We start from the raw sequence: 144,179 nt of genomic DNA, 5'->3' as shown, positions 1-144,179 counted from the left end.
CGAGAGGAGACGAGCGTGGACAGCACTACAATCCCCAGAACCCCCTGCGCTCTGCCGCGTCCCCTGTTGGCGCCAGGAGGCGCTTAAAAGCAGCATCACCACGGTCGAGTGGTGGGAAACCTTATCTGTTACTTGTCTTGCCGGAGTGCTAACCTGCATTTGCTGACTGCCTGGGGAGAGCCGCGCCTTACGGGAACCATCTGCCGCTTGTCTCCCGCCGCCCTCTGCTCTCCTGACATCAGAGCAGGGCCGCCGAGAGGAGACGAGCGTGGACAGCACTACAATCCCCAGAACCCCCTGCGCTCTGCCGCGTCCCCTGTTGGCGCCAGGAGGCGCTTAAAAGCAGCATCACCACGGTCGAGTGGTGGGAAACCTTATCTGTTACTTGTCTTGCCGGAGTGCTAACCTGCATTTGCTGACTGCCTGGGGAGAGCCGCGCCTTACGGGAACCATCTGCCGCTTGTCTCCCGCCGCCCTCTGCTCTCCTGACATCAGAGCAGGGCCGCCGAGAGGAGACGAGCGTGGACAGCACTACAATCCCCAGAACCCCCTGCGCTCTGCCGCGTCCCCTGTTGGCGCCAGGAGGCGCTTAAAAGCAGCATCACCACGGTCGAGTGGTGGGAAACCTTATCTGTTTCTTGTCTTGCCGGAGTGCTAACCTGCATTTGCTGACTGCCTGGGGAGAGCCGCGCCTTACGGGAACCATCTGCCGCTTGTCTCCCGCCGCCCTCTGCTCTCCTGACATCAGAGCAGGGCCGCCGAGAGGAGACGAGCGTGGACAGCACTACAATCCCCAGAACCCCCTGCGCTCTGCCGCGTCCCCTGTTGGCGCCAGGAGGCGCTTAAAAGCAGCATCACCACGGTCGAGTGGTGGGAAACCTTATCTGTTACTTGTCTTGCCGGAGTGCTAACCTGCATTTGCTGACTGCCTGGGGAGAGCCGCGCCTTACGGGAACCATCTGCCGCTTGTCTCCCGCCGCCCTCTGCTCTCCTGACATCAGAGCAGGGCCGCCGAGAGGAGACGAGCGTGGACAGCACTACAATCCCCAGAACCCCCTGCGCTCTGCCGCGTCCCCTGTTGGCGCCAGGAGGCGCTTAAAAGCAGCATCACCACGGTCGAGTGGTGGGAAACCTTATCTGTTACTTGTCTTGCCGGAGTGCTAACCTGCATTTGCTGACTGCCTGGGGAGAGCCGCGCCTTACGGGAACCATCTGCCGCTTGTCTCCCGCCGCCCTCTGCTCTCCTGACATCAGAGCAGGGCCGCCGAGAGGAGACGAGCGTGGACAGCACTACAATCCCCAGAACCCCCTGCGCTCTGCCGCGTCCCCTGTTGGCGCCAGGAGGCGCTTAAAAGCAGCATCACCACGGTCGAGTGGTGGGAAACCTTATCTGTTACTTGTCTTGCCGGAGTGCTAACCTGCATTTGCTGACTGCCTGGGGAGAGCCGCGCCTTACGGGAACCATCTGCCGCTTGTCTCCCGCCGCCCTCTGCTCTCCTGACATCAGAGCAGGGCCGCCGAGAGGAGACGAGCGTGGACAGCACTACAATCCCCAGAACCCCCTGCGCTCTGCCGCGTCCCCTGTTGGCGCCAGGAGGCGCTTAAAAGCAGCATCACCACCGTCTCGCGGGACGCCGGGCGAAGCCCGGGCCAAGGGCGGGCCCGTTTCAGCCCGTTCCAGACTGTGCGAGACTGGACTGGGCCACGGTATTTGTGTCTTTTACCATTTGTTTCTTAGTCTCTTCCTGCTAATAACTGCGGGGAATTACACCTATATCCTCGTCTACTGTGAGATCAGTCTTTCCGCTCTATCACTACTGCTTAGTCTGAGACGCATAGCGTTCGATCATGAATAGAGCTACTAGAAAGAAAAAGACAGATAAAACCACTGATAAAATTACTGACATAACCGGTCCCATTGACTTATTTTTAAATAAGACCAATGCAGTTATCGATAATACCATTCACTTGATAGAACGAAGGGTGTCACATGAATTGGAGGTTGCTAGAAGAAGATCCTCAATGGGCCCCCTTGCTTTAGCACAAACTCCAATTCAAAAGGGTCCGATCATTCCTTTGTTGAATCAAGCAAGTGCACTAGTTCACACAGTTCCAAATACCGTGGACTTGTCAGCAACACAATTGTCATTAGGGTCCGATTCTGTGGAGGACTTGGAAAAAACACCGGATTTACAACTCCTAAACATCCAAGACACAGCATTGGAACCTAACTCCACGGGCGAAAGGGAGGGCGCCATACCTAAGAGGTTAAGTAACGGGTTGATCATGCAGGAGATCACATCTGCTCTACCTAACATCGTGAATCCTTGCAACCCGAATAAGAATAATAACATTATTGTAGTACAGCAAACCCCCCCTTCCACCAATAGAGTGGTCCTTAACATGCTCCCACAGAATACTGAGCCACTGGGGAATCTAGATGCAACAGGCGCTGTAGGTGGTATACATAAACCATGTACCACATGTGTGACACTGCATGATTTTCTTACAAACAGCTTGGGGGAATTGTTAAAATACCACCTGCAACCCTTGGAAAAAAGCATAAGGATTATTGAAAAACAACTTGCAAAATTAAACACTCCTGCATTTATTCAGAAGTCACTGGGCACCCTAGATATGGGGGAGGGGAAATCCAAAGAGCCAAGTAAATCGGCTCAACCGCTCACTTTACCAGCGGCGTGTCCAAAGCCCCTTGCACAAGATAAAGAAGCAAACCCCCAGACTAATAAGAGTGCCAGATTAAACTCACAAAATACCCCTAAACCCCTCATGGTAGAGGGGAAGGGCAAATCTGATATCACCAGTGGTAATGTGCAACCAGCCCCGGCCCTTGTGGCCCTAAATACCCAGCTAGCTAATTTTAAGGAGACTTTACATACATCACAAAAATCCCAGCCTCTCCAACCTCAGGGAAAAGAGAGGAAGGGCACTAGGTTCAGGCGCCCGTTTCATCTGCCACCTGAGGCCACCCCTTACACTGTCGTTTTAACAGGGGTGCCAGAATTGACAGATGGTTCGGACGAGCCCCCGTGGTCACTGAGGAACAAAGTTTTGCAATGGTTAAGTCAAAACAGACCTCTACAGTCATTACATCACAGCAGAATAAATTCTGTGAGAAGAGTGTACTGGATTGGGGATACGAAAAAAAGCCTACAGGGTGACTGTGTTATAGTCAACTGCGACGATCCAGCCATGGTTGACTATATTTCTTCTTGGCCAGCGCTCGAAAAAAGGGGGGGATTGACGTACAGCGTCTTTCCTTCTTCTATCCACCTCTAAACATCCCCAATTATGGTGATACAATTGGCTGGGATGAAGTGCAAGACTGGCCTTGGACGCAGGTGGGGCACTCCAATAGAAGTAGAAACAGGAATAGCAATAATTATTGGACCAGAGGCTGGGATTCTCGCCCCTGGTACCATAGCAGAGAAAACCTAAATCCTGACTATTGGAGGGGGGCTCCTACAAGGAACAGATACGACTGCTTAGATATGGTCGATTGACCAACAAAGGTCATCTCTGGGGTATTAGTAACCTCAACCCCCCCCATTTAAGATCCATGACGTCCTTACCCAGGTAGAAAGCACTAATCCCGTGGCGATAGAGAGTTTACAAGATTATGATACGGGGGGTGAAAAATTGTCAGGGCTACATTTAGCAGAACAACCTAGTATGCCATCAAAGGAGAGTGGACTTGGGCGCACAGTTGAAACTACCTCTATGCATGTACACTTAAGTACAGCAGATAAGATTCAAACTCATAATGAGATTGGAATTCTGCCCGTGGGTATTGTCCCATTAACTAGCCAGGAAGAATCCAGCCCACGTAACGAGGGAAAAAGTTCGTTAAAAATAACATCCTGGAATATTGCCGGGCTGGCCAAAAAAGCGCGGGACCAGTTATTCCTAACCTTTATGGAAAGGCAGGACATAATCTGCCTTCAGGAGTGCTGGGACTTAGATGAGACCCATATTGAGGGTTTTAGCACTTTTTATGTCCCCTCGATTCAGGGCACCCGAGGCAGAGGCTCGGGGGGACTGTGTATTTTCACCTCTAATCTCTTTAATATAGAAAAGAGTACATATGAGGCAAGTGGACCGAAGGCAGGTGTAGGGAGCTTACTACAAGGTCTGTTTATTAAATTAAACGGACGCTCTTTTTTCCTGATTAACATCTATAATAATGCGCAAAAAGGGGAGGTCAAAATCTTAATAGCGGAGCTGGACTCACTGCTAAAGAGAGGTGGGCAGGGGGCAGACTGCTTCCTCATAGCAGGGGACTTTAATTGTCACTTATGCCCCTATAGTCAAACAAAAAATTGTGGCATTTTTGACTTAAGAGGGGATCCTACCACGCACTTCGAACACTCCATAGGGGGCAACCTGCTAAATCAACTTATGCACGACTGGGATTTGGCCTTCGCCAATGAACTCTGTGAGCCATCTGTAGCGTTTCAGACAACCTTCTTTGGTCGTGGGGCAGGCACTGTAATCGACTTTATTTTAGTCTCTAACAGGAATCAAGGCTGGGTGGTAGGTTTTGATACGGAGGATCTAGCAATAAGCGACCATTTTCCTATCAGCACTTCCCTTAGCCTAGGGAAACCGGGAACCCAAAAAACAAGTACTATGAATATACTTCACGGACGCTCAGTGGCGCTGGCCAGAAAAAACGGCTACGCCATAAAATGGGCAAAAATTGATCCCACAAATTTCCTGAAAGACTTGGTACAGAAAGAAATGAGCCAGTTTGCCATCTGCTTAGAACCAAGCATCAACCCCGAGCAAATAATACAGGCGTATGACGGGATTACCGCCACAATAAACGCCAAGCTAATCAAAAAACAAAAGTTAGGGGAAGACACAAGATTACATGGCTGGTTCAATCGAGCCTGTACTAAAGCACACAAAGTCCTTTTACAGGCCTTAAAGACCGTCCCAAGGGATAGCGGCCGAGTTAAGGAGGCTAGACAAGCATATAAGCAGACCCTACGAACTAGACAGATAGACCTCAAAAACGCAGCTTGGGAAGCCCTGATAAAGGCAAGCGCCCTAAGGGACAACACATCGTTCTGGAAAGAAATCAATGCCCCCTTCTTCTCAGATAGGAAGGTAGACTCCTTGGAAATAGGCATATCAGAAGATGTTTGGGTTAACTACTTTACCTCCCTCTATAAGAAAGAATTACTTGCATCGATCCCACAAGATGAGATGGATGCGGGGCGAGAGTTTCTACCACCGTTTCATGGAAATTTCCCACTAAAAATAATGTTTACCCCTGCAGATGTGGAACAAGCGATTTGCCAGAGTGCTAGTTTAAAGGCCCCTGGACCTGATGGAGTTCCCATTGATCTGTTTAAGGGGAACGTAGATCTTTGGGCCCCCTTACTAGCAAATGTAATGAACGCTTATACCAAATTAGGTTTTCCCAATACATGGCATGAAGCAATAGTCATCCCAATATTTAAAAAAGGGGACAGACAAGACCCAAAATGTTACCGTCCAATCTCCCTGCTAGACAATCTAATGAAAGTAGCAGGGAGGGTGCTGTTAACCAAATTACAAACCTGGTCCAAGAGTAATGGGATACTCTCAAAATTCCAATATGGATTTAAGTCCGGTTTGGGAACTGTAGAGCAGGGTCTAAACCTGTCCCTCATAATGAACAAATATATTGGAGCAAAAAAAGGGAATCTTTTCCTAACATTCGTTGATCTAACCTCGGCGTTTGATTGTCTAGATCATGGAATGCTGTGGAAAACCCTGGCTACAATGGGGATAGATAAAAACATTCTAAGTTTTATTCAGGAGTTGTATAGAGACGCAGGCGCCACGGTGAGATTTGGCAAAAATGGCGAGCAAACCAGAATATTTCCCATAGCAAAGGGTGTTCGCCAAGGCTGCATACTTGCGCCATTTCTATTCAACTTATATATTAACGAGGTAGCAGTTTTTTTGAATGATCTGGAGGTGGATTACCCCAAGATAAATGGTCTCTCAGTTCCACTATTGTTATACGCCGATGATGCGGTGATTATGGCCCGCACACAGCGGGGACTCCAAAAGGCGTTAACGGGTTTTGCAACCTTCATGAGTTCTAGAGGCCTAAAAATAAATGTGGGGAAAACTTTTACGATGTCATGCACCACCAGTAAAAAAGTTCCTGACTGCAAAACTTTTGTCAATGATTCAAAGATAGCTATGTCTAAAACGTTTTCTTATCTGGGTATTATTTTTAATAATAGGGGGACATGGTCCTCAGCGATCAACTCCCGGAACTTGGCCTTTGCCCGCTCGATAGGGGCGGTTAAACAATTTGCTAAAAAACTCGGCGGGAAACCGGTAGACACACTACTTAAGATCTATGCAGCAAAATGTGTGTCTACAGCTGTTTATGGGGCTGGGATTTGGGGACTTGCTGATAGCTCTCAAATACAAAGGGTGGAAAATGCCTTCCTGAGGTATCTTTTAGCAGTCCCGCGTTCCACATCCATCACCATATGCCACAACGAACTTGACAGACCCCATATCAGTGATCTGATAAAGATAGCGCCAGTCATGTTATGGTACAAGATTTGGACATGCGAGGACACGACTTTCAACAGGGAAGTAATTTATGATTGCCTGGAGCAAGCCGAGGGCTCCAAGCAGCCATGGCTGGCCTATGTTAAGAAATTTCTGAACTCTATCGGCCAACCAGAGTTCTTCTCACACCCAACATCATGTGCCCAAATGTCAAAAAAAGCATTAAAAGAGACATGCCTTGGTCTACTGGAGGAGAGGAGATATTACCTAGATGGGAATAAGTCCACCATTGTAGCCCATCGTCAGATCCTCCATGATCACGGCCTTCATCCCTATCTGGCGTCAAATTTTTCATGCTATCACAGAATGCTTTTAGCACGAATGAGGACGGAATCTTTTTTTAGGCTAACAACGTTCCCTGTTTCAAACGACTGGTCTGGGAAGCTGATAAAATGTCCGTGTGACGGAGTAGCCACCCAGTCTAACATACATTGTATCCTTTTTTGCCAGTATTATCAGTGGGGGAGGAAAAAATACCTGCTACCGCTGTTAAAGTCATGGGGTTTGAGAAGCTGTAAATCTGCCCTCCATAGATTGTACTTGCTTCAAGATGAGCTTACTATTGTAGTGGTGATAAAATTTTTGTCATTCATCATAAAATGTAGAGGAACCATGAGAAATGATTAGGAGTGTGAGGGTTTGTATGAGTATTATCCTGTGCCTAATAACACCATATAATACATAAATATGTTATATTTACCTCAACTGTTTTATCAACTCAATGAATTAACCCTCCTATCAAATCAATTCTATGAAAAGATTTTAATGACTTTTAAGACTAGATTAATTGATAAGTGTAATGAAGTGTATATTTTTGTACTGATTTTTAAACCACCAAGTTTTTATTGTTGCATTTTGACTGTATTTTGTATTTATGTCTGCTTTTATGGTGTTCGTCAAATACCGAATAAAGCTATCTTTGAATTGAATTGAATTGAATTGGATATTTGCTCACAATTAGGCGCTTGGCGTCTCATCTTACAAGTAAGAAACTGTAGATTACGTTGTTTACCAAAAAAAACACGACTAGACACAAGACTTTTCTAAGACAAGTTTATCTGATTTTGTTCACAGACAACACAGGAGAGAGGCTCTTTTGATTTTTTTCTGAGTGTTTGCGAAGATAAGAGGATAAGTGCTGCAGTGAATGTTTGATAATGGAGTGACTGTTAGAGGATACACAGTAAGACAAGACTATTTATCATGTCTTTCAGAAATCCTTTGTACTGAGGAGAATCCCCTAAAGGAAGGGATTCGAAACGTCTAGACCACAACGTTTTAGGCCAATCAAGAGAAAAAATCTATCTAATATTCGATTTGTCTTTGTAGTGGTTGATGGCCTTTTTTGAAGTAATTTCTTCGCTTTTTGTTGAATCATTGACATTTTGTGTCTTTCCAAGAAAAGATTTTGTTAAGGCACCCCAGGGTGGGTTTTGTGTGAATGAAGATAGTATGGCGGTATGAATGTGGTGATCAGCTGAATAAGAGTATGAGTCAGTCACAGAGTATGTGAATTGTAGGGAGACTGTTGATAAGAGTGTGTGTAAGTGGAACGCCAAATGGGTTTCCAAAGGGCAATCTGGGGGGGCTCAAAATGTTTTTGCTATGATAATCAAGTTTTTATAAACTGTTATGTTTTGAATAAATCGCTGTAAATTGGTGTAAATAAAGTAGATTAAATCATAGTGAAAAGTGGTTATGATGGTACTTGTTTGATTCTTTTCCCATCCATGAAATAGTTAAAGAAAGGTGCAGCACTAGTGTCTCGATTTGTTAATTATTATATTGGCGTGGCCTTGCTGCGCATAAGCCAAACCCTGTATTGGTAACTCCTTTTTAATAGAGAAACATGAAATACTGGATGTACTTTTAACCCTTTTGGTAATTTTAACTGATAAGTTAAGGAACTCAATTTTCTCTCAATTAAATAGGGGCCCACAAATCTTGGCTGCAACTTCTGGTTTCCTTTGAGTCTAAGATTCTTGGTATTTAACCAAACCTTATCTCCTACTTGAGGATCTGGTTCTTTTCTTCTCTTTTTGTCAGCATACTGCTTGTAACTTCTCTTAGCTCTAGTTAAGTTTTCAGTTGCTAACCTATGCACACTGGTCATGTGTTCAACCAAATCTTTTACTGCTGGGACATCTACCTCTTGAAAGTTTAAAGATTGATTGAGATGTCTACGGGGTTTAAATAAAATAGGGAGTTACCAGTGGATACATTTTTTGCTTTTTTGTGTGCAAACTCCGCGGCCCATAAGTATTCTGGCCAGACACACTCTTGATCTAATAAACACAATCAAAAATATTGTTCAAGCTCCTGATTTGTTCTCTTTGTTTGGCCATCAGACTCTGGATGGTAACTAGATGTGTACCTAGTTTCAATATGCAATTTCATAGTGAAGGCTCTCCAAAAATGGGATAAGAATTGAGAGCCCCTATCCGATATTGAAACCTTAGGAATCCCATGAGCTCGTACTATGGTCTGGCTAAAGGTGTGTGATAATATTCTCGCTGTTGGCACCCCTTTTAAAGGCACAAAATAGGCTATTTTCGTGAAGGCATCTACACAGACCAGTATTGTGTCAAACCCTTGACTAGATGGCAATTCAACTATTAAATCTAAGGTTACTGTATGCCATGGGTAAGGTGGGGTAGGCAATGGCTGCAATAAACCTTTAGGAGTTTGTCTCTCGGTTTTCCCCTTGAGCAGACCTTACAAGTGACACATATTGATGTATAGCCCTGACCATGTTTGGCCACCAAAAACAACGCCTTCCAAGATCTTCACTTTTCCTGATTCCTTTATGACCTTCCAAAATATTATAATGACACTCCTTTAAGGCCTTCTGCTGTAACTCTTGTGTTCAAGTCAAGTCAAGTCAGAATTTATATAGCGCACTACATACCCATAGGGTCTCAAGGCGCTTGAGGAAGGGGGGGGGAGGTTTACTTATCGAATATCCATGTTTTAAGTTGTTTTCTGAAGGCTAGGTGGTTTTGAGTAAGGCGGAGGTGGATGGGGAGGGAATTCCAGGTCTTGGCCGCTAAGTAGGAGAAGGATCTTCCTCCCATGGTGGCTTTGTGGATGCGCGGAACAGCGGTGAGGGCTTGGTTGGACGAACGCAGCTGGCGGGTGGGGGTGTAAAAGGAAAGGCGCGTGTTGAGACAATCAGGTCCAAGTTCGTATAGGGCTTTGTGTGCGTGGGTGAGGAGACGGAACGTTATTCTCTTGTTGACGGGGAGCCAGTGAAGGTCTTTCAGGTGAGCGGAGATGTGGTCTGTGCGGGGGATGTCTAGTATGAGTCTGGCTGAAGCATTTTGGATGCGTTGGAGTTTTTTCTGTAGTTTATTGTGTTGGTAAATAGAGAGCTCAATCATGATAAGTAGGCTTTCCTGTTTTCAGTTTCTATTTTTGGTAAATTCTGGTGGGGGGTTTTCAGTGTATTCCAGTGATTTCAATACCTTACAAAAACAGTGGTTATCAGTGGTTACACATTTTTGTGCCATTAAAAACAACAGAAACTGTGTTTTCCGGTGTTTATGGAACATTTTGCTTTTATTATTGCTTGCTTTCTGCAATGATAGGGAATGGTGTATAAGCAGTGTACTACAGTGTTTATGGGGTCCAAACACATCTTACAATTCAATCTTATTGTAGTACAACATACAATACTTCTTCAATGAGTCTTTGATCTTGTACACTTGCTCTTTCCTTCCTTTGTAAACTGTCATCTATGTAAAGGCCCTCTACACATTGCCAAATAAGACAGGCAACGCCAAAACAGCCAGTACACAATTTGCTAACTCTGGCCACTGATATAGCTTTCCATGCCAATACTGGTGCACCTGAATATTGTAATTCCCTGGGACAGGTGATGCAACAAATGCATTATACTAGATAAATATGCCCTCAGATTTATTGAAGCAGTCAAAAATGAAGCAGCACTTATCAAAGTCCAGAGAAAATTCACCTTTACGGAAGGGATCTAGAACTTGTACAGATGTATTGAATGAGCTATGGGATGAGTCAGAGAGGAGTGGTAGAGAATATAATGATATTGGTATAGGTTAGTGCTAGCGGTCTTCAAACTGTGGGGCGCGCCCCCTTGGGGGGGCGTGGAGGGGTTTCCAGGGGGGCGCGAAGGCCTCTGCAGATGCATGTAAATGAAGATGGACTGGATGAGCGGCGATCTTTAATTGCCGCATTTCCAGGCTGTCTTAATTTACTGCGGAGTACAGGGAGGTCAGGGGTCCGTAAATGTGCTGGCAGGGTCAAGGAGGATACCTAAAGAAATCTGCTGAGCGCGAGGCACAGTGCACGCAGCCGAGGCACAGTGCACGCAGCCGTGTCACTTATCAAGTCATCCCCGGTGGCTCTGAGGCGCACAGATTTTATCACAGGCGTGTGCAGCAGGGCCGGTTCGAGGATTCTCGGGCCCTGGTCAGAAAGGGAATTTGTTAGGCCCCTCTAATTTTCATAGACGTTACACATTCAGGGCTGCCTGCATCTCAATAGATGCCCTGCTTCTGAAGATGCAGCCCATCCCTCTCCTTAAGTGCCTCTTAACAGCTCATAAAGGGCTGGAGGTGTGAGGGATGCTTATCTGGGCAGACTGCCAAGGAGGAACAATAGCCATCGCACTGTGCCTCTGCATGAGTGGGGGTGGAGACCTAATTGCCGGACAAACATGAGTGATGTGTTTTCCTGCAACTGGGACTCCCCCCCCACCCTTCACCCCCCCCTCAGGTTCACTTCCCTACACCAAAGCAATGAGGCCAGGGGAGGGGGCCCCCTAAGGTGGCGGCGGTGCACTTGCCAGGGTGCATCTTTAATGCCATTACCAGGCTGTGTCTCATTGGTGTAAGACCCCAAGTTGGAGGGCTGACTACGGGGCCCTGGGCAGCTGCCCACACTGCCCATGCCTAGCGCCGGCCTTGGTGTGCAGTGGTTCAGTCAAAGGCCTCTGCCCTGTTAACACCGTAATGCAAACCATTGTATGCATTGTATTTCCAGTTGAGGACCATATAGCAGTGACCGTCTTGCAAGCTGTTGGGACAGAATGTTGAGCTATGTCAGTCAAGCTATGAATACAGAAATGTGATAGACAGAAGCCCCCTCCATACAGGGTTCAGGTACCACTCAAACAGAAAAACAGCTCAAATGGGAGTTTCTGTCAGGTGTTCGCATTACATACACACGAGAACCGATGTAAGTAAGTGTTTTGTGTTTTCACAGTAAAGGTCTGGCATTTGAAAAAGTTAAAGCTATTGGCGTCATAAATTGTCACGTTTGTTATTTACTTTTTGGGTCTGTAGTGGAGTGATTGTTTAAGGAACAAAGTGCACGAGATTCTATATTACTAGAATTAGTTGGGGCATTACGGAGTTGTGGGGGGAGAGCTATGAAGACAGGAAGAGGAGGAAAGTGGACAGAGGTTTAGGTGGAAAAAGATGAGGCGTGAGATAGAATAGAAAGATGAACTGGACATGCTTTGGGTGGAAAATGTAAATAGAAAATTGCAAGAGGTTATGGAAATCAAAAATGGTGGACAGTCTGTAGGTATGTCAGATGTACACTGAGAGCAACAGGGAAATAAATGAGCAAATGTGGGGAAAATGCAGATAGATTTCCATGCAGCATGCTCCTGCGAATGTGTGTTTCTCAAATGGAACAACTACAAGAAGTCATCTTTAGCAGTCTACTGGCCTTAATGTTAGTTTCAATGTCCCCATGTTGTTAGTTTGCTTGTTAAAGTTGCAGACGTCAAAAGATGTTTTCTTTTCCTTGTGGTTCTGTTTCAGTGGGGACACTTTGCTCATTTTTTATTATGTTCAGTGAAGGGAGTGTTTCATGTGTCTGTTATTGTGCACTAAGGAAATTGATAAATCTTCTCAAAAACACATATGGTGGACATATTAGTGACTCATTGTGGACAGCATTAATTTCATGTGGTGGCTAAGTATGTCTTTGAGTATTTGAATTTTTTTCTGAATGGTACCTAGGAGTGCCATTGTTTTATTAGAGTACCAGTACCTACTGAGGCACAAGTATTGTAAATATGGTTTATTTAGCTCTGTGATTGATTGTTTGCGGGGGGAGGGTGCCTGCCCCAGAACATATCCATGTCCCTCCCGCTCCCCCAATCAATACATAAAGTTTTGGAGGGGGGCCCAACCTCAAAACATTTTGTTTAAGGGGGGCTAAGAGCAAAAAAGTTTGAAGACCTCTGGGTTAGTGTATTGGAGATGCTGAATTAGGAGTAAAGAAAGAAATATGAAGATACATAGGTACATGGAAGGCATATATAAGTAAGGAAGGTAATATATATTTTCTATAGTGTGTTTACTGGGTTCTGTAGGGCAAAGAGAGGCTGGGGATACCCGATTAAGCGTACTATCTAGTTTAGAAATGATTGTGGGTGCCAAACTGTCTGTGCAGAAAATCAGTTATAATTGGGGAAAAAATGTCTCATTCTGCAAGCAGCAATGCCAACCCAGTACCTAGTATGGAAGCAAAGACTCAGTAATGCTGCAGATGAGCCAATGATTGACGGTCTGCAACTGCTAAAATCGGAGTGTCCACCACAGGCTGGAAACGCCCAAATCACAGTCAGATTGTCAAGACCTTCTGCCAAGCTGATCTGACAACTTTGCATTGATACTGCCCCACAAATTAAGTTGCTCCCACTCTGATCTTTTCTGCAGCAGCAAATACAATTTAGCTGGACCTGGTGTAGAAGGTATCTCGCCTCGTGGAGCGCTCTTCGACTACAGCCTGGAGCCGTGCTCCACTGGAAGAATATGAGGTCCAAAAAAGTGACTATGTCTGGAGGTAGAAATCCTCACTAGCGAAATTGTACAAAGTATCCAACTGGCAACGGACCTTCTGTGGGTGTGAAATTCAAATATAACTCAGTTAGAGATTTCCACCAAATGTCAATGACTTCACCCTGACCTCGCCCAGAAGCTATCCAACAACTAAGGCCCTCTTCGGCCACAGTCGGTTGCCTTGCCCATTTGAGGATTTTTGACTTCCATTTCAACTTCATTGCGGTCTGCCATAGCTTGCGCCAAGGTACCAGTCAAATGCAACCAGATGATCGTGGTTGGCATTTAAAAAGCTTTTTAGTGCTATTTTCACATTTAACATAACTCCAGTTTGCCTTGCTGGATTTTTGTTGTTGTGGTGTCAGTTGTCCAAATGTACTCTGTTTTTTAAAATTGGTTGGGCTTTTTGTGTGTAGTGTTTTGACTTTATTACTATTTTAGCACTGCACAAATACCTTACATATTGCATGTAAATTAAGCCCATCTGCTGTGTAGTATAGCTACCAGATGTTTGAGCTCAGGTTAATTTAGTGACTTTAAGGGTTCACCCTGAGAAGGGTTATGGGTATTACTGAGATGAGTGCTCACCCCCTTAATAAATATCCTATAATGTTAATGTCATAGATTTATGGGAAATCAGGATTACAAATGTATATACTAATTTAGACATTATCTGTATTGTTTCCATCACATTTCTGTTAAATAAATAAAGATGGATTTGATTTTGTTTGTCCCCTATAGTGCCTCTGATTCTAATGTTACTTAGAAGTAGCGTGCTGTTCGCTGCTACCGATTGCTAGGGATAGTCAGAGCTATATAAATACAATTTACAGTTGAACCAAATGACTTGAACAAAAAATTGCATTTATTTTAACTGAACTTTTAAGGTCATTGATCTTCTGTGTATATGTACCATCCCATACTTGAACACATCTGCCTAAAAGCATGCATGTCCCCCGCTTTCATTTATTTAATATTGAAGAGTGCCTCCTACTGATTGAGTCACTCAAGTTGGGCAGCATTTCTGGTGGTGGCTGTTCAGGCTACTAAACAACTGCTGAGCTGCCAGGGGTACCCAGAATCCTATGTCAGTGCCAGCATTGGAACTTTGCTATTAAATTCTGCCTCTGAGATAGTTTCAGCGCATCCATTAATTCTTCTTTCATTTCTGTTGCACCTGCACACTTTTCAGCAGACACAATCTCTGAAAAACTTAATAAATACAATACTGAAATATGCATCTTCCTCTTAAAAATCTTAGCCACAGATTTCAACATGGAGTACTGCGAAGCAAATCATAAAATCTGGTGGAGAGAAATAACCGAAGATACTACAAACAATGGAAGAGGTGTCGTATATGAATCCAATATATGCCTCATGACTGTCAGGTTAAATACCACATGAAAACTGACAAAAAGAGACGCATGGGCTGTAATTAAACTGACACAAAAAAGCAGCTAAAAAAAGAACACGTTATCTGACATGGTGGAGATTAGCCCTGAAGGGGGAGTGGGCCAGGATTTGTAAATCAGATGAGGCATAGTCTCCATACTAATTACTAACCTTTAAAGGAGGCCGCCACGTTCTAGAATATTTTTGCATCAAGTGAAATAACGTGCTGGTTGAATTTCACGTTTTCAGCCGCCTAGAACACAACGTGCCAGGTAACCTTGCTGTGGTGAATGATTTTCACTATCCCCTCTCCAAATGGAAAACAGTTAATGAGCGGTAGTATGATAAGTATTTCCCACCTGTTTTTAAGCAATATTCCTCTCCCTCGGCAGTGGTGAATCCCCTCCACTCCTCCATGGGCTTCTAGGAAATGTGCCCTGGGTCAGAGTAAACTGCTAATGAGGTCTTTTGCAGCGTAGGCCCCAGGCTGTCACCAGCGTGACTCCGGTGCAGCACGCGCTGCACAGTTTAAAGTTAAAACTATGTACGTTTTTAGTCAGAACAAGGGCTGGTTCCTATCAGCACACATATACACATAAAAACGGATTATATAGGCATTAAGAATAATAATTGGAAATGCACACCTAAGCAGCTGCTGGGATGAAAATTGTAGAGGAATTCTCCACAGAGGTGCAACTATGGCAAATTTGGGGGGGGGGGGGGGGGAGTGTAATTCTTCCAGCAATAGGCACCATTTACGTGTGAACGAGGCTTTGTTGCTTTTTCACCCCTTCATCTCCATTGTACTGCAAAAGCTCCCATGGCTGTCAAAGCATCTTTGGTTTTGGATTTTTTTCTTATTCCAGAAGGTGTGAACAAGGTGTCTGCAAAAATTGTTATCTGTAAACTGTGTAGTAAAATGTTTTCCAGAGGGACCAGACATAGATACAGCTTTGGGGCCACTGAAATATGGCACCATTTAAAATCAGAGCATCCGGCACGCCTAGCAGGTGTCAAGATGCAGAGATCTGCAAAAGAGACATCTTCTCCTGTTAGTCTCTCGGTAGCACAAGTGCTTCAACCATCACCTACTGAGGTGCAAAGTCAGAAGGCTCAGTTCAACCCAGCATACGCCAACAAAGTGCTTTGCTGCCAATTGAGTGGCACTCTAATATTTGTCTCTGAGCTATGCAACAGTACACACAGCCGCACCCGAGTACTTCACAGGTCTTTAAAAGACCATTTACGTGTGAACTAGGCTTTGTAGCTTTTTCACCCCTTCATCTTCTGAAGATGAAAGGGTGAAAAAGCAACAAAGCCTCATTCACAGGTAAATGGTCTTTTAAAGACCTGTGAAGTACTCAAGTGCGGCTGTGTGTACGCCCGGGAAGCTGACTCAGCCCAGGATGACACACACCACGGGTTGGGGGGGTGCGAGTACGCTGAACCCATTTTAGCCCTCTGGGCATTGCGCAACTGAGAATTCTCCAAAGGGGGTGGAGACCCCTGCGGGCGAAGACTGAGTAGCTCTTCTCCCCAGATAATAATGGGCCCCTCCAGAAGTCTGTGTACATACAACAATGGTCCCATGCATACAAAAGATATGAGAGGAATGAACATAGACAGAGTCAATCTATATTGCGAGTGACATGTCCAGCCGGACAGTGGTCTTCAAAGTTTACTCAATATACAGGTTAAGAACACAAGAAGTACCTTCCACAATTCAACCAGTGTGGTACACAAGCCTGTGCCCAGCACTGACAGAACGGGTACAGAAGGTGAATATAGATTACGAAGAAGGGCTTTTTAAGGCAAAAGAACGTTTTCTGTCATAAATACAGATTGTACAGATTTTGTAAACATAGCACCATTACATCACATAGTAATCATGTTACGTATTAGGTGCTAGAATAGGTCGACGGCGTTTCGGACCCCTTAGTAAATCACGGGGACCATCATCAGGACATTACAATGAAAGCCTTAACATTAGCCTCTAAATGCCGGTAAAGCCAGATCGCAGCCGGCAGATTGAAAGGTGGGGATGTGATCGCTCACAATCGAGCGCACGAGTTCGCGGAACGCGAAGGTTTCCGTCGGAGCCTGGGGAACCGGGTGAGTCGGTCGGCTGGTGTGCTCCCCGGCTCTCCTCCAGAAGTCAGCACGCTAACAGCCCTTTAAACACCATCCGAGCTCCTGCACACAAACAGACCAGACCACCCGTGCAGCCTAGCCCAATCAGCAATATTTATCCTGCAACACAGGGAATCAAACAATGGAAAACCCTTAAAAAAAGCCCAGTGCAGGCAGCTGGGAGGTTTCCGTTACCGAGCGACCTTTTCAGAACAGTTCAGCTTTTCAGTACAGTTCAGCTTTGGCTCCCTCAAGTGGCCGCGCAGTATAAGAATGTGAAAAATCAGTGACACTCGGTTTCAACTGGGTCAGCTGATTTTTAGGCGGTAGGGTACCATTGGGCACAATCGGTTTAAACTGAGTTCCGGACAGCCTAATGATAAGGTAAACTTCCTCGAATTTCTCGTCTGGCATCTTGCTTCGTTTACTCTTTCCTTTCTTCCATTCTCATTGAATCTTGAACTGCTTCTTCTACAGATTCTTTTAAAACCGCTCCAATGACCTTTCCTTCTGCTATGATCTTCTGATCTTTGAACCCTTCAGTCAGTCCTTCGGTACCCAATCTGGATAATGTATCAGCCTTACCATTTTGAGCTCCTGGTCGATATGTGATGACAAAATCATAGCTAAATATAAGGACCAACGAAGTTGTCTTTGTGTTATTATTCACGCTGACTTTAAAAGTGTCAGGATCCGATGGTCAGTATAGACCGTGACCGTATGCTTGGCACCCATCAGGTAATGTCTCCACGGCTTGAAAGCGTCCTTGATTGCCAATAACTCCTTCTCTGTTATTGTATAATTTACTTCCGCTGGGGTTCATTTCCATGAACGGAAGGCCACGGGGTGCAACTGTCCTGTAGTCTTGTGTCTCTGCGACAGAACTCCTCCCAAGGCCAGATTAAATGCATCCGTCCCCACAAAGAATGGCTCCGATGGATCTGGATGAAGCAAAATTGGAGCAGTAGTGAAATCCTCTTTTAATTTGGTGAAAGCTTCTTCGGCTTCTTTAGACCAAAGGAAACTGATCCCTTTCTTTAGTAACTTGGTTAAGGGAATCAATTTTTTTGAAATGTCTTGAACAAATCTCATGTAGAAGATGGCAAAGCCTATGAAGCTTTAAATCTCCTGTACTGACTTAGGAGATTCCCACTCTGTCACTGCCTTAATCTTATTTACATCCATGGTGATTCCATTTGGTGACAGCACGAATCCAAGGAATTCTCCACTGGAGACATTAAAAGCACATTTCTCCAACTTAACAAACAAACTGTTTTCTCGCAATTTCTGTAGCACTTTCTTCACATGTTCCTCATGTTCTTCCACCGAGTTTGAATAAATCAAAACATCATTGATGTATACTATTGCATTTCAATTAATAAACTCCTTTAAAACATCGTTAATAAAGTGCTGAAACGCGGCTGGAGCATTGCAAGAGACCACAGGGCATCACCTGATATTCAAAAAGCCCATGCTTGGTTCTGAAGGCCGTTTTCCATTTGTCACCTTCTTTGATTCTAACAAGATGGCATGCCCTTCTCAAATCCAGTTTGGTGTAGACTTGCGCTACATTTACTTGGTCCAAAAGGACTGAAATAAGGGCAAAGGATATTGATTCTTGATGGTGATACGGTTAATTGCCCTATAATGTATGCAAGTTCTTAACTCACCATTCTTCTTTGCTTTGAAAAAGAGTGGTAAGGATATCAGGGATTGTGATGGCCTAATGAATCTGTTACTAAGGTATGTTTGCAGATATTCTTTTAGATGTTCATCTTTCTTCTCCATTAAGGCGTAAATCCTACTGCAAGGTAGATTGGAGCCAGGTTCCAGTTCAATTTTACAATCACTCTCCCTATGAGATGGAAGTTTCTCGGACTCTGTCTCCCTAAAAATATCTTGATAATCTGCATATTCTGTAGGTAACTCTGTAGTGTTAATCACACAAATTGCCACTCCTCCTTCGCTTAGATGAAATGCTGGTGTTTTCAAGTGGTTTCTCTTGCAACCTTTATAACAATGCTCCCTGCAGTACTCCGAATCTAACACGATTGATATAGCACCCCAGTCGATGGTAGGATTATGCTCTGTAAACCATAGCAAGCCCAATATCAATTGAAACTACGGAGCATCTATCAAATTGGATTGTATGATTTCCAGATGTCCTTCCTCCGAATCCAATTCTACTGATTCTCTATGGCTCACTATGGGCCCAGAGGAAATATTCGCTTCGACGACTGCACATACTGCTTCAATCTTTTCTTTCCTTATCACCTTTAACCCTAATTTCTCAGGAAATTTCAGGTCGCAAAAGTAGCCTGTAGCTCCTGAATCCACCATAACGGTTATCCGTTTCAAGGTGTTCTTTCTGAATCTTAGGGTCATCATCATTACCAGATGTGGTGAGGAGGACTGCAAAGTGTTTGCCAAAGTGTGAACTTTTGGAGCTGGGTCCTATTCTGCAACCAACAGTCCAACTCCATTTACTGGTGGTGCTGAACATTTTCCGATGGTGTTTACTTGGATTTCTTTGGCACCACAATAAAGACATTGCTTGTTTACTCTTCGCCTTTCTTTTTCTTCTTTGGATAGTGGACCTTGTATTGTTCAATTCTGGGTTCCACCCCATGTTAGGTATTGTTTCCTCTTGTACATTCGATTCGGGTTTGATCAACTCTGGGGACATTTGAGTGAAAATCTCTCATTTTCTCATCTCTTCTTTCGTTCTGTTGGAAATCAATTTCGAGAACTAAGTCAATTAACGCTGAAATTTCCGTGGGTCTGTTGGCCACTTTTAATTAAACTTTTAATCGCGATAGAATACCGCTGCTCATTTATTCTCTGGCCACTTTGTTTCCACAACCAATTTGTTGAACTGGGCCAAGTATGAAATTAGATCACGGTTGCGCTGTCTAATTTCCAATAATTAATTATCTGTAGCTTGCAAAGCTTTTTGCCTGTCAAACATTCTGAGAAATTCCCCTTTGAATTCAACAATGCCATATAAAATGGGATCATTTCTGATCACTAATGGCATGGACCATGATGCAGCATCTCCACTCAAGTATGATAATATGAAGGCCGCTCGCGATTGCACGTCAGGGAAAGCCGTAGGACGGCACATAAAATGTACAGTACATTGTGTCAAAAACACTTGTGCCTTCTGGGGATCTTCATTAAAATATTCTGGAGAGGCTAAAGGTATCACAGGGGACAGAGAGTGTATGACTTGGGTAGTAATCTTAGATTGGGGAGCTGCTGAATCCCTAGAATGTTCCTCTTGAGAAGCTGAAAATTTAAAACTAGATTCCGATACTAAACTATTCATTTTCATTGTTAGATCTGCAGTCTCTTTCCTAAGCTCTCTATTTTCTTCCCTGACTGATATTAATTCTCTTTGGATTCCTTCCAGGACTTCTCCTAACTTCTTTAAGTCAAACCTGTCCGCCATTCTGCTCAGGTGCAAAAATAACGTGGGCACTTCACTCTGTCAAGACGTGTCTGCCACGAGGATGCACGGGAGCAGAATGTCGCTATTTCCCGATGCCCCACCACAATCTCCCAGCCGTACGTAATCTAAATAACGTGTTCACTGCGGAAACCCCAGGGGAGAAAGGGGACATAGAAGAGACAGTCACTCTATAATCGTCTGATTCTTCGTCCAACTTCAGGCCTTTCTTGCTATTCATCTTGGCTAGAAGTGGAACTGTAAGAAAGGATAAACAATACAACATCTACAGTACTTTAATCATTTATCTCGAAATGCTTACTGTGAACCTACCCACACTTTAAGTGACCTATGTTTCCCTTCTTTTATTGTGTATCTTTTTGTTCATCGTAATGTAAACTAAAGTTTATACTTATAGGTTATTTGCATTTATTTTTCTGTTCTTATTTCCTTTATTTGTACGAATTATTAACTTTTCACTTTCTCTCTTTTTTTTTTTTAGGGCTTCTCACCTTAATTCACAGTAGCTGCTCCGTGATAGCTGAATTCTATCTCTGGTAAGTATTGACCTTTTTTATTACAGTAATCTCTATGTTTAACAATCGTAATGGCCGCTTACTAACCTCCTGTTTTTAGTACGCTAATATATACATGATGAGTTAACCCTCACTCGTGTTCCGCCCAACAAACTACTCTCCGGTGAAATTCAAGTGAAAGACTGCTTCGCAATTCACTGGGATAAAATAATGATGCTGGGGCTTGTTCTGACTCTGCCCGGAATCTTTGAACACTACCAAATGTAAATAAATAATGCTTCTTTGAACTGCGCACTCCTTGAAACACAAACCCTCTGCTCATAAATGTGCATGCCTGTTCTGTAAACAAATAAAGGCTTACTGACTTGCACGAAGACTAGCTGCTCACCCTCCGAACTCAAGACTCTAAACTTGTGTGGAATACTTTTAGCTTTCAGTAGTGATACATTTTTTCCAAGTAATATGATCACTCCTTTTTACTATGAATTTGACATCCTTCTATATGTTATAAACAATGTATTGCACCAGAATATATGTAAATGAAGCATTACCAATCCGTGATTTTCGTGGGTTTTGCAATTAATTTGTGCACATACGTATGGGATTATAAATTACACTATAAGAGATCTTTCATTATCCAGCAATTGAATTGTGGACATAACCCTTTAAAGATGGAGCTCAATTATGTTTAGCTGCTATACGTTCGACTGCCTGAATATAAATGCTTAGCTCATACATTTGTCTCAACACAAATGTTAATCATTGACCAGTTTGTGTCTATCATCAATATTTAATCATTCAGCCAAACTTTAAAATAGTTATTGTTAGCGTTCTTTACATTGTAGTTTTAAGTTTGTGACCGACGATTTCAAGATGGTGCTGAAACGACAATTGACTCAAGATGAGTAACTTTCTTATTGAGAATTTTTTTATAGCTTAATATGTAGTATATCACAAGCCTACTGAAAACTAGTTAATACATTTCTTTATGCGTCTCGAATTAGGAGATGTGTTTATGGATTAATTCTCGATATTATATTTTGTGCCATTGTAAAGATGGAGCTACAATGATAAAACCGCTAGACACCATTCAGCGGCATCATTTATCTTGATATATGTTCTCAGGTGTTTCATATCAAGGGACACTATATAACAGCTCATGTCATGGCATTCTGTTTCACTACTGGAAGCAGACGCTACATACGCACAGATCCAGGGGGACAAACGTATTCCGTAAGTTTAGTCTAATCCATGATTCCACTTAATTCTTTAGTTTAGTTAATAAATGGTTTTTCAATTTCATTAGAAATCCACGAACTCAGGTGATACTTGAGTTCACCTTTTTCTTTATTTGTGGACTTAGGAGCATTACAGGGCGGCTGGTGTACACGGGTGAGATGGACATCGCCCTGCCACCCTGTGGGACAAAAACAAATGCCTGATGGAAAACACTGAGCAGCTAGCAATAAATTGTGCTGGTTGCTCGTGCTCGGTGAACAAACATGTGCAAATTTGGGGGTTTCTTTAGGGGGGAGGGAGGGAATGGCTTTTGCTCTGCACATGCTTTTGGCTGGGCGAACATTTCTTCGACCTGGAGCCAGAAAGCTGAGCAGTGACGACACTGGTGGTTGTAGCCCGTGTCTCACTTGCAGAATAGCATTTCGATTTTGGGCATTATTCCCTTGGCCCAGGGAGGAGTTGGAGGCCCTCCATTAATTCCAATGGCTGGGGGCGGAGCAGTCCGGCAGGCTTAGAGTTTGTGGGGGTGTGGCAGTGGCCTTTCCCTCTTCCACCAGACCCAGCAACAGTTGTGGTTTTCAAGTGATTGGTTTGCTGGGGTCTGGGGAGGAGTCCAAAGACCAAATCAAATATTTTCCTGTTTTGGCTTGTTTCATCGTGGCTTGTGCGTGCTTGCATTGCTATTGCCACACTGTGCACTGTAGTCCTCTTGGTCACGATGAGGAGCCCGGCTTCAGAACTTCGAGGTCATCACGTCGGTAACACACGGGTAAGTGAAAGCGAGAAGCGACCCGCCACCACCCACGACAACCTCTTAATTATAGGGGCACTGCACTGTTTAAGTGTTGTTTTAAATTTTTATGACTGCTGCGAATCCGATAATTTACTTTAATGACGCCTGCGGGACCGGCCAGCAGGGTGACTTTGATTCTTCTGTGGCAGTAGTTGGGGGGTGGTGAATGTGCCTTTAGAGGCCTTGGCACTTGTTAGTGTATGTTACATACACAAGCGGTGCAGGTTGGACTCATACGTGCAGACAGGGGCCCAGGCACAAGTGGAAAGGAAACACGCATTCCCTGGCTCCCGGTGCTGCCTTCAGAGTAGACTAAAACATGCATGCCCGAACTTCCTAAGACAGTAGTGTTGTTTTTAATTTTGTCACTGCTGCGATAATTTACTTTACTGATGCCTGGGTGCTCGGCCTGCAGGGTGACTGACTTTGATTCTGTGGCGGTAGTTGCGGGGGAGGGGGTGTGGCTTAGCGGACTTGCCCTGGTGGCCTAAGTACAATGTTGTGCAACTTGTTGGTAACTTTTGATTTCGTTTGTTGGGCAGCAGAGACAGTTTGAGGCCCTGTGCGCCTACTGGTGCCATTCTTAAAAATTCCATTCATAGAGGTAGAAGGACGAGTAAACACACCAATCTCCATGTTAAATGAATAAGCATCAGTTTGTCTTTCAAGCTTCTACGTAAAGACACAGTTGGTTTGATGTTCAGCCCTATTACCTTTTACCTCATTAATCCCATATTGGACATTTTTGTATTGGGCTGCTGCACCTGTTGGTATAGTGGGCTTCGAATTTTTAATAGGCATGCAAGAACTGCGTTTGTTAACGTGTAAACACCTAATATCGCAGTGCCTCTAGGTAAGGGAAGTGTTGCACAATAAAAGCTGTGTCAGCGGCAGATGTTCAGCCACGGTCTGGCTAGTGCCCTGCTCTTTAGGTCGACAAATTCTCATCGCCTGGCTTCATGATGCACAATGATTCCATGGGTATGCTAACAAATCACAGCAAGCGACAATTATGATTGACACCTAATGGCATGCTTACAAAGTTGACAGTCCCCAAAAGCAGAGGCTGATACCTCGTGGCACATGGCTTATCAAGTACTAGTTTATTAAAATTTGATTTAAGAGGACTGCTCCATACCTATTTTAATTATTTTCACCCCCTTGTGCACTACCCAGCCCACACACCCGCAAGCACCTTACTGTTTCTGATTCAAAAGATCCCCGGCAAAGTCCATCTGGCATTGTAGCATCGGCCTGACGAGGGGCCACCGCCCGATGATGAAGCATAAGGTGGCTGGACAGGATTATTCGTGAAACAATTCCCCAGACACACAGTCAATCTGTACCGTGTGACCACTGGATTTAATTTTCCAAACAAGTTTATTTTTCTTTTTTACATTTATCAGCAATTTTTGGAACACAAGCACAAACAAAACCACTGTCAATTCAAAAGGTTCATATATACAGTATCTACAAATGCACACATTTACAAATTTACAACAAAGAATCAAACAAAAAATTGGTTAGACACACCAAAAGACAATCACATATGTATAATAATTCAAATAAATTGCAATTATATACAGTGCAGAGATTAGTCCATAAGCAAACAAACGGGCACCAGTCCTAGAGATTGGAAAAACCAAGTGACAGGCGGGGTTGAGATCGAAAACAAGCCTGCCTGTCAACGAAAGCCTGTGGTGTAATGTTAAATAGGGTTGCGAGGCTAGGATACAGAGTGGTGGTATGATTTACATCCTAGCGGCACCCTTTGTTGTAGCCACAGGGTGGTATTGTCGACGCGTTTCGAACCTAAGTATTCAAGGTTCTCTTCAGGAATTGGGGAATTGGGGAATTGTTTCACGAATAATCCTGTCCAGCCACCTTGTTCTGTTTTTCCTATTGTTGAGATCCGGGTTGGTCAGATGTAGGATCCGATACCTTTACTGTTTCACACGATGATGAAGCATGACACCTCTTGAGGTGACCTGTCTTACCCACACATCCTTACAGGAACTGCACATTTCCTCTAGATCTTAGCCTCAACCGGGAGCCTGTGTGCAGGACCTCACAACCCGGCTCTCTGGCCCTCCCTTTTGATATAATGCTAGCACGGCGGCTCAGCCCAGGGACGTCCCGCTTCCCCTTAATTTGCAGAGGCATACCCCTTGACCTTCCGGTACCCCCTTCTCCACCCCCATGGAGAACAATCAAGATCTCTCCTTTGGGGAGGACTGTGTAACAGAAATCCTGAATTGTCCTTCCCTACTAGACCCAGATAGAGAAGCTTTGACTAGTGGCTCCTCTAGTGACTGGACAACCATCACGAATATGAAACACCAACTTATGAAGATCATCATGCACGGGGCAATCATGACAGAGTATTTAAGTGCCAACATAGCACCTAACGGACTGATTGTCAGCAACATCCCAAGAATTTTCCCTGAGGATAAATAGTTCAAGGAGGAATGGTCCCTGGTGGGGTGGAAATGCACCTCATCATTAAAACCGCTAAAAGGCTAGCTGATGAATTGATACTAAGGATCTCTATCTCCGAGGGCAACCTAAAAAGCCAACATCGCCAACCCCACATTCAAAGCCAAACTGGCAGAAATAAACAAGGAAATCAACAACAACAAGGACTACTTCATGAGAAACAGAATCAGCAAACACCAGAAGGATATTGCACGTTTCGCCAAAGAAAAAATATACCCCTATCTCAGGGATGACTACAAACCCCCAGGAGATGACTATTCTTCAGATGACAGCACAAGCTCGCATTGAAGAACGTACTCTTCAGGAAGCAACACCAGCACGGAAAACCAAGGAGGTTACCAACATAACTAACAACAAAGAATACCACAAACCCTATGTACGGCTATGGCCCGCCACCCTATCAAGGACCAACTCCATTCCAAGGACCATCGATGTGACACTACCTGCCCTACCAGAATGGACCACCACCACTCTTCACCCTCTTTCAACCACAACCTTTTTTAGGCAGAGGCTGGGGCAAAGGGTGAGGCAGAGAAGAAGAGGCACACAGAACCAACCCAAAGAGGTACAATGGCAGGACCAGACACATCAGAATTCGTTACACGTGGAACTGAGGAGCCACCAGGACAAGAGAAACTAATTGTGAACCTTTCTGATCGACCTCTCTCTGGAAATCCTGAGAAGTCAATAATGCCACCATCAAGGAAGATAAAAGTTTCCAGGTTCCCTGGTGGATTTCAAAGCCTGTATTTCTCAACTCCTACAATGAAAGATTAGACTTCTCAAACAGGAGTTAAGTACTCTATAGCAAATGCCCAAAAAAATTCTAAGAAACAACATGAGAATAGTGGGCTCCTTAGAATTATCAATAAAGCTGGAATTGTTAGTTGCATTACCAGGCTTCAATACATTTACTCGCCCACGCACTATGAGAGTAAGATATTTATACAAAGAAGCTATATTTAGGGCCTTCTGGTCCGTTCTGGCAAAAGCTAGAGCTGGCAAAGAACAGGTGTTCTGTCTATTCAGAAAGTGAATTAGCGATAAAGATGCCTTTAAGTCATGTTTTTATTTTCCCACATTTGCTGTGCGTTCAAAGACAGAGGTCAAACGTCAGCGTATGACTTCTTACAAATTCCACCTTATTTTATCTTTGAGATTGGTGTTTACTTTTCTTTCTCTGACTGCAAATTTAAAGGATTTTGTAAAGTGAACTGTATGACAATCGTGCCAGGGTACAGGGAGTCTAAAATGAAAGGCTGTAGGAGGTGAGATTTTTTCTAATACACATTTAAGTAGCTTGTAAATTAATTGCACAAATATTCCAAAATATGTTAGCTGTTAGGAAAGCAATTTTTTTCGAATTCTGAAGTGTGATGGAGACAAAGATGTTAATATGAGCAAAACAAATCAGTACACTTTACCTGGTGATATATGAATTATAAATATTTGTTGAAACCCTCTATCCACACAGTATTTTTTTCACGCTATATAGTTTTAGCAGTAAAACTGCATGTCAATAAGAAAATTTGAGGCCAATTCAACAGAAAAAGTGGTCTGTATATGACGATGTGCTACCACATCATGCTTTTATGATATATTTATTAAAAGTGAGTTGGTAAACATGAACTGAGAAACATTTCCGACCCTGCCTGTAACACAATGCTATTAGTGAAATAAGAGGCATGTCAGGAGTCATGTGTACCATATTTGGGCCAGATTCTTATTATACATGGAGCAAAACTTTAGTCTACTAAATCAAACAAGAATTTTTTGTGCAGCAGTTATGCTGAACTCGCATATTGGAAGGTGCTCTCATATGTGATGATTAAGAAAACAGCGATTCTGTGATATTAAACATTTGCTTAGGATGAAACAATGTGAGGCCAGGTTATAGTCAAGCACATTACAGTTAGTTGAGTCCATTACTCAAGTCATTAGACCTGCAGGTCTGGTAAAATTTTTATGATTTTTGAAGGCCTGACTTCGCTTCAGAAACCTTCAGAAATTAAATGTATCCACTTTAAAAAGGAGTGCTATAATCAGAAACAATTACTTAAACTTAGAAAAAAACAGTGAAATGGGCCACTGACCGTTAGAACCTTAGAAGTGTGGAAAGACAGAGCAAGGTTTAATTGATATTCAAATCTACAGTTAGAGTCAGGTGCCAGTATGTCAGACTCAGAGACCTAACCAAGCCAACTTTTGACAAGGGACCAAGGTTTCTGATGGACTCAGACATGCATATAGTGAAAATACCTTGCACATTCATTTGAAGTCTATGCCTTTACAAAAGAAATGGCCAACTACATTGTCATTCTGTGTATGGACCATCCCACGTCAGTGAGATAAATCAATAACTATCAGTTATGCGGGACAAAACCTAGAATCCTGGCAGACCCAACCACATATCAATCAGATCAACATAAATACCAGAAATTCACAAAATTACAGCACATTCACAATTGCATCACCTATCAATCACAGTGATTGGTGTCTCCCAAAATCCTTTTACACAACAAAGGGGACACATTTTTTATAGATCGGCTTGCTTCACCTTTGAACACATAGGTAGTTCCTTATTTCAACTGGGGATTGGATACAGAAGCGAAAGTCGCAGACACTTTCTTGCAGGATTCTTCTAAGATTTATTATTATGTTCCTCCCCATTTTCTCATAATTTTCATACACCTGTCACTGACAGACAGCCTAATAGTCATAATAACTTACATCTGAAAATCTTAAATATGGTTCCTGGACTTGTTGGAACTCTTAATGGATTACCAGACATTTTTACCAACTTCCTTCATCTTCAATGGAACCTGTAGGGTCAGTCCCACAATGTTGTTATATCAGATCAATGGAACTGGTGACTTAGAAACTTATGAGTCATCTGGAGTACCCCAAACTTTCAACATGCTCAGTCATGCTCCTCAAGAACTCTTAGAATCTAGGAACGAGCAAAACATATGAATCAGCTAGGCTTTCATTGTCTCACTGGTGTATGGATGCAAATGATGATCCCATTTTTAACAGTCGCTTCCCAGGTTCTACATTTTTTTTGTAAGAAAACACTTCGCTCTTGCGAGTAAATAATATTGTTCAATTTCACATGCTTGCACCTTAGACATTTTATCCAAGCAATTTTCCCCATAATGACTTTCAATCACCCAACTCTATATGTCACCCGAATTGGCGGGGTAGCGCCCTACTGAGATACCAGTTCCATGATATGCATCTCCCATGCTAGCTACATTGGTGTCCCCCATGCTGCAGGTTACTCAAAACTGCCCATCAGAGATGCTAGCAGATTCCCACATACCAGCTTTAAAATTCAGCGTTCCGCTCAGAAAAGGCGCACTGGAATGATCAGAGGTGTGTGAGCACAACTCCTAAGTCCCACGCCTGGAATCCAGATTCATGTTTGGCTCATTATGCAGCCCACTTGCCACACCTGTTGGTTAAAAGTATTTGTGCTGGGTACACTTCCATGCAATTCAGGAAGGGTTCACACTGAAGGGCACAGCCACTGAGATAAGAGGAAGAGGCAAAACTTCCCCCTTTGTTTCTCCCATTCCAAGACAGCACTCCCATATTTATGGCCTGGCTTGGCAGCGCAGCTTTTGCCCATCATGTGAGAATCACCAAGAGACTTTGGCTTTGCCCACATGTTCGGGCCAGAAGTATATGTCTTGATTAGGCAGAATGTGTGTGCTTCCACAAAACAAATGATTGCCCTCCACAAAGCAGTGATCATGTGTTTGTCCAGTTGCCTCCACTTGAACTTTCAGGGGCACACACAACACTGTAATGCTATTAATGTGTCTTAGATAAGTAGATACTGTATATTGTTTTTCTCTGGCAGCAGCACAGATTGGAGGGGGCAGTCATTAACCTACATGGATTTTTAGGTCTGGCTTGACAGTGTAACTCTCACTTGACCTTTTAACCTACACCAATCTTATTCTACGGTTCTGAGCTTCTACACAAATATATATACCCTTGCAATCTACTGGTAATGCTTATATTAGCATACACTAGTCCTTTAGGGCTTTTTTCATTGTTAAAGTTGTTTTTATTGCATCCAATCAGTTCTGTTCAGCTTTCCCTCAAATTAATTTCAACTGATTTCTTTTTCACTTTTGTTATCTATACTGTCCATTCCCCGCAGTGTAATGTAACCGCTGACTAATCTTTTTAATGCACACTACATAAAATAAGCACAGCAATGTGTAAAATGTGTCTGAATACACATGGCATGCTGTATTAAATATTTAATTTTCGAGGTTGATGAAAAGTGATTGTTGTATCTTGTGTTACGTTGTGTCTGTATTTACAATAAGATGTACTGTTAAGCTTTGAACACTATGGAAACATGGAAACTAAATCAATCCATGTATTTCACCTACATTTGAGTAGTATTTATTTTCGCTCATTACTTTTTCATGAAAATGTGCAGAGTTCCTGAAGGGCAGCCTAGAACATCAAAGAAAAAACATGCCTCATCTTTTCAATGTGAATAAGAAATTATGCAAATTCATACTATTGTATGGAACACCAGGTGAAGGCATTTTTCATTCTTTCACATTAAACATTTTGTTTCCCCGATTTCAATGCTGGACTTTATATACAGCAGCCTTGAGAGCACTTACTTGGCAGACCCTTTGCTAGGACACACAATGCGGAATCCCCAAAAAACATAAATGCTGATTACAGATTGTCTAAATGTTCACTGTTTCTAATGTCATTTATTATTTACCCTCATGCCTATTAGTTCAATAGACAAAGTTTAATCGACCTGATTTGTATGTACTAAATCTAAGAAATGTTCCAATAGTTGACCTGGCCTACTTTGTGTCAGTGTTTATCTTAAAAGAACCACCCACACTAATAATATCAGTTTACGAACATCTTTTAGCTCAAGCCAATTACGGCATTCAGAAATCTGAGTGGGTGTGATCCATTGGGCATGAGTGCCCGTACTTTTATAATACAAAAATAAGAGTTCCCCTACTTTTTGTTCAAATCAAACCACTCCGATATGGTTTATTCTTACAGTTGAAATGCCTCAGCTGAAGCGGAAGAGAGGGAGTCTCCTCAGTGGAGAAGTCAAAGAGGTACCGACAACTAAACAAGAAACACACCTTTACCTGCAAATGAAAGGCTGCTTGTAAGCTGGTATGGCCATTATCTGATAGTCACTTGAAGCGTTTAGATAAAAAATTCTTTTTTTAGAGGTATTTGAAGCGTTTAGATTTAAAAAAAAAAAATTTAGAGGTATTATAAGGATTTTTAATGGTCAACACTGAAATGTTTGCTGTGAGAAGTATGGTAAGGCAAAATCGACTTGCTTTAGATATAATGTTGGCAAAAGAAGGAGAAGTTTGGGAATTTTAAAGGTGCAACACTGTTGTACCTACATTCCATATAAAAGTCAGAACATCGAGAGATATATTACAAATATTACACAATTGCATAAAGAAATAGAACCATTGGAAGTTGAAGGTGTTCTTGAGAAATTTGTTAGAAGTTTAACAGCAGTTAAAAATCGGTTTTATGAAATAAGTAGATCTATTATAGGGAAAATACTAATACCAGTAACTGTAATAATAATAGTGATCTTAGTTCTGAGATTAAGTTGTCAATGTAGGCAGAGAAGAAATGTCAAAAGGTCTTTGAAAAAAAATATTGAAGAAAAACAAGACAGGGAAAGGGGAAAAGGTGATATTGAAATGGAACAATTTAAAGAAAAGTTTTATCAAGATAGAAAGAAAATAGAAGAAACAGAAATATAACACATACTACTTGAAAAGAATTTGAAACATGTTGAGAAAAAGTTTCTAAATTTTGGGAGATATTTGGTGATGAAAATCACCAAAGGGGGGAGTTGATGGAGCAAGGTGGAAACATTTTTTTTGTATACCCCTTGTAAAAATAACTTTCCATAACAATATGTAATAAACGGGTGGTTTTGAAATTAACCAACATAGAATAGAATGCGCTCACACAAATACACGTGGGATATTAATTTGTATGAAATAGCCAAGCATAATTTACTAATTTGTCATATATCGTGTCATAAAAGGTATGCATTTTTTAAAATCTAATTGAAAATTGCATGAATGTACTTTTTGTCTGTTTATTTGTGGCATAAATCATGAAGATTGGTAAGTAAAAACACGCATATGTGTTGCTTAAAGCTAGGTAAATACTAACTGGGAGATTATTAGAAGGGGGAGGCAAACAGAAAGGCTTTATTTCGTAAATTTACGTTTATTTGTGTTTGTTTCTGTAATAGTTCCTAAATTGAGGCCTGTGTGACCAAAACATAATGGAAGCTGACTGTAATTCCGAGGTGGCGGTCTAAGTACGCATGTGCCAACTGGAAGCGCGAGCTGCCTGTGCCTGAGCAGTATGGGTCATGGACAGCGAGCCCCGCTACATCGAGTACAAGCCAAGTTTGTTGAAATCAGCTAGTTAACTCGTGGGAATAGGACACTGAATAACAATTTAAAGGACACTTCGAAGGAAGTAAAATTTGAACAATAGCACCACTATTTTTTTTAGTCATAATGATGACTTTGCAAAAATTGAACAGTAAAGGGATTAGGTGATGCTCATCCAACTCTAAATTGACCAATCACGGACATTATAGGACATAAGAGTTACGAATTTAGATAGATAAGTTAGTGAAAAAGGGTATAAAAGAGGACATTTGGGACTTTGAAAAGAGCTTGCTTTTTGACTTAATCTTTGCACCCTAAGATACTGTCGGTCTGCGCCATTTTTCTTATGGCGCAGGGACTTTGACATTTTTCTGAACCTTAACTTTTGAATGGGTGCGAAGTCTTATGAGAGGGAAACATTGAGAAAGAGATAGAGAGGTGTTTCTTTGGGAACTATTTTGTTTTGTGCTGATATCTGTGTCTCTACATCTGGGTTATATACTTTTAACTTATTTCCTAAACTGTCATGCTAATAAATAAAATGTTTTGAATTTAACTTTTCTTTTAGGATTATTAATGCACAACTGAATTATTTTCTTCGAGTAGAACGTAGAGATCATGCTAGGAGATCAAATCTCTAAATAACAATTAAATAAATGGAGAATTAAGTAGGTCTTGTTGTCCTTTAGTTAACTTTTACTAGCTGATCCATCGAAAATTAATAGTGGGGTGTTTTACATCTTTCTTTCAGAAAAACCATGGTATTAGAATTAAAAACTGCAGGTGTAAATAATGTATACATTTTATGATTAGGCACTCAGTTATAGCACTGCGGCTCTCCTTTTGGCTTTCACTGAATCCATGGAGCAGAATAAATGTGTGAATGAATGAATAGTAGAAGTTATGGGCCCATTTGTGACAAATTATTGAATAGCTCCGTAAGGTTAAGGTGATAGTTTATTAAGAATTTATGGAGCCGCGCTGCACCAAAGCATTTAGATTTAAAAAAAACATTTTTTATAGAGGTATTATAAGAGTGTTATCATCAGCGGAGCTCTGGAATGTGTGTATTTAATAGATAGCGTTAAAAAAATTTGCACTAGGTACAGCTGCGTATTACTAAAATCTATAGTTTGTAAACACGGTTTTTAATCCTAACCCTACATTTATTTGAATACTTGTTTGGCAGTCTTTTTTACATCGACAGGCTATGACTTCATAATACTAAAAATACACAAGCCCCAGTGCAGCAACCAGGATTCAATCCTAAGGCATTCTCGTTACACAAACATCGGCAGTGATGCATTAACCAAGAGGTTTCATAGCGTAAAACAGAGAGCATTCCCACAGATTGGTTTAACTTGCTATTTTTCATTTAAGGTGTGCATTATTTTATGAGCCAATGCCGGAAGGTGAAAGACCATTTTGGATTGTTTAGCCACGCTTTAAACCACCACCGTCCCATTGCACTCAGGATCAGTTTACATGATTTTTTAATGCACTTCGACCTCTGACGAAAACACAGCTTCGCAGGGGTGCTGTAACAAAAGGCCTACAGCTCCGAAATACCAGGAACGACTTTATCATATACGAATCGGTCATCTAGGAGTAGTGTTTACCACGAAAATATACGAAGCAAAGTGTAGCAGAGAACGCTTCGTGCAGCAAAGACCGGCTCCCCACTACCAGTTTGCTTCCTTATAATATGCCCTATTACCTTTCACCCGGAAATTAAAGATGTGACCTAGAGACGAAGCAATTTTAAACTAGGTAATTAGAGCGGACATGGCAGAAAAATAGAGCTTTCGCAAGCATTCAACGACAAACGCATAAATTAAAATGAAAATATACAAATATAACTTACCTAAGACATAACCTAAAATAAACGAAACCCTTGACAAAATGCGCCTTCTCCCCTTATTTCGAAATACGAAACTTTTGCTGTCATTACTTTTTACTCCGTACAGAAAAAAACACAATCAGAGATTTTCATCAACCAGACTCACTAATTCTTTCGTAAGAATGATTTTCTATTGTATATAATGCAACGAAATGGTGTTGCCACTTGATGGGAGGGGGGTGCCTTTGTAGCGATTCCTATAGCTATTCGTCATGTTATCTGTTCAATGCTTTACTGCGCTCCTTTCTGTTTCCATGCTCACAGCAGTGTAAGGCCGGGGTTTGCCTGACTCTACCATGGCCACCTCTTGGGACATGGTACCTCCCCTGGCTTTAGACCGGAACACGCAGGTCTTGTGGACGGTTGTTTCAGTGCATTTTTCGTGCACGTTGGTTTTGTGATTCGCGTTGCAGTTCAAACTTTGTTTATTTTTTGTTTGGGTTCGTTTTTTTCCTGGGAGACGATGACGTCGGCTTTGGAGAATTACATCAACCGTATCCTTGCTTATGTTGCCGGTGCTTGTTTTACGAATTTTATGATATCTGTGTAATGGATTAATCTCATTGAAGTAGTTAGCGATCCAATACGACTACCTAATACCTACTTTATCTTAGTATGTGGTTTCGCTTTTTGGGGCTGGGGGTGTTCCACACAAATACAATCTGGTGTTGCTCGAGTATTGAGATCACGAAATTACTGACCATCTTCTCGTCAGCTTTGATTCGCGTTCCAGAATTTGTATGCACCTGATACTATTAGAGTGCTTTCTATCTCACCTGCATGATCTGTTTCTGTGGCAAGAGGTAATGAGTTTCCTCTTTTCCATATTTCCCAAATGATTTGTTCTCAAATAATTTGTGTTTTGCATTGAGCTTCATTCAGCATTCTTCGTAGGAACGTGAAGGACATAGAGTAGGTTTTAACCTATTAATTAAACTACGAATGAATTAAATGTGTACAAGTTATACTTAATGTTTTCTTCAGGAATGCTTAGAATAAATCATTAAGCTATCCGGTCGCATCAGAACCTTAGCTAAGCAGTGCAATTTAATTTGTTAAGCAAACAAGTCCCCTAATAAGCTTATATCAATCACTCTCCCAAATATACGATTTGCCATGAGGAGGCAGGTATTCTTTCTGAGCGGTACAAAAATATATCCTGCTCTTAAAATAGCATGGGTCACTGTGGAACAGGTTTTCTTTTCTGGGAATAAAACAGATTAGTTAAGGCTTCGCTTGTACCTACACTCATGCAGTGATAGCGGGGACTACAAGTTAGCCTTTCGTGAAATTCTATGGAATTGATTTCTGTTAGATTATTGCTCTGTTTGAAAAATATGTTTTAGATCAGGGGTCTCAAGCCTTTTCTTTAGTGAGAGCTACTTCTGATCAGTGAACATCATTGTGAGCTTCTGAAGGACAGCAACTCGTTACCAGACACTACCACGCTCAGCTTCATTGACTTTAAGCCTAATGTCAATGGAGCCAGATGCTATGGTCTGAACTAAATACTTTGGCCTGGGGCACTAAGACAGGGCTGGCATGTGTGTCAGTGAGCGTGGTATTTGGGGATGTATGAACATGTGTGCGTATGAATGGGATATCTTTGTATGGGTGACTGAGAGCCTGTGTCGTATATACTTTCAGCACAGGAAGTACCGTCTGCCATACGTGGTACCGTTACATGTATAAGAGAAACACAATACTTTTTTTAAATTGGAGAAATCTAAAGCGCAGAAAAATGTTCTGCAAAAATGTTCATAATATGAAACATTTTTCTTCACTTTAAATTTCTCTCATTGAAAACAATGACTGTATTTTTCAGATCTACAAATGGCACAGTGTCTACAAGCCACTGGGAGTAAGAGGCCTGTTGTTTGTAAATGTGATACTTCAAAATGGGAGAAAATTAAAAATGAAGTTAATTTATTCATTAAGGTAACTTTTCAATTTAGGTTTAAAGCATTTTTATTGCAGTTTAAGAAACAGGGAGAAACAATACATACAATGAATACAGTCATCGTAATAACAAAATGCGCAATCTGTGCTCCAGAGGCGCCATCAGAACGCCATACAGTATCACCTGAGCAATTGTAGAGCCTCAGGCTAGGCGGACGCGCCATGATGACAAATTCCAAAACTAACTCCCCCCTCAACTCCCCCCCCACCATTCCCCCTCCCAGAATAACCCTCCCTCCCTTGTGCCGTGCAAATGTCTTACCCATTCAGCACCCTCGCAAAGGATCTACGCCTCCTATCGCGCCCTACCTCCATTTCAACTAGGCACTCGGGGACGTCAGTCTTAGCAGCCTAAGGTATCGGGGACAGGTAATTTCTTTAAATTCCGATTGGAGCAGAGTGTGGAAAGGTTGCCACAAGTCCTCAAATCTGTCCACCTCGCCCGCCACCGTGAGGGACAGTTTCTCCATTCCCAGAACGTGCCATAACCTGTGCAGCCAACCTATGGTGGTAGGAAGGGTGGTGGAGCGCCAATATACAAGTATGTTTTGGATCGCTGAGCCCAAAGCAATCGCTATCTGTCTACCCCTCCTGGACCGTAAAGGGTACATCAAGCCATTAGGTAACCCTAGTAGGACATAAGCTGGGAAACTGGGTAATTCAATGTTAAAGCACTGGTCTATTTCGTCCAAAACCTCCTTCCAGTAAGGACTTAGCAGGGGACAATCCCACAAGATGTGTGTAAGCGTGCCAGGCTGTCCGCATTCGCGCCAACAAGTGTTTGGGATGTTATGGTTCATGTCGTGCAACCTCTGAGGTGTGTAGTACCAGTATGTGGAGATTTTAGTAAAGGTTTCGGTGAGCCCAGTGTGGTATGCCGAATGACGTGCCCGGTAGGAGATATCGTCCCATTCCTTGTGACTCAGTTCCCTCCCTAACTCCCGCTCCCAGCGAACCCTCCCTGGGTTATGGATGTGGTAAGTGGGGGGTTGTAAGAGACGGTACAGGTCCGAGATGAGCTTGGCGTCCGATGAACGCGTCGCCAGCCACATCTCGTACGGGGTAAGTTTCCGGTCAGCTAAAACCCGTATTTGCGGTTGGAGCGCCCAATGGCGTACCTGTAAATACCGCATACGCTCAGTCTCGGGCAGATGGTAGTCCCGGAGGAGGTCTCCAAACGACACAGCTCCCTCCGGGCCATATACGTGAAACAGGGCGCAGCATCTGGCTGTCTGCCAGAGCGCGAAAGCGCCAGGCTCCATCCCGGGTCGGAAGTCAGGGTTCCCAATCAGTGGTGTAAGTGGAGACGGGAAGGTGGTAAGTTCATGCGTAGCATTCACGGCGTCCCACACACGAAGCGGGACCTGCGTGACAAAAGACGCATAGAGATTGGGGGGGGCGGTGATTTCTGCGCATGAAGGGTACCTCTTGTAGGGTCCTGCCCGCCACAGCCTGGTCCTGGAATAGCCAGTGTCTGTCTGATTCCCATTTACTCCACTCCACCAGATACCGTAGCTGCGCCCCCTGAAAATATTTATGCAGGTCCGGAGTGCCAAGTCCACCAGACTCAGGTGCCAGCGTGGACAGGGCCCTCTTGAGTCTGGGCTTGCGGCCCTGCCAGACAAAGCGGGCGATGTCGGACTGAGCCTGTCGTATCCACCCCTTCGGTGGTTGGAGCGGCAGTGCCCGGAACAAATATAGCACCTGCGGCAAGAGAGTCATCTTTACCGCAGCGACCCGTCCCAGCAACGACAGCGTGCCCTTGCTCCAGCGGGAGAGCTCCTCCTTAAGTTTCTTGCCCATGGCTGCGTAATTGGCGGTCACCATGGCAGGCAAAGAAGGTGCCAGGAGTATGCCCAGGTACGGGACCAGATCCCTAGACCATTGCATAGGGAATCGTCCTTGCAGCTCAAGTCTCGTGGCCGTGGTGAGCGAGACATCCAGGGCCGCCGACTTTCTCATATTCATCTTGAAGCCCGCAGCCGCGGCAAAGGCGTCCATCTCGGCAACGCAAGCGGGGAGCGCCTCCTTCGGATTATCAAGCATCAGGATCACATCATCCGCATACAGACTAATGGCGTGGATGTGGCCCCCCATCCGGACGCCGGTCACAGACGGGTTTCGGCGAATTGTCTGGGCAAACGGCTCCATGTATAGAGAGAAGAGCAGCGGGGACAATGGGCACCCCTGTCTGGTACCCCTCCCTATCATGAATTGGTCGGAGCTGCACCCGTTCACCCGTACCGTCGCGGCGGGAGATTTGTAGCAATTAAATATGAAGGTGCGAAATTTCTCTCCCACACCCAATTTGCAGAGCACTTTCTCAAGGTAAGGCCAGTGCACCCGATCAAACGCTTTCTCCGCGTCAACCGAGAGCAGCATGCGTTCCCCGGGTATACGGGAGGCTTTTTCTAGCACATGGACCACCCTCTTAGTATTGTCTACCGTTTGTCGGCCTGGGACAAACCCGGCCTGATCTGGATCCACCTGGCACGGCAAATATGGCGCCAAACGTGCCGCTAGGATCCCCGTATAAAGCTTGAGGTCGACATTCAGTAACGAGATCGGCCGGTAGGAGTCACATTCAGTCCGGACCTTCCCCGGTTTGGGGATAACTGATACAGTCGCCCGTAGCAGGTCCGGGGGGGATAGCTCCCGGCTCAGCAAAGGAGTTGAAGAGCCGTGTCAACAGTGGCGCTAGCTCCTGACAAAAAGTTTTGTAAAAAAGGGAGATGTAACCGTCGGGTCCCGGGGCTTTCCCAGGTTTGAGTCGCGAGATGGCCGCAATCACCTCCTCCGGCCTAATGTCACGTTCCATGTATTCCGCCTGTTCCGGGCTAAGAACAGGGAGGTCGACCGACGCCAGAAAGTCATTCTCGGCCAAGACCGAGGAGGGCGCGCCCGCATATAGGTTAGCGTAATAGCGACGGAACCCGTCCGCAATCTGGTGGTCCTCCGAGGCCAAAGTACCGTCAGGAAGGGACAACTCTTTAACCCGTTGGTGTTTCACCCGGAGTTTGTTCGCGAGTAGCCGGCCGCATCTGTCGCCGCCAGTGTAATATGCGTGTTTCAGGCGCAGCGCCGCGTACTCCGCCCTGTCCATATCGAGTGCGGAAAGAAGCTTCCGGGCTGCTTTGAGTTGCCTCCAGACTCTGGGGGCCCCCGTCCTCTGATGCATCCGTTCCAGTTCTCGTACCATATTCGTAAGTTCATCCCTTTTCTGTTGACGTTCCCTATTCTCCGCGGAGGAGATGGCGATAAACTCACCCCTTAGCACCGTCTTTAGGGCAGCCCATTGCGTTGCCCATGAGGTATCCCCATTCTCATTATGCGTCCGGAACTCAGAAATCGCGTCGCGTATCTGTTTCACGACCGTCTGTTTATGTAAGAGGGTATCCCGTAGACGCCAGACCCCTCGTGAGGGAGACAGCGGCGGCAGTTGAAAGGAGCCCGACACAGGGGCGTGGTCAGACAATGTAAGAACCCCCATATCGGACGCCGTCGCCAGCACGGCAACCGGTCCTGTGACCAAGAGATAATCTAGTCTAGCGTATGTTCTGTGTGCGTGAGAGTAGTAAGAATAGGCCTGCGTGGTGGGGTGTAGGCGCCTCCACAAATCGTGCATATCAAGATCTCGTAATCGAGAGGTACTCAGCTGTGAAAATTCCCCCGTGTGTGGACGTCGCTGCGCACTTCTATCTAAGGAAGAGTTAAAGACCATATTCAGGTCCCCCCCAATGATTATGTGCCTGTCTGGTGTAATCGCGATATCCTCCAGGGCTGATTGTAGAAACAAATCTTGGCGGTCATTAGTGCTATATATTGAGCCCACCGTGAACAGCATTCCCCCCAGCCTAACCCTGTAAGCTAGTAGCCTCCCCTTCTGTTCCGCCACTTTGCAGAGGATCTCCCCTCTAAACTGTCTAGACACCAAAATCGCAACCCCCGCTGTTTTATTAGTCCCCGAGGAAAAAAGCTGTATCGGGAATTTGGGAGACCTCATCCGGGGACAATCTCGGGCCAAAAGATGAGTTTCCTGTAAGAGGCAGATGTCAGCCTGGGTGTTTTCTAGGAGGGACAACATTGCTCTACGCTTGATCGGGTTGTTTAACCCCTTCACATTAAGGGTAACAATCTTAAGGGCCATGAATATACCGTCAAGTACCGCTTAGTGAACCCAAATCAGTAGGGAAAGCGGGGCAGACAAGCAATACGGGTCGGAACAAATGCGTTAACCTCGCAGCACGCCATTCTGAGTTCTGTACCTGTTGAGGAAGGACATGGCAAAAGCAACAGCAAAAAACGAAAGCACAGCACAAACCCCCGTTCCCTCCCCAAACAATCCTCAACCAACCCTGAGAAAGAGGTGCGAGGGTAAAGCATGCACAGCAGCAAAACAAATCAGTCCAGCAGAAACCCTGTACTCCTCCCCTCCCCACCCTCCAAACATCCCCTGAACCGCCCCCTCCCTCCCCCCTCAACCCCAGCCCCAACTGCTCAAAAAACTCCATTGTCCCAGTCTGGTCCCTAACGGACTAGTCCGTGGAAAAGTATTTGAGTGGATGTCCAGCCACCATCTAAGCCCTCCCTGAGACCCCCCTCCCCCCAGAACCCTCGCACCTGCAATGATGATGAAGCTAAGATGATCTCCCCCCGGAGTCCGCTCAGGCCGTCAAGGCCACACCACCAGACGACGCATCTCTGGACGCCTCCCGTATGGCGCTGTCCATCTCAGCCCTGATCTTGGGAGAATCCGGTCGCGGAGACGGGAGCGCAGGACGCCGCCGTCGGACCGTCTGCCATCCCTCCCTGGAGGCGCGGCGGCGTCAAGGCGTTGAGACATCGTCGTCCGCCGCGGTGAGACCCAGCACTCCGCAAGTGTCCTGGAGGGACCGAAGCTGATGCAATGTTCCGTTCCAACGGAAGATGAGCCTGAAGGGGTGTCCCCATGAGTATTGCGTGTCGTGTTCCCGCAGAAAATCCGTGGCGATCTTGAAGGACTTGCGTTTCTGCAGTGTGATCGTCGATAAGTCCTGAAACAGGGCTATTTGATGACCCCGAAAGCTCACTGGTTGCTTCCGCCGTGCTTCGCGCAAGATTCGTTCTTTCAGGGGAAAATCCGGTAGGTAGGCCAAAATGTCTGGGGGGGGCGCCGAAGCCCGGCGCGGTGGGCCCACTCTGTGCGCCCTGTCAATTCTCACCGGGAAGTCCGCGGGCTCGCCTAAAATGTCGCGGAACAGATCTCCTAAGTAGGCTGCGGTGTCTTCTCCCTCCTCCTTAGATGGAACACTGCGGACTCTGATGTTGTTGCGCCTGGACCGGTTCTCGAGATCCTCTGCGTGGGACTGGAGGTCTATCTGCTGTTCTTGGAGCCGCAGGACCTCCTGCTGCAGATGCGCAATCTCCTCGTCCCGGGATTGATTAGCGTCTTCCACGGTGGACACTCTTTCCCCTAGCGTGTCGACCTCTCTCCGCACCTCCCGGACCTCCCCGGCCACCTCTTGCTTCAACGCCTGGAAGTCCTCTCTGAGGGTGCCGAACAGTGATTCCAGGAAGGACCTGGTGACCGGGGGCTCTCCCCCCTCCGCACCCCAGGAGCTAGTGGGAGGGCTCGGGGCTGGCTGACTCCGGTCCTGTCTCGGTGCCCCTCTGCCTGGCATTTCGGGTAGGGTGCCCCCTCTGTTGTTCGACATCATAGGAGTGGGGGTGCGGCGCGGGGGGGGGTAGCCACAAGATTCAGCTGGGCGCAGTGGCGCCGAGGTCGGGGTTGTGCCTTCTCGCCTCTCTCGGCTTCCTGCGCAGCCCAGGGCAGGTCAGCGGGACTCCGGGGCTCTAAGGTGTCGGAGGGGGCGCCACGGACTCCCTCAGCAGGTGCCCAGCCCAGGTGCTCGGGAAAGATCAGTGTCCAGGAGTGGCAGGCGTTCCCCCGTCCGGTATGGCCCGGTGCTGGACTTCGGGCCGGTGCCTGAAGCGCTTCACTACGAGGGCTTATGAGAGGCACACTGCGCCACAGGGACAAGCAACACGGGCCGGATCTCCTCCTGATCGAGCTCGCCGTCTCAGGCAGCTGGGGCAATGTTCGGTGTGTCCCAGGGCGCCCCTCGCACTTGGCGATGCGTCCGATGGGGGCCGGGGGGACGAGGGTCCGACGTGAGGCAGGGCCGCCGGCACGCAGGCCTGCTCCGCTGCGCAGGCCGGGCACCAGTACTCCGGTCCGGGCCAATCAGGCTCCCGCACCGCACGAGGGGGCAGCCGGGCCCCCCCCCCGCCGTCCCCCGCTATCAGCAGTCCCACTTCTGCACGTGGGCCTCTGGGGGAAGTGCAGAAGCGCCGCTCAAGGGTAGGCCTCGCGGCCCGGTCAATCCCCGGAGTTGCGTGGCGGCCTCTCTCCGGCTCCTCCCCTGCCGCAGTTCGGGAGGTGTATCTGCGCTCCAACCGGGCCTCCGCAGCAAGCCACGTTGGCAGCCCGGGAGAGGTGCTTCGTCAGGCCGCCGGTTCTCGGCAGCGCCCCGGAATGCCCGCGTTCGCGGGTCGCTGTTTCCGGTCTCGGGCCCTCTCCGGGTCCGCAGCTCTCGTCGGCTCCAGGGATGTCCGAGGCGGGCCGCCGCGCTGGAATTACGGGGCCACCAGGGGGTCCAAACCGCTCCGCTGCCTCCCCAGCCACGCCGGGTCTCTCCGCCACTTGATCCGGGGGAGATCGGCGGGGCAGAACGGCTCAAGGGCTCCGGGGTCTCGGTAGCTCGAGACGAGAGCGTCCGTTCAGCCCTCCATCTTGGCCACGCCCCTAACTTTTCAATTTAACCTTCTCCCATTCAAAGCATTCAGAAACATCATTTTGTTCACAGGTCCAACATTGAGTTGATAAGGATTTTTATTTTAAGAGTTAAATACCTCAGTGTATCAGATTTTCACCTCTGTGCCCCAGCCCGGGCCATGAATCTGACTGATAACTTCTCATTATCAGGCCCTGCTATCTGCAGCCTGATAATAATAGTGTAAAAATAAACACAGCCAACACATAACTTTAAAAGGAAAATATGACCTTGTAATTATTTAAAAATGAACTCTGAACTCTAGTCCGTGAGCTACTCTGAATGTGTCTGGGAGCTACTGGTAGCTTGTGATTGGCTTGTTGGAGACACCTGTTTTAGATGATTCTTTAGCGCCCACTACATAAAAAAGGACGTTGGAGTGCTTTACTTTGCGGATGTGGTCCTATTTACAAAACAACATATATTCATTGTTCAAAAATAAAGGAAAATACATGCATTTGATGGCTTAAGGGTGCAGGAAAGGCATACTTACATTTTTAGTTGAGTAATTACAAAGGCCCTCGAAGCAAGCCATTAGATGTAATTAGACGGGCTTCCACAGACCTTGAAGTTGCATTTAATAGTGGTGGCTATCAGTTATTTGTGCAGAGAATGCCTCAAGGTGGCTACCTCTTTCAAGAGTAGGTGATTGTTCGGGTGGTTTTTAAATGATTTGGAAGAGGTTCATGTCTGATACTTTTAGAGATGTATGTCTAGATCTTTGGTGTTGCTTTGAACCCTTTTGCAATACATTTTTTAGGTCACGCCTGAGACAGCGCATGCGCTGTCTCTTCGAGACATTTAGTAAGTGGCTTTTAAAAGTGCCACCAGAGGCTTTTGCTGGCCTACAGCTTGCGTTCACGAGCTTGTGCACAGCTGCCATCTGTGTTTTTATTGCTGTAATCAGGCTCCTCTGCTTGTACCACCCCCTCCCTTTTCCCCCTCCTTCCTGGTCAGCTTAATTTGTGTTTTCTAGCTGTGAATCATGCTCCTCTGCTCCCACTCCCCCTCAATTCTCCCCCTCCTCTTCATCCGTTTCATTTGTGTCTTCTGTCATTGTGAATGCTCCTGCTTCCACCAGGCACACACACCACCAGCCGTCAGTGCACGCTTCCACCAGGCACACACACCACCAGCCATCAGTGCACGCTTCCACCGGGCACACACACCACCAGCCATCAGTGCACGCTGGCACGCACACCACCAGCCGTCAATGCACGCTTCCACCAGGCACTCACACCACCAGCCGTCAGTGCACGCTTCCACCGGGCACTCACACCACCAGCAAGCAGTGCACGCTTCCACCAGGCACACACACCACCAGCCATCGGTGCACGCTTCCACTAGGCACACACACCACCAGCAAGCAGTGCATGCTTCCACCAGGCACACACACCACCAGCCATCAGTGCACACTTCCACCAGGCACACACACCATCAGCCGTCAGTGCACACTTCCACCGGGAACACACACCACCAGCTGTCAGTGCACGCTTCCACCAGGAACACACACTACAAGGCGTCAGTGCACGCTTCCACCAGGCACTCGCACTACAAGGCGTCAATGCACGCTTCCACCGGGCACACACACCACCAGCCGTCAGTGCACGCTTCCACCTGGCACACACACCACCAGCTGTTAGTGCACGCTTCCACCTGGCACACACACCACCCGCCGTCAGTGCACGCTTTCACCAGGCACACACACCACCGGCCATCAGTGCACGCTTCCACCAGGCACACACACCACCAACCGTCAGTGCACATTCCCACCGGGCACCCACACCACCAGCCGTCTGTGCACGCTTCCACCGGGCACACACACCACCAGCCATCAGTGCACGCTTCCACCAGGCACACACCCCACCAGCCGTCAGTGCACTCTTCCGCCAGGCACACACACCACCAGCTGTCAGTGCACGCTTCCACAAGGCACACACACCACCAGCCATCAGTGCACGCTTCCACCAGGCACACACACCACCAGCCGTCAGTGCACGCTTTCACCAGGCACACACACCACCGGCCATCAGTGCACGCTTCCACCAGGCACACACACCACCAGCCATCAGTGCACGCTTTCACCAGGCACACACACCACCGGCCATCATTGCACGCTTCCACCAGGCACACACACCACCAACCGTCAGTGCACACTCCCACTGGGCGCACACACCACCAGCCGTCTGTGCACGCTTCCACCGGGCACACACACCACCAGCCATCTGTGCACGCTTCCACCGGGCACACACACCACCAGCCGTCTGTGCACGCTTCCACCGGGCACACACACCACCAGCCGTCAGTGCACGCTTCCACCTGGCACACACACCACCAGCCGTCAGTGCACGCTTCCACCAGGCAGACATACCACCAGCCGCCAGTGCATGCTTCCACCGGGTGCACACACCACCAGCTGTCAGTGCACGCTTCCACCCGGCACACACACCACCAGGCGTCAGTGCACGCTTCCACCAGGCACACACACCACCAGGCGTCAGTGCAGCCTTCCACCAGGCACACACACCATCAGCCGTCAGTGCACCCTTCCACCAGACACACACAAAACCAGCCGTCAGTGCACGCTTCCACCAGGCACACACACCACCAGCCATCAGTGCACGCTTCCACCAGGCACACACCCCACCAGCCGTCAGTGCACTCTTCCGCCAGGCACACACACCACCAGCTGTCAGTGCACGCTTCTACCAGGCACACACACCACCAGCTGTCAGTGCACGCTTCTACCAGGCACACACACCACCAGCTGTCAGTGCACGCTTCTACCAGGCACACACACCACCAGCTGTCAGTGCACGCTTCTACCAGGCACACACACCACAAGCTGTCAGTGCACGCTTTCACCAGGCACACACACCACCGGCCATCAGTGCACGCTTCCACCAGGCACACACACCACCAACCGTCAGTGCGCACTCCCACCGGGCACACACACCACCAGCCGTCTGTGCACGCTTCCACCGGGCACACACACCACCAGCTGTCAGTGCACGCTTTCACCAGGCACACACACCACCAGCCGTCAGTGCACACTTTCACCAGGCACAAACACCACCAGCTGTCAGTGCAGCAGGCAGGCTCTTCTCCGAGTTTCTTGGTAAATATGTGTTCAATGCCTGGGAGGGAGTGGGTCGAGTTTCCTTAACTCCATCGCTGCTAGAGAGTTTCCCCTGCTGTGCTGGACAGCAATAAAAATGGGTGTGGTCATGACAAGCTCAGCTCGTCATAAGCACACGAGCACTGTGCTGCATGACGAGCTGAGCTCGCCATGAGCATGGAAGGGGTTAAACCATGCTGAGTATGCATGTGCAGTGCTTGAACTCCTGTGTGAGTGAGTCATTTGCAAAGTTTGGCGCATGCGCACAGCTAGGCAGCCCCAACACCCCCTGGAATGACTGCTTCCGAAACCAGAATGGAAACAACATTCAGATCAATGAAAACAAGTTCATTTGATGCAAAGAACTGTTAACAAAAACCATGTCCAGCTATTGTAGATCTGGCACTTAAACAAAACAGCAACACAAAACAAACCAGCATTGGCATAGCCAATAGGTTTCGCTTTTTGGACCCTATAAGCATTTAATTATGCAGCAGAATATCTTCCACCGGGCACACACACCACCAGCCGTCTGTGCACGCTTCCACCGGGCACACACACCACCAGCCGTCAGTGCACGCTTCCACCTGGCACACACACCACCAGCCGTCAGTGCACGCTTCCACCAGGCAGACATACCACCAGCCGCCAGTGCATGCTTCCACCGGGTGCACACACCACCAGCTGTCAGTGCACGCTTCCACCCGGCACACACACCACCAGCCGTCAGTGCACGCTTCCACCAGGCACACACACCACCAGGCGTCAGTGCAGCCTTCCACCAGGCACACACACCATCAGCCGTCAGTGCACCCTTCCACCAGGCACACACACTACCAGCCGTCACACGCTTTCACCGGGGACACACACACCACCAGCGGTCAGGGCACGCTTCCACCAGGCGCACACACCACTAGCCATCAGTGCACGCTTCCACCAGGCACACACACCACCAGCCATCAGTGCACGCTTCCACCAGGCACACACCCCACCAGCCGTCAGTGCACTCTTCCGCCAGGCACACACACCACCAGCTGTCAGTGCACGCTTCTACCAGGCACACACACCACCAGCTGTCAGTGCACGCTTCTACCAGGCACACACACCACCAGCTGTCAGTGCACGCTTTCACCAGGCACACACACCACCGGCCATCAGTGCACGCTTCCACCAGGCACACACACCACCAGCCGTCAGTGCGCACTCCCACCGGGCACACACACCACCAGCCGTCTGTGCACGCTTCCACCGGGCACACACACCACCAGCTGTCAGTGCACGCTTTCACCAGGCACACACACCACCAGCCGTCAGTGCACACTTTCACCAGGCACAAACACCACCAGCTGTCAGTGCAGCAGGCAGGCTCTTCTCCGAGTTTCTTGGTAAATATGTGTTCAATGCCTGGGAGGGAGTGGGTCGAGTTTCCTTAACTCCATCGCTGCTAGAGAGTTTCCCCTGCTGTGCTGGACAGCAATAAAAACGGGTGTGGTCATGACAAGCTCAGCTCGTCATAAGCACACGAGCACTGTGCTGCATGACGAGCTGAGCTCGCCATGAGCATGGAAGGGGTTAAACCATGCTGAGTATGCATGTGCAGTGCTTTAACTCCTGTGTGAGTGAGTCATTTGCAAAGTTTGGCGCATGCGCACAGCTAGGCAGCCCCAACACCCCCTGGAATGACTGCTTCCGAAACCAGAATGGAAACAACATTCAGATCAATGAAAACAAGTTCATTTGATGCAAAGAACTGTTAACAAAAACCATGTCCAGCTATTGTAGATCTGGCACTTAAACAAAACAGCAACACAAAACAAACCAGCATTGGCATAGCCAATAGGTTTCGCTTTTTGGACCCTATAAGCATTTAATTATGCAGCAGAATATCTTCCACCGGGCACACACACCACCAGCCGTCTGTGCACGCTTCCACCGGGCACACACACCACCAGCCGTCAGTGCACGCTTCCACCTGGCACACACACCACCAGCCGTCAGTGCACGCTTCCACCCGGCACACACACCACCAGCCGTCAGTGCACGCTTCCCCCAGGCACACACACCACCAGGCGTCAGTGCAGCCTTCCACCAGGCACACACACCATCAGCCGTCAGTGCACCCTTCCACCAGACACACACAAAACCAGCCGTCAGTGCACGCTTACACCAGGCACACACACTACCAGCCGTCACACGCTTTCACCGGGGACACACACACCACCAGCGGTCAGTGCACGCTTCCACCAGGCGCACACACCACTAGCCATCAGTGCACGCTTCCACCAGGCACACACACCACCAGCCATCAGTGCACGCTTCCACCAGGCACACACCCCACCAGCCGTCAGTGCACTCTTCCGCCAGGCACACACACCACCAGCTGTCAGTGCACGCTTCTACCAGGCACACACACCACCAGCTGTCAGTGCACGCTTCTACCAGGCACACACACCACCAGCTGTCAGTGCACGCTTTCACCAGGCACACACACCACCGGCCATCAGTGCACGCTTCCACCAGGCTCACACACCACCAGCCGTCAGTGCGCACTCCCACCGGGCACACACACCACCAGCCGTCTGCACGCTTCCACCGGGCACACACACCACCAGCTGTCAGTGCACGCTTTCACCAGGCACACACACCACCAGCCGTCAGTGCACACTTTCACCAGGCACAAACACCACCAGCTGTCAGTGCAGCAGGCAGGCTCTTCTCCGAGTTTCTTGGTAAATATGTGTTCAATGCCTGGGAGGGAGTGGGTCGAGTTTCCTTAACTCCATCGCTGCTAGAGAGTTTCCCCTGCTGTGCTGGACAGCAATAAAAACGGGTGTGGTCATGACAAGCTCAGCTCGTCATAAGCACACGAGCACTGTGCTGCATGACGAGCTGAGCTCGCCATGAGCATGGAAGGGGTTAAACCATGCTGAGTATGCATGTGCAGTGCTTTAACTCCTGTGTGAGTGAGTCATTTGCAAAGTTTGGCGCATGCGCACAGCTAGGCAGCCCCAACACCCCCTGGAATGACTGCTTCCGAAACCAGAATGGAAACAACATTCAGATCAATGAAAACAAGTTCATTTGATGCAAAGAACTGTTAACAAAAACCATGTCCAGCTATTGTAGATCTGGCACTTAAACAAAACAGCAACACAAAACAAACCAGCATTGGCATAGCCAATAGGTTTCGCTTTTTGGACCCTATAAGCATTTAATTATGCAGCAGAATATCCTTGGTGCAACAACACCAACTGTTGCATGGCTAAACACGTATAAGGTCCCAAATGCGAGACCTATTGGCTATGCCAATGCTTGTTCTGTGTGCTGTGAAGGTTTCACCATGTACCCAAGAATTTTTAATTTGTTAGACCATTATCAAATTAAAATAAATACATGCTTGTTTGACCCCCATATCATCTTTTTGCTATATTGTCAGAGTTGTTTTGAATCGATTTTAGTTTCCATCTGGACATCCAGTTTTGTATTTTGGGAAGGCAGTCCCTAAGTAATGAATGGGAGGTATTGTTTATTATCCTTATATAAATCTGCGTAACTTTCGTGCAATACTATTAAAAAAGGTCTAGTTTTGTCAGAAATTCTCTTAGAGGTTCAGGTTGGTTTGGCGAGATTATTGGTGTATTTGTTCAAGTTGATAACTGGAAGGTGTGGTTGTGGCAACCACTTTCTCCGAGTTGGTTTTGGCTGAAGGGAAATTTAAGGTCAAAGTATCAATATGTAGTTTTGTTAAGCTAAGTGCATTTGGGGTATCTGATCTAGATCCTTATTTTCTTAGTTTAAGGATCTTTTTTTTTTATTGCAGAAATTAACCAGTTCAGTATGTTTTGTCTTGTCTGTGGACAGTGGTTGCGGAAGTTTCAGTAAATTGCATGGTATTGTACAAGTCTATACATACCTAAATGGTATTCTAGTTTGGTTTTTATCTGCTCTATAGTGATCGCACTTTTGTATTTATGCTATCAGGTTTAATTCTATTGATCTTTCATTAATTTTATTTTAAGGAATTAGAATGGGGTGGGTGCGTTTTCCACTTAATCTTTAATTTCTTCTATTCATGTAGATTTCTAAAGCGCATGGCTACCCAGAAGGGCCTCCCAGGGCAAAAACATGTTTTAGTTTCATTGCCCAAAGCGTACATGTTAGCTGAAAAGAGCAATCTTCAAAAGTTTTCGGAATCTTAATTCCGACTTGATCTTTCTTATTTCCAATGGAAGAATGTTCCAGAGTTTGAGAACAAGGAAAGCAAATGAGCATTCTCCACCCCTAGTAGGATATTAACAATCTCTGTATAGCCAAGGCCCCTCTTTGTACATTGCTCGATGAGAAAGACAGAGTGACTTGAACTGAATTCTTTTTAGCACCGGAAGCCAATGCAAGGCCGTCAGGGCCGCTTTGGCCGCCTGATGTTTAGGGATTTTTATTTAATTTGGGCTGCAGCAGTTTGTGTTACCTGGAGTCTTTTTATGACAGATTTGGGACTCCCTCCCTCCCCCCCCCCCCCCCAGATATAAGGAGTTGCCATAATCAAGTCATGATAATCCTAGACCTTGCACAGCCACTCTACATGAGGGTTCCTGCAGCCACTTTAACAGTTTTCGCAGTGTCCTGAGTAGGCCGAACAGTTTGATGCCGATTTCTTGGCCTGAAACTCTATAGGGAGTTTTCTGTCGATCCAAAAGCCCAGGCTCCTGACCTCTTCTGTAGGTGTGGGCTGGGTGCAGACAAAAATCCGGCCAGCTCACCTCCATCCAACGGGCAGGATTGTTACTGATCACCAGCACTTCTGTCTTTTCTCCATTTAATTTTAAACTGCTCGCAGACTTCCATTCTATTACATGCTTTAAGTAGTTACTGATTTGGTTGGATGTCTTTTCTGTGTGGGGATAGAAGGGGATGATGATTTGTGTATCATCTGCGTAAATACAATAAAAAAAATAAGCCTTCACAATCTCTGCTAAATGGGAGAACATACAAGAACATGGGGCTTAGTGACGAACCTTAAGGAACCCCATATTTTAGGAAGTAGATTATGGACAATGTAGATTCTTCACACACTTAAAAAATACTATTTTCAAGTAGCAGTGATGCCAGCCTTTGAACCAAGACGGGAAAGGAGACTGTATCAAAGGCTGCGCTCAGATCTGGTGAATTAAAGCTGCTGAGCTGCCTTGATCTAGGAGAGCTCTCAGTTCTTCCGTAGCTGCAAACAAAGCTGTTTCTGTGCTTCTTCCTGGTCTAAAGCCAGTCTGCGAAGGATGTCAAATACTATTTGTCTCAAGACATAATGAGAGATTCATGTTTACAATCTTCTCCAAGACTTTTTCTAGGCTTTGGAAAGAGGGAGATTGGTCTGTAGTTTTTGCACTGTAGAGGGACAGCACAGGGGGCTTTTTCAACAAAAGGATAAACAATTGGCATGTGTCCATGCTGGCGGAAGGGACTGTTGTGAATGGTTAAACATATTGACTTGTCTTTTTGTGTTTAGACTAGGCAGGAAGCATCCCCAGACAAATATGCTCTGTGTTAGAAATGGAAACTTTTTACTCTAGAAACCCCGATATGAGGAAAGTAGCAGAAAGGAAGTTGAGTAATGAGATGCAGAGTCAATGTCAGTCAGCTTATTCATTTACCCCCCCCCCCCCTTTTTTTATGTCTCCTGGCGATTACCGCGCGAAAGCGCGGTCTCGCCAGAGACCTATAGTCACCGGCTCAGCTTCCCAGGAGACAAGAGATGGCCACACGCATAAATGGGATCGGAGCGGGCCGCGCGCGCGTGTGCACATATTCTGTCTCCTGCGAAGCTCTAACACACACAGCCACACCTCCCCCTGCTTACGCATGCGCACACACACACGAGCGCACACACAGACACACACGAGCGCACATACATGCACGCACACATACAGAGATACCCCGCCGCCGCACACATACACACACACACACACACGCACACACACACGCACACACACACACACACACACACACAAGCGCACCGAGACCCGGCCCCCTCTCTCCCCTACAGGGCCTCGGAAAGGAAACGGCTGCAGAGGAAAATAGGGTGAGAAATCAACTGAGGACAGTCCCTGGCCTAGATTTACATGCCGTTGTGTCCTTGTTAGAGCTCTTCACGGCCCGTCCCACACCATTAACAGTTTAGGCTGTAAATACGTACACCTTTTTTCCAGGCTGCAAGAAGCGCCTGGGTAGCGCACATTTGATTTCACTAGCAGTGATGACTCAGTTCACTCCATTTTACCGAGGGCGTCACTGCGCAGAAGACAGACACAACCTGGATAGTTTTCATTCGGTTTGATTGGGTTTTGAACAAAGACACATTTTGAACTTGCTAATATACTCTGTAACAAGGCTTTCTCATTGATGGAGGCACAGCGCCTTATTGCTGACCTAGTGCACGCTGCACTGCAAGCGAATACCCTAGACTCGGCGCAGACCCCAACTACATTATCATTAGAAACGTCACAGTAGGACTGTTAATGGTGATGTGTCCATATAGCGCTTGCTGTCACAATCGCGCAGCTCCTCGGCGCTGCTGTAAATATTAAAGGTTTATGGCACTCAAATGCACATGTTTCGTACAACAACCCGTAAAGATGAAATGCTGAGTAGGACCTGCTGGGATTCAGCTAGTGAATCCGCCCTCTGAGCAGTTGTGCTAGCCAGCATGGCCAAAGAAAGCAAATATAAACAGCTCCATAAACTTACATTTCCTGACTGTACAGTGCTTCCGTTTGTTGATGCGTAGAGCCACAAAGTGGGCCCAGTAAAGGCTGGACCAGTCAGCTCCGCGGAGCTGAAGGTGGGGTGACCCCGAAGTGGTCAGTATGAGAGGGAGATTAAGCAGGCGATGGCCGGCTCTCTCCCTGAGGAACTGAGCTGGCCCTGCAGGGAGCTGGACACAGAAGCAGCTTCTCCAGGATAGAGAACAGGGAGCTCCCTAGGGGTGCAGACTGGGGAAACAATAGCCCTGCCCAGGTAAGTGGCAGTGCGGTTCAGGTTAGGTGGTGAATGATTGTTTTTGTTTATTGTGTCTGTCTTTTGCCTGTATATGTGCACGTGGACATTTACCGCAGAGGTCAGCCACCAGGCTCCTACTCTGTCCACTTTTCTGTTTCCAGCCGCACTATAGGCTGCATTGGGTCTGCTGCTCAGTCTCCGTGGTTGCACCATATAAGGAGGCATAACTAAATATATTAAGCAGTCATACCCAGCCTAGGGGCCAACTCTGTTGTCAATCATGACTGATTAACCGAAAAACAGTCATATTTATAAAGTGAGAGTGTGCGAGGCAAGCGAAGAGTGACGGGTAGATTCCCAGAAAGGAAACCAGAGCCCAGCCCCTCTCCCTAGCATCTAAACATGTATAATGTTGGGCTCAAAAGAACACACATCTAGATGTAGACCGTCTTGCAGTAAAATATGCACTTCTCTTACACTTACCCTCAGGGCGTCAATGTGATCTTTATTTTGTGTCCACACTAGGCTACAGGAAGCATCACTTTGTGATAACAAGCATTGGCAGTGCCGCTAGGTCTGGCTTATAACTGAAAGTGCCTCTTCAGTCACTTATGAGTTTTGGCACTCAATATTTTAACATTCATGCACCCTGTCATGCATATTTACACTGATTCATCCTTGCACTGACTCATTCTTGCATTTGTCCACTTACCCACAATAATTGAGACAAAGCATATGGAAGATAAACATCAAAATAAAAGTAGAAAAAAACATGTTCGCTATATTGGAGTTAAAAAAATCAATGTTGCGACATGCACAATACCATATTAAAAATTGCTACTGAGTAAATATCGTACTGGCCGGCCATCTTCACATGCTAAATTGTGTAGTTTGTCACTGCTGTACTGCTCCAAGATGGCCAACATTATGCTTCTAAACATGGTACACATCTTGGATCAGGAAAGCAATGATACACTCTGGATAACACCATTCCAAGATGGCCACATTTTAGAAATAGGGGATGCACAAGATGCAGCACACTTCAAATGAAGTGAGTGGCAAGCGAACATCGCATTAGGACTTTCTGGGGAGCTGCAGAATGGTCGAAAAAGGAAGAAGGAAATAAATGAAAGGTGAACTCTAAAAGGAATAAAATTTAAACTAAAGTACTGGGAGCCCAGGAACTGAAGCATATTTTCAAGATGATTTGTACATGCTATCGGGCAACATGCTTTTACGCACAGGTCAGCAGAGCCAATGGCAGAATTCTGCTAACACATTGCCCAAGCAGTATGCTGTCATGGAGAGGCACAGAATATGAATTACTCTTCAACAGTCAAAAGAACGCAGTTTTTTTTCAGTGTTACAAGGCCAAGTAAACAACTGCACATTTATTGACTTTAATCTGTATTACACAACTCCCCAATAAATACGGCCATCGTACTTCCTTTGTTGTAATTTTGTATAATAAGCAGATGGAACCTATGTTATCTGACGTGACGTTTCCCAATGAAGCAATCAGGCATATACAATTTATCATAGGCTCATCACCGTAATCAATTCAGGGCTATGACATTGAGCACAAACTTTTCTACAAGGTAACCATCAAGTAAAAAGTCATAAAATTAGAAGTATGCACAATTTAGTTCAGGACATTATAAACATACACAAAATTACACTTGACAGAAAATATATAGCCCCTCCTTACAGGGTTAACAAAGATTATCAAAGTACAAACTTCTACGCACAGGACATATAAGAGGAAATCGGAGGCGGGAACCAAAACCCAGGCATACCACAGTAATCTTTGAGGATCCACATAATGCAATACCCATCTACAGCACAGTGCAATAACAATCTATAATTAAAGGCCTATTGATTTTAACATATGATTTTCATCATCAAAATACTTTCTTTAGGTCAAATGACCATAAATATGATTTTCAGAATAGATGTGTGAGGTCTTCTGCATTTGGCATACATTTTCATACTCCTTTTCTAATTTGTTCCTGGTTTAGTCCTTCTGCTTCAGCTAACATTTCCCTTTGCTTATTAATTTGGTTTCTATTGTAGCTCTTGTATTTGCGCTGGTATCATATTCTTAACTGATTCTTCAAGTGCTCTCATGTGCACCACCACATCACTCAGGGACACCACCAAATCACTCAGGGACACCACCAAGTCACTCAGGGACACCACCAAGTCACTCAGGGACACCACCACGTCACTCTGGGACACCACCACGTCACTCTGGGACACCACCACGTCACTCTGGGACACCACCGCGTCACTCTGGGACACCACCACGTCACTCTGGGACACCACCACGTCACTCTGGGACACCACCACGTCACTCTGGGACACCACCACGTCACTCTGGGACACCACCACGTCACTCGGGGACACCACCACGTCACTCGGGGACACCACCACATCACTCGGGGACACCACCACATCACTCGGGGACACCACCACATCACTCGGGGACACCACCACATCACTCGGGGACACCACCACATCACTCGGGGACACCACCACATCACCCGGGGACACCACCACATCACAAACCGGTCCCCGGAAGCTTGTCTCCTTTCTGGTGAAGAATTGGCTTGGTAGTTTGGTCTGCCCTGTTCCCATGATGCACTGGGCCAGGGACAGACTAATTTGCATATAGCCAGGTTCTGAGCTGGGATGGGGCAGTGAGCTAAATAACGGTGATGGATCAAGCCCTGATCTTTGGACTGGGTAAGAGTGGTCTGCTTAATTCAGACACTCTGTTCATCACCACCCCCTTTTCTGCGAGACCAAAAAGGTCACCAGAGGCCCCCAGCGGAGCACAAAGTCTTCATAGTTTTTCTGGAATATGTCCGCCAGGCGCTCCATGGATATGATCTTCCATAGTCGGGCATGCCACAACGAAATTGCCGGGCCTCTGTCTTCTTCCATGCAGCTGCTAAAGTGAGTTTGGCTGCCCCCAGGCACGTCCACATAATCGCTTTGTCAGCCTTAGTTTGCCTGGTCAGGAGGTGATCTCGAAAGCCAAGGAGAGCAAAGTCAATGGAAGTCAGAATCGGGTAGCCCAATATGTCTTTGATATGAGATGGAATCTTGTCCCAAAAAGGGCGAATCTTAAGGCAGTCTCACCATATATGCCTAAAGTCCCCCTGGAGCCCACATCCCCGCCAACAAAGATCTGAGGTATCTGGAAAGATGCGTCGAAGGATAGAAGGGTATAGGTACCAATCATATAGGGGTTTATATTGGGCTTCTCGGAGAGCCAGTGACCTATTATGCTTGGAGATATCCCTCCAAATATGAGACCATTCCCCATCTGTAATGTCCCTCCCAAGACTTGCTCCCAAAAGGTCATATAACGTGCCGGTAGGGAGTATGCAGTGCAGAGCAACATATCGTAGATAGCCGAATTGGCACCCTTCATAGAACCCGCCCTAAGGGCCACAAACTTTTCCATTTCCGTAAGCTCCCTAGTAGCCGCCTCTCGGATGGGAGGTGTCAAGACCCAATGTTTGAGCTGAAAGTAGTGGTACTGTTCACTCTGCAGAAGCGCGAATTCCTTCCTACATTCGGCATACGTTAAGACCTCCCCATAGCGGAACAGATCAGCTATTTTGAGGCAATCCCCCCTCCTCCAGCAATCAAAGGGCCCCTCATTTAACGCCGGAGGGAAATCTGGTTTAAAATGAATGGGCGTGTACGGGAAAGGGAAAGAAGTCCACCCCGCCCTCTTGGTAACCTTGTCCCAAGTACCAGAGTCGTACTTGTGGGAGTGCTAAGGTATGCATTGGGAGGACGATCCTTTCTGGCTTTCCACCACACATCCCATATATACCGCTCCACAACGGCACGGTCCATGTGGAGCCCATACTTATCGGATTCCCTGGCTGACCACTCAGTTGCTACCCGCAGCTGAGCCGCATAATAATATGAGGTGAAATCAGGTAGGGCTAAACCCCCTTTAACAAGTGGATGTCGGAGTATATGATGGAGTAGGCGCGCCCTCTCCCCTTGCCAAATGAATTTGGTGATCAAAGTGCGGAGGATCGGCAACATAGTACCCTCCAATTCAATAGGCAGCGCCTGAAATAAGTATAAAAATGTAGGTAATATAGTCATTTTTATTGCATTAATTCGCCCCAGCCAAGAAATGTAGAGGCGACCAACGTTTACAGTCTTGCTGGAGTTGGGACAGTAGAGGTGGGTAATTCATTTTATATAGATCGCTCAGTTTAGCCGTGAGGCGCACTCCCAAATAGAGTAAAAAGTGCTTAGCCCATTGGAAAGGCGTCAGGACTTTCAAGCGAAGCACCTCAGCAGGGGAGAGGGTAAGATTAAGTATAAAGGATTTTGTGTAATTTATCTTGAAGCCAGCTACTTGCTCAAAGCTTCGTAGTTCTCTTTGCACCACCTGCAACGATTGCGCCAGATCTACAAGCGAAAGGAGGATGTCATCGGCGAACAAGGAGGCTTTATGTTCAACCCCGCCAAAAGGGATGCCCTGGATCTCATCGTTGGCTGGAAACCTAAACGCCAGGGGCTCGATACTTAGGGCAAACAAAAGGGGTGAGAGGGGACACCCCTGACGGGTGTCTCTGCTCGGAGCAAAGGGGGAGGAGGAACAGCCGTTCACCGTCATGCGAGAGGTGGGATGGTGATAGTTGGCCTTCACCATGTTAATAAAAGTGTTCCCGAACCGAATTTCCGCATGGTTAAAAAAAGGAAGGCCCAGTCCCCCCGATTGATGGCCTTTTCCACGTCGAGTCCCACTAACACTGCGGGGATCCGAAACCTCGTAGCCGCCTTGATCAGATGGACTGTACGCCTGATGTTATCATGTGTTTGCCTGCCTTTTATAAAGCCCGACTCGTCGGGGTGGATTAACGCCGGCATCAGAGTTTCCAAATGCGCTGCTAAAACTGCGGAATAAAGCTTGCCGTCCAGATTGAGAAGTGCAATGGGTCTATAGGAGCTGCAGAGTTGCAGATCCTTACCAGGTTTGGGGATCACAGTAATCACAGCTTCCGCCATCGATCTAGAGACCTGCTCATCGGAGGCAATGGCCTGAAATAGAGCCGTAAGGTGAGGAATGAGCTCTGTCGAAAAACATCTGTAAAAATGAGCCGTAACGCCATCAGGACCCGGGGCTTTATGCAATATGAGTCTCGAGATAGCCTCCCCAACCTCCTCCTGTGTGATTGGGGAATCTAACTCTGCAGCCGACGCCCTCAATAACTGCGGAAGGTCAAGGTTATCTAAAAATTATTGTTGCTGCGCCGTGTCCGGAGTGCTGCCCTGATAAAGCTTACTATAGAACTCCCCAAAGATGTTTGCTTTAGCGGTGTCGGAGTGTGTGAGGTGTCCCTGACGGTCTAAAATCCCCACAATGAAATCCCTTTCCCTTTGTACCCTACGCTGGCGTGCTAAATGCGAGCCCACCTTATTGCCCTGTGTGAAAGATGACTGACGAATTTTTAGCAGGTTGAACTCCGCCCAATTAGAATATATAGATCTTAATTTGCCCCTGAGAGCAGTAAGTTGTCTCTGAAGAACACAGGTTGGGTTGGCTTTGTGAGCTTGCTCTGCGACCTCCAATTCTTTCTCCAGAGCCTCCCTTTCCCTCGTCCTTTGTTTGTTTAAGTTCGAATGAAGTTGAATACAATTCCCCCGAATCACGGCTTTAAAGGCATCCCTGGTGTTCTGGGGGGTTGTGTCCTGCGGATCATTATGTATAAAAAAGTCAGCAATTGCTGCTCTTAGGTCCTCTCTGGCCACTGGATCTCGGGTCAGAGCTAGCGGGAAGTACCACCGAGGAGTTCTTGGAGAGGTCCCAGTCCAGTGGAGGCCCAGAGTAATCAAGCTATGGTCTGACACTGATCTCGGGAAAATCTGAGCAGCCTGGAGAGCCCCCAACAAGGATTGACTGACAAAAAAATCATCAATTCTGGAATACGTCCTATGGACATGGGAGAAATGTGTATAGTCTTTGGTAGTGGGATGAAGGAAACGCCAGGCATCAAGCAGCCCCAGATCAGTGTTTTCTGTCGTGCTCTACTTGAGAAACTATTAGTGGCAGCCCTATTGGAGCCCGAACTATCCAGAGACCCCTGCCATGTGAGATTAAAATCCCCCAAAAGCACAATGGGACCTTCGGCAAAACCCCCTATTTGGTCAAGAGCATGTGAAAGGAAGGCAGATTGCCCAGAGTTTGGCGCGTATAATGAGACAAAGGTGCAGAGCTTGCCCCTCCAGCGGCCCTTGACTAACAGCAGCCTCCCCTCCTTGTTGGATTTGAGAGACTCGAGTTGGAAGTTCGCTGAGACATGGAAAAGCAAGGCCACCCCATTGTGTTTCATGGCGGGAGAGGAGGTATAAATCATCGGGTAGCTCCTGTGATGCAACCTAGAAACTTCTTCCCTCTTAAGATGAGTTTCTTGCAATGCTACCACTTCAAATTCGTGATCATTCAAATACTTCCAATTTTTTGGGCGTTTCTGTGGGGAGTTCAATCCCTTAACATTCCAAGAAGCAATTTTAACCATCAGAAAAGAGCAACCCCTCCCCCGGCATTACGTTTTTGGTTGTTTTTTAGTTTTTTAAAAAGCAAATGACGTGAACAGCAGCTGTGCACATTCTGCTCATTGACATTGTTCCTGTGATCCTGCAATAGGATTTTTTCCCTATACAGGAAATTACACAACAGGGCTTAATTGTGGGCATTTCACATAATGAGCATAACCCAAAATGCCGGAAATCATGCAAAATTGTGCCTCTGTGGCATAGATTTCACCTAGTTATAATCCTGGTAAGATCACTTATGTGGTAGTTGCTGTTGCTGAAGAATTGTGTGTAAGTGTCTGGTTATAGGTTTGAATCAACATTACAAAGCTCAAGGGCTAATTTGACCATTACAGAGAATTACGTGTAGCATATAGGTCATGGATTTCCATTTAAGCTATCTCAGTGGGTTAAAGCTTTTTCTTTAACTGTAACCTGTCGGTAAAAGGCTTTGATCTAGTTAGTTATTCGACCGCTGCAAGTAGCTGCATAGCACCTGCATCCTTACGTTATTCTAAGGTTGATGAATGATTTCCATTGGAAAATTAGCACTTTCATTTAGTGCCCCAAAATAGTTTGTATTGTGTGCCGTACAAACTGGTTTATTAGTGTAAAGTACTTATAGATAAACCTGACATGAAAGGCAAAACATTTTCAAATCTGAGTTTTTTGTCAGTTTATGAATTGTTAATTGAGTGGGTCTTTGTTTCACATCATAAGCGAGATGCGTGGTTGCAGCAGAGCCCTTTTTGCCTCCCAGCTGCTTTGGGCTAGGAATAGAGTTACTAATTGACTATGAAGGAAGGGAATAGCAGACAGCCATTCTGCAATAACAAAATAAAAGCTCACTGCCTGCAGACCACAGATCTTCACAGTAAAAGAGACATTAAATGTATCTTCTCTGTACACGTCCTTGTGTAGGCACACTGCATTGCCTGGCCCTGAACCAAATTCCAGGTCTAGAATAGCTGCCGAGCCTATAATACAGCTAGCTCCCACTTTGTATCAGCACTGGTTAGAGCCATCTGCCATGTCTTGTGACCTTTCTTTGTATTTTATTTTATGCCTTTCAGCATTTGTTATATCAGACAATCACTAGGCAGTATAGTCTCCAACCCCTACCCCCCTTTGAATTTATTATTTGTTGGCCTGCTTAAAAAAGGTGTGTTTGTGTTGTTTTCAAGATTATTTGTAAGGTATTTTTGTTGCATATATCAGTGATAGATGTCTTCATTAAAGTGCAGAGCTAAATGTGAGTTAATATAAGTATTCCAATGGGGAACTAACAGGGCGACCAGACCCACCAACAATGCCGCTGGCCATAAATAGTGACCCTTAAAAGCATGTACACTTACATGCTTTTAAGGGTCTAGAACTAGAGGTTGACTGGTACTCTAAACACTTACAGTGTTTGAGTACCAGCCAACCTCTAGTTCAAAGTCTCCAGTGAGTTGCTAAGGGCCTACCTGTTACTCACCTGATACCAGAAGTATCTTCGGGAAGTGTATCCCAGACCATTAGGTCATAGAGAGGGCCTGAAGGGCCTGAAATCATTGAAGGAGACTGAACTAGTCATTCAAAGACCTTTTGAGTCCTAACCAGCCAAACCATCCGCAAGGCTGCACACTAACACATAAATACACACTATCTCATGACTGCTGGGTGGTGGGTTAGGTAGGTTACTGCATCAAGACCTCCTGTCCCAACTCTCAGTCCAGCAGAGTTGCATAGGGATTTGCTGTGTTGCAGGCTTCACTCTATTAGTCACACTTCATGTGTGAACACTGGTTAGGAAAGAATAATGTAAGGGGGACACTATCAGTGAAAGTACATGAAGTGGTCAAAATTGTAGTCTTAATGGATGTGGGCTCTATTTTAGCAGTGAAAATGTTCATGAGTAGCCCTATTTAATTTCAGTGATCAGAAGTAGGTCTCATCATAAAAGTGGGTGGAGATTCCTGCGCTAGATGATTCACAAGATAATGTCCACTACAAAGCACCAGTAATACGTCCCTGTCTGTGGTCTTAACATTGTCCAATATAGCATGTTATATTTGTACAGTGAAAATTGTATTCCTTAACTAGGTTGCTAGGAACAGTGGCTGTAATCACAGCAGATGGAAGAATGATTGTGGTAAGATATATTTGGCCAAATTTCATATGTACAATGGCAAATTTAAAGGTCTTATTGACTTCTTGTCAGCGCTTTTTATATACATGACATTGGTACATTGTAAATACTTACTAGCAATTTACTCATACGTGAAAATTGTACTCCTCCATCGTTCTTGTTTTGAGCAACTGCTAGCTCAAATTGCTTGGATGTGTTGGATATTGATTTCAAATGCCTCTTTTCTTTTTCTCTTCTTTTTTTTCTTTGTTATCTGTTATACATTATTGGGAGAATCTTCGTCTTCTCCCGGAACATCTGAAATTAAAAGCCTGAAGAATTCGTTTATAAACTCTGTAGTTGGTGCTAATTTTGATGTGGATAGTAGGTACTCCACCAGAGTTTACTTCTTATGTAACACCGATTGATGAAAACTGCACTGTTAACAGCAATAATACCTCTATTTTGTACTGTTCATCTAGTTAAAAAATATTTTCCTTCAGCCTACTTAAAACTGCATTTAATTTTATTCTTACACAAACATAATTTCTTCCTTTGGACCATACCAGCTTTTTCACAGAGTATTACATTTTTGTTTTAATCTGTTGATTTTATTATAAGAGTTCCAGATTGATATCCATTGACGAATGGAGAAGATTTATAAGGTGAACTTGAATAAATCCCCATGGGTGGTAATTCTTGTTTTCCTAGCTCAGGGGATTTCTAATCATGTGTGTAATCGATTTATATTATGCTTGGTTGTTAGCACGAAATGTATTTCTAAGGTTGTGGAAATGAAGTAGTTGCCTGATTTGCAAAATTTGAATTCACTATTTGGTGGTATTAACAGAACAAACTTTACCAAGTTAAAAGAAAGCTACTGTAAGGTGAAGAAATGAGGGTAGCAGGCAGGAATAACCGGACTGAAAAGTATGGCACAGTAGAATACTTTAAATCCTCAGCATAATTGTGCAGTGCTACCTGAAGGAAATAATGGCATTTCCTAAAAATATCGAATTCCCACTATCACCTGAATATTGTCCCTTCCCTCGTGGAGAGAACAAAAACTCCTTACTATCCATGTGACAAACTAATGGTGACATTCCAGGATGAACTCAATGAGTGAATGAAGTAAAGAGGCCTTTTCTGACCAAGAGGCTGCAAATGCCAGATCAAAGACTGCATCACACTTGAGAGAGGTAGAAGGTAAAAGACTTATTGATGCATGACATTATGAGAGACATGGACACAGAATGCTTCCCAAATGCATATCCCTGCTTACCCATTGCAATCTCACACGGCTTCAAAAGTCAAAATGCTAAACGATAAAAATCCGAAACTGAATTCGAAAAATAGAGTATAATTAAATAAATGACACAAATATGATAAAAACCCAATAAGGGGAACCAGAGATATACATTTTGAAAGTTTTAAGTAAAAATGGCTCCAAGAGGAGCAACGCTTTAATGGTAGTCAACGGTCACTGTAGATCAGGACCATGGTGCAATTTGAGGCTGATCGCAATGGAACATGGGGTGGATACTCCACCCACGTTTATCTTGGTCAAAGAATTTACACTCCTTTAAGTGCCAATCCACCACAGGAGAGTACTTCTAAACCCCCAAGACCTCAGAAGGCACTTAAAGATTCACAGAGTGCCAGGCAGAGGCCAACAGCAGAGACCAGTCTGTGTCCCTGGTCAGCTGGGTACTTCTAGGAAAAGGCCTCTTGAGCTGTTCCTATTGCTTCAACAGTAGGTCATCCTTATGACACTTGGAGTCCACTTATTTGTTTGGGGTACAGGAGGGGGCAGTTCCAGTCCTTGGGTGCTCCTCTTTGGTCAGACAGCTGGTCCAGTCCTCTTCAGATCCTCTGTAGGTCCAGGAAGTGTTGTGCAGTGGGTGTTTGGAGGTTTCCCATTAATGCCCGTCACTAGCTAGCTGGTGGAAATGACTCCTGAGCATTTGCTAACCAATGAAGTAAAATTTCCCTGGGCCAATCCTACCCACACTCAGCATCTTCAAGATGGCGAAGAGTCTTTGGCCACACTACACTTGGTCTCTGGGGGTGTATGAGCGGAGTGTAATGTGGTAATCCTAGTGTCTTCCCACATCTGACACTAAAATACAGTTTGAGGCAGCCATTGTAAACGCAATTAACCAGGAGTCTGGTTGTTCAGCAGCCAGACAGTAGACCACAAGAATGGTCTTCGCATCCTGTTCTCTCCCAGTGCTATTTGCAAACCCAACAGACCTGTCAAACGGGATTTGACACTCCTGTGGGTTTCACAGTGTTGTATCAAAAAGGAGGCCAAAAGCCTTCACCCTGCTTATTCAGGGGAGTTCGAATGAGTAGTCTCTGCCCATTTAGGTCAGCCTGTTATGCCCTCCTGGGAGGTATTTCACAGCTAACAACACATATTCAAGGCTAATTACTGTCTGGGGCCTGGCAGAGGCCGGTAAATGGTAACTTTCTAAATGTTACTTCTCCTTAATATTTATTTAGTTCCAACTTCATAATTGAATTGTATTTTTAATAATTATTGAAATAGTTGCTTATTTTTTTAGCTGGTCCCTTTCCTGAGATACAGTATTAGCATTTTAATTTGTATGGTTTTCTACCCAGGACAGCTAAGCATGCCACAGTGAAAATAGCTTTTGCGTGCTAGTCACTGCAAGAACATGTTAACATTACATTTCTACATTTCCTGCTTTTAAATACCATGCATCCTGTCTTCTGGGCTACAAGGCCTACATAGAGGTGTTTTATTAACCTGTTGACTGCGGCACGAATTCTGCAGCGGTGTGGGCAAATAATGAGTGGGCGGGTTTCAGACGGCCCCTGGCTGTTCTCTACACACGCCCACTGTGATTTGTGGCCGTCCGACGCATGGAAAGGGTTCATATTTAAAGGGAGTTGTGTTTTACCTTTAAGAACCAGTTTATTTTGACAGGTCACAGTGCGTTGTGCCACTGTAGTGGATGGCACAATAGATGCTGCAGTTCACGCTCTTGGTACCCTAACCCTAACTGTGGCAAAGAGACAGATAAGTGTTACACCCTATGTATCATACTGTTCTCATATATCCCAACACTTCGATTTTGCTAAGTACTCACAGGTCTTAATGATTTTAACGATCATGGGCATGATAAAACTGCTGACCTAGCAGTGATTTCTACACTTTCTCAAATTTCCCCCTTGTTCATACAGATCTCCAGTCACCTTTCCATTGCCAACAACGACCTCAATGTACATGATCACTCCATAATACTCTGTATGACATTGCTTTTTCATTTCAGAGGAATCCACTGTTTGGCTGCCAGTGTCACGTTTGTTATAAGCTGCCATTTGACTTTAGACAGCTGCTGGATCCCCATTTTAAATCTAGGTTTATTGCCTACTGGGTCAGGATACAAAGCCCACAATGCCCTTTATGTGATTTAAAAATTCCTTCCTAAAAATCTATAGAATTAGGCAGGAACACCACGCCTATACATCATTTCCATCTTGGCAACACTATCATCAGCATTTTCCTTCTGCATTTCTAAACAAACTCCTTGTTTTAATTGGGGAAATCTGCCACAAGAGTATGTTTGTGCAAAAGAAACAATTGATGAGCGGAATGCTGGCCAATGCAAAAATTCACCCCCAGTCACAAGGATCTGGGTTTAATCCATCATTCTTTTTCCCACCACACCACCCAAGTTTGGACCCAGCCATATGCAAATCAGTCTTGACCCTGTTCCTCATGGGAACAGTCCAGCCCGAACTGCCAAGCAAGGTCCTCCCTGGACCGGAAACAAGCATCCTAAGACCGGTTTAAGGGCATCACCCTTCATCAGCCAGGCTTGCTTGAATCCAGTGGTGTAGTGAACAAGGGACCCACGTCTGGGCATACCCTTCCCACTTAGGGTGACATATACAAAAGAAACAATTGATGGACGGAATGCAGGACAATACAAACATTCACCCCAGTCACAAGGATCTGGGTTTAATGCATTATTCTTTTGCTCACCACACCACTCCAGTTTGGAGTCAGCCATATGTAAATCAGTCTTGACCTTGTTCTTCATGGGAACAGTTCAGCCCACACTGACAAGCCAGGTCCTCCCTGGACCAGAAAAAAGCATCCTGGACCAGTTTCAGAGCATCATCCTTCATCAGCCAGGATAGCTTGAATCCACTGGTGTAGGGAGCACGGGACACACGTCTGGGCATACCCTTCCCACTTAGGGCGACATATGCAAAAGAAACAAGAATATGTTTGTGCATTTGCTCTCACAAGAAGGTGATATCCTCTCAAAATTCCTGCCACTTTCAGAGAGGAATGTTAATTTAGACTATGTGGACCGCTTTTCATACAAGGTAAAAAAAATAACCTGAATCTGTAAGTGTTGGGCATGTATGTGTGTGTATATATATGTGTGTATACACATACATAAACACATATTTTTTAGACCTGGGTGTAAAAAATTTCACTCTGCCTCGTAGTGGAATTTATTTTCGGTTGGCGTGCTCGAGCTGGGTTTTTGCAGGCCAGCATCCTCGTGTAGATTTTCTACTCGCTTGCTGTTCGTACACGATTTCGAGCAGAAGCACACACAGCGCAAACTTGGAGCAAACGGGCGCATTGAGCAGCTCCCCACGTTCACTGAGATTTTGGGCCACAGAGTTTCACGTGGCAAAAATATATATCACTTCACCTCGTGATACATCCTACTGCTTGCGGAACAAAGACGAGTGCAGACCTCCAATGGTGGAATTTTTTATTTTTATTTTCAGTCTTCTCCCATAACGCGTTTCAGCCGTGATCACATGACGGCGCCCAACATGACGTCCCGCTATTTAAAGTGCCAGTGCAAAATACATTCATGAAAATAGAAAAAATACTTGGATCACTCCAGTAGTCCCCGCTTAAATGCTTTTTAGATCAAATTAAATGACAGCTCGTGATACATCCTACTGCTTGCGGAACAAAGATGAGTGCATTTCTCCAATGGTGCAATTATTTTTTTATTTTCAGTCTTCTGTCATGACGCGTTTTGACCGTGCAAGGGACCTTGATCACATGACGGTGCCCAACATGACTTCCCGCTATTTAAAGTGCCAGTGCAAAATCCATTCATGAAAATAGACAAAATACTTGGATCACTCCAGTAGTCCCCGCTTAAATGCTTTTAGATCAAATTAAACGACAGCTTAACATATATTACACTTGTAACATATAATATGTTCAAAGTTCTAAAAATATAAATATTATTTATAAACATATAGTCCAATGCTGTCAAACATCTTAAAATCAAAGCTATCAAGGCTTTTATTGTAGCATTGGTAGCAAAAAGCTTTTCCTAGGTGCTATATAAAGATCCATAATGGCTGCCAGCTTATTCTCTTGTGTCAATGCTGTTTTTTTACGCAGTTGGAAGTAGTGCATATGTTCTAACTCTTTTCAAGAGAATTCCTTTTTAGGTCTCGCTACCGATGCAGCGCATGCGCTGCTCGCGTAGCGAGACTTATTGTCGCCGTGTAGCTCGCGAAGTCAAGACAGGAGAGGTGCACGAGCTTACCAATGCCATTGCAGTCAATGGCTGTGACCGCGCACTTTAGGAGACACGCGCTGTGAACGCGCGTGCTTTAGGAGACACGCGGTGTGAACGCACGCGTCTCTTCTCGCGCTCTCCCACACTTTTACTTTCACAGCACGCTGTCACAGCCATTGTCTGAAATGGCTTTTGTAAGCTGGTCAGCAATGCGTTCCCGGACTCCGATAGCACCCCCTGACCCTGCCCCCACTACTCGGAGGCAGAACTTGCTGGCGTCGCTGGTGCGGCACGAGCGCAAACAGACAACCTGGGCTCACGCCGATGAACTGCGCTTCTACGCCAAGCATGTGAGCACGGGACTGGGCCCGACGGATTGAAGCTGCAGGCAAGTCTTTATTTGTTCCCCTGTGAAATGGATCCAAAAAAAGGTGGAACACTTTGGCTGGGAATGTCCTCATTCTGTTTTCTATTCAAAAGAAAAACGTCAGGACATGTTCGTTTCTCGGGAGCGCTGCCAATGTCCAGGCGGCCTGCTCCCCCCCCTCCTTGAACTTGTAAACTCCAGGGATGGTTACTGTGTGGGGGACACGGGTCGTGACGTCACTGCAGCCACGGCCTGGTTCATATACTCGGTGCCCCCCTCATGTGCTTTCAAGGGTGCAACCCTGCTCGGGGTATTGATTCCAATGTCCAGGTGGCCTGCCCCCCACCCCACACCTTGGAAACTCCAGTGGTGATGGGGACACGGGGTGTGGTTTCTTGACTGAAGGATACAAGTTCACTGTCCACCGTCTCTCCATGCACAGCACGGCCACCGTAGACCCCTAGCGCCCTGACGCTCTCCTCTAAGCACTGCCTTGAACTTGGCACTGTCTTTGTGGCGTCGTCATCCAGAGACTCCTGGTGCCAGCCTCCAGAACGACTCCTGGTACCAACCGCTGGAGAGACTCCTGGTACCAGCCTCTAGGACCACTCTCCAGAATCAGTGTCTCTAGAGTAACTCCCGGGTGCCAGCCTCTGGAGTAATTCCTTGTGACCCGACTAGGAAGCGACTCGCCCCATGCCAGTCTCCAAGTGACCCTTCTCTGCCACCGTCCGCAGCGGTACACTTCTGCATCCACCGCCCCGCTGGCTCTTTCCTTTCTCCGTTTTGCCGTCTCTGTATTTTTTGGGATCCTCCCGTCTCTCTGGCTGGGATTTCATTTATTTCAAGACGAAAACATGTGTTTCTCGCAAAGCCTGAGCTCGGCGCAGGCTGAATCACACGGACCAGCCCCTCCCCCACCTCCTCCTCTTTCCATCATCTTTTGGTTATGGAAAATGTCAAATCACGTCACTGCACATGACCCATTTAACAACGGGTGTGAGGGCGTGATCACCGCACCTCCCAGCCCCTCACAGGCTTCTGCATTCCGGCTCGCGCTGCCTTGAGAAGTCTCGGGGGCACCCGCCTCATCTGGCAGGGGGTACACTCAACGAGTGAGCCTTTGGGGTCCCCCATCCCCAGGGCACATTGTCACCAACCGGCAAGTTATGGGAATGCGCAACCCTCTGGCCAAACCCCGAAACATGTGGGCATAACTGAAACTCTGCATAGCGAAGAGAAAACTCAGTCCGTTAACGTGCCTGCTGCGGTCAACTGCACGCATTATGCAGGTTCCAATCGCCTAGTGAGTTAATGCACTCACTGCACCGATCTGGTTTGTTAGGATGCTGTCTCGAATAGGTCCAGCTGGCCGACATTCGAAGAACGCCCTGCACCCACACTAAGATCTCAATTGGGATACCTTGGACCCAATTTTCACCCTCCAAAGTGGTGCAGTATATCCTCAGTGGCACCTCCGTGAGCTGACCACCCTGCTACCACCCTACAACTTCGAACGATGCACCGCACCCACACTGTACCCTCTGCTATGGCGCTTTGCACCTAAACCCTAGAGTATTGTGCTTTGCCCCCACACTAAACCCTCTGGTATAGTGCTTTTCACCCAGACTAAACCCTCTGGTTTGGTGCTTCGCACCCACACTAAACCCTCTGCTATGGCACTTGGCACCTAAACCCACTAGAATTGTGCTGTGCACCCAAACTAAACCCTCTGGTATGGTATTTTGCACCCACACTAAACCCTCTGGTATGGTGCTTTGCACACAGACTAAGCACTCTGGTATGGTGCTTCACACCCAGACTAAACCCTCTGGTATGGTGCTTTGCACCCACACTAAACCCTCTGCTATGGCGCTTTGTACCTAAACCCACTGGTATTGTGCTTTGCACCCACACTAAACACTCTAGTATGGTGCTTTGCACCTATACTAAGCTATTGCCTTTGTAAATTACAATGTCTTTTATTTATGTTTTAAAACCCAAAATAAAAGGCATAGCCATTTACAATGCCAATAGCTCAAACTCGCCTAACTGCGAGACCTATTGCATTGCAAATGCTTGTTTCAGGTTTGAAATGGTTTGATTCCACCCCACAGAACATAATCCTCATCATCCTGCGGCCACCGAGACTACTGATGGCATTTGTCCCTGGTGTTTTCTGGTGTGAACTGTGGGTTGAGAAATTGAGATGGAAAGGATGAGATCCTCTGTATCTTTGCAGTCGTATCTGCGACCTCTAATGTAGGGCATAGGTTTGTCGATATTTAACCAACCAAGGCTCTAGAAGGCCTAGGAAGCAAGGTTATGTCCCAAAGAGCTTGTCCCATGATGGCTGCCTTCATGTGTATCTAGTGCCTCTATGTACTGTATAGGAAACATTGAAATAATTGCCAAAGCTGAGCTCACCTGATAGTAGCAGTTAACATCAGGCAGACCCAGGTCCCCACCAATGTTCTCCTTGCTCTCAAGACAGATCCAGAGACACATGGCTGCTTGCCAGCCCAGATAAAGGAGTTGATTGCTGCTAGGAGGCCCCTCATACCCTTCTCAGGATTTGACACAGAAAGAGCCTAGAAAAGGTAAAGTAACCTTCACTTTTACTGTGACTGCCCTTCCTAACTCAGATAATAAAAGAGGTAGCCTGATGTCGTTTTTAACAGTGTTGAAAATTTGGCATAATTTACAGTTTGTAATTTCCTTAGTGTTAGGGAAAAGTAAACTCCTAGATAATTGGACTTCTTAACCGTTTGGAATTTCCACAAACTTTATTTGTTTTCATTGTGACAAGCCTGTGCTTAACAATTCCGATTTTTCCAGGTTTACTTTGAATCCAGAAACATTGCTGTATTCTTGTTAAATATCGAATGTTCTTTTAAGAAATGAGTAAGTGTCGCCCTAAGTGTGACAGGCATGCCCAGATGTGAGTCCTGGAACTGTACCTTGTTGATGAGCCTTAATAAGGGTGAAACCGTACCTGGTGTTGCATTGATTCTGTTTGCGAACACAACTGTGACGGGACCACAGGACGTCACAATGCAGGGACTGAGTCACCATACCACATCAGTCCAAATCAGACTAGCCCACAGTGCCTCACCTGCCCTCCTAACCTTCCCAGAGTAACAGGTGATTTGGCAGTCTAGAACTTAACACTCTAGTCACCAAGGGACCTGTGGAAACAGATCATCATCTTTCGCTTGTCCCTCATGTATGTACATAATAAAAGAAAGACACAAGGAAAGTTAGCTGTATTTATTGAAACTACTGTGCTCTCTGTGTGCTGCAATTAGAAAACATATGTAACTGAGCAAAGTAATCCACATTACCAGCAAACTGCATACATTGATGAGCCCTACCATGGTGAAATATATATCTGCCTACCCTCACTAAGTGAGCACAGGGATATATTAGATCTCTGGGATTAGAACCCTACCCCATAACTGGCAGTGGTAGTTAGGTGGTCCGGATCTCAGTTTGCACAAAGCTGGTGCGCCCATTCCAGGACCTTTCCCCTCTGCTATAATCCTCCTCTCTGTTTTTCAAAAGGTATGTCTCAGTTTATATGATAAGTGCAGGGGAAACGTCGTTTAACCCGCATTTTTTACTCTGCAATAACTTTTACAATGCAGAGCTTTACAACGCAAAACTGTTACAATGCATTCCCCAAAGTAACGCCCCCCTGGAGTTAGAATAGTAATTATGTTGGAATGGGGAATGCGTTGTACCGAATTGCGTTGTAAAGCCCTGCATTGTAAAAGTTATTGCGGAGTAAAAAATGTGGGGTAAAATGTCCTATTCGTAGTGCAGTGGTGGAAAACAGTAGCTGTGCCTCTTTGTTGTGTCTAAATGCTAAGATATGTTGCTGACACATCACAGGGCACCATGTTGTTCGACCTTCTTTATGACGTGAAGACTGAACCCCAAGAAGGAGAACAAACAGAATAATTAAAACATGTACAGCATATTTCTAAAATAATAGTGAGACACACAAACCAACGTGTTATGTGTACTGTGCAAAACAAAACAGCCTCAAAGTGCAGTTAGGCTAAAATAAGGGAGTACTAAGTGGGCCCTAAAGGGAATTCACTACACTGGGATTGCTAGTTTTCCAGTTGAGGAATGGGCTGGCCTGGCAGTCCAGATGGACTGTTCCCAATGTAACATGGTCAAGACTGATTTGCATGTGGCTGGGTCCAATCTGAGTTATAGTTTGCAAAATAATGATTGGACGGGATGTGGCCCCAAGTAATTATCAGTGACTGAGATGAATTCTGACGTTGGGTTCTGTGTTATAAACCTAACATTCAGAAGGGATTTGCAAATCTCCAGTTCTCTCTTTAGTTAACTTGCAATCTCAGATCTAAGTCCCTGGTAAATTTAGCAAATCAGATAGTGAGATTGGCTCTAGGTCAATAGCCTTAGTAGATTCCAGAAGAAACTGAACCCGCCAGGCCATATCCATCCTCAAATAGTGTTTGCAAACATGAGGAGAGTGTAGTCTGTGGTCTTAATGTGTTTCTCACCAAACATTTAAGAGGCCCTGATCTTGAAATTTACCTCTTAACTTTTGGGACATTACTGCTTATAGGTATACTTTTTATATGTACTTGTCTACCACTGCATCTGGGATCAACAAGTGTAGTTCCATTGCAATCCATTCCTTCAACTCCTCAACCATAGGAAGAATGGTTCCTGTCCAGTATTCAGAGCATATGTAGTGAGTAAGGCAGTGTCTTTGCCATCTACCTTTCCCTCCAAATACACAAATGTTTTGAAAGCGTATTGTGCCAGGGTGCTCCTCATATATTTCCCTCGAATCAAAGTGTTTTAACTGGTGTATTTAAACCTATAACATTGCAATATGAAAGGTTCACTGTTATAATGGTAGTGAATGCATAGATCGGAAGGCAAGTTCACTATGGTGTGTCAGCATATTCTCCAGGTCATGATCGTTATCCTCTATGAACATCACCAATTCCTGTAGAACAAATGCCAACTCCCTTTTCTCCCAAGGGAATGGATTAGGTACATCCCTGGTGTGGTGCCAAGGCAAATCATGGTCCACTACTCTTCTGTAAACGACCACCCCTAGTCGCAAGAAATCTCTGATGAACTTCTCATAATATACCAATGATAAGAGCAAAAATAACTCCAAGCTGTATATTTATCGTTCAACATGATGAAATATTGACCAGCAGCTTCCAGGCTGCTGATCCCAGTCCTCATAGGTCCATATCTTTACTTTCAAGATTTGCTTGTTCTCTTTAGTGAATAGGGTTTCTCTCATTCCTCCTTTGGTCCCCCTCTCAATCCCTGTATATCCTGAGTTGCTAAAGATCTAGCTTCCTCTGCTCCCCTAAGAACCTTTGGCTCTCCAGAAAAGTTTGTATCACATGAGATTTAGAGTTTGGGTGAAATTGCAAAGCAAATGGGGAAGGTTAATCTATATCGAATTTACCTTTGCCAAAAGTTTGTAATGGTCGGTACCAGTGCTCTCCTGTCTCAAGTGCTCTGCGAGAGATCTCAAAATAAAGGTATGGATTGCCTACTGAAAGTAAAGTCTTATACTTTTCATATGATCCTGTCTTTAAGTTAAAGGACTTGAATCTTGCCAAGATGTCTCTAGACTGGCCTTCTGTTGCCGCTCCAGAAGGTGGGAGGTATTCTCCTACTCTGTGAGCCCTGACAATTGGGATTGCAAAATCCAGGTCTTCCTGCAGCAATGCTCTAAAAAGGTAGGTTCTGAACTGTACAATGTCAGACCCTTACTTCACATTATGAATACTGACATTTTCTCCACGCACCCTAGCTTCAAGGTCAGTGCATTGGTTCCTCTGTTCTTTCAGTCCTTCCTCAAGATAGGCTTGAGTCGATATTTTGGATTTTCCCTTACTTGGCTCAAAACAGCGATGTCATCTTTGTTAGTGTCCACTCACTCCCTGATGGCTTGGATATCTTTATTCATTTAGGCTTGAGCTGCACCATTTCCGATTTCCGAATTTGCCCCCACATGCATCAAGCATTTTTGTAGTCGCAAACGGTGCGATTCCTTAAAATCGGCCGTTTGCGAATGCAAAAGTGCTTTTTGGGATGCATGAAGCAATTTTAGAATTCGTAACATGTTTGCGAGTTCTAAAATTGCGGGTGCTTTTAAGAAGTCGCAGATGTGCGATTTCTTAAAAGCAATGCATCATTAAATTTAAAACTGTAAAATCGCAATTAGGGCGCCAAATTTACCGAGTGGTTGAACCACTCGGTAAATTTGGAAAAAGTGTTTAAAAAGCTGAAAATGTTTTTATTTCAACATTCATGTTTCACACACACATGTCCTTAGGACAAGTGTGTGTGAAACATGATGCGAAAAATACATTTCAGGGGTGCATGGGGGGGTCCTTTGGACCCCCCCCTGCACCCATGAAATTTTCTAAGTGCCACTCGCAATTTGCATTGACTCCTATGGGCCTTTTGGCCCATAGGAATCAATGGGAATTGCGAAAATTAACTTACGAATTCGGTATTTATTTGGGATTCGGTAAAAATTGCGATTTTTACCGAATCACAAATGAATACCGAAAATAATGATGCATAGCATTTTGCACTTCTTAATTTGCAATTCCTTATTTTTCGCAAATTAAGAAGTGCAAAATGTCACAATGATGCATGTGGGGGATAAAGCTGTGCTATAAACATGTTGGATATTTTGTGACTGAGTTCAGATAGGCACACCTGAAGATCTTTCCTGGGTAAGGGAGAGATGGGCTGAGCTTCTTTAGTTACATTCACCAGAGGTGGCCTTTAGAGCTGCCATCCCATGCCTCTTAGTGTGTTTCTCCAGCAGTCCTTAAGGTCTTTCTGTGTAATGTTCGCTTTTACTTGTGGCATATAGACTCTTGCAGAGCAGGTTCCCTCACCCCTGTTATGAGAAATCAAGTGCCTCTAGGTGGGTGCTCTTGTGAATCCCACTCCTATACTAAGGTTGGTATAGAGGTAATGGTGCTGATCCCAAGCAGTTTTCTCATTGAAGTTTCTATCGGGGTGTAAGAGATCTCCAGTGTGTGTTCCATGGAGAGCAGCAATGCCCAAGGCTGTGAAGTGACCTAAGGATAACAGAAGCCTCAGACCCCTCCACAAAATATCCCAATTGTTCACCTTTTTAAATTTTCATTCAACATCACAGAATGCCAGGCCACCACCTCCTCTCCTCTCCACCGCGCCAAGCTCTCTATGCCCAATCCTCCCCCCACAATCTGGGGTCAGCCTTGTTCTCACTCCCTGCTCGGTGAGTCAGAACTGCCGAATGTCCAATAAAATTTAATTGAAAAGATGTTTTAAAGAAAACCCTTGAGCAGATAATTATGAAGATCGTTTGTCTTCCTTTAATGATCTTCATTCTAAAGAGGAAATGCTACACAAGAAGTCAGGCATAGTCTTCTGTACTACAATAATTGCTATGTTATATTGCATGCCACGGGTGCAAAATACCTACAGAAGAGGCTGGATTTTTACCGGCCGACGCGATCCTTAAGATCGGAGTCCCTAGCACTTGCTGTAGTTCCACGCATAAAGAAGGCACGTCTGGGAGGTCGGTCCTCCAGCTTCCTGGCCCCTCAGTTGTGGAATTCCTTACCCTTGTCCTTACGATCCACATCCAATCTGTTTGTCTTTAGGAAGGGTCTTAAGACTTGGTTATTCTCTGATTAGAGCTCTGCTATCCTTATCCTCTGTTTTAGCTTTCTTTGTTTGTTATGTTTTTCAGTCTCTCTTCTGGGTCTGGAGCACAAAGCGCCGGGACACTCCTTTGGAGTAGCCGTTGCGCTATACAAGACCCATAAATAACATAACATAACATAACAATAATTGCTATGTTATATTGTAACTGTCAGTCGTTTTGAATGTTATCAAATTAAAAACTGTCTTCATCCATGGACAGTCTGCCTTCTGTCAGAGGTTTTTGAACCCTGGGATCTTTCTACTTCATTGTTCTATAGGCATGGGGGTACTACACATCATCACACTGTCTTCTCCGCCGACAGGCATTTTCTTATAAGGTTTTGTCAGACTTCCATAAAAAAAACTGTTTCTCCACATGTATATAGGTAAGGAGCATCTGAAATGTGTATGTTTTGTATTGGGTTTTTCCCTTCTACCTCTTAGACTGTACCCTTGTTACTCCACACTTTCGTTTGTGATTCCAATTTCAAATTTCTCTCAAAAGAAGCTGAAAACGACAGAGTCTTTGGAATATTTTGTCCTCAGTACCAACTTGCTGTAGCTACAGTCACTGAGGGATTATTTCCTTCGCCATAAGAGCACCGTCTGCTGTCTGGTAAAAATCGATCTATTTTTGGGAATTTGCATTACTGGTTTGCAGACCGCTTCACATTCATTCTTTAAAGATTTCTTTTGACTACAAAGTCCATCATGTCTGTTGTGTGGTCCATTATAAACTTCCATAACCTTACCAAAATTCAGTTTTTTCCCAATGTCAAAACAAGAAGAAAAGCCTGGCGGGCTTGTAAGGGTGAGGTGAAAGGGCATCGGTGCATGGTTAACCAAGGAGACACAACAACGAAAACCTACACCACCTCCCCCTACCATACCCATGCAGCATCATCTAGCCCACAGCCAGCCCTTGAGAAGTACACCTTCCTTACTAGTCATTGTTTTTATTCGGCCCACATTCATCTCCTTTTCCCCTTAGTTCGGTTTGTCTGAAGACCCTAAGATATTGCGAGCAAATAAGTTATTGAAACTCTGACGCGAGAAAGTCTAGGCAGGGCTTCCATCATTCTGCAAACTAGTTTCCTTTTTGGTCTATCAATTTAAATTTTCTCCATGCCTAGCAGTTCCCCGATTATATATAGCCATTGCTGGTGTTCCGGTGTACCCCAGGCACTTAGTAGTACCTGTTTGGCTGCATCACCTTGCCTCTGTTAGAATGTAGAGGGTAAGTGAGGTTGTCATTCAACCCAGGATCACATACGCAGGGTATCTATTATATACTTTTGCTGAATATACTATCTATGTTGTTCAATATCTCGCCCCAGTAATTAGTAAGCTTCGGGCAGAGCCTAGGCAAGCGTAGGAATGACCCCGGTTGCCCACAACCCCTCCAACATGTGACAGCTTTGTTGGCATTCCAACCATGTAGCCATTCCGGTGTCTAGTAGTAGTTCCCATCTCAGATGGCCTGCTGTCTTCCCAGTCTTCGTGCTGCAAAAGGGTATGCAGTTCCTAAAGTGAACGGGGGAGAGACGGGTCTTTCTTCATGACGCCCTCACACACCCCGAAGAATGTCATGCTTCATTATTGGGCTTTGCTCCTCGCCGGGCCGGCGCGGCAATGCCCGGGCATCATGAAGAAAGACCTGTCTCTCCCCCCGTTCACTTTAGGAACTGCATACCCTTTTGCAGCACAGTTCTCTAGGAGCCCTGTGTGCAGGACCTGTTTAAACAACGGCTCCCGGTCCCACCCTCCTTTCTCCTTGACGTTCCCAGTCTTCGTCCCATGTGTTTCCCATGTGTGAGGAAATTATACAGTTCAGAGAGTGAATGCCTGTCCCCTGATTTAGTTAGTAAGCACATGGGTGCCCAGCTTGCCACTTGCTTGTGGCCTTCAGTTCTTGCTCGTTCCAGCCTGATCCAGTGACACTGCCCGGGTTATTCCCGCTTGGGTTTTTCTGCGCACCATTCTCCTTGCCAAAAGAAGGCCCGCCCACTCCAGGACCTACACAATGCAGGTCTCAGCGTGACCATATTAGTAGGCACCTGGGCACCCAGCTTTCCACTTGCAGTTCCTTCTTGTTCCAGTGACACTGCCGCTGCCTGGGTTTTCCCGCTCACAGTTCTTCCCGCCAACAGAAGCCCTTCTGCTCCTGGTTCGCACCCAGCACCACGACTCCTGGACCTCTCGCCCCCTGCAGATACACCATCGCCAACCGCTACACCCTCGACCCTAGATGCCACAACAAACACTGCCACCGCGCCGACCTACGCTCCACGGTAGGACCTTTCATCCTCAGCCACAGCACACACACCAGACCAAGACCAGTTCCACCACGAACACACCACCTGAACAAAAACAAAACTTGCATGCATCCTTCTCAACACACGCTCATTATGCAAACACATCACAGAGATTTGGAACCTCATCTCAGCAGTCACACCAATGTCTTCTTCCCCACCGAGACCTGGCTTAACTTCACTTCCATGCCCAACATTGCCATGCCAATACCCGAAGGATACCAGATCACCCACCATGACTGCATCAGCAATCGTGGCGAAAGGATCGCCATCATACACAAGGAACCCATCCAAAGCACCACCACAAATGACGACATCGCCCCTGCCATGGAACACCTCAACGTCTGACGCAAAGTAGATATCAAAACCACCATCAGGGACACCCTCGCCTACCGTCCTCCATGGCCACGTCCAGCTTTCAGCAACTTCGTGACTTCACAGCTTCCTTGCCATAGACTCTACCAACCTCCTCAACAACATGAATATTGGACTCACGCAACTCATCCATGACCCCACGCACACCACAAGCAACACGCAAGACCCCATTTTCACCTCCGACCGCATCAGGTAGAGCCACACCACTGAACTCACCTGTACCGACCACTCCATCATCTACATCAACATCCCCAGCTCATGGACCGCCACCCCCAGTCTGCCCAACGCCCCTCACCGCAGCTGGAGCAAATTCTCAAATGACACATGGTTCAGCACCCTCAACACCCCCCCCCCCCCCCCCCCCCCCAATTTCCTCCAACAACCTAGACCAGAATGGCAGATACTACCAATCATTGGATTACCAACTGCGATGACGGCTTTGCTCCCATCTGCAACAACACCCTCAGACGGTCCACCAACCAAGCTAGTTGATCAGCAATGTGTTTCCTGTTATCCTCCCGTGATCTCAGTTCTCAGGATCTTGTAACAGATCAAGCGAGATCACGTCGACGTTAACATGACAGTGCGCACATTTGTCACACGTAAATTTCTTGCTCTTCACACGCTTCACTGCGCGCGCTATTGCTGCCATCGATGACGCACCTAAACAACTTTGCGCACGGCAGAAAATTTTTAATTATCTGGTCGCTAAGTTTCCAACACGTGCTTTGTTTATTTTAACTCACGCTTGATTTCATACGTGTGCTTCGCTTTGTTTACTTTCAAAGTTGGCAACGCGCTTCGTTTATTTTCAATCGGCAACTCTTTTCTCACAGACACGCGCTTCATATATTTTTGCTGAAAAACTAATCTCGCACATAAGATACACTTGTGTACACCAATCCATATATATTCCTCAGCCAAGTAGATTGATTCACTTTCACAAAAGTCTTTTAGTACTGGACACACTCGTTTATTATCGAAGCTGGTAGATTGATTTACTTTCAACACAGAGTTTCTTTTCGGCCTCCTCTCAGCGCTAATTTTCGCTAATTTTCACTCGCACTATAGTATGCAGATGCACAGCAGGAGATTTACTTAAAGGCACCGGGCTTTGTTTTCACATCAATTCACCTTGCTTGTTTAAAAGAGGGCCAATTCTCGGCTTGTTATCACACTAATTCTCGCTTCACACTTCACAATCTGTAGTTGCTTATTTTCACATCAATTCTCGCTTCACACTTTACAATCTGTAACTGCCGCAGGTGCTATCACTGCACATTAAATATCTCTCATAGTATTCCGCTGCTGGTGCAACCAGAGCACAGTCAATACACACACTTGTCACTGACCTTTTGTGCCTCTGTTACTTGAACTGGTCCCAGACCTTTGCAGCAACTTCTAAGCACTGTACGCAGAGTATTTCTTGACTTGATCTTCATCACCTCCAGGGGTTGTCCAATTCCACCTAACAAGTTGTTAGTATCTTCCTAATCTACCTCCATCCCATCCTCGTCGCCACTTTTACAAAGTACACGTATTGGATTAGGATATAATATATATTCATTAAGTTACATAGAGCAACCCGATGGCATGTCGGTATCTGCCTCAACTGCCCAAACAAGTGACATTCCCTCAGAACATTCTAGCTAACATCGCAATCATCACTAGACTACATCCATAACATGGTAGCTGGGATACGACACTCAGAACCGCTAAACAACGCTGTAAACACCTGGAAAGGAGATGGCGCGCCACGACATGACCGACAAGACATGACCGACAAGACTGCTTACAAGACGGCCCTCATCCTCTACGGCAGACTGAGAGAATCAAAGAAAAAAGCATTGAATCATTTCCAATAACAGCAAAAACGTTGTCAACAGCGGCGGCTGCAAAAGCGTTACATCACTCACAGGAACACTGCAACAACCTTGCAAACTTCCACGACAAGATCGGCAACATCCACAGAAACATCAAATACCAGCCCAAGGCCATCGACTTCTTCAAGCAACATAACCCTGCTACTACCACAGACATCCGACTAACCGAATGGAGTCTGCTTGCACCAGAGGATACCACCTCCATCATGAACTCGGACAACTCAGAGGCCTCAACCCATGCCCTCACTACATATTCAAGCTAGGTGAAGCTAGAATCAGCCATGTACTCACCACCTTGTTTCACAGCTACTTCCTTGAGGACTGGAAACCGCAGAAGTCAGCGTGCTACTAAAGAAACCATCAGCAGACCCCAGCAAACTCAATAACTTCTGCCCAGTCTCCCTGCTCCCATTCCCGGCCAAAGTAATGGAAAAGGCCATCAACTAACAGCTCTCCTCACATCCTGAATGGAACCTCCCACTTAACTTCTTCCAATCCAGATTCTGCAGCAACCACTGCACCAGGACATCCCTCATCGCGGTTACCGCCGACATCCAAGCCCTACTCGACCGAGGAGAGACTGCAGCTCTGGTCCTCCTATACTTCTCCTATCTAGCAGCAAAGCGCTGGAACAAGCTGCCCTTTCATCTACGAACATCCCCATCTCTTGTTGACCTGGCTGTTTGGCTAATCAACTGGACCCTGCCAGTTCCTTGATACCCTCACAGGTGACGAGATTGATTGACTAGCCTTCTATCCAGTGGCAGTAGTAGGCGACTAGCCATCTGTTTGACCTCCGTACTGGAGATCCAATGTCTCATTAGCCGAAAGTATTACTGTTTGCCTTCTGGAAGCCCATAGTCTGTCTTTAGTTGTTCAAAAGATGTAATCCCTTCTCGGTTGACCAGTTCTTGATTCTCTTGAATCTGCCCCGATCAGACGTGCAACTGTAGTGGCGTGGGACTTGTGAAGAGAGGGTTGGTCACTGTGCCCTCCTCGCTTTCACCAAATATGGGTGTAACCAAATATGGCTGAAGTCATTTCTTGACGGCCGTGCGTATCAGGTATGGGAAGGCAGCAGTAGGACTCCATCTATCTCCCTCCAGTGGGGGGTGCCACAGGGCTCCTCCCTTAGCCCGACTTTGTTTAATGTTTACATGGCCCCACTGGAGGAGGTGGTGACCCCTTATAACATCAAAATCATCAGCTATGCTGATGATACTCAGTTAGTGGTCGCCCTTTCACAACTGGTAGAGAATCCCGATCTGCTGCACTCATGCCTGTCGGAAGTTCATACCTGGATGGACCAATCAGCTCTCAAGCTGAATGGTTCTAAGACGGAGATAATGTTGCTGGGGAATAAAGCCCCCTCACTCCCGCTGACTAGCTGGCCCAGCTGTATGGGCAAGCTCCCTAGTATGAAAGATGAGATCGAGAGCTTGGGGGTGTGGCTGGAAAAGGATCTCTCTTTTAGGACCCAAGCCAAAAAAACGGCCGGAATTTGTTTTGCCCTGCTGCGCTCGGCACGAAAAATCTTCCCCCTGCTTCCTTTTTCTTCTAGGAAGTTGTTGATTCAGGGGTTGATAACATCACGACTCGATTATAGTAATGCCCTTTTTTTGGGTGCCCCTGAATCCTCCTTTAATAAACTCCAGCAGGTCCAGAATGCGGCGGCCAGACTGCTCTTGGGTACTCCTAGAACCGAGTCAGCTAGACCGGCCCTAAATACCTTGCATTGGCTCCCAGTACAGGAAAGAGTACAATTCAAGGCTTTATGCATAGCACATAAAATTCTACAAGGGACAGGACCCCCAATCTTGAGAGACCTAGTAGTGCCATACAAAGCGAATCGAACGCTTCGTTCCGATCAAAAACATCTCCTCCTAGTCCCGAGAGTAAAGAGGGCACGCTCGGGTGGGAGAAGATTCTCGGTGAACGTGGCGAAGCTGTGGAATTCACTACCTTTAAAACTGCGCGCTGAGACCTGCACTCTGAGTTTCTGCTAAGGTTTGAAAACTCATTTATTCCCTGTCTGATTACACCCTTCTGTTGCTTCAATTCTGTGGTTGTCCTATGAAGCGCCGGGATGCCCCAGGGTAACTGTGCGCTATATAAGATTTTAATAATAATAATAATAACCTTCCCAAAATTCTGTTTATTCCCAAGGTTAAAACCGGAAGAAAAATTATACATTAATGACTCATGTTGATTGTATTTTCTTTTGTATTTGCCATCTAATTAGCTAATACTTGTCCTCTTCCCACTACTACCTTTTAAAATACATCTCTGCTGTTACTTCAGGCACCAATGTATGTGACCAGAACTAAAAAGATCAAGGTTAAGTCCCTGGATGAATCCAATTTCCCACCATGCATATCCTTCCTCCACTTTATTCAAACCTAATGTGGCTCACTTAGTATTTTTGCTACCTAATCCATTTTTTTAAATGGATGCATGCCGAGAGGACTATTCATTTTTGTGTTTTCCTTTTCAGAGTTTTATATAGCGCAAACTTAACCTGAAAGTATCGGGTATCAGAGCCCTTTACATGAGCACCAGATGCGTTACACAAGGACACATTCATTTTTGTTGGGCACGGGGAGATTAAGTAATTTACCCAGAATCATAGGATGTTGAGCGTCATTTCCAAGACTCAAACCCGGTTCCCCAGATTTTAGGTCTACTGCCCTATCTGTTAGACCACATTCCTCTCCCCAAGTTACTTAACTTGTATCAATTTGCTGTAGATTAGAAAAAAATTCAAGAAGTTCAACTTTTAAAGTGGTTTTCAGATATCTTTTGGTAGGCTGTTCCCTCTCCTGATGAGCACAAAAGTGCTATATTTAGAAGTAAAGTGTGCGTTAATGCAGAATTATTCCAATGAACAAGTCAAATCAGGGCAGTGACTGTAACAGGCAAAAGAATGAGATGAATGGTGGTACCAAGATCACACCAGCTTTGCTTTATAGAAGTTTGTACTTCGCCAATTATATTAACCATAGCAGAGAAGCAAGGTAGTAGTCATGGAATTAGTGATGTCCAAACCTCTGTCTTTAATTTAAATGATGACAATGTGTTAAATGTAATTTTGAAAAAAGTTTTTACTGTAGGAGAAAATCAGGTACGCTGTTATGATCAAGTGGGTAAATTCAGCAAGAAAAAGATGATTACGTCAGATGTAATCTTTGCAGTAGGACCTGGTGTTGGATTGTCTGGACTATGATTGCGATGTCTAAACTAGATTTCTAAACTAGATTTCTCTTTTTTCAAAACAATTTAGGGAACCCTCAAAGGCTTTGATCAGACCATTAATTTGATCTTGGACGAGAGTCATGAGCGTGTGTTTAGCTCATCACAAGGCGTGGAACAAGTTGTTTTAGGATTATACATAGTTCGAGGAGACAATGTGTAAGTATGTTGTTTTAAATAGAGTACATTCAAACTTTTGCCAAATGTAAAATAAATTATAATTTATATTATGTTGCATGGTTCTAGAATTCAGGATGTCCTCCTACTAATCAGTAACACCCTTGCTAGAACTTGCTTATGTTGCTTTCAGTCCATTTATTTGGCATCAACATTGATGACCATACCATTCTACTCTTCCGTACATATGTAGTCTAACTACACCTGGTTTACTTTATTTTCATTGTGACTCGCCAAGCTGGTGACCTCACCTCCATCTCTAAGCCTGTCTTATTTGAGAATTGCGTTAGTCCCTTGGCTACCCTCACTGCATTACAAGATTGTGCAACAATTAAAACATTCTACATTTATTGAATGGACACTGTCATTTGTGTGGATCAGTAGGGGTTATCCTGCGTAATTGTCAAGCTAAACCTTGCAATTGATCATTTACCACAACTGTGGACACTATGCAATGTTTATTGGCAGACACATTAACCAGCCCCTTCCTATAATAAGAAGAGTACACCTCCACTCATCTACACCATCTAGATGCTTGCTGCATTTTGTTGTAAAAGGCCCTTCATGTGAACCTACAGCAAATATCTTCATTATCAATTAGCTGGTGGACGAAGAATAATCCTTTCCCACGAATGTCTAGTGGATAGTTAGAAATAGCTGCAACTCCCATATCATGTGTTTAAATGTTCTGCAATGCCTTGGCAATTCTACTCCATCTCAGTAGGGTAAAATCGGTTTTATGTTGTTGTAAAATGACACTCTGGTTACTCAGTTCACATTTTGACAGCTGGGATAATTTTGTTCTGATGTCTAAGTGCTCCCTACTATCGACCCAAAGAGGGATCCCTGTCGCCCAATTTAGCACTTGACTGTCTGGATCGCCATTGTGGTGCTAGTGCTTTTTAAAGAAATAGCATTTTATTTCACACACAGTTCAATATTGCACATAAAAGTACAAATATGTACACAATCCATGCCTATTGTATTTATCTTTATTTTCCCTAGTATAAACATGTAAGGTGTTCCTCATTTCTCAATAATATATATATATATGTGTGTATGTATATATATATATTACCTACTGGCGATAGCCAGTAGATATATTTATAGTTAGGATTGTTTTCCATAGGGAAATCGCAACATTCTATTGGGAATAACTTTGGCGCCGGTTGAGGAATCTACCTGAAATTTTCCTTAACTTTGCCTCGCGGCGCTCCGGTCCTTCCCTGAAAGTTTGGGGGGGATTCGTCAAGCGGGGGCCGAGATAAAAGGGGGGTCCCAAAACGTGTTTTCCCCATGTTAATTTCCATAGGGCGGTTGGACTCACTTTTAGCCCGAACGGCTGAATGGTTTTCCACCAAACTTGGCAAAATTGTAGGGACTGGTAGCCCGATGTGCCTTTGCTATGTCTCAAGATATGTGCTCCAGTGGTTTTTACGAAAATTAACTTTGAAAAAATATATATTGGGCTACATTGGGCTATATATATGTTAGAGCCCAAATGTAGCCCAATGTAGCCCAAAGATGGCCACCAGAGACAAAAAAAAAACAAATGTAGCCCAAATATCAGCCAGATGTAGCCCAACTATAGCCCAATGACAGAATGTCCCAGAGTGTTCTAAAGAACAACTAGAGCGCTAACAGTCTTACTTATGACAAAAGTATGGCACACCTGAAGTCATCTTGATTGGAATAAAGTGTTAACACTTAAAACATTTAATTTGCAAAGGAACACAATGAGGGGGTTCATTTTGCCATAGAAATTATGATTAGTGCTGAAGAAAGAAAAATTAGGGCACATTTTGAGTGACTTCTCAAATCCTCTTATATTTCATTAAAAGATTCTGATATGCAGTCTCCCAAGATGGCCACCAGAGACAAAAGAGCCTGTGCTTAAAAACTCTGTTAGCAAAGCAGGCATTTGAGATTTAAAAAACGTTTTAATATATAAAAACGTTATCCGCTAATAGAATTAGCATTTAAAAAACCTTGCGAATTCAATGAAAAAACCATAGGTTTCAGGCCTTATATAGGCCTTATATAGTTAGGAATTAGCATTTAAAAAACCTCATCAGTGATGTCACTGACCATGTCATGAATGATGTAATATGTGACATCATCAGCAGTGGATTGCGGGTGCGCGAAATATAGTTAGTACAACTAACTATATAGGAGCAATTTCAATGGTTTTGTATGAGTAAAATGTCCAGCTAACTATAACACCACTAAAACTTATAGTTTTTTGAGTGAATTTCAAAGGTTTTTTAAAAGCTAATTCCTAACTATATAACTCCTGAAACCTATGGTTTTTTCAGTGAATATATATATATATATATATACATAATGTAAGTGTGGAGGTTGTAGTCAGAAGGTTTAGTAGATTATGGGTGTTTTTAGAAAGTGAGCAGCCCAGAACTTGCGCCAAAGACCTCAGATGTAATGATCCTGAACGAGTGTATTCATGGAGATACCAAGACATATCCTACTACCAGGATAGCGTTAGGGTTCAGGGCAGGGAGTAGTGTCGTCCAATCCCCCCCCCCCCCATGTGTGGTTGGAGTATTACCTCATCTGCCTATCCCAGACAGTGGCACACTGAAATTCCCTCATTCCAGAGGTTGTTTAACAAAATATTCTCTCATACTAACTGACGTGTGGGCACCTCCTTATTTTGATGCTGAAACACCAGAGATCAAACCTTCTACTTTCAGGAAAAGTAACAATCTGAAAAAGAAAGAATGGAGAGAAACCAGCCAATTGGTCTGTCATTGGCCAGGCGGGGTGGTGATTATTTTTATGGAAAGTATGTAGGAAGCTGAGTTTCTGTTGCAGGAACTCCCCTCCACCAGCACCCCACCCGCCCCCTCGCCCCCACCCACCACTTTTTGTCTCTCTACTGATGCACTGTGACTTGATGTGCCATGGGTCCCTTCCAATCAGGTTCCCAGGGCCTGTCTTCTTTCCCAAAACTGTACCTTGTACCACCAGTTGGCACCTCTCTGGCCACATGTCAGTCCCTTGTAAAAGTTACCATGGGTACCAAGGGCACGGTGGCTAGGGAAGGCCTCTAAGGGCTGCAGCACTTATTGTGCCACCCTGATAGGCACTGTACCTTTACAAGCACACACTGTCATTGTAGGCTGCATGTTTTGGTGCAGAACAAAGTGAAGAGTCGACATGGCACACATCCCTGTGTGCCATGCCTATAACCCACTGCCCTGGCATAGGTCAGCCACCCCGCTAGCTGGGTGCACTATACCAATGATGAGGGTACAGGTGCATGAGCTCTGTACCCCTACAGTGTCTAGACGAGTTCTTAGACATTGTAAGTGCAGTAATGCCATTAAGAGTATATGGTGCTGGGAGTTTGTCATTACGAACTCCACAGCACCATAATGGCTTTACTGAAAACTGGGAAGTTTGGTATCAAACTTCGCAGCACATTAAACCCATACTGATGCCAGTTTGGAACTTAATAAAAAAATGGACTCGGAAAGCATCTTAGAGATGCCCCCTGTAGTGGGAGCCTTCACACCCTGAGCCAGGAAACAAAGCCTTTCCTGGGCGGAGGTGGTCACACCTCCCCAAGGCCAGGTAGAGCCATCTGTGGCAGGGGAGCTTCAAAGGTAACGCGACTCTCAGCCTCTCCTGCTATCAGGAGCAGGCCCCCTTCATGTCTCCCCTTCTTTTCGGCGGGAAGGCAGGCGGGAAAAATTAGCCAGCCCAGGTGTGCCCACCTCTGCCAACCCCACCCCTGAGGCGGGGGAGGCGAGGTGAAGCCCACTCTTCTGTACCCGCCATCTTGCAGATGGCAGGCACTCTACAATCAGGATTAGGGATTGTGTCCACTCCCCCAGGAGGTGTGAGCACATCAAGGAAGTAGTCACCCTAAGGTCAGTAGCACATTGGCTACTGACCGCGAGACCCCTAAAACGCCCCCTAAATACAGTATCTAGGGGGCAACCCTGAGCTACGAAGAAAGATTTCCGCAACCTAAGAAGAAGGACGAAAGAAGACGCCCAGCAGAGGAGACTTCAGAGAAGAACTGACTTGACCCCAGCCCTACCGACTGACTGCCCTTAACAAAGACCAGATCTCCTCTGAAGAGCAGCTCTTTTCAAAATAAACACCCAAGACAGACTCTGTGCCTGCTGAGGACAAAGAATACTGAGGCCTGGAACCACCACTGCACCCAACGCCTACGGTCCGATTCCAGGTGCCCACCTGTTCCAGCAAGGTCCCCCATCGCTCCAGAGTCTAAGGCCACCGTGGGCTGATCCTCCAGGACTCCCCAACATCGCCTGCAACCTCTGCACTACGACCCCCCCCCCCCCCCCCCCCAAACCGTGAGTGGCCTGGTAAGGTGAATCCGAGCTCAAAAGACAACCCTGCATCCAGCTGCCTAGCACCCTGGAGAAGGGAACCTGAGGTGCACCTATGTCCTGAGCCCGCCAACTTACCTGCCTAGCTGTTTGGTTCTCCCGGAAGTCTTCCTGGACCGAGTCTGCAGCTAAACCGGCAATCCCCATTGAAAACAGGGTACCCAACGTTAAAACGGCACCCTGCACCTGGCCGCCCCTGTGCTGCGGTGGGTGCACCTTGTGTGCTAACTCGGATCCCCCTTTGCCCTGAGCTTAAGTCCAGGAGCTTTGCTCCAACAACCTTGTGGCCTGCTCTTGAGCAGCCACCAACCGGAGGCCCCCTATCCCCTATTGAATAACATTGGGCCTCTAACCACAGAATACCAACTCCTACAAAAAAGTACTTACCTTGGAACCGATAACTCAAAGTATTTACATACCTATAAAAAAGTCATTTTCATTCAGCTTGCTTGTATTGTGCAACCTGCCTTTTCAAGTACCATTAACACTTAACTGTGCCAGTCTTGCTTGGTTCTAGAAAATAAATATAACTAAACAATATTTTTACGCAAACAAATTGGTCCTAGTTCAGTCTTTGAGTGTGTGACATAATTTGCTGCCTGAGTGTGTACAACAAATGCTTAACACTACCCTCTTACCAAGCCTTACTTCTCACCCACACTACCACAAATAGAGAGTAAGGTGCCATCTACTTTTACCTCTGCCTACCTTTGGGGTTCCACTGGACTCTGTACACACTATACCTCATTTTGGTGTAATATATACAGAGCCAACTTTCTACAAAGTAAGTCTAAAAAATAAAAGAGCAATAGAAAAGTGGTGGACTTGTACTTGAAATACATTTTTTAGGAGGTGTAGCTTAGCCATTAGAATGGCAGCTCTTTAACTGTGCCACGTGAACACAAGACTCTCTGCTTTGTGTAATTGTTGCAATGTCCTGTTAGAAGTGACTCCAGTTAAGCGGTGGGTGAGACAGAGGGCTGTAGAACACATAAGAGGCGGAATAGCAGCTCAGAAGTGAAGAACAGTGTGCAGAATGATTCAGAGATTTGGTAAGTCTTTTCTCACACCTAGATACAATAGGCACATGCAGCACTTGGAACTGGCACCCTGGCAAGACAGTACCTGTCAAGTGAAACAGAGCATTTTACATCCTACCCCATCCCCATTGACCATCAGAGGTGTTATTGCTGCCGGCCAAAGAGTGGGAGCATTAACGGCCACCAGGTTCCAACTGTACAAACTGACAGTGAGCAGGGATAATAACGCTAAAGGGAGATTGCACAAACTAGCAGACCAAATCTTAACTGAGAGCCTCCTCCCTTCTTAAGATTAATGTCTGTGGACGGTTAATCTTATTGGTTATTCAACTATGACTTTCTGTATTAATAAAGACAAGTGCAACACATATCATCTGTGATCTCTATCACAACTTGAGTCGTTGCTAGTAGATTCGAACTGCTGCCCCTGAATCAATCATTATATGAAAATATAGTAGTCTATCTGATCATTGTCTCATGCTAAAATCTCATGGCAACTCCTATTTTCAGAGGCCATTGGTAAACTTAAATAGGGGTTGCATTCCCCCGCAGACTCAAATATGGGCTATATTCTCAAAAGCATAATGATGGAGTACTCAATATAAAGTAATCTATGTCCACTGTGGAATTCTCCACCTTGGATACTAACAATGGGATTAAAACGTTCAGAGGAAGGAGAACTGTAGGTCCTCTTTCCACAAATAGACAAAACAGACAGAAACTTTGACCAAGTGGAGGCCAGGGTCATGACTTCATCAGACTTCGGACCCCACTTATAGGAATTGGGAAAATAAGATTGGTGATGCTCGAAGACCATAGTCAGCGAGATAATATTCTAATATTTGGCCTCCCTGAGAAAAGTGAAGGCGTAGATATGAGAACCTTTTATGCATCATTTTTCCCCAAAGTTGCTATACTCCTTTTCTACCCTCTCTAGAGTTCCAGAGAGATCATCGGCTACACATCGGCATAACACACCCAGATCTCAACCAAGACCAATAATTACTTTCGTAGTCAAACAGCCCATATAACCATAAATTTATATCGGTAACCAGTCAACCCTTAGGCGCACAGCAATACGGGAATAGTAACAATGTACAGTACATAAATGGTGCTCCAGGAGGCAACGGGGTCGGTCACCACAACCCCAAGATAGACCCACACACGTGGATCAACAAGGTTTACAAGATTGCCCTCTGAGCACTCTATCAGTAGAAAACTGTATTGCGAATTTCTTCTTTTGAAATCATAGTGTCCCGCTTCTTGTTCCAATGTAAACCACTTCAAATCAGTTCATAAATGTTCCATTTATTGTTCCAACGTATACAGCTCCAATTCAGAAAGTCAAGCAGCCAACACGTGTTTCGTCTTGCCACTTATTCGGCAATTGACTTCTTCAGGGCTTATCTGTTATTCTTGCATCAACACAATGTTTCATCACATTGCAGAGAAAATTCCAACTCTCAATAGAAATTAATCGCAAAAAACAGTAAGTAATCCCTACTTGGTTTATTCCATTTTACTCCTGTATAACGCATCTAGAACACCAGGTCATTTAATATCCCACGTAGATTCTTTTCCTCAATTCCGTGTTATACTTCCGTCTGTTTGATTAATCCACTATCTTCAACACGCCACTAGTAAGTTATCTACCTTCACCACCAATTCCACATATCTATCTCGTAATATCCCACGTAGTTCTATTATCGTACTATTCTCCAATGCCTTCACGAGTCCGCGATCGCAATGTAACGTGTCATTCCGCTCGTAATTCAATCCCGGCGGGATGCCGGGATTGCTGTAAGAACCCTTTAATTAACCTTCTTAATTGCTGTAAGAACCCCTTACAGAGGGCCACTGGGCAAGCAGGAGCTACTGGGCCCAGCTGTGGGGATTGAGGCCTTTTACTCCTGTTGTGCCAGGGCCTGACCTACTATGGGTCATGGTAAACTGGGCCAAATACCCCTTCAGCAATTGACTATGAGGTAGCGCGGGTCAAGCAGTCCAAGGCTTCTCGTAGGGGAAAGAGGGATAGATGCTGGGGTTAAACACAGGCTCACAATTCAAAATAGGTTCAGTAGCACCAATAAAAAGAGTTTTGTATATATGAGCACAAAGTGAAATACGGCATACACAAATAATACATTCGGGTCTCCTGAGGTAAGTATAAACGATAGGGGCCATTCAGGTTAGGCCCCACTGGCAGTCCGAGTCTTAGGAGTCCCACTCCAACTCTTCAAAAGTCAAAAGTGTTCAAGTGCCAGTGGCATTATGAGGCAGAGAACAAGTTCCCCTGGGCCCTTCGATCAGTTTTGCCTGCTCCTGCTGGGGTTGCTGCACCAGAGCCCCCGGAAGCGTTCAGCACTCAAACATCGCAGAGGCCTGCCGGCGGTGAGTACTCTCGGCGGGATTGAATTACGAGCGGAATGACACGTTACATTGCGACCGCGGACTCGTGTGTGGCAGGGTATGCTCAGACGTGAGTCCCTTGCTCACTTTGCCACTGGATTCAAGCAAGCCGGGCTGAAGACGGCTGGAATGCCAGAAACCGGTCCTCAGAAGCTGGTTTCCGGTCCAGGGAAGACATGGCTTGGCAGTTCGGGCTGGGCTGTTCCCATGAGGCACAGGGTCAGACTGATTTGCATATAGCCATGTCTGAACTGGGGTGACAGAGTGGGCTAAAGAACGGTGATGGATTAAACCCAGATCTTTTGACTGGGTGTGAGTGTTTGATTCAGATGCTCCGTCCATCACCACCCCCTTTTGTACCACTTTTGGCCGCCATTAGTGTGGCAGGGTATGCTCAGACGTGAGTCCCTTGCTCACTTTTCCACTGGATTCAAGCAAGCCGGGCTGAAGTCGGCTGGAATGCCAGAAACCGGTCCTCGGAAGCTTGTTTTTGGTCCAGGGAAGACATGGCTTGGCAGTTCGTGCTGGACTGTTCCCATGAGGCACAGGGTCAGACTGATTTGCACATAGCCATGTCTGAACTGGGGTGGCAGAGTGGGCTAAAGAACGGTGATGGATTAAACCCAGATCTTTTGACTGGGTTTAGGATATGCTCAGACGTGAGTCCCTTGCTCTCTTTGCCACTGGATTCAAGCAAGCCGGGCTGAAGACGGCTGGAATGCCAGAAACCGGTCCTCGGAAGCTTGTTTCCGGTCCAGGGAAGACATGGCTTGGCAGTTCGGGCTGGACTGTTCCCATGAGGCACAGGGTCAGACTGATTTGCATATAGCCATGTCTGAACTGGGGTGGCAGAGTGGGCTAAAGAACGGTGATGGATTAAACCCAGATCTTTTGACTGGGTATGAGTGTTTGATTGATTCAGATGCTCCGTCCATCACCACCCCCTTTTGTACCGCTTTTGGACGCCATAAGTGTGGCAGGGTATGCTCAGACGTGAGTCCCTTGCTCACTTTGCCACTGGATTCAAGCAAGCCGGGCTGAAGACTGCTGGAATGCCAGAAACCGGTCCTCGGAAGCTTGTTTCCGGTCCAGGGAAGACATGGCTTGGCAGTTCGGGCTGGACTGTTCCCATGAGGCACAGGGTCAGACTGATTTGCATATAGCCATGTCTGAACTGGGGTGGCAGAGTGGGCTAAAGAACGGTGATGGATTAAACCCAGATCTTTTGACTGGGTGGGAGTGTTTGATTGATTCAGATGCGCCGTCCATCACCACCCCCTTTTGTACCGCTTTTGGCCGCCATAAGTGTGGCAGGGTATGCTCAGACGTGAGTCCCTTGCTCACTTTGCCACTGGATTCAAGCAAGCAGGCCTGAAGACGGCTGGAATGCCAGAACCCGGTACTCGGAAGCTTGTTTCCGGTCCAGGGAAGACATGGCTTGGCAGTTCGGGCTGGACTGTTCCCATGAGGCACAGGGTCAGACTGATTTGCATATAGCCATGTCTGAACTGGGGTGGCAGAGTGGGCTAAAGAACGGTGATGGATTAAACCCAGATCTTTTGACTGGGTGGGAGTGTTTGATTGATTCAGATGCTCCGTCCATCACCACCCCCTTTTGTACCGCAGACTCGTGAAGGCATCGGAGAATAGTACGATGATAGAACTATGTGGGATATTACGAGATAGATATGTGGAATTGGTGGTGAAGGTAGATAACTTACTAGTGGCGTGTTGAAGATAGTGGATTAATCAAACAGACGGAAGTATAACACGGAATTGAGGAAAAGAATCTACGTGGGATAATAAATGACCTGGTTTTCTAGATGCGTTAAACAGGAGTAAAATGGAATAAACTAAGTAGGGATTACTTACTGTTTTTTGTGATTAATTTCTATTGAGAGTTGGAATTTTCTCTGCAATGTGATGAAACATTGTGTTGATGCAAGAATAACGAATATGCCCTGAAGAAGTCAATTGCCGAATACGTGTTGGCTGCTTGACTTTCTGAATTGGAGCTGTATACGTTGGAACAATAAATGGAACATTTATGAACTGATTTGAAGTGGTTTACATTGGAACAAGAAGTGGGACACTATGATTTCAAAAGAAGAAATTCGCAATACAGTTTTCTACTGATGGAGTGCTCGGAGGGCAATCTCGTAAGCCCATATAACCAAGATTGACACAAAGTCTCATTTGGCACAGAATTTGTACAATAAACAAACACTATACAAAAGAAGTTCCCAGCCCTTTAAAAGAAAAACAAAATTAAAATAGGTCACTTGGACCCTGTGGTAATCATTTTTACTATTAATGGTCCTACAAGAGAATTCAAAGAGCCAGATGACCTGAAACATTTCCTGGAATATTTTAATATGCCAACATCATCCATGGAACCTGACTCCAAGTGAGGCTCGTTAGATGCTATGGGAACTGGCAAAGTACTACACTTCGTCCACAGGGACATGCAAAGGCTGAGAGACGACAATGGACTCACACAAAAAGATAGAAATAAGTCCTGATAATTGAAAGTCTTGACAGTTTCATCACAGGCTTGAAAATGAAAACTTAATACTATCAGTATGCTTAAAAACCTTTCTCCCGCTTACCCATCTGTAAAACAGATACTTCCTGGGCAAGATACAATGATCACTCAGAGTCCACATGTGACACCCTTTGATTATTCTCTCACCCAACAAAAGTTTATTCAGTAAGTCTGTGTATACAAAACCTTCTTAGGCACAGAGGGCTGATATATATTTGTTAAATGACTAAACAATCCACTCCTCTTATTATTGGGTCTAGATATGCACACAACACTGAAAAACACCCCCCTTGTCAACTTTGCACAAACTCTGTATGGAATTTGGATGTACACTGATAATTATTGTGGGGGAGGAAGTATCAATTGACCCTCCGTTTAACAAATCTGGCATGCCAGACCTTAGAAGTGATGATGAGAGAGGCTTGTTTAAAGATTTAATGAGCAACTGCATTCTGGCTGAGCCATAGCACCTCCTTAACCAGAGCAAGGGAAAACACATTATTATCATCCGCGCATGGCACGAAGTCCTAAATAGACTATTTCCTTATCAGTGGGGCTTGCTTGGCTAAGATACAGAAATGGCACAGGCACCAGCAGTAACTTCGAACTAATTAATACCGTTTATTCTCAGACTGCTGTGAGATATGTGTCCCACATTGAAACCCAATCCTATGAACAACGCTTATTGGCCATGCAGTTAAAACAGAGATGCACAATCAAGTATACCAGCGGTCTATGGCCTAGATGTAACCCTCATAACAGGAGGAGATATTAAAGGAATTTGTCATGTCTACTCCCATTTTTATTCCACGGACACTGGAGCAGATCCTTCTACAGAGGAAAACTTTGTGGCCATCCTAAATATCCCACGTCTCCACAGGACCTCCAAGAACAATTAAGCTCTGAGATCTCAGATGCTGAAATTACAAAAACCTTTAAATCTATGGGTAATGGGAAAACTACAGGAGACAATGGTTACTCGCTAGAATTTGACAAAACAACATTGGCCATAAGTATACCATTATTGGTATGAGTCGTTCGGGAAATGGTATTGGCAAATTCTGTATGGGTGGAGTTTAATAAAGCAATAATTAAGCTGATACCCAAACCTGAGAAGGATGCCCTCTACTGTGTCGACCATAGACCCATATAATTTCTTAATTGCTGTAAGAACCCCTTACAGAAGGCCACTGGGAAAGCAGGAGCAACTGGGCCCAGCCGTGGGGATTGAGGCCTTTTACTCCTGTTGTGCCAGGGCCTGACCAACTATGGGTCATGGTAAACTGGGCCAAGTACCCCTTAAGCAATTGACTATGTGGTAGCGCGGGTCAAGCAGTCCAAGGCTTCTCGTAGGGGAAAGAGGGATAGATGCTGGGGTTAAACACAGGCTCACAATTCAAAATACGTTCAGTAGCACCAATAAAAAGTATATACGATAGGGGACATTCAGGTTAGGCCCCATTGGCAGTCCGAGTCTTAAGAGTCCCACTCCAACTCTTCAAAAGTCAAGTGTTCAAGTGGCATTATGAGGCAGAACAATTTCCCCTGGGCCCTTCGATCAGTTTTGCCTGCTCCTGCGGTGGTTGCTGCACCAGGGCCCCCAGGAGCGTTCAGCACTCAAACATCTCACAGGACTGCCGGTGGTTAGTAAGCCAGTGGGCTGCAGCTGGTCATCTGTGGTGCTCCTTCCGATATTGCAGTATTTCTCTGACACCTCCCACATATGGGGTTGAGGGCTTGAATCTGCACATGGGCAATGGAACAATCGGTGCCTCAACCATTTCCTCACACCCCACTATGAGGATCCACTTGCCAGGATCCCCCACAGGACTTCTCTCTCCCTCCAAGCTCTCTCATCTTCCTTAGGGTACACTGGACTTGACAAGCAGACAGGCACTGGTGCGCCAGGGCAGGTGGTCTTGGATTTCCTTGAGTGAAGACCCCTCATTCAGCTGGGAGACTGCAGACCTTAGCCCCGGTCACAGGTAGAAGTCTTGCAGTGTTTCTACTTCTTGACTGGTTGTTTGACAGGAAATAATTGGGGAAGGGGGGGGGGGATGAGTGAGCTTGCGCTCCCCTTCTTATAGTCTATTTCCAGATACCAAATATGATCTAGGGTCTTAGTCTTTGGGGTGTGTGTTGGGGTCTGCTCCTTTTTGAAGTGACCACTCCTCTGTTCTGTCATTCTTCCAGAAAGCAGCCCATTGCAGCAGGAGCAGCTCCAAATTTGATAGCCACAAAACACAGGCCATGGGAGGGACAAGTGGTTCACAGCCAATTTGGTACCAATATTTTACATATTATGTTTGAATATTCCCCACAAATGTAGCATACCGTCCTCATTACAAATTAGTTTTTTTCTGACTGACCTAATACTTTTGAAATATGTTCAATGGAGTCCCCTGCCGGTTCAGATTCCTCAGGTGGCTTGATCCTTCTTACTTCGTCTGTAGGGGGCTTCTGAGGACTCGCTTTCCCTCCGAGTGTCTTCTTTGAAATTTACAAGCTTAACTGCATGTTATAACTCTTAATATGAGTGTACACTCAACATTTCCAGGCCAAACTGACCATATTGCCTTTTAAACTGTACCTACGATACAGAACTAATCTTTTTGGAAGCAGACCGTCAAGAACGTTGACGGAAACCAGGTGAGCCTGTGTCTTTGTTTTGTCCCTGTCTGGCCCACAGTGGACTTGTTGTCCTCTGATGACTTGTGGTACCTTGCTTCCCTTGCTCATGCTCCGCCCTGCCCATCAGGGTCTGGTGTCGGCTATGCTGGTAATGCTGAGCCTTATGGGTCTGGTGTCAGCTGAGCTGGCATTGCGGACCCCACCTTGTTTCCGTCAACGTTCTTAACGGTCTGCTTCCTTCAGGAACATGGTATGGTTCGGTCGCAGGCCCTCCTCCCATGGGATATAGCTGTGGTATCTATTTTAAGTTAAGGAATCTGCGGCTAGATGTCTCTATCAGATGACCGAGTTATTTACATTCGGTAACGATGTATCTGGTGGAGACACAGTCTCGCCGCGGATTCCTAAACACCCAGCCATCCTCCCTGTTATGCGAGGTTCTTTCCAGGTGTGGTTCTACCACCTTGCCTCCTTTCAGGTGGCCATGGTCTTCCTATGGGGTGCTCTAGTTCACCCACCTCCGGGGCTGGGTGTGTCATTCTGCTTAGGCACGTTAGCTTTCCACTCATTCTTGTTTGGCGTTTATCATGTTTTCTAACCCTCCATCCACCCTCATCTGTCTCCCCATGTCTTTGGGGTCTCCTTGTCTCTGCTGCAAGCGCTTAGGTTGACCTTCTATTGCACTATGCTCAGTGCATAGGTCATTGTGGGGGGTGGTACCACTTCTATGTGATTGTTTAATTCTGGTCAGCTATAAGTCATGACTTTCCAGTCCTGTACCCCCCCCCTTTTCGGTTGCATTCTTGCTCACAGACTTTGTCGGACAGTTCTATTGGCTGCATTCGGTCCCTTGATTGCCATTTCATTCGTTTCCACTGCTGTTGCCTCTTTAGGGGGACACGGTTCTTTGCATAGTGGGTTTTTATTGGGGCAGGTGCTTGTTCGCTCCCTTCAGACAATCCAAACGGTGAGTACTCTTCAACATGGGATGGTTTCTTATCATTGTTGTCTCAAAGTTTTTTTTTGGGGGGGGCACACTGTTCCTATACTCTCACAGCTTTTGTATTGGGTCCGCGTTGTGGTGCGGACAAGTTTCACTGCAGAAAACGGACGGCAGCGCGCCGAGGGGGTCTTATATGGCTCCATTGACGTCACTTCCGTGGACGACATCAGGACGGAGCCAGGCAACGCCGCCCCCGGCGTGCAGAAGTACTGCTGGGGAAAAAGTTTTCCAGATCCAGTCTGACGCCTGGGGATATTCTAAGTTAAGGAATCTGCGGCTAGACTGGGTCGCTACCAGATACATTGTTACCGAAGGTAAGTAACTCGTTCATCAGGGGATTAAGTTCTAAAATGGCATCAAGACACCTGCCCTTTTTTGATATTAGAAAACAGCGAGAGTAACAACCAGTCCAGATTTCTCAAACTGGATTTCTCTCTATCACCCCCTTCGTACTGAAGAACTACAAGAACAAGTGGTCTTCCTGTAAATGTTGTGGTGATGGTGGAATATCTGGAGGGAACAACTGAAAGGGGTAGAAAATAACCTTGTGCAACAATATGCCGCACCCAGTGATCTGATGCTATGCCCTCCATTTTGGGAGGTAATATGGAATTTGACCTCCAACCCGGGCGATTGCGGAGCACCAAGGTTAAATTAAGAAGGCTTTGAAGTTGATGCAGAATAGGGGGCTGGAATTTGGTCAGATTGTTGTCCTTGAGTTTCTGGTTGCTGTTTACTTGCTCCACGACCGCATTTCCTAAAAACCTGGGTGGTCTGCTGTAATTGAGGCATGTTCCCTCTATGTTTCTGAAGGTAACCTTTTCCCAAATCTCAAAAGGTAAGCTGCTGCTGTGGTAATATGTGAGCCGAAGGTGCCAAACCAAGTGAGAGGGGAGTGGACTTGCGTTAAACCTTTTGATGGCTATGGTTGCCTTTTCACCACACAATGTAGAACCATCAAAACCATATTCATTAATGAATGCTGTACATCTGTATAAAATCAGGTGGAGCGGATGCAAGCATGTCGTCTAATAAATACGCTGGTTCTCAATGCTCTCCCTAGACAATCTGTTGTATCCCAATCAGATTTAATTTAGAATTTTGCTGCATCCTGTCCATCACCGGCCAAACTCTAAAATATTTTATGAATATCCTTCGGCACCACAGGCAATACTGGCACTCTATCCCACAAAGCATGGGAATATCTCCCTAAAATACAGAAAGTATTAACAGACCTTAGAGACAAACTAGTGCAAGAGAACACCTTCTTTTTGTGAGCTTCCGTCGTCTTAGATTCCCTGTGAGGGAGTGTAATCGAGGTTAGCAATGGGATTAGTACAGCTAGTTGAAGCCTGCTCTATTAGGTTTTCTGGAGTTGAGTGCTGAAGATGAAAGGCCTAAATGAGCATGAGGAAACAACAAGACAAATGGGGCAGTTGTAAGGCTGGACACTCTGGGTAGGCAACACTGCACTTTCACTGCACAGACAACTACACTCAACATCATCATTCCTCTATCATGACACGCTTAACACTTATTAGAAACATGAATGATGTTACCCAAGTTCTCGCAGTGTTAACCCCCTGTAATTAACCCCCTGTATTTTGCTTTTATGTTAAAGTATCGCACTTGGTTATGACTTAAAAGTATTTTGTATGCTTAATGTACACTTTTAATTTTAATCGTAATTTTAATGTGCATACACAATTGGATATGATGCATCTTGTTAAACCAGCACGACAATGTGGCACCAGATACTAGATGGGACGTGGAATTACATTAATCTGGGTTCATTTCCTGACCATTTCCTTATTTAGAGACGCACTTGTATACTTTGGAATGAATCTTTGCTATGTAAAACGCATGCGATGTACAATTGCCTCTGGCTCGGGTATAGCACCAATTAGTGTGTCTATATACAGCAGCTCTCCCTACAGGAAGTCCTGGGCAGAGCAAGCTCTGGCACACAGAACTCTCGGCTGATCAATTATCTTGGTCGCCTAGCAACCGAGCCCAAACTGATCTATTGGCAGCGTGCACGCTATAAGAAAAAATACAGTGGCTCCTAGAGAGTAGGATTCTTCCGCAGTGGTGGAGCAGGACTGATGCCTGCTCTCCAGTAGCTGACTCATCGCACACATCTACAGAGACCTAAGGTGAGCCTCTTCAGCGCGCAATTTAGACTCAGCTGAGTTAGTAATCGCCCTACCGGGACCCTGTTCACTCGACTTGGCACCTGTTAAATTGAAACTTCCCCCTTTTTTAGGTCTCGCGCCTGCGATTGCAGGGGCGAACCCCCTTGCTGTCGCCAAGCGAGACTATTGCTATTGTGTCAGCTTTCAAGGACTAAAAAGGCTTGGGCCAAGAGACTGGCACGCGTACGCAGCCTGCCGGAATCGGATCAGGTCGCGCGCGTGAACATGCGGCTCCGATTCCAGCAGGCTCTCCACAACACATGCACAGCACACATACAGACCCCCCCCCGCTGCGCATACACACACACACACACAGAACCCCCCCCCGCCGAGCATACACACACGCATGCACACACATAGAGACCCCACCTCCGCCGCCGCGCATACACGCACGCACGCACACACACACAGAGAACCTCCTCACCCCCGGCGCTTACACACACACATCCCCTACCTCGTCTCGGCGTGTCTTCGCGTTCTCTTGCCCCCGCTCCTCTGGTGCGCGCGCACCACTGGTTTCGATTCCCGCGTCGGCTCCTCTGGTGCGCGCGCACCACAGGTTTCGATTCCGTGCTTGTTGTAATATGTGAAACTTGGCAGAATTGTTTTTTTGAGTATCTATGGGATGGGCAAGCAGCGGTCTTTGTATGTGTCTGTCCGAGAGTGGTTTTAATGCAGCTTGTGAGAGAGACCTGCTTCGAGGCTCTCGCGAACCCTTGGGGGGCATTCTTGTCCAGTTTGCTTGGGCTAGAAGGGCGCCTTTAAAATCTGTGTTTAGAGCAGCAAGGCAGAGAGGGCCATGGGTGTACGACTCCCAGTCCTGGCCATAAGGCACCGACCTTGATGTTCACACCCTGCACAAGAACGACCCTTGAGAATTAGGGTGCGTCTGTTCAGACACCCCCAGATGAACTACGTTAAACACAAGGGGCAGTAAACTCCGCCTGTTAACCCACAAATTACAATTAAAACTAATAATGATATCATGGAATTGTTGGACAGAGGTTAAAATGCATTGACCTACCCTCCTGAGGCAGTCTGTCCAGTGCCGAGAGTTCGGCTGTGGAACTGAGACTGCTGCCACCTTCTATCAGAATGGCAGACATCCAAAAGAACCTACTCCCCTAAAGCACCAAGCTAGCCTCCACAATAGATGTACAATACTCCTTCATTCAGGTAAGGCTTGGGGGATAGTTTAAATGTCTTCAAAACATTTCTGGCACACATAATCCGTAGCACGTGCCACACAGTAGACTGCCCCTTGAAGATGTCGATGTTGCTGGAAACCACACACAAAATGCAGAAACCGAGATGCGAAGATCTCAGAAACATCATTTACAGTCTTGTGCAGAAAGTAGAAGCTCGTTCTGCTACAGAAGAGCCTGAAAAGGGGCATTAAAAGTTTGTCATAGGACCTTAACAGCGCCCCAGGCTACACAGCTGGTGCTTCCTCATTGGCACTTTGAATACTTGGGTGTTGGGCTATCAGGCCCTTTCTCTTCAGGTATAACATGTGGGAGCGCAGTGATCTTGTATCATGTCTGCTGAGATTTCCTCGATCAGTAGGTGTTCTTTGATGTGAGAGGGTTAGCCACTCACACTCTCGCAGCGCGAACCCCCAACATCAAAACTCCTTGCATTTAGAATGTGTAAAATAAAATAAAATAAAATGTCAATGTCGGAATTTGTAAAGCGCACAGCTACCTCCACCGGAGGTGTCCCGGCGCTGTCCGTATACCGCTTAGGAACCCTTCCTGGCTTTCCTGGGAAATGTCCACTCCTGGGCACCCCCCAGGTGCAGCCAGGCATCCCAGCGCTTTTGGGGCCGTTGTGGAGATTAAGCAAGCTATTGCCCAGAGTTGCAGAGTGGGACTCCATGATCAGAACAGGCACTGAGGCGAGAATATCCAGTCAGGGGAATTAATGAGCCGGAGACCCGCCGAATCGAACCCTGGTCCCTGGCCAGAGCTCTGCATCAAGGTCTGCCTGCTCTAACCATTGAGCCACACTTCTCCACTGTGTGAAGATGACTTGGTGAGTAAGCCTCTCTGGACATAGTAGTTTCTCGTAACCTAACATGGAACAAATGAAGGCCTTCATTCCATCAGTATTTAGATGTGATGACACTAGAAAAAGAAAATTGGATGAAAGCATCATGTATCAAGCATTTGATCTAGAGACAATTGAAGTATTTCATACGTGCACACGTGTGCTAATTAAATGCCGCACTTAATCAACGGTGCTCCACCCTGACATATTAAATTTTATGAAAAATCTAAGATTTCTTGTTTAATTCATTGCTTCGTTGACTATTTTCTACAGGGCAAACTATTGAAATAGGTTAGGACGCTGTATTGGAGTGGACATGCTGGACAGTTTTAGGTTATATCACCATCTCCTAAAATCAATGAGTTCATGAAACCTCTAGTGATAAAAGAATAACACTTTATTTAACTCTTATCAACGTTGTTATTCACTTACATTAACCAGAGTACATTTTGTAAATGTGTTACTTAATGTCTTCTAATAGTTTGTGCCTTTAGAAATAGCACTGTTTTATTTGTTGAAGTTTTACAGTTTAACTGCAACTGCTATAGCCTTTTTTTAAGCAACCGTAATCATATTTAATGAGTATCAAATGCATTCTGGGGCTAAATGCCACCCTGATTCAGAGTGATGTCTGATGTATTGGCCAATCCACCTTTGTTCTAACCTTGTAAAATTGATACTTGTATAGCGCACTACTCACCCGCAAGGGTCTCAAGGCGCTTGTACGAATACCTCTGTGGAACCCATCCTGGCTTTCCCTGTGAGGTGTCCACTCCTGGGCACCCCCAAGGTGGAGGCCAGGCATCCTTAGCGTTGTGGGGGCCGTTGTGGAGATTAAGCAAGCTATTGCCCAGAGTTGCAGAGTGGGACTCCATGATTGGAATAGGCACCGAGGCGAGAATTATCAGGTCTGTGGAATTTTTGAGCCCAAGACCCGCCGAGGCGGGGAATTAAAACCCTGGTCCCGGGCTAGACCTCTGCATCAGGGTCTGCCGCTCTAACCATTGAGTCACACTTCTCCACTTTGAAACGTAAATATTGCTGATGTAAAGGTCCTCATTATTTGCACCTTGGGTTATTAAATGGTTCTTGCTTAAATGGTTTTGCAGCCTTTTTTTTTTTTTAATGGACGCTTTCAGGTGGAGCCTTGTACTCTTTTGTCAAGATCAAAGCCCATAAGCTGTGAAGTACTTTATGCGTTGGTGTTATCACCATTATTATTCAACCTCTACATGGGATCCTCTGCCCAGCCGAGTAAATCTATCGGTCTCAGGGTGCTCATGTATGCAGATTACACTTAGATACTTTTTGTGGGGGACAGTAAGCCAGAGCAGAAAATTGCTGTGCTACAGAACAGTTTAGCCAAGGTCCATGAGTAGATAAGACAAAATAATTTAAAGCTGAATGGTTGGAAATCTTAGATCTTTACCCCCTTTCTTTATTTTACTGTTATGCATTCCATACATCACCTTGTTGTTGTAGCATTGTACAAATGGCACATGTCCGATATTGAGTGTGCAGATCAAGCATTAGCCATACATTCTCTACACTACAGTGCTCAGAAATAGCCAAAAGGAACTGCACAGGACATTATAAAACTAAATAATAATATATCACTACCAGTGTGTAAGTCAAAGAAACATTTCATGGATTGTGGACCCCATATTTACTAATTGGTTCTGTGTTGTTTGCCTGTTCTGTAGCAGGACAGTTCACAGTCACATCTGGATCTAACACAAGCAGACTAGCTGACCAGTTCATTTAATTTTGGAAAATGAAAGACCCTCAACTTTTAGCAATGACCATAAACTGCCCTTGCTGCAAGGCTCCCATATGAAGGTAAACCTAATAAGTTACACAGCCTTGCCATCTTTGTTATGTAGGTAATTGACTCTGATGTGCAGATTTGGGTAATAGATTCATGCAAATCTATGACCCTAGACAGTTTATGATTTAGTCTACTGCTTTACAGTGGAGGATAGGGTGCAGTGGCCAGAGCTGTTGACTTGGGAGCTGGGGATCCGGGTTCGAGTCTCAGTGTCGTAGCAACATCCTGTGATTCTGGGGACGTCACTTAATCTTCCCTTGCCCATGGACAGCATCTGGATACCCTCATGGGTGATAAGCTGTGCTATATAAATCTACAAACTATAACCAGGTGGAATGTGGGCATGAAAACACTCCAAAAGTGGCCTCCAGGATATGGACAAATAAATGGCAGTAAACTGTCCTGGAAGCTGATTTACGCAGCTAGCAGGAGAAATTAAAGAAATTAAAAGTGCAGTAGTAACCAACACATACTTTTTCCTGGCCTGAAGAACTGTTTGTTACGGGATGGTATGTTTATTGGCACATTCTTATTAAACATTATGCCCAGCAGTATGATGGCGTCAGCAGATGCATTTCCAATGAATCAGCAGCCTAGCCCCACAAACATTGAGGCACTGCAGTGTTGCCTTTAGCAGGCAGAGCAACTACACCAATGTCAAAATGAACACCAAAGAGAGAGACAAACATATTGGGTATAAAATGTAATTTATATTGACAAAAGGGAGACAAATGAGCTTCTATTCCCACTGGACTTGTTTGTAAAATGTATTTTTCGATTGTAGCCATGTTCGTCCATTAGGTCTCACCTACACAATGCATGCGTGCTCTCTTCCTTTGATTTTCTAACAGTGCAATTCTTTACTAATGGTTGGCTTCATTGTCACTCCTATTTACTTGTTTCATATTGATCATCGGTGTAGGGTTTCTTCCTTTTTGTGTGTTTTCCCCTCCCCTGGAGCATGGATGCATTACTTTTGTCCTTCCAGTGCTAAATGTTTCTTTGTGTTTAAGTATTCTATCAGGGAGCGTCTTTTTCTACTGGCTCCCATCTGTACTTCTCCCTCACTCCCACTGCTTGCCCCATCCGCCCTCCATTGTCCCTGCTGCTTTACCCCGCCCTCCCTCACCCTGGTGCTTGCCCCCGCTCACCCTCCCTCGCCCCTGCTGCTTTCCCCGATCCTGCCTCCCTCGTCCATGTTCTCGCTCCCAGTTCCTCCCTCCCACCATCTCCATCTGTGTCAGAGGTGTATTATGTGTCATCAGGCTGTGTGTACTACGAGGCAGTGTGTCCATTGCACATAGCGCTTGCACATCACACAGAACAGAACCCATACAAAGAGATCTCAAGTGTTTATCTGAGGCAGCTAAGGGCTGTGGGAGCCGTCCCTGCTACATTGACGCACACTGGAAACAGACTGTCCCTACTGCAGTGACAGCACACTGGTAGCTGTAATTATTAGTCGCATCAGATTTGCATCGGGTCACTCTTCTGATATTCCACTTGAAGCTTGTCTCATGTCGGTAGCATTAGGCTGGAAACACTCTTTGACTGCAGTGTTTCTTTACAATGTGACCTGCACCCGACTGTGTCCATACTATAGTGACCGCGCAAGGGAGCTAGCCTTTATTTATTTATTTATTTGCTTATATAGCGCAGGAATTCGACCCCCGAAGGTGTATCTCCGCGCTTGTGTTCTTACCAAAGCTAATTCCAAATAAAAGACCATCAGGCAGGGAAAGGTATCTACATGGTCAAAAACAGGTGAGTCTTTAAGCATTTCCTAAAGGTGGCCAAATTAAGATTTTGCCTAAGGGTGAGAGGCAGAGAATTCCAGAGGGTAGGGCCTCTATAAGAGAGAGCTAGGCCTCCCTGTCTTTCCTCTTTGATCCGTGGTACTTGGAGCAAAGATTGGGTCTGGGAGCGCAGAGAACGACCTGGCTCATAAGGTCTAAACATTTCTGATAGGTACTTGGGACCAGCAGCAGACAGGCATTTAGAATTATACAGCATATCTTGAATTTCACCCTCTGGCGAATAGTCAACCAATGTAACCTGTTTAGCATAGGACGGGAGGGGAATCTAGATGGAACATTCAAGATCAGTCTAGCAGCTGTATTTTGGGCTACCTGTAGCCTACCAAGTTGTTCCTCATTGGCAGAAATAAGCAGCCCATTACAGTAGTCCAGTCTACTGATTACCAGTGCCTGGACTAGAGTTTTCCTATAGCTGTCCGCTAGATAGGGTAACACCCTTCTCAGAAGGCCAATGGACCTTTAATGGAGTGACGTCACACTGGGTGCTAGTAACCCACACTGCGAGCAAGTTTTACCCCAGCAACATTCTACCGGGAGCTTGCTTTTACTGCAACACGAGCACACTGCCAGCTGTGCTCACTCAAGGCCAATCACACTGGGAGGTAGCCCCTGCACACTGGGCGCGCCTACCGTTAAATCAGTGCCACACTGCGAGCGGCCTTCACTGCACTGTAATTACCCTTTGCTGCCCACTCTGCAGTGAACCGATGCCCTCTCACACCAGTGACGCAGCACTTGAGAGTTTTGGTCACAGCGGAGAGAGACGAAACTGCGTTCTACGCTACTCTCACCCCAGCAATACCCAGAGCATCCCCCCGTGACACCACTGCAGCGAGGATAGCCTCCAGCGAGCCCTCCCCTAACCGCAATGGCCCCCATGATCTCCCTCGGGCACAACTCCCCCCCACCCCACCCCTCAGCAGCTCTCTGTCCCACTGCACTTTACGTCTGCCGACCTCTGCGGATCTTGAGTACCCTCCCCCCCCAATGTACATCTGAGGCTTCATCAGATCGTCACCTCGACTCGTCTACACATCTCCTCTTGGTGCCACTTGCCCCTTCTTTACCACTTTCCCAGAGTAGATCTCCCCCTCTGATCCATCTCCCTAGTAGATCTCGCTCCTGCAGATTTCCACGCAGAGCACATAACCCATGGAGATCTCTGTCGCAGGACACATCCCACCCTCGTTGTCTCGTCCACATTTCATACTATGCAGATCTCTTGCCTGTTGATGTGTTTATTCCCAATCAGTGATGCATGCACAGACATGCTGTGTGCAGGGACACAGAGGTGACCGTTGAGTGGGCTAAGTGTGGTTTTTTTACAATTATTATTATTATGAGGGATGCACATTCCAGAGTATGCCCCTTTTTGCAATTAATTGACACTCCTGCGAAAAATCTGGGTAATTGTGTTGATCTTCACAGTGATTATGCCATACCTGGGCTGGTTTAACATCACATGTATAGGATGCCTCAATACATTCCTTGACAAACTGTCTAGACTCTAGAGAGCAAAAAAAAAAAACACACGGCCCCACTCCTGTGCATCCTCTTTCACAGTGCCTGCACTGAAAACCACATCCAGCTTAAACAAGCATTTGCAATGTAATAGGTCTCGTATTTGCGAGAGTTTAAGTTATTGGCATTGTAAATGACAATGACTTGTATTTATGTTTTAAAAACCAACACGTAAATAAAAGGCATTGCCATTTACAATGCCAATATCTCAAACTCTCACAACTGCGAGACCTATTGCATTGCAAATGCTTGTTAAAGAACACCGTACACTCTTTTTTTATTTTAAACCTTGCCGGTATAATACGCAGGCTGCACTATCTTGAACGTGGCCCGTTTTTTGTAATTGTACTGAGCCTCTCTAGACCCCACCTTGTTCACATGGGCACTCTGTTCTCATAATTTATAAATAATGTCGGACCACACTCCTAGGCACCCCGCAACTACCGTGACCGGTTTACCGACACAACATAACAATCCTGCCCGGAGGGCAGCAATCATCACTCCACATTTGGCGGCACCAATGGCCTCTTAATTCACCCACAGTAATGCCACAACGCAGAGGATGTTATGTCGCATTTTACACCCGGACCATACTAGAGGTATTCACACAGGCTCTCAGGACCAGCATCTTAGTTTTGTGCACGACCCGCTAGCGATCACCTCTGACGCTCCACACACCATTCTATTTTCAGCTAAAGAAATCGCAGTGGTCCTTGCAGAATCTTCCGCCAAGTGCCATTTAGGGCATATACAGCCAGAACACATTCTGGTCCAGACTAGGTGAGTGTTCCACCTTAGTCTCTCCCCTTGTATACACCGCTTAGCATAAGCGTTCCACACACCTGACACTCATGTGTTCTTTGTCCATAGGCTGTAAATAAAGAAACCTCCCCCCCCACTCCCCCCACCCCACACACCTTGTCCTGATGAAGACCCATAGTGACTACCGAAGGGAGCACATCGAGGGTTGAAACGTCGATGATAGAACAAGGCTCAGACAAACCAAGCCCGGTTTCCCAAGAGGAGTATTAACAGCCACCAGGGTTCATCATGGTTACGAGTCTGGCCATTTTTGAACTTGTCCTTTCTCCTTGTATATAAATCCTGAACCACAATGTATTCTTTGAGCTCGAAAGCGTACCAGATTGATCTACAGTGGCACTTTTGGATGTGGTCTGGTGTTTCTAGTCTTTCAGTTGACAGGCAGAATAGCAAGGACCTCGAAGGTGACTCCTCAATGGAGGAATGACTTTGTCTAGAATTTCCAGGTGCTTCATGTGACCCTCACTGGGTGAGTATCGTGAAGTAGGGGATCCATGCTTGGATTTTTTCTGTTTTTATAGCTCTTCGTGGACTTACTTGATTTTGATGAATCTTCTTTCTCTCGAATTACCTCTATTTCGAGAATGAGATCTTCTCTGTGATCTTGACTAGAATTATCACACTGTTGAAATTGAACTTAAACGAGTCCTCAACTTCTTCATCTCTGCTATCATGGGTTTTGGTTTGCTGTCTCAGATTGCTTTCTTATTCATTTAGGCACACAAAGAAGTCAACTTGGAGTTGTTAACTGAACCAAGGCACCACAAACAGACATTGTGTTGTGTTGATCTGGAATAATCATCTGTCGGTTACAAGTCATACATGGCTTAAAGTCTGATGGTTTGGGGGACATTTTGTGCACACACAACCTTTTCTAGTAGAAAATTTGTAAAAAAAAAAAAACACAGTCAAACAGTTGCTCCAGATCCACATTGTTTGGCGCGAAAGGAAGGATCTGAACCAACATCTCACCCGCAAAAGACTGAACGGCACAAGGAAACTTCTTGCTACCTGTCAAGGCTGGAGGACATTGCTGGGCAAAAGTTTTCGGATCCAGTCTAACACCTGGAGATATTCAAAAGATGAGGAATCTGCAATTAGAAGTCTCTAGTAGAATGGAAATTCTCACTATGGAACTACATGCTGTGCCTGGAAAATTTTAGGACAGAGGGCTGAGCTCCCATTCCCATATCTTCCTGCGCTAAGACTAGCTAAAAACTCTCTCCAATCCCTTGCTAGGTAATGCAGATGTTATCAAGCATGGGCTTAACTGAAATGGGCCATCTATATGTGGACAGAAAATGTATGTCCTTGTACCAGTTTAGGTTTCGCAGTGACCAGTCCCCTTTACTTATCTAAGGCAGCACCATAGTGGACCAGAGTAACTAGAGAAGCTGTAAGGATTCCTTGCAAAGCCAAAAGAGGTAGTCACGGTGGCTCAGATAATCAAATCTACAGCTGATGCTAGAGGGCCTTCATGCAATGTTCTTGGTGCTCCGGATGGGGGGCACAACACACCACAGGCAGGCCTGAAAAAAGAATTCAGGAACTGAGAAAACAATTGCAAAATGGAAATATTGTTAGCGTAAGATCCTACATTAAAATTTTCGGTACCAAGCATATTTCACACCTGCAAAGCCATTCCGAATATATCCCACCATGTCATATTGCTGTCCACGATACTGAGCAGACCAGGTGGAATTTTTTTATACAAAATGTTGGGGATCATAGATGGTAGTCTAGAACTGAAGCCGAGATGGCTCTCTTAAGCTGCGTTGAATTAGCTGCTAGTAGTGCAGTGGAATTACTATTAACTAAAAGAAGGGTGAGTCTGCATTGGTGTATAGCAACTGCTCCAAGTAGAGAAGAGAGGCTACGAGACTTAACATCTTGTAATGTCCAATCTGAGTTATTCATCCCCCTCCAGCCCTTAACCTCTCTGACCAGCGACATACGGGGGCCACTCAGAACGTACTTTGAACAACTTGACACAGGCACCACTGAAGGTCGGGTTGAGGAAGTATCTAGAGATTGCGAAGGTGCACTGGAGTAGGTATGTAATCACCCGGTTGCTCATAGTGAGGGCTGAATGACTTCCCACGGCAGGCCTGATCACTGATGTTTATTAACCCCATTTTGAGAGTTCTAGTATAAACATCAAAGACAGAAATATGGTTGGACATATTACATCAAATATTATTTACCATCGTTAAATGATCCTGGATATTTATGGTCATGTGTGCGTCTTGTGTGTTCTATTTTCAATAAAGATATTTTGAAAATAAAACCGTATGATGCATCACCATGTCTTCAAATGGGAACTGAGCCCAAAAGTAGTTCACAAGTACTTAAAATATGGGGCTTCCCCATAATTGATCTGTTCCCCACGGCACAGAACACATAATGCCAAATCGACATCTCCAAGTTTCCAGAGTTCATGGGCAATGCACTATGGATAAACTGGTTTTATCCCATACGTAGTAAGGAAAAGGTGCAAATATCAGTAACCTCATTCTTGCTGCACCAACGTGGGGAAACATCCATGGAATTCCATGCGGTTAAAAATGTCAATACATCACCTCAAGAAGTTGCCATTCAGACCAGACCTTTTGACTTAGCATTAGGATCAGCTCAGACACCTAGACTTCGGTCACCAATCTGGCACCAGAGGGCCTATAATTTGCTTACCATTAACTCCTAGAGTAGTATATGAAAATCTTGCGGTAGGTGTGTAAAAGCCCCCTATGCAGGGCTGCTTTGTTGCAAATTGGAAAAGATTTGATCACTACTGTTAATGATAGCAGATGATGCTCTGAAAGCATCTGTTCAGAATATAATTGGCTATTTATTACATTTGTATACAGCAGTATCGGGATAAACTTAAATTAATTTCCAGTAAGTTGCAGTGGCAGTCTATATGCAAAACTGGGAGCATGTGTTACATTTGAAAATGCCAGTGATTGAGGCAATTATAGAAGGCCTTAAAAGGGGCATTCCCCCCCAAACATCGCCACCCAGATGTTCCTGAAGATATTCTCCCTGTTCTTTCACAGGCATTCAGGATTTCTGTGTTGTGGCCACGTTCACAATTCGTTGTGGCTTGGACACCGCTGAATCCGTTGGACAGGTGATAGGCACCAGTGTCGCCATTCGTGGCTACATTCAGATGGGTCCGTGGGCGATGTCCAGTCCTTCCTGGTGGAAATGGTATTGAATGGGACTTGCCTATTCAGTGACAAGGCTGATTATGCCCTTGAACATTTTAGGGAGAGTAGGGTCACTGCTTGCCTTTCCACCCAGCCTCACCAGCAACTCTTCCAACGTTTTTTCATGGCTTCAACCAAGGTATTCCCTATTGCAGTTTATCCCACCCCATCAGGGAACCCAACAGTTGCGAACTGCTTGGCTCCTTGTTGGGGTTGGATAGGCTGGTAGAAGGGAATACCTCAGCTGAAGCTATGAAAGGAACACCCAGTAGGAGGCAGAATTGACTGATTCTATCCAGGTTGGCAAGCTATCTCATTGGACTGGTGGGTCCTCCAAATTGTTTGCAAAGGGTACACCTTACCCTTCATCCCGCTGTACCTTCCACCATCCATACAATGACTGACGGAGTACCATCTCTCCATTTTGCATCAGGATGGGCTATCAAGAGGGTACCAGCGCCAGAAGTGCAACATGGTTATTATTCCTGCTACTTTCTGGTGCCCAAGAAAGATGAAGATCTTTGGCCCCTTCTAAATTCTTACTGTCTCAAAATGCTTTCCCTGTCACTAGTTTTGTCTGCCCTTGTCCCTGGAGACTGGATGGTGGAGTTAGACCTGAAGCACTCCTAATTCCATATTCCCGTCCTGCTGGCTCATCAACGCTAGCTGCTGTTCATGGTGGGAGAGGAGCATTTTCAGTTCACTGTGCTCCCTTTTGGTCTCACCAGTGCCCTTCAGGTGTTCACAAAAAGGATGACGTTGGTGGAAGCTCACCTTTGAAGGTCAGAAGTGCTAGTCCTCCTCCTCCTGCCTCGACGACTGGCTATCGATTGGAGGCTCGCCCCAGAATGTCATCAGCTGCCTTCATACGACTGCGAACATCCTGTGTTCTTTTAGGGTTCACTATCACATGCTGAAGTCACACCTGACTACTTCTCAAGCACTCCCTTTCATCTGAGCCATTCGGAACAGCGTTCAGTTTCATCCTGCAGGTAAGATAATCCAGGACATTTAGGCTATAATACAGATCTTTCAGCCTCGGTCCTGGATTTCACTGAGATCGACTCTGATGGCCTCATGCATCCTGCTGGTTGAGCAGTCCCAGAGGTCACAACATCAGTGGGATCTCTCCGACTATGTCCAGATCTCACAGGAAACTGCAAAAGATCTGCAGTGGTAGCTAGTGGTCCATGAGTGGGTCAGCAGGAGACTTCTCTCTCCCTTCTTCACCCAGAGCTGACAGTGGTGACCGATGCATTGCTTCTGGTTAGTGACGGCCATATGGTAGAGGTGGAGATCAGATGCCTCTGGATTCCGGTGGAGTCCCGGCTCCATATGAACATTCTGAGACATCCATTTAGAGCTGAAAGCCTTCATGCATCCATCAAGGGGAGGCTGATACAGGTGCTCACGGACAACACCACCGCCATGTGATACTGCAACATACATGGGGTGGGCTGTGTTCACGGATCCTGTGCCAGGAGGCCTTGCCGTTCTGGAAATGGCTGGACCACCAAGGTATCTTCCTGGTGGCAAACCACCTGGCGGGCTCACCGAACACCAGGGCAAACAAACTCCCCCATTGGTGCTGAAAGGGGATCACGAGTGACATTATACTTGGCGATGGGTCAGGATCCCTTCCGCAAATGGGGAGAACCTTGACTTAATCTATTTGCCACTGCCAGAAAAACACAATGTCAACACTTCTGTGTGTTGGTGTTTTGAAGTCGTCTCTCTCTCTCTCTGAGACACGTTCCGCCTAGAGTGGAACTCTGGACTCCTGTATGCTTTTCAGCTGATACTACTACTGCCCTGAGTTCTCAAGAGGGTCAGGACAGACCGGGCCCAAGTTATCCTAGTGGCTCCAGGCTGGGCACTGAGAGTATGGTAACTAGAGCTCCTGGGCTTGAGCATCTGTCCTCCAATCAGGCTGCCCCTCCACCAGGATCTGCTGTCGCAGCATAACATGTCAGGTTCTCCACCTCCATGTACAGGTCAAACTGTCTGTCTTATTAAGTGTGCTGTCTCTTGCCTAGCAAGGTCTTGCTATGGGCACAGTTTTATATTTCGGCCTCTGTGAGGCCTCTTTATCTAAATTCATTTTTGTTATGCATTTTTTAAAAGGGCTGCAACATATGTTTACCCTGTCTCCATTTGTGATGCCCCAATGGATCCTCTATCTTGTCCTTGTATATCTGATGTGTATTCCATTCGACCTGCTCCACGTTTGTCCTTTGTGGCTTCTTCAGCAAAACTCTGTTTCTAGTCGCCATACCTGCAGCACGGCATGTGAGTGAGCTTCAGACTTTGTGTGTTCATCCTCCGTACACCACCTTCTTCCAGACAAGCTGTTTCTGCTTACTTGGGCATCCCTTCTCCCAAAAGTGGTGACACTCTTCCACGTTGACCAGTCCATTACTCTGCCAGCTTTCTATCCATCAATTGGACCCTAAGGGATCGCTTAGCTTCTACATCGATCGCATGTTCACGGCTGGGTGGTCAATCACCTCTTTGTGGGGTTCGCCGGGCGCTAAAATTTGAAAAGCTGGGGGGCGTGGCTAGCAGCCGGCAAGATGGCTGCTTGCTGAAGAGGCTCCGGTGTAGAGGGGCCCTTCCTAAACAACCCGGGCAATTATCCTATAATTACATGAGCCGTAGGGACCCCCGCAGATGCCAGTGACCGTGTGGCATCGGCCGCCGCGACTCCGGACAAAATCCGACACCGGGAACCTGGGTCAGCTGCGGCCATGCGGCGACGGCCTGCTCCATTCAGGGAAGCCGGGGCCTCAATTTGTGCACGCACCCGGCTGAACTCCGGGCATATAAGACCAGGCTGCTGCGGCCAACCTCCGGCCGCTGCACAACGGACCGGAATAAATTACCACTCACCGGCAGAACAGTGGAACCGGCGCCTACACTCCATAACCTGAGGGCCAGCTCCGGAAAGAAAGGAGGACCACGCAGACGATTGCAAGGCCCTCTCCACGCGGGAGGGCAGAGGTGAGCATCGGAGCTGGTGGCAGTGTCTGGGTCGCAGTGGAGTGAACACCTTGACACCGCCGGAGACATTTCTCGGGCCTGCTGGCCCCTGGCCGATCCAAACTACCCAGTTGGACACTGCAGAAAGCCCGCAACACGACCTGGCCTACAAACAGCCATATCGGAGGGGCCCGACGCCGTGACTGAGTAGGGCCGATCGAGGACACCTGAGGAGTGCGCCCCCTGACTCCACACCTCTCCCCCGATGCCAGACTCGGGGACTCACTGATACTTGGGGACCGTGAATACCCCTGTGGATCGCCCTAAGTTATCGCACAGTATTACCCTGGTGCAACTGACCTCCCCCTCGGCTACCACAATTATTGACCGAAGCAATTGGCCGCTCGCTGCCTCGCTACCTCCCCCGCCCCCCTCCCAGATCGGTGCGTACATCGAAGAGCCTGTGGAGGGAAAAGCGCACCGGGTGGGGGGCCAACGCCCTACGGGAGGACTTAGACTTCATACAAAGTAGTACCTACGGGAGATTTCCCGCGGAGGGCCCCTCTAACGGTCCAAAACCAACGCCATGTCGGGCAGAGGCCCGAGGAATCAAAATGGCCAAGCTAGGCTGGACAAATTCGCCTACGCAAAAGACTTTCCTCCGCTGCCCGAGGGGGGGGGGAGCATCGGGTGGTGCTGCAGAAAAGGATACTTCCAAAAAAGTAACCCTGGAAGACATAATGGCGGCGCTAAATAGTGTACAAACTATGGTGGGTTCTATCTCCAACAATGTATCTTTGCTGAGGGCGGATTTTAAAAAAATCACTACCAGAGTGGCAGAGGTGGAGCAGACGACGAAGACTCTAACCATAGATACGGCAGTCCTGCAGAAAACTGTATCACGCCTCGAAACAGAGAACAAAATGTTGACCGAAAAACTGGACCAGGAAGGACGCTCATGCAGAAATAACGTACGCATTTTGGGCATTCCGGAGAGTGAGGGCACCCAGGCAATGGACTTCTATGTGGAGGAACTGATGAAAACGAGACTACAGCCAAAGGGGCTCTCCATTTTCTTCTCGGTGGAGCGGGCACATAGAGTGCCGGGCGGAAGGGCCAAGCCGGGAGCAACCCCCAGACCGGTGCTCGCACGCCTATTTAATTTCCGGGATAGAGATGTTATCCTCCAGACGGCGCGCATCTCCCCACCGATTTGTTTGCTTAACTCCACAATCTCCTTCTTCCCAGACTATACGGCTGCGGTCTCGAAGCGCCGTCGCAGTTTCATGGAGGTCAAAAAAGCATTGCGAGCCAGAGAGGTGCCCTACTCGATGCTGTTTCCAGCTAAACTGAGGGTCGTGGCTGAGGGGAAGACGTGGTTCTTCGAGACACCTGAAGAAACGTATGACTGGCTTAAAGGATGGCGAAAGGCGAACGGACCCTGACACGGACACAGAGAGCAGCGCCGTCGGACCGACGACGAACAGGCAGGCAGCCAGCCAAGAACTTTTTCAACACAAAGAGGATCACTCGCAGAGAGTGGACGCAGATGACCTTGGCAATGGATGAACCGGACCAGCGGGAAGAGCCCTGTAACGATGACATCAATTTGTAAATGACAGTATATCTAAGCCCACTCTGGACACTGTGCTGAGGCGGGCCCTGCCGGAAAGGGAGGGATCCCCTCCCCTGCACTGCTTACCCCTTACACGCAAGTACACTGTTTTGGGTTGGGATGGAGCACTCTGCTGAGTTGGGGTGGCGGGCAGTTGGAAGTCCGTCGGGCAGGGAGTCAGGGAGGAGGGTGGGATTCGGGGTTGGGGTAGTTCTTGTTTTTTGTTTCCTAGTTTTGGTTTTTATTGGAAATGGCATGGTAGCATGGTATTTGCAAAATGGCTGGTCCCCATATGACAGGACAGGGTTATTGTCCCCCTGCGCTTCCCACGACCCTGATGGCGACAGACACAACTCACACTAGAAGTGGAACGGAGGCTCCGACGGAGCCAGTAGCTCCACTCACACTATTGACATGGAATGTACGCGGATTGGGTGACAAAATTAAGAGAGGGTTAGTATTGCGTACCCTGAAATGTCAGGCTCCCACTTTGGCACTTCTGCAGGAGACTCACCTCACAGGTTTGGCATGCAAGGCGATGGATAGATGGGGATTCAAAATGACGGTGCACTCTGAATTTTCAGCTGGGTCCAGAGGCACAGGTATCCTGCTGCGAAAAAATTCCCCATTTATAGTTTTACAAACAAAACATGACGATCAGGGGAGATTCGCTGCTATACATGGTCAATGGGAGGGAAGACTCATAAATGTGGTGTCGGTCTATATTCCCCCGGCGCTACACGCTGTGGCACTCCCGGCCCTCAGTCAGTTTTTGCTGTCTCTACCGGAGGGAGACCTCCTTATTGGGGGAGACTTTAACGCAGCAATGGGCGCCAGCAGAGACAGACACCCGGTGAGGACATTGACACCAGGGGTCTCCCGCCTCCAGAGTTTCACAGAGGCGTTGGGCCTGGTAGATACATGGAGATACAAGCACCCAGTAGCGAAGCAATATACTTTTCACTCTACGGTCCACGACAGTCTATCTAAGATAGATAATTTCCTGACCTCGGAGTCTAGCCTACAACACATAGAAGACATTATTATTGGGTCCAGGGGTGTATCTGACCATTCACCAGTGGTGTTAGTCTACTCCTCTCATCACACTTCACGCAAGCGTCTTTACCCTATTTACCCAGGTTATTTACAGATCCCACAGGTGCGAAAGGAACTTAGTAAGACCACAAAGTATTTATTTGCCGAGAACGTAGCCTCAGTTAGCTCCCCGACCACCCTATGGGAAGCCTACAAGTCGGTACTCAGGGGGCAGGCCATAGCCTCCATCACGGGATTCAAACGTGCTAAACACCAAGACCTAGTTATTCTGGAACAAGAGCTGCACGCAGCGGATGCCGCTCATACAACTGATCGCACACCCGAGACCGCGCATACCCTCTACCTAAAGCAGCAGCAATATAGGGAACACCTTAGACTAGAAACAAAGACTGCCATTACGGCGACTACATATACGATATATGAGGTGGACGACAAGGCAGGGAAGTTACTGGCTTGGCTGGACAGAAGGGAGCGCGGCAGCAGAGCTATAGCGCAACTAAGAACAGCAGATGGTCAGGTTATATCGAATTCTTACAAACCATAGAGCTGCCTGGCCTTGAGCCGGAAGCTACTTTAGAGCTAGAGGCTGACTTGACCGTGGAAGAGATAAACGCTGCTATTAAGCCGTTACAGTCCGGTAAGGCACTGGGACCCAAAGGGATCCCGTTAGAGCTCTACAAACTTATGTCTGACACTCTAGGCCCACATCTACTCGCCATGTACAATGACAGTAAGGAACGTGGACTGCTGCCTGTGGACCAAAGAACGGCCACGATAGTGGCAATTCTAAAGCCCGGAAAATCCCCATCGGAAAATCTCTCCTATCAGCCAATATCACTACTCAACGTAGAGGCAAAAATATTGGTTAAATTACTCGCTCGTGAAGGAGACGCTGTTTGGAGCTTTGCTTTTACTGCCCTCGCTACTGGAGTAGCAATCATCCTGTACTGTTGCTGTTGGTCTTAGCCATCTAGCCCCCATACATCCGTGTGGCCGCAGAGGAGGGAGAGGCGCCGGCCCCGGGACTGCGAGGACCAGCATTCAACACCTCCAGCTGGTCCTCTTCCCGCGTGAGCCGCGCCCCCTCCCAGTGCCACGCCCCCAGCCAAGACCGGATAACTTCTCGCGGCCCCCGCTTCGCGGGTGCGCTCGTGAAGGAGACGCTGTTTGGAGCTTTGCTTTTACTGCCCTCGCTACTGGAGTAGCAATCATCCTGTACTGTTGCTGTTGGTCTTAGCCATCTAGCCCCCATACATCCGTGTGGCCGCAGAGGAGGGAGAGGCGCCGGCCCCGGGACTGCGAGGACCAGCATTCAACACCTCCAGCTGGTCCTCTTCCCGCGTGAGCCGCGCCCCCTCCCAGTGCCACGCCCCTACAACCTGACACACTACTTAAGTATAACCTGCAACGCGCATCGCGGGACGCGCGCGGGTCGGAGCACGGGGCGAAGCCCGGGCAAAGGGCGGGCCGTCTGTGGCCGTCCGTGGACGCACGAGGACGGGACGGGCCACCTCATTTACATCTTATTTACATCTTCAATCAATATGAATATGTTACCATAAGGTCCTTTGATCGAACAACAACCAGTATCGCTTGAACGATTATTTTATGGCTTACAAAAAACTCAGATCTCGCACTATATTTATGAAGAGAATGGGCACCGGAAAGCAGTCAAAAAATCTTCTGACAACGCAATAAAACAAGGTCAGATAACTGGAACACCTGCAATCAGTAACTACTTTTTAGCTTTATCACCAAAAAAGAAAACTCCTTCACTCGTCCAAGAAATTCCTTTAAAAACTGAAATAACAACATCTAATGAGGCAACAGAGCTGCCCCTCCTAGACTTACAAACCACTCAAACCTCAAGTGTTTCGGGTTTCGAATTCAACCAGAAGATTCTATTTTCAACACAGGAATCACAAATCCCGATTCATGAGTCCTCACATTTAACATCTTTAACACCCATAAAATGACTAGGTAGTTTCTCTGGTATTGAGGACCCTCTTCAAAATGACATAAAGCTGATGGAAAATATCTCAAATCTTCAGTTAAATCCAGACAATTTATTTACCATGCCCCAGGATCAATCCCTAGAACATAAAATAGATCTGGATATATCATTGGACCCATTTCTCCCTAACGACATTAATTCATCTAATACTGTGACAGCCATTTCAAAGGCTCTTTACACCTTACAGGAAATACTGGAATCGGTTCTATCCTTTTTAGGTAATATTCTGGAAAATTCCGATCAAACTTTGGATGTTCAAATTGGTATATTAAAATTTTTGGTAGAAGAAAAGAGGAAAAAAGACCTTGCTGATGCAACAAATAACAAACAGATAATTGATGCGAAGCAGGATAAATACTATACTTCTTCTAATAATATCACAAGCCCTGAATTTCAAATTAAATGTGATATTAGTACCCAAACAACCGATTTAAAAACACTAGATCAATCCAAAAAGATGATACGGAAAAAGCCTAAGGATGTTAAAATATATTCCTTGAAGAACCTTTTTAAAGAAGAGCCTTTATCTACAGATTAAGAGTTCCCTATTTTTTCGGCTGCAAAAAAACATAAGTTGCAAAAAAATGGAACCGATGAAGAAGAACAAGGAACCTCCACCAAACTTTCACCTAATGAAGTTGGAGTTGACATAATCCCCCAAACAAAATTCAATAAAGGAATAAAGGGAAAAATCAGAAATAGGAAGCCATTAAGAAGAATAAATAAAAAGAAATCCCGAAAGCTCAAATTCAAAAATGCCATCACCCCTCAAGATAACAAAGAGGGTCAAAATGATAAAATAATACTCGATTATTCTTCGGTTGAGGCAACTAGTGATACAATAAATACACCATCAATAACGTTATTGAACCACAAAGCAATTGAATACATACCTCCCAAAGTAACTAATAGAGCAGGTCAAACAAACAAGGAAACAACTGAGAAAAATAAGAAATTGTCTATAGGCGGGGAACTAACCGTGACTAATCGTTTACAGTTTGAAGAACTTTTTCCTATTGATAATCTACCATTAAACCGAGGAAGGATAATTAACTTGCTTCAGCAAATACATTCTTTACAAACTATAACTAGCAAAGAAATAGATCTGGTAACCTTCCCCATAAAGGAAAATCGTAAAATAGCGGAAGTAATTTTCTGGTCACCAGTTCTCCCTGGGATTATCTTAAAGGAACAAGAAACACTACATAAATGTGGTTACGATGTCATCGAAAGATCCCCACTAAAGAATATCAAAATCATAAACAAATGTACTGGCCTCCTAGGAACTAACTTGAATATCCCAATCAATAACTGGTATTCCAATGACTCCAATTTTGCCGATTCAGGAGTAATCTGTTCAAGGAAGGAAATCTTGAAAATTCAGGTTAATAAAGGAGAAAGGAAAGTGTGGAACCAAGATCAAGAAGGAAATGAGGTCAAAAAAACTTCAAAGTCTTGGGCTTGGGTCTCGGAGACCATAAATAGTAATAAATTAGATTACCAACAACAACTCACTGTTTAACAATGGTTTAAAGATCACCTCATGGAACATAGCCGGAAAAACAAACAATAAAATGAATGAAGCACTTAATAACTATCCTGATATTTTAGCTATACAGGAAACATGGGCAATAAAACCTTTTAATCAGACGGGCTATTATGTTTATGATATTCCGGCTATAGCAACGAACAGAGGCCATGCTAAGGGCGGACTTGCAATTCTATTGAGTGAGGAACAATCATGGTCCCAAGCAGTTATTGAGTCCAAATCTGATAACTTCCAATGTATCAAGGTCTCATTGAAGACTTATAACCTTGACCAAAAAAAGGCCTTTTTACTTTTTAATGTGTACATTCCTCCAGGCACCAACCAGGACATCATCCTGGTAGAAACCATGGATGCAATTGCACAAATAATTGAAGATCGAGCAAATATGTCATATTTAATTATGGGTGACCTGAATGCAAAAATTTCTAATGCCGAGATCGGAAAATGGGCAAATCTATATGAAGAAGAAACGCTGGAATTGTCTATCCCAATATTCCCCTAAGGGAAAGCTTCTGATAAAAGAGGAAAATTGTTACTAACATGCTTGCCAAATTTAAATGGGACAATCCTGAACGGTAATGTGGATGGTGATAGACCGGCGTCTTTCACAAGACGAGGGAATGGATCTCCATCAATAATTGACTACTTAATATGTGGTATGGACTTGGTAGATACAGTTCTACACTTGAGCATTAACTTTTCAGACGATAGCGACCACGCTCTTATACACTTAAATACTGGTTGGTCGGTAAAGTCCTCCTCATCGAATTATGTTCCATAAAAGCAATATTGAAATTAATAACAAACAGAGACGGATCTTTTGGAATTCAGCGACTTTTGACCACATTAATGAAATAATCTCACAAAATCAACTTTTAACCAGCATACACTCCGAAGATCAAATAACAAATTTTGAATGTATCATTATCAATCTTAAAAGAGCACTCCTAAGTAGGATAAAACCAGAAAAAAAGAGAAACTACAAGACGTCCAACATAAGTACAACCAGAAGGAAGCTCAATAAACTCATTCGAGGGCAACACCTAAATTTTTCACCTGTAATCCAGCAAGAAATAAACAAACTAAAAAATCAATTAAGAAGAGAGAAGAACAGTCAAAAAAGAATGCTGCAGGATAAAAATTGGGTGGATATCCAAGAGGCGGCGAAAAAATACAACCAAAGAAAATATTGGTCTCTGATTGCCAAAATGACTGGTACAAAAAAGAAACTGTATGCTATACCAGTTCCTTCAAAAGAATGGGAAATTTATCTAACTGACCTATATAAAGAAAATGTAATCGAATCAGACAGAAATGATACTGATATCACGTCGGAAAACAAATCAAATTTGATAGTAAAAACTACAGCATTTTCTATAGAAATGCATATTAGAAAAGCAAGAAGTACTGCAGCGTCAGGTCCTGATCAAATACCCATTAAGGTTTTACAGTCATATCCTAAAGAATGGAGTCAGATACTATCACCACTTTTTAATTATATCTTCTGCACTGGGAGACTACTTAAGTCGTGGCAGGGGAGTATTATAATTCCAATATATAAAAAGGGGAGTCAAAATATCGCCGGCAACTACCGCCAAATAGCGTTAATGGACGCTACTGGAAAGTTTTTCGCTGCGGAGATCTTGGATAGACTGAAAGACTGGTCCTTCTCGCAGGGTCTAATACCTAAGTATCAAGCTGGCTTTCGTCCTAATCATTCAGTCACTGATAACATATCCATTCTCCAGACTATTTTAGACAAATACATCGGGCAGAAATCACAAACAGTGTACGCTGCGTTCATTGACTATTCTACAGCGTTTGATCGCGTAGACAGACCTACACTATGGAAAAAACTGAGGAAACTAGGGATTTCCGAAAATTTACTGCAGATCATAATTGAGCTCCATACTAACACTTGGTCCCAGGTACAAATGGGGAGTGAAAAAGGACTGACTAAACCGATTAAAACTTTTAATGGCCTTAAACAAGGGTGCCTTCTTGCACCTATTTTATTTTCATTATACTTGAGCGATTTACCGTACCATCTACAACAATGCTCCAGTTTGCCGCCAAAGATTGCTTTTCAAAGCATTCACGTTCTATTATATGCAGATGATATAGTAATGTTGGACCTTACACCTTTTGGTCTTCAAAAATTACTGGACTCTTTAAACGATTATTCTAAGGATCACTTTTTAGTCCCAAACTTATCAAAAACCAAAGTGGTAGCTTTTTCCGGTAAGAAGAAGAAAAATGTCAAATACTGTTGGAATCTTGATGGGATTAGAGTAGAGGAAGTAGAAGAATACACTTACCTCGGCAGGATTTTCACAAAGAACTTGCAAAACTCAAAACAAATAAACAACCTAAAGAAAAAATCAGAATTACATGCCGGTGCTATCTCTGGATTGTACACTGCCACCGGAAATAGGCACTTCTCTTCATTACTAAAAGTGTTCAGAGCAAAAATCCCCCCGGTTTTATCTTATGCTACCGAACACATACCAACAAAGCAATGGTCCTATATGGACATAACCGAAGGAAAAATTTTGAAAAAAATATTAAAGGTTTCAAGATCAACACCAGTACAAGCTCTCAGATTGGAATTTTCATTAACAAGCACCTATGCTATAGCAGTGGCCAATGTCATCAGATGGGCTTATAATATACTGCATGCAAAGGAAGGAACATTGCGATTCTTGTTAAAGACTGAGATATTTGAATTAGAAGCCTTAAAACTTAATTTTTTCAGGAATATGTCTGTTGCATTTAAAATTGCTAATCTTACCAAAGACATTTTGCTTACCTGGTCAAATTCTCAACTGAAACTCTTTTTGAAATGCTTCACACCAAGATTGAGCTTTGACCTTGATCTTGCATATTGTAGTAAGTTATCTACATACAAACCCTTTACTGAGACATTGGAGTACAAGCAAATGCGGCCATATTTGGGATTTTGCCTTACGCACGGAGCTAGAAGGGCTATTTTAATGTTGCGTTTAGGCATTTTACCTGTATCTACCTTTACCTCCAGAGGGACACTAGCAGGTTCCCCGATATGTAAATTCTGTCAAGGAGGTGATCAGGACATTGATCATATTTTATTTGTTTGTCCCCATCCAAACATAGTAAAAGCACGAGCAAGATACCTTGACCCGATATATCGGAAATGTAAAATTACAACAGTAAATAATCTGTTAATAGTAGGTAAACAACCACCGAGTGAATGGGTTTGCTATAATTTCTACAAATTTCTAAAGTCTTTTTTAATACTGTATTAACTTCTAATGATTTTCCTTTTTGTAAATTGTTTTTATTAAGTTTGTGGTCCTCAGTTGAGTACCAAAGCAAATAAAAATCTTTTGAATCTTTTTGAATCTACTCGCCAATAGATTGCAACCACACCTTCCCAATTTAATTCACCCGGACCAGTCCGGCTTCATGCCCAACAGAAATACTGCCCTCAATCTTAGCGCCTGAATAGTGCGTTAGCAAGGGAACATTTACTAACTGAGCCATCGGCGGTCCTTTCCCTAGACTCCAGAATGGCTTTCGACATGGTGGAATGGAACTATCTTTTTGCGGCACTCCCGCGCTTGGGCTTCGGCCCAAAATTTTGCGCATGGATCAAGCTCCTTTACACGAAACCAGTGGCACGTGTGGCGGTGAACGGACATCTGTCAGAAACTATACCACTGACAAGAGGGACCAGACAGGGTTGCCCTTTATCGCCGCTTCTTTTCGCGTTGTATTAGAGCCCCTAGCGGCAGAAATTAGAACGGCCCCTCTATTGCGCGGTATTAAATGGACGGAGGACTGGGAAGACTGCATTTCCCTCTATGCGAACGATATTCTGATATATCTTACAGACCCGGAAAGCTCGCTACCGGTGTTGCTCGAGATCTGTCGCGCTTTTGGGATAATCTCGGGTTACACCATAAACTGGTCTAAATCGGTTCTCTGCCTCCTTAGGGGACCCGAGACGCGACTTCCCCCGGACTGTCCACTGGCGTTATCTCGGGACTCATTTAAGTACTTAGGCATCCATATCACCAGGGACCCCGCTGCCTTCTTCGCCAAGAACTTGACTCCCCCACTAGAGCGCTTGCGCAGAGACGTGACCCATTGGGAATCACTGCCGCTGACACTGCTGGGAAAAGCAGCATTATTTAAAATGATGGCCCTACCCCGTTTTTTATATGCGCTAGAAAATACGCCGTTTCCGGTACCGTTGAAATACTTCAAACAAATAGCTGCACTAGTGTCCACGCTCCTGTGGGGTAGCAGGTCGGGCACGCATATCGCAGGCAAAGTTACACCGCAGCTGGTACGACGGCGGCAAAGCACTCCCTAATATACACTTTTATTACTGGGCGGCACATCTTAAAATCATTAACTAGTGGCTACACGCCTCTCAGGCAGATCCGGCATATAAGGCAGACAGGATACAGCTCGGAACAGATAAGATGTTGGCGGCCCTATATAACAGAGGACGTGCGAAGAAACTAGAAGGTCCGACGAAGCACACGGTCACACTGTGGTACGCAGCACAAACGCGTTTGGGTTGGAAGGAGACCATTACCAAACTTACCCTGCTCTGGGACTCAATGCGGTTAGGATCACTCAGAAATAGTAAGGGCTTCGAACATTGGGACAGCATAGGCATTTCCATAGTAGGCGACCATTGGGACAAGGGGACGGTTGTTCCCTTTGAACTGCTTAGACAACAATACGAACTAGCACCTACCGAAATATTCCGATACATACAAATTCGACACGCTCTCCTTACAGAAATTCCGCTAGACGTAGACATACCTGAGGCCTCTCCCCTTGAAGAGAGGCTACTTACAGATTTTATGCCCAAACGTGCCACGTCATTCACGTATCGTAAATTGATCAATAACCTACCAGATCCCATGATCACTTTGAAGGATAAGTGGACCACAGACATAAATGACATAGATGAGACGGAATGGCAGGAAGCGCTAGCCTCACCCAGGGAGGTAGGAATTCCTGCTAGGCTCAGACTTGTGCAGCTCAAAATCCTGCACTGTTCTTACCTCACCAGGAGCACGCTCCACAAAATAGGCAGGACACAACACCCATACTGTCTTAGAGGGTGTGGAGAGGAGGGTAATTTTTTCCACACTTTTTGGGATTGCCCCTTCATAACCGACTACTGGTGCAAGGTCCTCCGAAAGATATCCTAGACTTTGAATATCTCTTTGTTGCCTGAACCGCACAGATGCCTCCTGAACATGTGGGAACCTAACGATCTAACACGGCAGGGACAGACATGGGCGACTCTGGGCTTCATGGTCGCGAAGCGAAATATAGCGCAGAAATGGGGGGCCATTGAGCGACCCCTGTTGGAGTCTTGGTGCAGGGACATGGACGTGACAATGATCACCGAAAAAACTGTATATATAAATAGAAAGTGCCCCAGAAAATGGACCAAAAAATGGGCGGCCTGGAACAATTACAGGGGAGACATCTGCTAACCCATTCCTGATTCCGACCAAGATAACTCAGACGATGATTCAGGGGATGAGTAAGAGGGTGGGTGGGGCAAGGAAATTGTTGGAATTAATTGCGACTGTCGAGGAAGGGCCTGGGACACATGAAAATTATTGTCAAAAATGTTTTGTACATACTGTACCCATATATTGTATACATGCGAACTGCCAATCTGATGTTTTTTGCATAACCAATAAAAACATGCTAAAAAAAAAAATGGAAAAGCTGTGCAGAAGCATACCATCTCACGCTGGATTGTGCTCTTCAATAAGATCTGTTACACACTGATTAAGAAGCAGCCTCCAGAAGGAGTGTGGGCCCATTCCACCTGGGCCAAAGCTGCTACTACTGCGTTAGCATGCAAAGGGGAGAGGAGTTGGCCTAACGGCTAGGGCGCTCGACCTCGGACCTGGGGATCTGGGTTCGAGTCTCGGTAACGATGCCAAAACCTCCTGTGATTCTGGGCAAATCACTTAATCTCCCCGTGCCTAAAATGAAAGTGTGTCCTCATGTAACGTAACTGGAAAATATGTAAAGCGCTCTGATACCTGATTCGGTTCGGGTCTAGTTCGCGCTATATAGAACTCTGCAAAAAAAAAAAAAAAATTCCTATCCTAGACATTTGCCCGGTAGCTAAGTGGCAGTCCCTCCATACAATCACGAAGCACTAATCTTTGGACAGCAAAGTCTGCAGAGAAGAGCACCTTGTCTGCTCAGTCCTGCAGGACTCTCTCGTTTGAGTCCATCCGCAGCCCTCCTCCCTTGAGTGCAGCTTTGATATTTATTCAGAAGGTGAGGAATCTGCAGCTAGGAGTCGCTATCAAAACAACAAGTTACTTACCTTTGGTAACAGTCTTTCTGGTAGAGACTCCCATCTAGCTACAGATTCCTCATCAGCCCTCCCATCCTCCCTGTTCAGTAGTTGGACTCTATCCTTTAATAAGAACTCATGTTTAGGACTCTGCACACTGATGTATCTTTATGCTTTTGGGGCTCCACATCTGGAGGCATGGACAGTCACAAAGGCAACTGACAGGGCAGGGGATGGCACCTTTATAGACCTTGCACGTTCTTTCCAGAGCAGAACGGAGTCAGAGCAGGGCCCCACGGTAAAAAAAAATCCATATCCATTCTGACAACTGGGAAACATGCAGAAGGTGAGGAATCTGCAGCTAGATAGTCTCTACCAGAAAGTGTTAAAGAAGGTAAGTAGCTTGTTTTTTTAGCATGGATCATGCAATACCTTCAGTGTATTTGTTAGCACGTTTCTTCAGTAGTCTGCTGGTGTGATGGTGGGAGCAGGGATTTCAGGTATGATGTGGTCGATTGGTGTAACCGTTCTTTGCCAAAATGTACTCTGAGGCTAGATTTTAACCCCTTATACCATTCACTGCTGCCATTTTTCCTGTTAGCTCAAGATACTTGTGTTTTATTTAGATTTATATGCAACCTAATATTAATTTTATGAACATTGTGAACGTTTACAGAATATGTTTTGAGGCTGAATTCTTGCTTGAAAGTAGCACGTTGCTGAAACCTTAGTGTTGCCTTTTTTTAGACCCGACTAGTAATAACCTTTGGGAGGTGGAGCAGAGATTGCGTTTAAGTTTGTCACAAGTATACGTTGTTGGTGTTTAATGTTTATATTTCATGTGTATTTTAGTGCTGTCATTGGAGAAATAGATGAAGAAACCGATTCTGCCTTGGACTTGGGGAGCATTCGAGCCGAACCTTTGAACTCCGTTGTAAATTGACTGCGCAGAGACATTTTGGCGTAACCAAGTGCTTTGTAAATGTTCAGCTGAATTACGTGTCTTGGAGAGGCTGCATTTTTAGCAAAGAGGAAAAATAAATGTCTGGCAACTTTTTTTTATTACTTGAATGTTGTAGTTCAATATGTACATTAAATAATTTCTACCTTTTTCTTGATGGCTTTGCTCTTGTCTGATTCAAATTTCATCACACAGTTTTATTATTATTGAAAAAAATAGGTGCCACTTCAGCCACACTTCGGTGGGTAACAATTTAAGCATGTCTATGCATCTTGTCGTTTTTGCCTTCTCAACTCATAATGTGTTGCTGCAATCTTCAGGCAAATTACCTTTTATTCACCAACGCTATTAGTTTATACAAGCAAAATAACACATCCAATTAAAATGTTTTCACCATAATGGCCATTAGACAGATTCACCCTCTGTTTTTCTCTGGACATGCTAACTGAGTGTTAGACCTAGCATCATTGGCGTGAGTCTCCCTTTCATTTTTACTGATTGCCTTCTTTGTTTTGATATGTTTATGCTGGTTATATGCTTTAGGCACTGTGCCACTGAAATTCAGTGCCACAGTGCAAGTGCTCTCTATGTTAAATTGATGTACTGATTAGTGATTCCATGATTGGGTTATTTGATTTACTTGTCAGAACCTAGTACGGTGCACCATGTGTGCCCAGGGCTTGTTAATAAAATGCTGCTGGTGGGCTTGCAGCACTGGTTGTGCCACCCACAGAAGCAGCTTGTAAAGTGTGTTTGAGGCCTGCCATTGCAAGGCCTGTGTGCAGTCTGTGACTGCCATGTCGATTTGGCAAGTGCACCCACTTGCCAGTACCTAAACCATCCCTTTGTTTCATATCAGACACCCCTATGGTAGGCCCAAGGGCAGGGTGCATTGTAAGTATAAGGTAGGACATGCCCTGGTGTGTCTAGCATGTCCTAATAGTGAATTACAGCCATTTTCGATTTTCACTATTGCAAGGCTACCTATTCTCCATAGGCCAGAATGGGCAGTTAGATTATTACATTCTTATAATCCTAACTGACTCAGGGAACATGGTAGAAATTCAAATTTAATATGCCTGAACAGAGAATGATAAAATACATCTTGTAGTAAAGTTGGTTTTAACATTCTGTGTTTGAAAATACCACTTTTAGAAATTATTTTCTTGCCTAACTGTCCCGGCATGCCTCTACTAGGTTGTGTATTCCTTGTCTGGAGTTTGGAGTGACAGAGCTGGGGGATTCCAGGAGACAGGCTGCGGTAGCCCAGAGGTGAATAGAGAGATCTGCTTCTAGATGGGAGGAAGGAGTTGCACCTGGGACCTGAATAGGGATGGGCCTTCCCTCTACAATGCTGGCTCCACATCCTGTGGTGGGCCTGATGTCTCTGCCCTGCACTGTGAAAGGAGAGAAGGAATCTTGTCAACAAAGTGCTCCAGGGCTGTACCCTCCCTCCCCTGTGCTGGTTCCACCTCCTGTGGGCCGGCTGATGTCTCTGTCCTGCACTGTAAAAGGAAGGAGTCATGTAAACAAAGTGCTCAGGAACTGGTTTGGACCTAGGCAGAGGCCTCTCTGCCTTCAGAGAACAAAGGATTTTGGGGTATAAATATTGGGACCCAGTCCCAAAAAACTTTAGATCACTTCTGGAACAAGATACCTTTTGCTAAGGAAAAAAACCAAGGAAGCTGCAGGAGTTTGACGGACCCTCTGCCAGTGTGCTGTTTGCTGGGTTGGCCTGCAGTGGTTGCTTTATTGCCAAGGGAAAGGAGAAGGAACTTTTTAAAGACTTTCATCATCTACAGAATATTCTCCAAGGGCTTGAACTGTGCTTGCCTTCTGCTGAAGTCTCAGGGACAAAAGAGTCTCCATCGCATCACCGGAGGAGCGTGTCACAGGGCCTGTTACGGCTCCAAAGTACAGAGTCGTCGCAAGGCTGCCAGGGCGTCTTCTCATCGTCATCGTAACGCCGCATCCAGGGCGCCATCTTCTCACATCGCAACCGGATCATTGCATCACATCAAGGCGCCATCTTGCGCATCGCAACGGGCCCGCAGGCAGAGAATCTACGCATCAACCCCGCACCGGTAAGGATCACGACGCATCCCCTACTCTGCGCAAGCATTGAGGCACGACGCATCACTTCCCCCGGATCACGGAACCAATGTATCTCCCCTTTTGCAAGCCTTTTGTTCACTTTGTATTACGAATCCAGGTACTTTGTTGAGAACGTTGTCGCATTTATCATCAACTTGAACTAAGCAACTTTTATCATCTTTAAGTCAATCTAAGTATAGTACTGTGGATTTGTCGTTTGTGGTCTTGTGTTAAGTCTATATAAAGGATACTTATTTTTATAAAACCTGGGTTGTCCATCTGTAGTGTTTTCACTGTATTACTGTGTATATTCACAAATGCTTTACACACTGCTTCTGAGATCAGCCTGTCTGCTTGTGCCAAGCTACCAAGGTGGTGAGCAGGGGTTATTTAAGAGTGTAATCCTCTTATCTTAACTTAGAAGTAAGGGTCCCTATTTGGACAAAGGTGAATACCATTGCCAACTAAAGACCTCCAGGTCTAACATTGGTGGTCAGCGGTGAGGATTTGGACCTGCATTTGTGTTTCATATACAGTAATTGGTGTACACTACTAGTGAGTGCAGACCAACTGCGACCACATACTTTTTTGCTAGAATTTTTTTCCGTGGACTGTTATTTTTTCCTGAACTCCCAAACCTTACTACCACGAGTAAACCAGCATGTGTTGTATCTATGGATCTTGAATTTGAGGAAGAGAGGTTGGAAACCTACACCATAAAACAGCTCAAGCATCTCTGCAAGAAATTGAAACTTGCTTCACCAGGCATTTATAGAAAGGACGACTACCAAAAGGCACTGAGGGCCTGGGTAGAAGTAAGAAATACCCCTTATCTTGTGGTGGCCAGTTTCGGATGCAAATGGGCACCTGGATAGGCCAGTGTTTCCAGCCAGGGGAGGGATACCATCCTCAACTTTCAGCAGTATCTCTTCCAAAGACCTGTCCCCCAGAGCGTTGGAAGACAAGGAGAGAAAGAGGGCACACAAGCTAGAGATGGCTAAGTTTAAGATGGAGAGTCAGAGGGAAGTAGAGAATAACAGATTGTCCTTGGAGAGAGAAAATGAGAATGGAATATGAGAGGATGATGAGGGAGTTAGCGAAGCCCAAGGCTTAGAAATCAATCCCTCTGGTGGCAGCGCACCATCTGTGCCTTCAGAAGGCAGGGTATATATTCCCAAGGATGTCATCAAGGATTTCCATAAAATTGGGGATATTGGGCAGTGATTTGCAGCCTATGACATAGCAATGTTGGACCACAGGGTCCCTGAGAAGGATTGGGGAGCTGGGTTGTGGGGCCGCTTTGTCACTGAGGGGAGGGATACTTTGTTAGACCTGCCCAGTGAGAATAGGATGTCTTATGCCCACATGAAGGAAGCACTGATGACAAGATATGGTTTAACTCCAGAACTCTATAGACAGAGGTTCAGGAATGGTAAGAAGCTGGAGGGAACCACTTGGGTAGAATATGTATCTTTCTTTTGCAGAGCTATGGATGGTTGAGTGAGGGTTAGCAATGTGGATAATTTTCAAGTGCTCTATGATTTGGTTGCCAGGAAGCACTTGTCTACAAAAATGTTTCCAGAGTTACGCCAGCACCTTATTGATAGCAAGTTAACTAACCCTAGGAAGCTTGCTGAAGAGGCGGACCGCTGGGTCAGTACCAGGGTCCACATGGGTCATGTGGGAGACACAGCTAAAGGTGGGCAGGGTCCCCAGCAGAAGAGTGGTTGAGACCAGGGTAAACAGATGGAGTTCCAGAAAGGGCCCCAAAGTAATTCCCAAGGGAACCAAGGTAAGGGTTCCCAGCCTCCCCCTGAGAAGAAGTCAGGATCCCCGACATGTAAACCTGTTCAGAGGGGGCCTGTTACCTGCTTTAGGTGTAAGCAGGTGGGACACCGTTGGTACGATCCCCAGTGTCCCCAAAAGGGTCAGTATGTTCCACCCCGTCAGATGGCCTGTATAGCCCTGGGTGGGGAGGAGATGGGTGCCCAAGGTGGATGGGGTCCCGCAGAAATGTCCCTTGTCTCATTAGGAGACTTTGAGATGGTCCCTAAAACTCAGCTGCCTGATAACACTAAGAAATACAGGCAGTGGGTGATCATCAATGGCCATAGAGTGGAGGCTCTGAGAGACACCGGAGCCAGTGTGAAGCTGTCAAGTGTCACTTGGTGTCTGAAGAGCAGGTGGTCCCCAATGCATTCTTCCCAGTTGTTGCCGCTAACAACACAGAAAGCCATTGCAAGGTGGCTCAAGTTCCCTTTGAGTGGGGGGGTCTCTGGTATTCTTCAAGTAGCTGTGAGGCCAGCCATGCCTGTTGATTGCCTGTTAGGCAATGATTTAGAAAGCTCCCCTTGGGCTAAGGTGGAGAAGAAGGCTCATTTAGAGATGTTGGTACTGCCTGAGTGGGCATGTGTGACCACTCGGTCTATTGCAGCCAAGGGTGTTCAAGAGATCCTGGAGCCTGAAAGTGTGGCCCAGGAACCTGCCTTAAAGAGAAGAGGTAGGGGGCTCGGGAAACCAGCCCCCATTGTTCCCACGGTCCAGCAGGAGGCATACCTTGAGGGGGAGTCCCTGGAACCTACAGTGGAGCAAGTTTCTGAACTGGGGAACCTACCTGAGCTGACCCATTGGCAGCAAGTAGGGGGGCCCTTCAGGGAGTAATTTTGTGAAGAGCAGAAGAAATGCCCTTCTCTTGTGGGTTTGAGGCAACAGGCCACAGGTGATCAATCTGGATCACATTGGATCTACTGGGAGAACGGTCTCCTGTATAGCGAGCCTAAGGTTGCTGAGCCTGGGTCAGCCCGTGTGCTGGTGGTACCCCAGCGCTTCAGAGCCTTCCTACTGGGGTTAGCTCATGACATTCCTTTAGCTAGACATCTGGGGCAGAACAAGAAATTTGAAATGCTTGTCTCCCACTTTTATTGTCCCCAGATGCAGAAGAGTTCAGATACTCATTGTAGAACTTGTCAAACTTGCCAGGCAAGTGGGAAAAATGGAAGGAAGCACAAGGCTCCTCTCCAACCTTTCCCTGTAGTCAGTACCCCCTTTGAACGGTGGGCATTGACATTGTGGGGCCACTGGACCCCAAGACAGCCATGGGCAATAGGTTTATCCTTGTCTTGGTGGACCATGCTACCCGGAAGCCATCCCGCTCAGGACAGTGACGGCCCCCATGGTGGGACTTGCACTGATGGGGATTTTCTCCCGTGTGGGGTTCCCCAGAGAGGTGGTGTCTGACCGAGGTACAAACTTAATTTCCAATGATATGAAGTCCCTGTGGAAGGAGTGTGGTGTTACCTATAAGTTCACACTCCTTACCACCCACAAGGTAATGGGCTGGTTAAAAGATTCAACCGGACCCTTAAAGGCATGATCATGGGTCTTGAGGAACCAATGAAGCATAAGTGTGACATCCTCTCACCATGCCTTCTGTTTGCTTACCGTGAGGTGCCACAAAAGTCCCTAGGGTTCAGCCCCTTTGAACTGTTGTATGGACACCCGGTAAGAGGGCCTTTGAGTCTGCTCCCAGCCTTCCTTGACCAATCTCCCAGAAAACCTCCCCAGGATGTATATAGTTACATGCTGGCCTTCAGGGACCAGACTCGGTGATTCAGAGATCTCTCTCAGGTGAATCTGGAAGCCAGCCAGGAAGAGATGAAGCGGTGGTATGATCAGAATGCCACTCTGATTGAGCTTCAACCTGGACAGAAAGTTTGGGTCATGGCCCCTGTAGAGCCTTGTGCGCTCCAGGACAGGTGGACCGGTCCATTTGAGGTGGTGGAGCGCAAGAGTGATGTCACCTATCTGGTGAACTTGCAGTCTCCCAGGAACCCTTTCAGGGTCCTGCATGTTAACTGGCAGAAGCACCACTTAGAAAGGTCCGAAGTGGGCATGCTCCTAGCGACAGATGATGGAATGGAGGAGGAGACTGAGCCTCTTCCTGACCTCCTGTCTGCAACAGTGCAAGGTCGGTCAGTGGATGGTATCAGCCTCTCTGCCACACTGACCCCTGATCAGCAGCAAGATTGTCGCCAACTGTTGGGGCAATTCTCTGATCTATTTTCCTTGGTGCCTGGTGTCACAGAGTGGTGCGTACATGATGTGGACACTGGAGACCGTCCTCCTGTGAAGCACAAGGCTTACAGAGTGACTGACAAGGTCAGAGCTTACATTAAGGAGGAAGTCTCCAAGATGTTTGCCTTAGGGTTGATTGAGTCCTCTAGCAGTCCTTGGACCAGCCCAGTGGTTTTGGTCCCAAAGGCTGCAGCGCCTGGTGCTACACCTGAACTCCGGTTCTGTGTGGACTACTGAGGGCTCAACTCAGTCACCAGGACTGACGCACACCCCATCCCCAGAGCTGATGAGCTCATTGATCGGTTAGGGGCTGCGCGGTACCTCATCATGTTTGATTTGACGTCTGGGTACTGGCAGATCGCCTTGACTGATGGGGCTAAAGAGAGGTCAGCATTCTCCACACCAGATGGGCACTACCAATTCCGGGTTATGCCCTTTGGGATGAAGAATCCCCCTGCCACCTTTCAGAGGTTGGTCAACTAGGTGTTGGCTGGACTGGAGAATTTCAGTTCTGCCTACCTGGATGACATTACAGTGTCAAGCGCCAGTTGGGAAGAACATCTGCACCACCTCTGGGAAGTGTTGATGGCACTGCGCAAGGCAGGCCTCACGATCAAGGTGAGTAAGTGCCAAATCAGGCAGGGTTCCGTGATGTACTTGGGTCACCAGGTAGGGAGCGGCCAGGTGGCGCCTCTACAACCCAAGATTGATACCATCCTGGCATGGGAACCCCCAAAGACTCAGACACAGGTGAGAGCCATTTTAGGACTCACGGGGTACTACAGGAGGTTTGTCAAGATGTATGGCAACATTGTTGCACCCTTGACTGAGCTGACTTCCAGGAAGCAGCCCAGGAAAGTGAACTGGACTGACACCTGTCAAAAGGCTTTTGACGCCCTGAAGACTGCCATGTGCACAGCACCCGTGCTTCAGGCACCCAACTTCTCAAAATAATTGTTCAGATAGACGCTTGAGAGCTTGGTGTGGGGGCTGTTCTATCACAGATTAATGAAGATGCCCTAGACCAACCTGTAGCCTTCATCAGTAGGAGGTTACTTCCACGGGAACAGAGGTGGAGTGCAATTGAGCGTGAGGCATTTGCTGTGGTCTGGGCACTGAAGAAGTTGAGACCATACTTGTTTGGGACTCACTTCCTGGTTCAGACCGACCACAGGCCCCTCAGATGGCTGATGCAGATGAGAGATGAAAACCCAAAGTTGTTGAGGTGGTCCATTTCCCTACATGGTATGGACTTTACGGTGGAACACCACCCTGGTACAGAACACGCCAACGCTGATGGTCTGTCCATATTTTTCCGCCTTAGTGAAGAGAACTCCCAAGGGGAAGGGTAGTTCTCCCCACATTTCAGCTGGAGGGGACCTGGCATCATTGGCGTGAGTCTCCCTTCCATCTTTACTGATTGCCTCCTCTGTTTTGATATGTTTTTGCTGGTTATATGCTTTGGGCACTGTGCCACAGCGCAAGTGCTCCCTATGTTACATTGATGTACTGATTAGTGATTACATGATTGGGTTATTTGATTTACATGTCAGACCCTAGTACAGTGCACCATGTGTGCCCGGGGCTTCTAATTCAAATGCTGCTGGTGGGCTTGCAACACGGATTGTGCCACCCACAGAAGCAGCTTGTAAAGTGTGCAGTCTGTGACTGCGAAGTCGATTTGGCAAGTGCACCCACTTGCCATTCCCTACACCTTACCTTTGCTTCATATCAGACACCCCTATGGTAGGCCCAATGACAGGGTGCATTGTAAGTATAAGGTAGGACATGCCCTGGTGTGTCTAGCATGTCCTAATAGTGAATTACAGCCATTTTCGTTTTTCACTATTGCAAGACTACCTGTTCTCCTTAGGCCAGAATGGGCAGTTAATTTATTACATTCTTATAATCCTAACTGACTCAGGGAACATGGTAGAAATTCGAATTTAATATGCCTGAACTCAGAATGATAAAATTCATCTTGTAGTAAAGTTGGTTTTAACATTCTGTGTTTGAAAATACCACTTTTAGAAAGTAGGTATTTTCTTGCCTAACAGTCCAGGCCTGCCTCTGTTAGGTTGTGTATTCCTTGTCTGGAGTTTGGAGTGACAGGGCTGGGGGTTTCCAGGAGATAGGCGGGGGGCAGCCCTGAGGTGAATAGAGAGATCTGCATCTAGATGGGAGGGAGGAGTTGCACCTGGAACCTGAATAGGGCTGGGCCTTCCCTCTACAATGCTGGCTCCACCTCCTGTGGTGTGTCTGATGTCTCTGCCCTGCACTGTGAATTAGAGAAGGTAAGTAAGTAAGTAGTTCTTTATTGTTGGTTAATTAAAACCATTACAATATATACAATTCCACAATATTTAAAATTAACTTTTAAACTATATAAAAGAGAGAAAAAGTATGAATTCTAAGTGGCCAAGAGGCTGTCGTGAGTTTCAGTAAACTTATTCAGAACACAAATTGTCTTTGGAAACAGGGTTCTTAAGTCAAGATGAAGGCCGGGCCTATGACGATAGGCCTCGTTTTTCCACGAAACAGTCCAAGAATTTAACTGATCTACAAATCAATTGTGGATCCGCAGTGCATAAGATTTGGATTATCGCAGTCCGGCAGGTGCGTACTCCTTGTTCATTGAGCTTCTCCTTTAGCCAATGCCGCCGACCTTGATACATAGCTGAACAGATGCAAACAATATGAATAATGTCTTGTTTGCCTGCCCCACAAAGGTCTTATTCCGTTGTTTCTTGTGGTTTCCATTTTGGTTGATCAAATCTTGTCGGGAGATTACCCAGCCTTAATTGAAGAAATTTACATTTAATAAAAAATGAGAAAGCAATGTCTAAATATGCTGCTGGTACGGGCTTTATGTATGATTTGATGGTCATCCAGGCATGGGTCCGGGCACTAAAGGTTATTTTATCGTTGAGGAACGAGTGTTTCTTGGCGATCCTCACGACCGCTTGTTTGAACGAAGAAACTGGCAGTTTTGTTTCCCACAATGGTTCCAGCTCGGTTGTATCTAGTGAGAGTTTTAGGTACTTTGCATGCTCGGAGCTCGGGTTTGTGTGGATTGCTTCCCACAATGCCCCATTTATTTTGTTCTCCTTGTTCCTCCAAACGTTGTACCAGAATTTGATGGCCTCATATTTTTTCAGTAGTACTTGAGATTGTAATCCAAATTCAAGTCTTACTTGCGCTGGTGAGGAGCTGTTCGGTAGGGAAAAGACCCGTTTGTAGACTTTAGTTTGTATTTTGTCTATGAGAGTAGCACTTTTCCCATGATGTAATACACATATGCTATTGTGGGTAACAGTTTTGCTTTCATTGCGGTTAGCAAGGGGGAGACAAGAGGACCTTTTAGCTCTGTTGCCAAACTAGTGAAAGCGTGCAGTAAGGTGGACCCTTTTTTTTCCATATCCTTAAAGTGCACTTGGAATGTGAGGCGGTTGTCTAAATGTACCCCCAGGTACTTGTAGCTATTTACCACTTCCAGTTGATCATTGTTTATTCGGAAGTTTAGTGAAGTTTAGCGTCGTCGCGTTATGAGCATTACCTTTGTTTTCCTGATGTTTATGGTTAACAAGTTCTTTTTTGTATAATCGGACATGTCATGCAGTAGGCGTTGGAGGCCAATTTTTCTCTGGCTCAGCAGTACCACATCGTCCGCGTACGATAAGTGCGTTACACGGAGGCTACTTAGCCGGGGAGGATGTGCGTTGACCTTGTCTAGGCTTTCTGTCAGATCACCCATAAATAGATTAAATAGATGTGGGGCCAAAACACAGCCTTGCTTTAGACCGTCGGCAGTGTTGATCTTCCGTGTTAAGCGATGCCCGTTGTCGATTTTTACCTGCATCCAGGTGTCAGTGTACAGGTTAATAATGGGCAAGAGAATTGAATCCGGTAGGCACAGTTTTTTTAGTTTTGCCCATAGCAATTGCCTTGCCTGTTGACGCGGTCAAATGCCGCCTTGAAGTCCACAAAACAGGTGTAGAGCTCCTGGCGGTTCTGTAGGCTTTTCTCTGCGATCAGGCATAGGGCCATAGCATTCGTCATTGTTCCCATGCCACGGTGGAACCCAGACTGATTCAGTGGTATTTTGTTGTTCTTATCTGACCATTGAGCCAGGTCTGCTAGTATCATTGACGCATAGTATTTTGCTTCGGCGTCGATGAGGGCGATCAGGCGGTAGTTATTTGGATCTTTACGATCTCCGCCTTTGTAGATTGGAGTTATGATCGCCCCCCTCCAGCTCTCTGGGATACCACCTGTGTTGTTTACTGTTCGAAAAAGCGAATCGAATTTACTAGCCCAGTACTGTGGGTCCTCCTTGTAGATGGCTTGCGGAACGCCGTTTGGACCAGGGGCGCTATCTTGCCTACTTTTCGTGATTATTTTTAGTATGCTTTGCTCTTCGTCTTGCCTGGAGCGTGGTACCAAGCTTTCGCGGGCTTTTAGGCGGTCCCCTTGATGGACTTGGGCGATGTGTTCCCCCACTGATTTATCTGTTATTTTGCTTAGCAAAGTTGTCGGTGTCGTCAAGTTATTTATTGAAAATGTATCCGTTATGTGTTGGGTCCATTCCGGTTCGGTTATACAGGTCATGCTTATTGGTTGAGCTGTCCGTTTATGGAGTTAACTTGTAGCCAGAACGCCCTCGAGTCTGCTCTCTTTATATTATGCAGTAGTTTAGACCAGAATTCATTTACAAGATTTTGCTTTTCAGTCCATATTAATTTCTTATATTGTTTCCTGGCCTTAAAGTTACGTACTGCTACCCAGACGCTGGAATTTTGGGTTTGGCCATGTACTCGATGCGTTAATTTTTTCAAGTGTCTCCTTAATGATCGTGTTGAGCTATCGAATCTGATGTTAAATTTGAGAGGAGTTTTGGTTTTATTGTTTATACTGGTCCTCGGGAGATGTTTCAAATAGTCACTCGAAATTTCTGGGCTCAGAACGTTCTCTATAAGGAGCGCTTGTAATAAGTTCTTAGCATCGTTAGCTATTTGAGGGAGGGATTCGCTCGTCCACTTAAGCCGCTCCAGGTTAATGGTTGTGTTGTTGCCTGGTAACATGGGCGCTGGTGCGTGTTTAGTTATGCCCATCCAAATCTCAAGATGTTGCATTGAATGGTCACTGTCCAAGGAACAAATTATGTGGAAGTCTTGTACTTGACTTAATAGGGGTAATGTGACCAACGTGTAGTCCAGAATGGAACTTGCATTGTAACCTGTGTAGGTCATGGAGGGGGGGTTATCTTGGTTAGATCTTCCATCTAGTACCCTTAGGCCAAGATTTTCTAGATCCCACATGAATTGTTTGCCCTCCTTGTCACTCTTCCTAACTTGAGGAATCACCTGCGGCATGACATTCCAGATTTCATTAGCTGCGTTGATGTTAATTTCATCTTCTGATTCTTGTAGCAGATTAGAGTTAAAATCACCAGTGAGAATTATCTCCCAGTTGGGATGTTCCAAACGCATATTTGAGACCACTGTTATTATACGTTGAAAGAGTGCTTTTTTGAGTGGTTTTTTTGGATTAACATATGTGTTTATTAAAATTAAAGTTCTGGTTATGGCCATTATCGTACTTTCCAATTTTAGAATTTGCATGTCCGACGTTGTTGCAGCCAGTTGTGATGCTTTGATGTTTAAGGCTGTTGAAATATAGATGGTGAGGCCCCCACTAGCTCGCCCGAAGCGTTGTGGGCGGGTCGCACTTACATGATAGCATAACCGGCCTGGTATGTCAATTGGTTCAATTAGCCACGTTTCTTGTAGGGCTATTATTGCGTATGGAGCCCAGGTGGCAGCTTTGCCATTTTTGTTTACAATGTCTTTTGCGCCCGCAATGTTCCAAGAGAGTACCTTTATGACATGTCTTTCAGTGTTGGTTGACTTGCGGGAGATTCAATTGGGAGATGACGATTGCGGCCATAGGTGCTCACACTCAGCTACTCGGGTCCCCTAGCACCTTGAAGGACAGAGCGCGTTGGTCGATTCGTCCGTACTTGATTTACAATCTCGTAGCTCCTTTTTAGGAGCAGGGACGGATACGCTGCCTTGGGCACTTCCTTCAGAACGATTCCCCATTTCTTAAATTTAGCCGTCTCAGAGAGAATGTGGGTCACTATTCTTGCGTCCCTCCATATTGTAACTGTGTATTCTTTTTTTGCCTCGTCATTCGTTGTTATAAACTCAACCGAGAGAAGATCTGCTGAGGTGAGGTGACCAAGGCTTGGGATTGCTGATGTTAAACGGAGTATGTTCCCTCGGTTTAGGTAATCTTGTGGGCCTTGTAGCTCATATTCGGGGATGAAGAGAAGTTTCCCTTTGTTAGTTGTTTCCTCCTTTATCGTTTGCGAATTGCCACAAGTTTTAATGGTTTGACGTTGTTTCGTTTGCTTGCGACTTCCAGTGTCTATTATGTTGACGGTGTGATAGTTTTCGAGTAAATGATGTTCACCATTCTGGAGTCGTATTTGTGGCATGGTTAATGTTTTTGCTTCTTGTTCCACTCTTGTTGTTTGCCTCATTGCTGCTAAGCACTCATTTGCGTCAACCGAATTCTCAGGGTGGTCTCTTCCCCTTACTTTGTTTGTTAATTCAGCGTTAACTACCTTTATGTCGGTGGAGAAGGTTACTTTAATGGGTTCAAAATTTTTCCTATTAACATTTGTTGCCAGTTCCCTGTCAGTTTCTATGCCCGCGCTTGAGGTGGTGGTTAAAATTGTGGATGCTATATCGTTATTGGTTGCTTTTTTGGTAACCTGACTGTAAAGCCTGTATTTACCAGGTTTGCCATTGTTTTGCTCTTTCTCTATTATTGGGTGTCGCTTATTTGTGCTCTGCAGAGTAGGACTTTGTGTCGAGGCAAGATCAGGTTTATCTAGTTTGGATTGGTAAGTCGTTAATGGCATACTTGATTGACCTTCAAGGGTGACTCCTTGATCAAACGAGGAACTTGATCCTATAGAATCACATTGGTCAGTAGTTGGAAGGTTCCCTGTACCCAAAACTTTTGGGGGGTGGCTACTGCTGCATATAGGGGTCTGCTGGACAAGTTTTTCTGTGCTTGTTTGCTAAGAATTTCTGTCCTGCAATCAGATACATTCTTCTGATCGTTATATTTTTTGTCTTTCATTATCGTCAACTGCGGTGAATCATTTTTGATGACACTCCTACTTTTTACTTTTGATTTGGCTTGATCGAAAATAGGGAAGTTTGCTATCATCTGCTTGTTTTCAGGTTCGCATCTAGGTTGTTGATTTCTGTTTTTTCTGGCCCTTTTTTTCTGACGTTTGGTAAGTCTTGTCCCATTGTCATTTTTGGTAGTTTGATCAATTGTGGGAGATTTAGTGCTGCTAGGTTGACCTATCAAGAGAATGTTGGATTTTACATTTAAATTATCCATTCCTTCATCTATTATTATGCCTGAGTTGTTTTGATTACCATTTCCTTCTGTCAGCTGTTGTAGAGGAGCAACTTTGTGGGTTACCTCTACGTTCCTAGACTTGCTTACATCGCTTGGTTGTGTCACTTGATGGTCAAAGGAGATCAAATCGCCACTTGGTTGGATATTGTTAATAGATTGACTTGCCTGCTTACATTCCTGCAGGATATCCTTTAGTATGCGCGGCAAGTCCTGCAGTTTGTCCAGTATTGGATAACAAGTGCACGGCTGGGTTGGCATACTTGGGCAAACTTGCTCCATGAAGCTGTTAAATGTGCCAGCCATAATGTCAAGTTTTTTGTTTATGCCAGCTATGTGTTCAGCTATTGAGCCCATTAAGTATATTTGTATGTCAAGTTTATCTGATTGCATATTGAGGGTTTTTATGGACGTTTCCAATATGCACTCCAGCGCACTGTGGAGAGTCAATATGGATTCTAGGTTGCTTTTTACGTCCTGTTCAATTTCTGGTTGGTTGCTGTGGTCTTTATTTTGACTAGTACAGAATTCCGAGTGTACCTGTTCGCTGAACAATGTTTCTTGTTTCATTTCCTGGGTTCGATTTTGTTCAAGTTTTGGGTTGCTTACTATTGATGCAGTGTCTGGTGAAGATGAGCTTGAGATTTCTAATATGAATGCTTTCTTTGGACCATCCTTGTCACAAGGTCTTGCATAAGTAAGTATTTCGTTATCTGATGCCGGTTTAGTTCTACTAAGGGTCTTTATTTTGCTTTTGTTCATTCGACCTATATTTAATGAAACTTCTGACTGTGAGTCATGAATCGTTATTACTTGGTCCTCCAGTGCGGCAAGGAGTGATTTATCGCTTGTACCGGTTTGGTCCATATCACTTCTAGTTGCATTAATGGATGAACACTTCTTGTGCCTTGCGATGTTTTCATTGTTATTTATTATTGTGTGTGGTTTACATATCAGATTTTGGTCTTTAGTTTTTACTGTACTAGATTTTAAATCTTTGTTTGCGCGTGAGACCGGTCTTGGAGTTGAATGGTTATTAGGGTGAGCCTTGTCTAGGGAGTCGCTCAAATTGATTTTGTGAGGGCTATTCCTCTCATAAGGACTATCCCTTGTGCTTACTGAACACTTACTTTCAATCATAGGTAAGTTTGTTCCACTGTTATTAGGTATTACTTTGCTTGTGTGTCCTTCAAGAGGGGTGTCCAGGGACCTTTTTGAAGCTGGCATTGTTGTTGATGAGTTCTCATCGTCAAGTCCTTCTGGCGGGTTGGATGTAGTATTATCCCTATGGACTTGAGCTTGACATTGCATCGTGCGTGTATTTGTGTCATGAGTTAGATCCACGCAATTGTGATTCAATTCAGCTCCGTTCGGCGTTGTGCTTGAGACTGATTTGGGAAGCGACATGTCCATTTTCTCTGGCTTTGTTTTACAAGTGTTCGGCGTCATAGGTTTTTGTAGACCATTTGGGAATGCCGGCATAGAGTAAATCACCGACATTGGGTCCTTCATGAATGTAAACTTCCCAGAAGGTTTCAGTGTTCCAAAAATTGAATAGGTAGAGGATGTTAAACTGGGGAGTGGACCAGCTTGTTGAAGGTGAGCGGGCGATTTAGTCTTGGCTTTCTTCCTAGTGGTTCTGGGTGGAATTGTTCTCAGCTTCCCAGATCTCATCTTTTTGTTTCCCAGGTGGTTTGCTTTATTAGGTTTTGAATTAATTGGTATTTTCTGAGATTTCCTGGTACTGGGTTGGATGCTTGCAGCCTCGCACCTTGTTTAGCACTGAGGTCCTTGAGAGGGCACACAGGTCACCCCCCTGGCTTGCACACCCTGTACCAGGCGGGATGCGGTGTGTGCCACGACCTTACTGCTGATTCGCGTTTTATCCCTCTTTCCCTATTCAGCAGTAGCTATCTATGAGGCAGTTTGGGCTTGCCACTGGTGTAAAGTTTAGTGACGGTTGTTGTGGTGTTAATAAAAGTACATTCAGGGTATTCAGGGAGTGTTGTTGTCACAGCGCTATGCCTTTTACTTCCAGCGCTCACACCACCTGCTACCACTGTCCAACTGTACCCCTGTCGTGGCTGCAGGTTAGATGGCAGCAAGGGATTGCTGCAGGTATTGCTGTTACTGCCGCTCAAATAAGTTCGATTAAGCACAATGTTGAGAAATTATTCAATTGTGCAATTGTTCGAATTGTCAATTGATCGGCACTTGCACCACTGCAGTTCTTGACAAGATTCCCGATGTTTCCTTAGTGGGTTAAGGCGCTGCCGATTGGGCCAAAACCACTGTTTGCTGCAGCGGGGCTGAGGGGCAGATTGAAGGATTGTGCCCACTCACACCACTGCGGTTCCTGGCAAGATTCCGGACAATTCACTGTTTTCCCAGTGTCTCTTTTATGGTTGTTGGGCACTGTCGGTTAAGCCATTTCGCTTCATGTCACCGCAGGGCTGCGGGACAGTTTGAGGAGTTGAACCCGCTCTCACACCCACACCCCATGCCCAAGCCTGCGCCCAACGCCCAGCACTAGGACGCTCACGATCCAGTTTGCGTCAGCGTCAATGGGGGCAGCAGCAACAGCCAATTAGCACGCGGGCGGGTGGACGGAAAATCAAGCCGGGAGACAGCAGGACGGCAGGTAAGCGCGGCTCGCTTACCCTATTCCCCGCTGTTCCCCGCTTACAGTTTACGGCGGCCTCCTGCTCTTGCCGCGTTTCCTTAGACTTCCCGGTCCTCTTTTGGCAGGGGGGGGGGGTGTGCGTGAGCAGTAGTTTGCCACCGCTGCTTTCAGCCACTTTCGGTGCCTTCGGCGTCCTCTGACCGTTACGGTCTGCTCTCTCAGCTCGCTCGCTCTGTGGGTCCACTCTGTGGGTTCGGCGATAACCACTAGGCGTCAGTATTAGAGAAGGAATCTTGTCAACAAAGCGCTCCAGGGCTGTGCCTTCCCGCCCCTGTGCTGGCTCCACCTCCTGTGGGGCGGCTGATGTCTCTGCCTTGCACTGTGAAAGGAAGGAAGGAGTCATGTAAACAAAGTGGTCAGGAACTGGTTTGGACTAGGCAGAGGCCTCTCTGCCTTCAGAGAACAAAGGATTTTGGGGTATAAATTTTGGGACCCAGTCCCAAGAACTTTAGATCACTACTGGAACAAGATACCTTTTGCCAAGGAAAAAAAACAAGGAAGCTGCAGGAGTTTGACGGACCCTCTGCCAGTGTGCTGTTTGCTGGGTTGGCCTGCAGTGGTTGCTTCATTGTCAAGGGAAAGGAGAAGGAACTTTTTAAAGACTTTCATCATCTACAGAATATTCTCCAAGGGCTTGAACTGTGCTTGCCTTCTGCTGAAGTCTCAGGGACAAAAGAGTCGCCATCGCATCACCGGAGGAGCGTGTCACAGGGCCTGTTACGGCTCCAAAGTACAGAGTCGTCGCAAGGCTGCCAGGGCGTCTTCTCATCGTCATCGTAACGCCGCATCCAGGGCGCCATCTTCTCACATTGCAATTGGATCATTGCATCACATCAAGGCACCATCTTGCGCATCGCAACGGGCCCGCAGGCAGAGAATCTACGCATCAACCCCGCACCGGTAAGGATCACGACGCATCCCCT

At 45.8% G+C, this 144,179-nt stretch overlaps 1 protein-coding gene across 1 annotated transcript; it reads left to right on the top strand.

Moving 5' to 3' along the window:
- The first annotated feature begins 34,137 nt into the window (after positions 1-34,137).
- LSM8 (LSM8 homolog, U6 small nuclear RNA associated) lies at positions 34,138-127,117 on the top strand. The gene is made up of 4 exons (XM_078655542.1): positions 34,138-34,310; positions 61,365-61,405; positions 82,867-82,994; positions 126,857-127,117. Exons 1-4 carry the CDS (start codon positions 34,280-34,282, stop codon positions 126,945-126,947), a joined length of 291 nt encoding a protein of 96 aa, XP_078511668.1. The 5' UTR covers positions 34,138-34,279; the 3' UTR covers positions 126,948-127,117.
- Positions 127,118-144,179: the final 17,062 nt, after the last annotated feature.

This window comes from Lissotriton helveticus, chromosome 1_1 (genome assembly GCF_964261635.1).
Source record: "Lissotriton helveticus chromosome 1_1, aLisHel1.1, whole genome shotgun sequence".
Taxonomy (NCBI): Eukaryota; Metazoa; Chordata; class Amphibia; order Caudata; family Salamandridae; genus Lissotriton; species Lissotriton helveticus.
This window is presented reverse-complemented; position numbering and strand designations above follow the sequence as displayed.

Bases quoted from the DNA above. Each gene is read 5' to 3' on its own strand.
- LSM8 (XM_078655542.1), top strand. From the start codon at position 34,280: ATGACGTCGGCTTTGGAGAATTACATCAACC. The intron at 34,311-61,364 runs GTATCCTTGCTT...CTAGGTTGCTAG, and splicing joins TTTGGAGAATTACATCAACC to GAACAGTGGCTGTAATCACA. The intron at 61,406-82,866 runs GTAAGATATATT...AAAACAATTTAG, and splicing joins CAGATGGAAGAATGATTGTG to GGAACCCTCAAAGGCTTTGA.